Here is a 136656-nt window from a genome sequence, read left to right as displayed (position 1 = left end):
ACCACTCACCTGGGTGGGAGGGGAAACTGAGAGTATTTGGTTCTCCAAGGCCCCACCAGTCCAGGTGTGTCCGTTTACCTCTCTCCCCAGAACCTCAGTGCTCAACTCAGCTTTGTGGTGACTTCAGGATACAAGGCAAGAGAAATAGAAAATATCTTTGGAGGCTTCTATAAGGCAGTGGTTACCGTAGTTATAATGGAGAGAGGACCAGGTAGCCTGGTAGTTCTGAGGATGGGAGAGAGACTTACTTGTCACTGTGTAACTTTTGGTGCCTTTTGAGTTTTCAATCATGTACATTTATTTCCTTTGTGAAAAAATAAGATAAATAAAATCAGACAGCAGCAACAACAATAATAATAAAAACAAAGAATAGTTCCAGGGAAATGGGAATTTGATGCCTTACAATTGCTACCCTGAAGACCATGACCCTTCTTGCCCATGTGTGCCCTCCTCCTCTTCTGGTATCTCCATTCTCTAGAGGCTCAGAGAGGGGCTTGGCTGGTCTGATGTCACACAGCATTTAGGGATGAGAAAAGATCTGGGGGAGACGTGTCCAGACTCTCAGTGCCAACTTTCTCTCTTGGTCTTCAGTGGCTCCATCTCCCCCTTGACTTCTCCAGATCCTTTGCAGGGCTGTGTATATGCTACATATCAACCTTCAATGATATATTTTTAAAGCTGCAGGGTCTAAAATGTCATCTTTTTCAGGGAGTCATCTCTTACGGAGCTCTCTTCTGTCCCCTAGGCTGATGGTTTATTCCCTCCCTTCCTGCCTCCGTCCTCTCCAGCACCCTTGACCACCGAAGTGTCTCTCTCCTGAAATTTGGCCCTGTCCCAATGAGACATGTGACCTTGAGCAAGTCATTTAACCTTTGTGTGCCTCTGTTCCTTCATCTATAATTGAGGATCGTGACCTTCCTCCCATGGCTTTTCATTCATCCGTCTGTACAAGCATGTATTCTGTGCCAGTCGCTGAACCTGGCACGGAGGATCACATGAGACAATGTATGTGGAGTTAATGCAGAGACACAAGAGAGTTATTACCAAGGCCTCCTTCCTTGGATGCTTTTCTGGCCTGGGAGTTCCACCCCCCCTCAGCCAGCATGCCCTGGGAAGAATTGCTTCACTGTCCCAACCTCTCAGATTCCAGCACTGCTCCTGGGGTGAGACCAACATCTTCCTCTGGATAAAGTGTCAGCAGCTGCAGAAATAGCCTCTTTCCCAGCCTTTTCCACTTGGCTAAGTCCTGAGGGCATCACTTTGCCTTCAAGAAGGAATAATGCTGAAATTCATCTGTTGATCTTTAGTACAGAGCTTCAAGAGTATCTACCTCTCCTGTTCTGTGGGGCCCCATCCCTGGGAACCGGGGATGGAAGAGGGGACAGGAAATCTGCTCATGTCCCAGCTCTGTTCAGTTCTCTCCTTTCTTGACCCCCTTGCCTCTTTAGGGGCTGGCACAGAGGCAGAGGCTGGGACTAGAAACTCCCTCACATTTGCCTTCTTCTGAATGTGACTGGGGCTGATGGTCCTTTCTTTAAAGTGACAACCACCCCCTCAGAGCATATAGGAGCTGGTTTAAAATAGAGAAAAGAAAAGTTCCAAGAGCTCTTGAAGGGAGGCTATCCCCATTCCCTACCTGGCCACTGACGACTGGGTATCAGTGGGAAGGAGGGGTGTTTGAGAAAGAATGCACTGCTGCAGCCCTGGTAGTAACAAAATCCCATCAAAGTGATGATGATGGATCATGGGGGTGGAGGGATCAAGTTTAGACACAAGGATGCACTTCCTGATCATGAGGAAACAGGCTGAAGGAGGGATGCTGGGGAGTGTTAGATGCAACCACTCACACACAGTTCTCCCAGAGGCAGGCGGAAGGATGAGATGATCTGGAGGTTGCCAAGGATTCAGGGATTCTGATGTTGCAGAGCTAGCAGGGATTGGGGAGGAGGCCAGGGAGATGTCAGTTCATCCATGTCCAGAGCACAGACCCCATGGACAGGGACCAGGCTCTCTGGAACCCCCAATATGCCCAGGATGAAGCCTCATATAAGGCAGACTAGAGAATCTGACTGCAGAAGACAAGTCTTTCCCTGGCAGATGGTGCCAACTCCACCCTCAAGGAAGGACAGCTGCTTTAGAGCCTCGGCAAAAAATGGTTCCAGACTGTGCAGAAGTACTTCTTCCCGTCCAACCTGAATCCCACTTACCACGCCTTGCTGTAATCTGACTGCAACCTGTGGGGTTTGCGCACCCCTGAGGACAAACTGAGTAGGGAGGGTTGTGGGAGAGTTGGCTTTCAAGCTCAGCTTCTGGGGAGACTGGTGGAAAGAGGAGGAGGGGGTTTCTTCCGTGGTCCACCACACTCCACCGGGAGAGAGACAGAACAGCAGAGGGCAATGGGAGCTGAATTCAGAGTACCCCACCTGGCTGGGGGTGGAAGAGCTCTTCCGGATGCTAACCCCTTCTACCCCCTGAGAAAAGACTGCAGTTTCTAGAAGGACGGAACTGATCCTGCATCATTTCAGCAGCCCCAGTGCCCAGAGCAGAGCAAATACTCAAAACACATGGATTGAATGAATAAATGAGACTGGGGGCCGAGAGCCCAGCCAGAAACTGCAGCGGCTCTTTGGATAAGAGATTCCCCTCTCTGGGCCTCAGTTTCTCCATCTGTAGAATGAAGGGGCTGCACCAGATTATCTCTAAGGTTTTTTCACTCCTGGTCCCCTGTTCACCCATCTTCTCTCTATATCTGTTCTCTTCTCCCATTTTAAATCCCTCTCTCCCCCTTTAAATCCCTCTCTCCCCCTTAACCCACATTCTCTGCCTTCCCTTTCTCAGCCTCTCCCCTCCGCCAACTTACTCCTGTTTTTCCCTTTACAGGTGTTTCTCTTTCTGCTTCTGGTGATCTATCCCCCTACTCGTCCCCCACTACCCCCAAAGCCCTCTCTATTTTGGGTTCCCCATCCCCCACTGCTCCCTGGTTCCAGCGCCCCATTCCTCGACCTTCGACGCCACAGCCAGGAGACTGCAAGGAGAGGAGCCCTAAAGCAGCCTGTGCCCTGCCCCTGCGGTGGCCCCACCGCGGTGCCCAGGCTCCCCACCCCCAGCGTGGCCGGCCCGCCTCTCTCCCCGCAGCCGGTGCCGCAGCGCGCCCTCGCCCCACGCTAATGCGATCTGGAGAGACCCGGGCGGGCGGCGGGCAGTCTGGCCGGGCGTCCCGGGCGGCGCTGATGGATGGTCCCCTGACAGTAATCGCAGAATGAGGACGCGCTGGCGACGCTCTCGCCCGAGGCCCCGCTGCTTAGCGAGCCCCGGAGTACCTCCCTCCGCAGCGCCGGCCGCCCAGGCGCTATCCCCACCCCACCGGGCTTTGGAAAGGCCTGGGGCCTCCAGGTGAAGGGCGAGGTGGGGGTTTTCCCTGCCTGATCTCCCCCGAGGCACTGGTTTCTTTTGGGGATTTATCCTTGGACCCTACACTGTGTCTCCTTGAGCCTCAGTTTCCCCTTTTGTATAAGAGGAAATACAGTCTTTCCAAACTTGCATAGAGAGTGTTAGCAGCAAAGGAGAAAATACTGAGGAAAATTACCACTCTCCCTTAAGTAGAAATAGATTTTTACTTTTTAGTTCACAGTGCTCAGAATAATCTGAGTCAATGAGAGCTGGGTGGATATTCATGTGCAGAATGTACGTTTACAAAAGTACAAGTCATAGTGTTTTGGCCCATCTAACCAGTATATCTGACTAGAAGATGACAATATCAGTATTGCTTAGATGTCTTTGAGGAGAAGCATGTCAGCGCAGGTATTCCTCCAGGGAGGTGACGCTGCAAGCAGGACTCTTTCTGCATTCCACTGAGGCCCACCTACCCATCTAAGCCCCAGTCCCATCCAGTCTTGGGATCCTGAAGGATCCAGGGCTGGGCTGACTGAGGCCAGTGAGGAGAGGATTCCCCTTGGGGAAAAGATCGTGGACCTCATCACTTCCAGGTGACCCAGAATTCTAAGGCTCCTTCGCTCCTCCACCCCAGGGAGTCCCCCTAGGGCGAGGGCCCCTCGGAGGGCTGGGAGCAAGGACCCAGAACCCATTACAATTCTGAGTACACCCAGACGCCTCCTCACTCCCTTTTAACCTTTCCCTCTCATCGGAAGCCAAATTGAGTTAGTCTTGAGTTTTGATTTAATTCCAGAAATGGAGTCATAATCTGTTTAGTGTCCTTTTTCCCAAGTCCTGAGTACTGAAGTGTGCATGGGGAGAGAGGGGGAGTTAATGAGAGAGCAGCTCTGTGGCTTGTGGAGAACCCTAGCACACACTTAACCTCCCAGCACCCCCAAGAGCAGGAGACACCACGGTCGAGTTGCTGAGTGCCACTGATGGTGCAACGGGGACTGTGATGACGATGCCTGATATTTGCTGGGCACCTATGTGTGCCAGGACTGAGCTAGGCACTGCCGGCGCATTTCATACTTAAGTCTCACAGTTACCTTCCAGGTGCCACTAATACTCCCAATTTACAGATAAAGAAACTGAGACTTAGAGAGGTTAAGTAACTTACTCTGCATCCTCCAGCTATTATTAAGGGACAGAGCCCAACTTTGAAACTATAGTCAGACTGCAGTGCCTGTGCTCTTAAGCACTTCCCTGTGTGACCCTCGGTTAGACACTGCTACAGGCACCAGTTATTTGCATAACACAGATAATAAATAGGGATCATCATATATGTCCTTCATCGGGTTGTTGTATTGATTAGATGAGGTAAGGTATTCACCACCTTCGTTGTAAGCATTCAACTGTTTCAGCGCCCTAAACACTGGAGTGGGGGTGGGTGAGGGAAGGGGTACCAATGCAATGCCATGGGGTGACTACTCATGATAAACTGTAATCGCTGATAAAAGTAGTTATCATGTATTGGAGAGCCTACTGGGCACAGGTAACCCTACAAGGAAAAGATTACTATGTTTGTTTTGCAGATGAAGAAACTGAGTTTCAGATAAATTAAGTAAATTGCCTAAAGCCTACCAGTTAATAAATGGCAGAACAGAGCTTATAGTTAAACACTAGGTACTTGGACTCCAAAGCATGCGGCTCCCAGTGCCCCAAGGTCACCAGAGATCTGCCTCTCCTGGGGGAGGTCAGGGCTGAGGCCAAGAAGCCCAAGTCATACCCCCTACCACCTGGGACCTGCTTTTCTCAGGTGAGCAATGTTTCCTTAAAGGCACAGGAGGAAAGTAGATGATGAAGCAGCTGAGACAGTTTCACCCTCCCCCAAAGCCAATGGGGGCCTCCCTCCCCTCCCTCTCCCTGCTCCCTGGTTTCCTCTGTGCTCAAGTTTGTGGCCATTAAATAGAAGAGGAGAAAGTTTGAACCAGGCATGAAATATTTATCAGTTAATTACAATATGCAGATTCTGTTCCTGGGGGTGATTTATCTTTTTGGAAATAGAGGAAAAGATCCTGGAAACTTGTATCCTAATTGCTTGGCCTATTATTGTAGCAACCAGGTAGAAACTCCATTTACTATGTAACTACAGATTTTCCCACTAACCGCCTCTGCCTCTGTCATGGGTGGTCTGGGGATTATATCCTTTTCTGATGAGGGAAGGTCCTCAAAGAGGTCAATTTGTCCATTCCCCTGTCTCCTCTTGGGGTGGCCCCTTTCAAAATCCCAATAGTTGCAGGAAAAGCAAAGGATGGGCGTCGGGAATTCTGAGATCTCAAGAGAAGCCAGTCCTATATGACAGCCCCCCCCCCCCCCCACTGATTGAAGTGGCTGAAGTGGAGTGGCTGCTGCAGGGCCCTGTGTTGAGAAGAAGCTCTGTGCTGAGGGTCCTTCCTTCTCTGCGCCTGGTTCACAGACAGGAAAAGGGCAATGTGACAGCCCTCCTCCCACCTCTTGGATCATTTCCTAGGGCCCATACCTCAACTCCTGGCTACAAATTAGCACCAGCTGAGGAGTTCTTAAAAATCCAGATGCCTGGGCACTACTCCAAACCAACCAAATTAGAATTTCAGGAGGTTGGACCTAGGCATCGGTATTTCTTAAAACTCCACGAGGCGCGGGGGTTCAATGTGTGGCAAAAGATAAGACCCTCAAGGGCTAATAGAAGAGAGTGACTGCTGGTCCAGGGCCCTGCTGATCTGCAAGACTCTATGACTGGTATCCCTCCCTTTCAGATGTTGAAGGAGGCAATTCCCTCACTTTTATTGGAATCTGAAGTGCATCATTTTCTCTCCTTACAAGAAACTTCTTTATTTTTCTCTTTTTTCAGTATATGTATTTTTTTATTGAAGTATAGTTAGTTTACAACGTTGTGCCAATTTCTAGTGTACAGCATAATGCTTCAGTCATACATGAACAACAAGAAGCTTCTAATATTAATAACTACCATTTATCAAGCTCCTGCTGAATGCTTGGATCTATGTAAATAAAATTTAATCTGATCTGCACAACAAATCCATAAGGTCGGTGGGCATGTCCATTTTATGGATGTCTCAGAGAAGTTAAGTAATTGGCCTAAGGTTGTACAACCAGCAACTGACAGATCTGGGATCTGAATCCAAAACCCATGCTTCTAGCCACTGTGCTAAAAGCTGCCTCTCAGATTCTCAAGGCTGGAAGGGAAGTGCTTCAAAGCCAGTATCTGTGGGCCTAGGGAATATCTTGGGGGAGGGGAAGGGAAAGAGAAGCAAGGAGAAGTGGAGAAAGGCACTACACGTGGATGGGGCATGGAGGAGGGAGTGGAGGTGGGTGGGAGAGACTGGACAGAGTATGTGGGGATGGGATGAGGTACCTGAAGGAGGGGGTGTGGCAAGTGAATGGGGTCCTAGAGTGGGAGCTGGCAGTCTGAATGTCAGGAGCCGGTGAGTAGTGCCCACCGGGACTGGGTGGCTGGAGAGGGGGAGGGACCCTGTGTCGGAGGAGGGGTCTTTGTGAGGCACGCAGCAGTGAGGAATGCCCGCCATGAATACTAAGGGCAAGAAGAAGAGAAAGGGCCAGAGGGGGCTGGGTGATGTTTAGCTGCTGGGGTGATTAATGGGGGTGAACGGAGGGTGAAACTCAAACCCTTCGAAGGCGATGGTGGAGAATGGTTGTCCAAGAACAACAGTGCACTGTTTCATGGAGAAAGCCAATGTCCAGAGGAGGGGCAAGTAGGGAGGACGCCAGGCATGGTTGCTCCTTCCCTTTTTTTCCCAAGGTCTCTTTATTTGCCATCAAACAGTAAATTAAAATATACTCACCAGCTCCAGAGGACTCTCTGGATGGGTTACCTACCTGCCTCCTGGCTTAGGGGAAACTCAGGGATGCCAGGGTGGCCCAGAGGAAGAGCAAGTGAGCTTTGGGATGGTGGCTGAGATGACTCCATCAGGGCACTAAGCGGAGATGAGCTGGCAGGGCCACTGGCTTCCCCTGGACCAGACATGCACTGAGAGATGCATAGGGGTTGGGTCCCCAAATGTCCTATGGAAGGTGGTGGTGTTCTTAGAGCAGCCCTCACTTCAGGGAGGGAGAAAGGGCTCCTCTTCCACGAGAGAGAGTTGTGGGAGGGAGGAGGGAAGGCCCTGGCATCGTGGTGTCAAGCTGAGTTTGAGGAATAGAGGTAAGAGTCCTGGGATGTAGGAGATCTGAACCCTCTCCCCATTTCCTCCTTCTGTCTCTCTCTACGTGCAGCTGTGGGAGCTGCCTGGTCCTCCCCACCAGCATTTTGAGAGGGCAGGAAAAGAGGGCAGAGGGGATGAAGACAGGTGTCTCAGTGCAGATGGAGGAGGGCTGCAGGCAGGGATTCAGAGGCCTATTATCTCATGGGATCTAGTTTTCTCCCTCCCTAGGCCATTACAGATGTGAGACAACTGGCAGATCCCACTTCCCTGTCCCCAGCTATCCCAGGGATCCCAGGGTGCAGTGTATTTTGAAGCCTTTGTCTCCTACAGGGGAGCGGGCTGGGGGAAAGGGAGGTCAGGAAAAGGAAAAAGGTGCATCTTCAGGGGTCCCCAGAAGGCTCAGGGAGGCCAGCATCACCTCAGGGCAGGGGAGGCAGGGTGTCCATCCCTGATCCCAGATCACTTGAGCGTTGCACCTGGGAGTCCTGCCACCAGGCCTTAATCCCTGTCTCCACACAAAGCTTGGCCCAGCTGCTTCCCTGGTTGGGGTCTCAATTCCGGTCCCCTGCTCCATCTTTCTAGGAGCCAATCCTATGTAGAGAAGACTTTGAAATCTGAAGTTAATGGGAGGTAGTTTATTGAGTGCAAATACTCTGTGAGGTACAATGCGGCTTGACTGGTAATGAGGCAACCACTCCACATAGGGGATGAGTTCAATGGGCTGGCCTCGGTTTGCTTGTGCTGAGGACAGGGGCCAACAGAGGCTGCCATGTGCTTCACAGAGGAGAAGGAAATCAATGAGCTCACTGGAGGGCAATGGTCACAATCAACAGTCTTAATTATGAATTAATAATTCATAATTATTCCAGACTTGCAGATTAGCACAAGCCCACTAAAATTATTTTCCAGAGAGGAACATAGTCAGAAGGGGTGGGAAAGGGACTTCGGTACAGCCATTACTCCTAGAGGCCCTTAAGTTCATTCCTCTGTTTCTCAACCCAAACCTGGAACACATTCATTAGCTTCCTTGGCTGATTCCTCCCAACAGCTATCCCCACCTCCTCCCCAAGCCTCTAAACTCAGTGCCGCACTGCCTCTCAGTTCTTCCCCAGGCCAAAGGGCCATCCCTGCCAAAGTGACCTTAGAACCTGGACTCTGGATTTCTGGGCTCTCCCTGTTCCCTGCTGCCTGTTCTACTGTTTGTATATGGGGTGCAGGAGGGGCTGGTGCTGGGTGTCCCAGGAAGGTGTGGCCAGCTTGCTCTTCCCCCTCCTCCATCCCTTCTCATGGGGATTGCCCAGGAGCCCTCAGATTGTGGTGGAAGGCCTCTCCAACTCCATGCGGGAAGGGAAACAGGGAACATCCCTTCTGGTATGGATGCCCTTGTTCCAGGATCAGAGTTTGAGGGACCTGAGAAGACATCTACGCGGGAGGTATCAACGATGGTGGGGGTGGGCCTAAACAGGGCTAGGGAGGCATACTCAACATCAGAACCAGCTCTCAGCTGCTCCCCTCCCCAACACCCACAATCCCAAATTCCCACTTCAGGGGATTTATAAATATCTTAAAGGAACCTCAAAGAGCTGCTCATCCTCCCAGCTCCAGAGAATCTCCTCTCGCTCAGGGAATCTGACAAGAAGGACAGATTCTTTTTCTTGCAACTGCTCAACGGCCTTATATTCTGGCCTTTAGGAGATCCTTGACCTCCATCTCTACCATGGAACCACTCTCTTCAAAGTGCTAGAAGGAAGAAGGAGCCAGCAGATGGGGACCAAGGAGATGTGGTATTAGAAAGGATTTCCAACCCCAGTTCTACTTTTTCCATCAGCCTTATCATTTGCATCAAATATGCACATCAGGCTAAATCTGCAGGATGAAGGGAGTTGAAAGAATTGGGACCAAAAAGCACCCTTTTCCAAATCGATGGGTACAAAGTTGCCCTTGAAAAGCTGCTACCGGCAACGTGAATGGTCAGCCAAGCACACCTCATGGGCACCTACTACCATGGGGGCCACACATCCGCCCTTCACCCCAAGCTCTCTCCTTCCCTGGCCCCACTTTTGGTCTCAAGAGGAGGATCAGTAAGGTGTGATCCAAGTTATCCAGATAATTCACTGTGGAAGCACGAGTTGTGTTTTTAAAACTGCCACTCCTTTGGCCTCCAAAGATACCCAAAATCCCTTCCCTCGCTCCTCCTATTACGCCCCTGCCCCCGCATATACTCCCAAATCCTAGCTCCAAAAAAATCCTAAATGTAGCGGGGGGCGAACTTTTCTGATTTACCGTTTTCCCCACCTGCAACCCCTGTCCCCTGCACCCACCCCCCAATTTTTTCTCTCTCTCCTAAGCCTCCGCTCTTCGCTTCTTTAAAAAAAAAAAAAAAAAACGAAGAAGAAGGAATTTTCAATAGTCCCACTTGTCAAGCGAAGACCATCTTTTAACCTTCAACAGCAGCGAAAGCCGTGTGAACTCTCGGTGAACCAAGATTGAAGTCATAAATCACGCGTACAAAGGCGGCTGCGGAGGCTGGCGCGGGCTGCTGCACCTTTAACGCTTTCTGGGGCTGACAGGCGGCGGCCCAGCTAAAGTTCACAGCGCCCGGGGAGGGCCCGCCCCCACCCCCGCCGCCCCTCCCCCCGCCGGCCCCGGCCCGCCCCGGCCTGGCCCGTCGCGCGGCCGCCCGAGCCCCGCCGCGGAGGCCCCTTAGCCGCTCTCGCAAAGGAAGGTGGGGGGAGCGGTTTCTCTCCTGCCAGCCAGCTCCATCCCGGCCCGTCCGTGTATACCCCCCCCTTCCACTCCCACCCCGATTGCTTTATTTAAATAGGCAACCAGATCCACACGGACACAATAATTTCGCTTGTTTGGTTTTGGGCATTTTCTGCAGGACCCCTAGAGATGGACCCTCCCCTCCCCTTCCTCCCTCTAGAACTGGCATCCTTCATCTCTGTCTATACAGGCCCAATTATACAGATCCTTGGGGTTCCAATAGGATCTGAGTCACTGGAACCAGGAACACCTGGCCGAAACATGCCGTGTAATTAGATAGGATTTTCTTTTTCTTTACCTTTTCTTCCTTTTCCTTTTGTCCTTTCTTTCTTTTTAAAAGAGGGTTGGAATTACCCTCCTTGGCTAGGGCGGAGAAGCTGGGGTGGGCAAATGGAAGACCTTCATACAAGGCCCAGCTTCCAGCCCCTTGCAGAGATCTCTCCGAGCCAGACTAGCTTCCTTTGCTCGGTCTCTCGCCCTCCTCCTCCTGCAATCGTTTTTTGTTTTTTTGTTTTTAAATCTCCCCCTACTGTTTTCTCTTCGGTTTAATCAAAGTTCAGCGACTCCACTTGCCTCTCCTCTGGTTTCTCCTGGAAAGCGGAGACATGACAACCCAGCAGCCGCCAACTGAGTGGTCCCAGCACAACCACGGACTGCCGGCGGGACGTCCCTTCGCCTGCCTCCCTCCGCCGCCTGCTCCGGCCTCCCAGACCTGGGTCCCTTGCCCATCCACCGTCCCGAAGACGTGCAGCTACTGGCCTAGGGGATCTAAATCTCTGGGGCTGGGGTTGGAATGTCCTGTCTTCCCTTAGGCCCTCAGGTTGCACCAGAAAGTTCTTAGAGGGTGGGTACACCCGGACTCAGGCAACTTAGGCCCCCCCAAACCCATGGCTGACTAATCTGATATGACAAAAGCCCGTGATGGATTTGGTATATGTTAATTCACAATGCCCTTTCCTCCAGAATTTAACTATAAGTTAATACACACCGGAAACCACGCGCAAACACGCTCGTTAATGGGCTTAGGTATTAGCGAGTCCTAACGATGCATACAAATGTGCTCTGCCTCTGTAGGCCCCTCAAGATTTATGGGCCTTGAGCTCTCTGAAGCTGTAAACAAGGAGAAAAAAAAGAGAGAGAGAAAGAGAGAGAGACTAGGGGGAAGAGACAGAGGCCTGACTTGCCCCTCCAGGTTGTGGGAGAGAAGGGATCTCTGCAAGTGGGTTCTTACATATTTTCCTTTCCTTTCAAGTGCGTTGTGTGGGTTTTGGCATCTGTCTGGGGATGGTGGTTGGGTCTGAATGCTGGTGTGCGTGGGCAACGTGTTGTTTGTGTGCTGGGGTAGGATGCCAGCCTCCTCTGAATTGCTGTTCAGGAGCCTGAATAGAGTAGGTATTTGTGGGTATATACCTGTGAATGTGTGCACTGTGCTAGGAGGGGTGTGTGTCTGTGTGCACATGCACGTGTGACAAGCAGGCCTCCCTCTGGGCCAGGCTGCTGTCCCCTGAACCTGGTGAACAAATCAACACTCATAAGAACAATAAAAAATAACAATAAAAACAGTAGTTAGCCATCCCTTCCTAGCAGGGTAACAATAAAATGCAGAAGGAGATATTTTGAGGAGGGGACAGTGGAAGGAGTGGTGATTATAGCAACTGGGGGAAGAAAAGAAAGGAAGGAAGGAAGTTAACTTCTTCCTATGCCCTTGGGGGGCTGGGTGTGGGAACCCCTCACCCCAGATGAGGTCCTCCGGCCAGAGGAGGAGAGGGAGAGCCAGGAGGCCGCTCTGTCCCGCTTCTCTTTCTCGGCTTTTGCTTTGTGCGATGAGGGGAAGAACCCCACATAGGGGGTTGGTTAGTGGCTTTGGGAACTCTTTAGAGCCCCTGTTTTAAAGAGAGGGCCAAGCGTGTAGGATCAAGCCCAGGGGCAGAGATGGATGCAGCGATGACCACAGCCGGTGTCCAGGCTGGGTGAGCGGCAGGGGTGCCCGGGAGGACCAGCCGCTGGGCAGAGATCGAAGCAGAAAAACACCTATGGCCGCCCGAGAGAGGGGAGAGCGAGGCCCGGGGCTCCGGTAGCCCCAGGAAAGTTGCCTTCCTGGGGTCTTTTCAAAGGAAAAAAAGAGAGAGAGAGAAGGGAGGGGTTGAGGCGCGTTGAATTTTCCTTCCCGGGCTTGGAGCGGAGCGGATTTCCATAAAGGAAGAGAAGAGCACGGTCCTGGATCCTTCCACGTCCGCCTCATTCAATCCAGGTACAAATTTCTGATAATCTTATTTATTTATGTATTTGAGGAAGGATGGATGGAGTCAGAGGTGTAGGGATACGACGGACGCTCTCGCCTGGGAGGAAGCCGTCCCACAGTTTCAGTTTCGGGTCTAACGAAATCCCCTCCCTTTAAAAACAATTGTATGCAAAAAAACTCGAAATATAAAAACACAAATTAGCCAACTTTCTTTAAAAAGGAAAAGAAAGAAAGACCATAACAAATGAGCGTGAGAACTTTTTAAAATTTTAAGTCACAAACCTTTTCAGAGATTTGGATTCTTTTTCAACAGCCGGTGACCCATCTAGTCTGAAAAGAGACGGAGACATGCACTCTCCACTGAGTCACTTAAGGCCAGTGTACACGCAAAGATTTGAAAGAGACCTCTTGGCGGGCGTCCTCGTATTTGAAAACCACACGGGGTGGAGGAGCGATAACCAATCGGGCAAAATAACAATAAAAGGCAAGAACAAAGGTCGAAGCGCCAGAGTGCGGGGCGCGCGGAGAGGGCCCAGGTTTGCGGTCCAGGCGGCGACCCCGGGCGAGGCAGCTGCCCCGGGCGATGGGGCACCCGGCGGGCCGGCGCGGGCTGACGACCCGGCCGGGTCTCGGCCTCCGCGGGCGGGCCTGTAGCCCCTTCTCCCCAGCCTCCGCGCGTCTCCTGTTCTCTCGCCTCGGATCCTCCGGTTGGTCGGGGCTTCCCTGGTGCACGGATTTGGGGCCTAAGACGAGGGAAAGTGACTCAAGCCAGACTCTGCTTCATTTTTCTCCCCTAGGCCTCTCCACTTGCCCGAGCTCCCAGCCACCAGGAGATTGACACGGAAGGGGCTTCTGGGCTGCCCTCCACCAACTCCCGCCTGGTTTCCCCAAATCCAGCGACCTCCAGACCTCTTTAGGGGGAAACTATCAGTGCCCAGACACCTCTGCGCCCTGTCCTGTGTGACTGTGCTCTCACACGGAACATCTCACAAAGAAGGAAGGCCGGTTTAGAGCCGTGTTTACACTTAGTTCTACAGATCCCTTCACATCTGGAGAGTTTATTTATAACTCCCACTGTAACTCTCTCTGGAGGCACTGGTGGCTCTATTGACAGACTGATGTCTAGAAAATATTGCTCCATCTCTAACCATACCTAAATGTGCTGTGGTTGTATTTACAGATTTACGCTTGAGGAAAATATGATTATTTCCATTATATTTGTGCATATACAATAGTTACAGGAACCAGATTTATATATGGGAAAATATACGGCTCTCTTATAGCCATCCAGCTTTATGGACATTTGATATCCTGACAGATTTATCTCTCTGAGCAGCTATATAGATAAATGTATATCGTTGGAATTATGTATCAGAAGATACACACTTATTGATTGTGATATAGAGTAGTTAGAACATTCACTTAGAGCCATATATGGCTACGGAGATATTTCTATATTATTATCACTATATATAGGCATATCTATTTATAACTACATAGTTATAAAAATAGACATAAGTAATTATAGTCCTATATGTACATGCTGCTATCTCTCTAGAGTTATAGACAGCTTGTGAATATAACTCTATAGAGATTTTCGTATGTATATAAGGGTGTAATTATCTCATGATGTGTGTGTATTGGGGCTTAGGCCAGTCTATCTCTGTACAGGCATATTTATATGCAGGGGCTGGGAGAGACTTGTTCGTGGAAATGTTTCCAGAGAGCCAACCGAGAGGCTGTATCTGGCCATCTAGGAAATCATCTAGCAGAGTTCTTTACTTACGGAGGGATGGAGTTGCAAAAGGGTAAACAGAGCATAGGAAGCCTCAAGGAGAGGAGGCAAAAGGAAGGAGATTGAGGCTCCGCACATTCAGGGAGGAAGGACGACAGCCCGGCACCCACCGAGGAAAGTGGAAACCGGTTTTGTGAGGGGCTCATGCAGAGAGGGCCTGGGTCTTACGGAAGGGGAGGCAGTGAACTACTGTACAACCCACAGAATGCTCTCCACTGAGGGAGAGAGCGGGCAGGCCTTAAAGGGCCTTCTGTTTGACTTTTAGTGCCCTACAGCTCAGCTACTGCCTAGCCCCACTCTCACCCCTGGTGCGTTTCCCTTGAAGCCTAATTTTGGGGTCTGAAAGAGTGGGCTTCAGAGGTGAAGAAATTTGGGAGGGACAGAGCAGGAAGTGGGGTGCCCTTTTGTTGCCACATCTCTCTGGTGGTACAGCCAGGAAATCGAGGTAATGTGACCAAATACAGCTTGCTTTCACCTGGGCCTCCTGTGCTCCTGGGTAGCCTGGTGGATTGAGGTGAATTTTCCAGTAGTGGGCCTGTTCTGATGGGATTTTGGGGAGGACCTTCTCACCTCTCCTTTCTCAGAGGCCTGGGCTTCGGGGGCCTAATTCTGCTCCACTGGGCCACTCCTCTGTGGCTCCCCAGATTGGGGTTTCCCCTTCTCTGGATACCTAGGAGCCCCTCCAGCTCCCTAACAGCCCTGTCTGGGGCCTTTATGGGGAGAATTTGACTTTAATGAGCAGGGAACATGGACCTGAATCTCTATCCCTCACTTCTACTTATCTCCTTGGTTCTCCTGCCGGCCCCCTTCCAGGCGCCACCAAGCCTAGGGAGCCACAGTTCTCCTGCCACCAACCGTCCCAGGGGAAAAAAGATGCCCCCAACTCCATTTCATTTTTTTTAAACTAGGGAGTCACAGGCATCTTTGCTGAATGGTTTGTGTGAAGGAGTTCCTCTGTTCTCAGTCTCAGAGGCCAGCTGCGCTTCCAGGATCTCCAGGATTCTGGGAAGAGCATGGAGACTCCCTTGGCTGGGGTTAAAAGCCAAGCGCCAGCCTCCACACACCGCTGCCCACTGGATGGGAGCTCCAAGGCAGGGACTTTCTCTGCTGCCTGACACAGAAGGGGTCTCCCAGTACATACTTGTTGCAATAAACAAACCTAAAGGCAATCAATCCAAAAGCTTTTGGCGGAGGGAGTCACCCTCCTCAGCCACCACAGCCTAGCAGGCATCCGGGTACCACGGCTGAAGCCAGCTGGGGGTCACATGGCAGCTGCCCGCAGTGGGCGCTGGTGGGGTCATGGTTAGTACCAGGGCAAGAGAGTAGCCCCAGCCTGAGTTGGGGGGCTGGGGGGTGGAATGAGGTACCCAGAACCAAGAAATGGGGGTGAGGGCAAAGCAGGTTCCCCATCCTCAGTCTCCTGGCTCCCCAGACCCCCAAGTATATGAAAACTAAGCTAGAGCTGGGACTTGGGCTGGGATGGAGCTGCCTGTGGGCCTGAGGGGCCCAAAGAGGAACCACCACTTGATCCATTAAGAAATACACAAATAAGACAAACATAAATCAGTGGAGGCAGCTTGCCTGGCGGAGGAAAGGCCTCTATGCCTCAGCCCTGCTCCAAGGATGCTACCGAACTGATTCGAATTAATGTTTAAAAAGTTTTTTAACTTTAAAAAGCTCACAAATTTTCTAATAGAGTAACACCCCCTAATCAGGTCATTCCATATAGTTATTTCTTAATTGTCATCATTCCCCCTGCTTTGGTCTCTATAGAATAGTTCCTTCTGGGAATCTGGGGACAGGCGGTCACTGGCAGTGAGTGGGGTGAGATAGGTAAGTTCAGAGTTTCCCCATCTAGTGAGGATCCAGGTCTGCAGGGAAGGGTCCCCCTTCCCCTCAGGTTTGGAGCAGGGAGGACACTCCCAAATTTGGTTCCTTTTTTCCCTAAGGACACTTAGAGGCAATCTGCCCAATGTCTGGGTGAGGGACTGAGGTCCAGAGAGGGGGCTAAGTTTAACCTGGAATCTCATTTCTAGTTCACCCAGGGTTTGGACACCCAGCTCCCCCAACCCACCCCCACCACACACACACCTAACACCCACAGGGATGGTGGATGCTTTCCTTGCGGAAATGCAGGGAGAGAGCAGAGGGGCTGGCATTTACATACGTTTGCTTAAGCAAAACTCGGAGCAGGTGTCTGGGCTCTGGCCAGGAGGTGGGGGCAGTTTACTGTAAACCTCAGAACATGTGGGTTTCAAATAACAATTGTCTTTGGCAAAAAGGCAGGAAATGAAGAGACACTGGCCATACTTTGTTTCGCCTAGAGAGTTTGGGTCCCTTTACCTGGGCTAGAATGGCCCTTAGCTATTTCTGGGTCCCACACTCCTTTGAGATGCTGGTAAAAATAATCCGCTCTCTTTCCAGCGAACGCACGGACACAGTGTTGCTGACAGTGGCAGGGATTAAATGGAGCCAGGAAGCCCAGAAACTAGGGCTATGGAGCCCTAGTTTGTATATTTATTTACCCTACCTTTCTGTGACCCATCCCCAGTTGTCTGCCTTTATTTTGGCTCTCCCTGGTCTCCTTGTTTGGGAGGCAGGAAGTTCCTCCCCAAGTGTAAGCTCTGCCATTCTTTTTTTTTTTTTTTTTAACGCCATGACTTCTCTTTATTTCCTCCTGGGCAGTGACCCCTCTGGGAGTCTGGGTCCCGGCTAGCCCTGCCATTCTTGGCAAAGCCCTTTTCCTTCTTTCGTTCCCTAGCACAGACGTCGGACAGAGGCCCTGCAGGCTTATGCTGAGCTCTTATCTGCTCTCCTGCAGAAACCGGGAGAGTGGCTGTTAACTGAAGCCTGGTCTCCACTGCCCAATTACTCCACTAATTCCTGAGGGTGGGGGGAGTCTGGGGGCATCTTGGCAGCAGCAGAGGCCTGACTATAAGGGGACCAATTCCCATCTCTGGTGGAAACTTGGATGCAAGGAGCAAGTTGCAATTGCTATAATAAGAGTCATAATAATAACAATAATAATTTATTTAGCATATCATTAGATGTGTATTTACTGTCTTCCCTCTGCTTTCTTACAAGTGTCTCCTAAGGGATTCTCACAACACCCAGGGGAAACAATAATAAGCTAATTACTACCCTTCAGCTCCTCTCCTCCTCCCATCCACAAAGTCACCCTCTCAGAGATGGAGCATTCACAGAACCCCTCCTGGTTTTTTACACCTGCTTACCAACATCTTCCCAGTCCCAACTCTCCTCTCCCATTCCCAGTGTTTTCCATCCCTGTTAGGAAATAGCTGAGGCCCAGAGAGTGGCAGATATTAATATTGCTTCCCTGACATCACAGCAATATTTAGGATAATGTGGGAGGAACCAAATTCTTACTTCTCCCATTGCTCTTTGGGGGGCAGAAACTGCCTTGCACAGAGTTTAGAGGCAGACCAGGTTAGAGAGAGGACTTGTTTGTGCTGCTCTGATGCCAAAACATCTGAATCAAGTGTAAGAGTGTGGCCTGTCCTGCAAATGTAACATCCACATCAGTGGCGTTCAGATTATTTAGGCCAGACCTCAGAGATGCAAGGCCTCACTTATCTACTAGCCTCTTTTGAAACTGGAAAGAAAAGAAAGAGGGAAGGAAGGAAGGAAGACATATATGTGTATGTGTGTGTGTGTGTGTGTATATATATATATATATATTTAAATATAAATTCCTACCTTCTCAGAGGTTATAATTAAAACACAAACCAGACATATGTTTTTGGATGACAGATTCTGGGTGGACTCTTGGACCATCTAAAAAGGCCTCCTGGAGTCCCAGGGATCTGCAGAGCACAAACCTAGTTACTCATCACTCGGCCCCAAGCCAGGGTGGAAAAGTGAAGCTGATGTCATGATAGTCTTGGTCAGAGACAGAGCTGCTTGGCCTGTCACTGAGATCCTGGGTATTGCTGCTCAGACTGCCCAGACACTGAGACCAGCCCTCCACCTGTCTGCCCAAGTATACAACTGCTCCGGGAAAGAAGCCAGTCTGGGCTGGAGGGTGCAAGGGCTGGGTAGAGTTAATATCAAGGTGAACCAGAGAAGTTAGAATTGAATCTACTTTTTACCTCTCTAAACCATAGGTGGCAGAGCTGACATTCTCGGCGGGTCCTCTAGCCCATGTGGTGTCTTTTCCTCTTTCTCTAGTCCTTGTGTCTGTCTGCTGCTCACACTTTCCTACTGTCTGCCTCTGGCCTTTCCATATCCCCAGTCCTATCAAAACTTACTTGGTCCTGACTCCCAGCCCAGTCTCCACTGGGTAAGAGCCAGACTGTCAGGTTAGGAAACCTTCACCAATGTGTTCACTTGTACATTCTCCCAGGAAACTATGTGCTTTTTGGTAGCGGTCTCCAGGAGCCATTGCCCAGATGGAAAGACATAGCTACAATGATGGAATTTCAGATCCATGGCAGGTGGCCCAGTATAGATTTGTGTGAGAGTGGTATTTTTCTTAAACCATATCATGAAGGCAACCACCCATCCTGTCTGTGGGGAAAGCCATCTTTGCCCGAGACCTCAGGTTTCCATGCTGCTAGGAGGGGGCCAGAATTCTTTCTATTTCTTCTATGACCGGTTCTTGAGGGGTCAAATTAAGTTGTAAAAGAACTGGATTCTATTCCTGTGTGAGGATTATGTGTGAATTATCAGGGTTGGGCTTCTGATTTGTTCAGGATATGATGATCATTCACGCCATGACTCAGTTCCAATTCATGGATAGTATCCTGAAGCCCCCTCAATACTCATAACCATAATAGCTTCCATTTATAGAGGATTACTATATGCCAGGTGCTTTATACTGAATTTGATGAGGAAACGTAATCTCAGAAAGGTTAAGTCACCTGCCCAAGGTCGCTTAGCCAGGTTTGAACCCTGGCTGTGTGTTTCCCCATCTGCTAGGTTTGAACGGTTCCAAATCATGCCTTCTGGGTTAAATAAACAGCAGATAACCATGGAAATGAAAAAAATTTTTTTCCGAAATAGTTTTGCATCCTCTGGACATACAGAGGCGACTCCGTGAGACACTTCTACACTGGCTTCTCCACTGGCCAAACCAAGCTCATGTAACACTCAGAATTTTCATCTCCCTGAATTCAGCTTTACTGGCAGCCCCTGTGATTTTTCAGCCTAATGACTAGCCTCACCACTTAGAGTTCAGCCCTTTTCGAAGACTGGAAATATACCCATAGCTCAGGCACCTGGTTTCTAGGGGAGTCCTTGAGTTCCCACTTCCCCGGGCAGAGTCTAGCTTTCTCACAAGGCTCAGCCAACATGAAACTGAGAAGTATCTAGAGATTAATCTTCAGAGCCCCTCATCTCCCTGAGCATCCCCTCTAATCACTACTTTTCTGGTTCTAGCCTTGTTTGATAAAGTATCCCAGCGGTGCTTTTGTATTTAAAGGATGCGATGTGCAGAAGACTGCGCTTAACACCATGTGCTCTAGTGGTGGAACTTAAGGCATTTCAGTGGCGGGATAATTGGGGAGGGGAAAAACAGAGCCTTCCCAGGGGCTTTAAGCTGCATCACTGCATAAGGCTGATCCTGCATCTCATTATCCATTATCTTCAGATGAAAGCTTTAAAATTGAATCCCTTTATTCTGATGTTTGAAACTAAGCAGATAGTGGGCTGATGTCTCTGTTTTTACCTGGCTGCTGGTATCCTGCAGACACCCTCCCCATTGTCCTGCCCCATCTTGTCTTTGCCTCCATCCCCTCAGGGGTAAGGTCCTTAAGGGAGACAGCTCCCCATGGTGTGTCTGCAGGGGCCCTGCGGGAAAGGTTGAGTTGTCAAATGAGGAGACACCACAGCTAACATCCTCACTCCCCCAACCCCCACCAACTCTGGAATGAAGATGGAGAGTTTTCTGTGCCTGGTTTGGTTCACAGAGACACATAGTCCATCATTTGATTTGCTACAAGGAGTATTCCTTCCCTGCCCCCCAGCATCCTCTAGTTTTTGCTTAGAGTCTCAGAGCTGGAAAGATCTTAGAGATAACCTGATTGAACCACTTCATTGTAAATGAAGGGAAACTGAGGCTCAGACAGAGGCTAGAACCCAGGCATTCTGATCTCCAAACCAGTATTCTTCCCAACACTACTCTGCACCTGGCTCTCTCTGCATTTCAGCTAGATACTTTTGGAATTGCTTCCTCCAAAACCCAGGACCAAGCTTGCTTTCCAGGGCAGAGAAAATAGGCACCAACCATCATGATAATATGGATCCCCTTGCCTGGCTGTGGCCACTTTTTGGCACATGCCTTATCATACCCACACCATGCACCACAATCCCACTGGAGCCCATTTGTGATTTCTGTGAAATCAGAGAGCCTCTCAAATAAACAGGGGAAGACCCTGTTTCTGTTCCATATTATGAGTAAGCTCATCTCAAGACACTCCCTACAGCTGGCCCAGACCTGGAAAGAGGCTGCAGGTCTCAGCGCATTTTTGCAAAGGGGTAAGCATTTTCCCCCCCTCTAACATCCTCCCTCCAGCCTCAGATGAGGAGAGAAAGAGGCTGTCCTGAATAGAAAATTTTCCTTAATAAGTTGTCAAGCCTTGCTCAAGCTTCAAAGGAAAAAAAGGAAAACCTCTCTTATTATCCAATTCTGAGGATTGGAGGCAAGGGAAGAGGGTAGAGCTTAGCATGAGGAATGCTGATTATACGTACAAAAGAATTTGTCAGCCGTGAAAGTTGTCAGACACCTATGTCCTCCGGATACATCAGGTAAGTTCTCACCCCCCTGACATGGTCAAGTTAACCTCACAAGGTTCCTTCTGGTCCAAAGATTCTGTTTAGAAGCTTCCTTTTCCCAGTGTTGGGTGGTCTGTCTAATCCTAGATTCCTTAGTCAGTGCTCACTCAGGTTCCCACTGAGCCTTGACTCCAGAAAACATTCTTTAATCTCATGTTGGCCCCAAACAACAATTCCCCCATCTTTAAGAAACAAAACGAAACTGAACCAATTTAGGAACAAAATCCACCAGATCACTGATGTGGGTACAATATCACTGGACTGGGGGCCCAGATCCTTGGTGTCTGCCACAGGCTGAATCATGTCCCCTCAAATTCATATGTTGAAGTCTTAACCCCCCATTACTGGAGAATGTGACTGTATTCAGATAGAGGGCCTTTATAGAGATAATTAAGGTGAAACAAGGACAGAGTGGTGGGCCCTGATCCAACATGACCTGTGTCCTAAGAAGAAGAGATTAGGACACAGACAGACACAGAAGGATCGTGTGAAGCCAAGACCACATGAGAAACACCATCTACAAGACACAGAGGGCGGCCTCTACAGAAATCAACACTGCCAACACCTTGGTCTTGGACTTCTAGCCTCCAGAACTGTAAAAAAATAAAACTCTGCTGTTTCAGCCACCTGGTCTGCAGTACTTTGTTATGGCAGCCCTAGCTACCTAATATGGTGCCTAAATGTGCTCGGCTATTCGCGCACAGTGTGACCTTGGGCAAGTCACTTAAAACTCCCCAAGCCTCAATTTCCACATGAGCTCTAAGGTCCCTTCAATATCTAACACTCTGTGATTCTGTAAGAAAGGAAAGCCCCAGATATGCTACACAAACTTTACTTTCTTGCCAGTGAGGTTAGTTTTAAGCAGACCCAATTCCAGGGTGGGTGTATAGCTCAAGTGGCAGAGCACATGCTTAGCAGGCATGAGGACCTGGGTTCAATCCCCAGAACCACCTCTAAAAATAAATAAACCTAATTACCTCCCCTAAAAATAAAATAATAAATAAAATATATATTGAAAAATAAAGTATACACACAATGCCAGATACATGGCCTCATACAGCTACACACACAGCCTTGCATCACTACTTTATTCTTCCAAATGTACAGCCATGTACACAGCCCTTTCTGCTTCTCAGTGCCAGTGTAGATCTAGCTTTCAGTGCACACACATTTGGGTTCCCTGACTCTCAGGTGCTGCTGCTGCTGCATCTTGCAAAATTGCTGGAAATGAGAACATTTTAGTCAGTTGGCTGGTTTTGGTGAATATAGTGCCAAATAGCCCCACTGGTTTGTCTCTGCTTAATTGATGGATCTTATATTTAAACTGTCAGATCCTGTCCATCCTTTTTGACTCAGAATCACTCTGTGGCCATGAGAGGCCTAGTCAACCACCTGATCCACTCAGTTCCATCGCCATTATTCTTTGAATTGATTGGTAAATTCACTCAAAAAAAAAAAAAAATCAAACCCAGACAACTGATGGCTGACCTCAGGCCCAGAGAAAACACTCTCAGATCATGCCTATAAGGTTCCAAAACACTCACTTGGGTCAATCAAGTCAGTGAAAAATCAGTCTAACCTCCAGCTATAGCACAATGTAGGCAAAGCAATGTTCCCTTGTCAGCCCGAGATGACTTGCAGTCTGAACATGGCCAGCATCCTTCCCCTTCTCACTGAGCTGACTTGTTAGGACAGAGGAACGTGTGTTCACAAGGGCACATGCACCCATACATACCATGCCACACTACTCTTAGTCTTGTTTTTTGGGAAGAGAGAAGACTGGGGGATAGAAAACTTGTGCTGGCAGGAGCAGTGAGAAGACCTTGGGATGACTTCTCTCAGGTGCATATTTGCATGAATGTGACTCATACTGTAGCTTTGGCCAATATTTAGCCCATTGGATAGAATGAGAGGGAAGGAACCAGCTAGACTGGGGCTTGGTCATGTTAACTGGTCATGAGTAAAAATGGCCCAACGTGTATTTGCATGCCTCTGGACTTTTGTGTTTGGCTTTTTGTGTTTTTGTTCCAGGACTTGCAGGTTTGTATCCCTGCATATTCACACATGCCTGAGTGTTTGGGTTTGTGTCTCTGTGTTGTCCCACATGCATGAGTTTGTATCTGCTTGTCCATTTGCCTCTGTCCCTGAGTGTTTGCATGTGTTTGTACATGACCTGTGTATGAACGGGTGGGTTTGCCTGTGCCTCTGTGCACATCTCCTTTCGGGTTTCTGTATGAGGGTGCTATTACATGTATCTTCATGTCTTTGGAGATCAGTAACTCCAATGAGACTTCAGACATCTCTCAAATGCCTGGCAAGCCAAAGGTGAAATCTAATACTGGAGGATGGTTGGGCAGGACCCTCTGCTCCGATTCCCTCTGGCTCAACAACTATTTTCTTCCAAGATGAAGTCTGCAGTGTTTTCCAAGGATCCCTTCTGGCTGCCTCCACCACATCTAGATCTCCAAGGTACCCTCTCAGCCCATTTTAGTGGACCTAATGAGTTTCTGGAGGTGAACTGGGATTTTAGGAGGGATATAAAAAAGGAATCTCCATCCTTTCCTCCTCATCCTTCTCATTTTCCCTTATTGACATTTATCAACCCTGAACACAAGGCACATGGCAGTCAGCTTCTCTGCATTTTTTAGACATTTTTCACTCTTTAAGAGGGAAAAAAATTGCTGAAATTTTTAAGGTAGGTATGATCATCTTACTGTAGTTATGTTGTAAAAAATATCTTTACCTTTTAGAGAAATTCATCTATTTGTTCATAGAAGAAATGATGTGTTGTCTGGAATTTGCTTCAAAATAAAGGAGGTAGTGTTGGTTTAATCTAGATGAAACTAGATTGGCTCTGGGTTGATCAGGGTTAAAGTGAGGTGATGGGTATATGAGTGTCTTATTATATTATTCTTGCTATGATTTTATCTGGATTTTTCCATTGTAGAAAAGAATCACATTCACACAGGCATCTCCTGCTATTTCCCCACGACACTTCCCATCTGGAGATGCAACTGAAAATTACTTCCCCCCATTATGTGGATGAGGAAGTGGAGGGCTCTCACTGAGTAAGTGATTTGTTTAAGGCAACTGGGAGCAGAAAGCTCTGACTCGAATTCCGGCAGCCTGATTCCCACCCAGGGTTCTTCTCATTGGACCGTGCATAAACATGAGCCTCATACAGCCATAAAATACGGAATTTGTGAATAAATACCTATCAGATTAATGAAATTACTGAGGCTCCAGTTGCTCATACATTGGCATGGTGCTTACCTAGACAAGTACATGGACACCCAAGGGCTCCACATTTGCATCTGCAGAGACACATACACACCTCAGTTCACACAGCTATGCTTCCCTTGGTTGCACACTTGTAGATCACTTATTTTGCAAAGGTGTGTTGCACATGATGTACAGGAAAAAAAAAAGAAGGAGATCAAATTGTTAGCTCCAGGTGTTCATGTTCTGTGTGCTCATGTGAAGAGCTGGGTTATCTACATACCTCTGATGAGAATGTACCAACAGGAGACTTGGAAGGAAGAGAAGCCCCTGAAATTAGACAGATCAAGCTCAGGGCCACAATCATACAGAGGGTTTGATGAGGAAGGAAAAACATTGGCAGGCTGGTGACTTGTACCCTCAATAAAACTGCAACTTTGCACACAGGGATACATGATATTTTTTTTTCCCATACATGGATATGTTCAGATAAATAAAACCATCAAATACATCCATAAACTGTGTATGGCACCCAGGCACCTTTACATGCATGTTATGCAGCCATGTGTTTAGAGAGAGGGATCCTGAGCAGGGCAGCACAGGCCCAAAAGTCACAGGACAGGAGTTCTGGTCTCCTGTCCACCACTTGCTGAGCGTGTCATCTTCAGCAAGTCACATCATCCCTCTTTGGCTCAGCTTCCCCTTTTGAAAACCTAGATTGATATGAATAGCTAAGCTTCTCAGGTCACACAAGGCTAAACATATAAAAACTATTTTATCTATAAATCTATATTTTACTCTATATATTCATACTAAAAATAATGAATGTGCACCTGTAACATACATGGCATATAAATATTTGCATATATGTATATCTATCTATCATCTATCTATCTACATAATTTAATCTTTGGGATAGAAAAATTAAGTAACTTGCACAAGATAACAGAATTCAAATACAGCATGGACTAGTGAAATGATGATGAGTTTTGGAGTTAGAAGTACCACTAAAGAGCTAAAAAGGTGTCCAGGAGAATTGTTATGGAGTGATTTCTGGTTATCTCAGTTGGTTAGATTAGTGGTTCTTAAAGTGTGGCCCAAGGATCCCTGGGGGTCCCAGATATCCTTTCAGGAGCTCTGTGAAGTCCTTTCTCTTCCAACTATATATCTGCATGAGGCCATGTAATTCATATACTTCAACCAAACAATATATCACGACAAATTGAATGCAGAAACAGATATGAGAATCCAATCATCTTCTATTAAGCTAGACATTAAAAAAGATTTGCTTCAGTGTAAAACAATAACATTCTTCTCACTCAATTGTTTTGGAAAATATAGTAATTTTTCCTAAAAAGTTACGGTAACATGTAATAGGTTTATTATTGTTTTAAAGGACTTTTTTTTTATAGTTCTAGTTTCAATTTCCAACAAGGCAAATGTTGATAGGTATAACCCATATAAAGAGAGCTCTTTGAGAGTCTAATAATATGTAAGAGTGTAAAAGGGTCCTAAGACCAACATGTGTGTGGACCACTGCGTCAAAGCCTGTTGTTGACGAGGACAAGAACCTGTCAAGGCAAGACCACGCCAAGGAGGAAAACCCAGGTTACTCGAGGTTCCTCCTGCCCTGTGCTGTCGCCACATCCTCATCAGGGCTCCCTGCCAAACTCAGTCCCATCCTAACAGCCAGTCCTCAAGTCCATCATGGGCAAAGAATTGGTTCCGAGTGTCCACTCCGGGGTCAGGTGAGTCTGATTGGAGTCCTGGTTCTGCCAGGGGGCATATCGTTAGCCTCTTGGGTCTCACTCAGCTTCCCCTTGGGTAAAATGGGGATATAACAACTTCCTTGCAGTGCCATTGTAAGTCTCACATGAGATAACACATCAGCACAGTGCATGTTACATAGTAAATACTTAAGAAAACGCCTATTATTGTTAATAATAACAACAGATAGCACTTACTGAAACTTACTCTATGTCAAGCACTCATCTAAGTGCTTTTTATACATTAACCCACTTAATCCCAAGGCAATTAAGAACCCTAGGAGGTACTCTGTAGCTGCTGCTGCTATTGTGGTGGTGGTGGTTTCCTAGGTCCTGCCTATGGGCAAAATAGTGTAGATTGGAGGCTTAGATAAGTGTTGGTGGTTTTGATTTAACTTTGACATGTAAGTGAGAATGTTAAGTGAGGAATCTAATCTTCTAGACACCTCTGATTCCTGCCTCCTTCTTATATAGCCACCCCAGGCCTATGGAGCCAGGTTGCAGGATTAAGGATGAATCCTTAGGTCACATGACCTTCAGCAAAGGGGCAGGTGTTTTAAAGCAGTGTATGGGGAAGAGGGGACAGCAAAAGCCTCTGTCACCAGTGGCATCAGTGATAAGTAAAACAGCCTACTTCTTAAGTTCTCTACTTGGGATGTTATTCTCTGTCACTCATAGCCTCTACACACATGCACACACACACACGTACAAACATGCACATCTTCAGTAAAGTCATTTCCCATGCATATATGAACAGAAGGAATGAATGTATTGAGGTCTTTGCACATCAGTGTCGTGTATGTTTTGAGGTGTGCCTCTAGGTAATCACATATGTGGAGAGAAAGGACTGTATGATATTACAGACAGGAGGGAGGGACTCTCTCCCTGGTCTTCCCTCTTCCATCCTGACTAATTAGCAAAGATGCTATAACAAAATACAGGCTCCCATCTCCTGTATCTTTCTTAGATCAGGTTTCCTCAGGGAACATCCTGGCTGGTGTCAGTCTATCCAACCAGTTGAGGTTGGGGGTAGTTCAGTTGCCTCTCATCACCATGGAAACTGAGTGGCTGAGCCACAGGGAGCGTGAATCTGGGGCTCTTGGCCAACCATCGATATTCAAGGAGAGAATACAGGGCAGGAGCCCAGGCAGTGCTGAATCTCAAGATGGAGCTGGAGAGAAGGGAGGGAGGAGGATTTACTCTCATCTACCAGTTTTCAACTGTGGGCACTTATGGCAATGACCTTGGGATTATTCTGCTGCTCTGGGATATAAGGTGGGTTCTTGTTAGGGACAGGTCTACCAAGCAGAGTTGAAAAATCTTGAACCTGAATTATCTGGACTAAGAGAGGAAAAGACAGGCTACTGTCTGCCCTAATTGGGTTTACTGTCTGCCCTCTCTCCTTCAGGCTTTGGAGACCATATATTCCTGGTTATGAGTGGAGGGAAAGAGGATGTGAAGGAGTCTTTTTTTTTTTTTTTTGGTGTCTTTTTTATTTTTTGGAAGATAGTTGAAAGAAGTCCTCCAATGTGCACAGTGTGGACACTGCCTTGTTCTCCTCAGTTTGTTACAGAATTCTGGGACAGATGGAGGGGCATTCTGATTGCTTAGAAAATGACTTTGCAACCAAGGGAAGGGGCAGGAGAGAGTGATAAAGACTGAGCAGGAGAGAGTGATAAAGACTGACCAGGTAGAGAGGTTAGAAAAGGCCACCTCCCCCTGTGGTCAGACTATGAAGATATGTTCAAAATCTGAAGTCCCAAAAAGCCCAGCCGAGAACTGGGACAATTACTGAAATAATTCAGCACCAAACCCTTCAGCCTCAGGTTCCTTGCTTTTACCTGAATTTAATGGATAACTGTCTCAGTGAGAGAAGAGACAGGGTCCTGGGGGCCAAGCCTCAAGTTGTGCAATTCCAGGACCCTCTCCAGCTGGGAGAATGAAAAGAAAGGGACTGGAGGATAAGGAGGGGTCTCAAAGTTTGGCCTCAAAGGGCCCTGGGCTCTGGGCTCTGAGGTAGCAGAACAGGCTAGAGGCCAGAGGCCCTCCGTTTGGGGGCTTCTTTGACTGCTAGAGGGGGTGGGAGGGGGAAGGAGAGAAGGAGGGTGGGGGGAGGGGCAGGCAGGAACAGATGCTTCCAGATCTAAAGAAATAATTTGAGGGGGAAAGGCAGGATCAAACGGAGGAAGAGGAGGGGGAGGAGGGGAAAGAGGAAAGAGAACAAAGGTAGAGTGGGGATTGGAGCCTCTTTGGTGGAGGAGAGATAAAGGGGGAATCCGGGTGAGCCAACATCTGCCCCAGGCTATAAAACCTTGTTCTATTTGCTGCTGGCCCAGGGGCCGCTCTGGAGCGGTCAGATCAGCCCCTAAGGTGACCTGGACTGGAAGCTCAGCCAGGAACCTTTGAACCTCAGCTGTCCCTTCAGATTGCCACCCCCTACCTTTTGGTTCCTCTTCTTCCTTTCTCAGTTGGAGGGGAGTGCGAGGAGGAGCACTGGGGCTGGAGATTGTCCCAGGCGATTATTGCAGGATGAGAGGGGCAGAGGAGCAAGAGAGGGGACATAGAGTGCAGAAAGCAGCAGAAATTCCAGGCAGAGACTTTGAAACTGCTGAGCAAAGACAGACAGACAGAACTGGAGGCAGCTACGTGCCCAAATGGTTTGAAATCATCAGAGAGACTGAGTCCAAAAAGAGAGGTTTACAGTTGGGAGGTCCACATCTCCCCATCTCACCTCTGAGCCTGGTCAGGCAGGACAGGGGTGAGGTGGGGGTTGAAAAGAGGCAGCTAAAAGTGGGAGCAACTGCACCTGGGGATTATTCCATACCTCCCCTGTTTTCTGCTCTACCCAAACTGTCTGCCTGGTTTTGTTTTTTTTTTTTTTTTTTCCCCTCCAGCTAGAACTCAACCCTTGCTCTGTAACCTTAATTTTCAAAGTCTGTTCCAGCTGAGAGGAAAGATGCCACATGTACAAAGTTACAAACATCGTGTTATCGCCCAGAGGGACGCTCACAAGTAGGAGCCAGGCGATCAGTTGAGTGGGGAAGAGCTCTCCGAACAAGAACAAACTGGTCAGGGGACATCTCCCAAGTGACTCAGCCCACCCCCACACCCCATGGATAACACAGCCCTACACCGTCATTCAGATCTGAGAAGGTGCCTCCCCTTTTATAAGAGCCCTAATCCTAACCTGGCAGCCAGAGACAAAGGCCAGGGGAAGAAGGAGGCAATTCTTCCCATGATTTGGGGTGGAGGTGGGTAGAGGACCCATTCTCTGCCTGGAATTCCTCTTATGGAGGGAGACAGTTGGTTTGATGGCCTGGGATTCTTTGGAGTCGCCAGCTTCGGTTTGAGAATGCTTCTGCTACTAATTAGATCTCTCCTCTCCGCGTTCCCACAAAAATCTTGACAGGGTCCCATTCCCTGCTCTTGTAACTCTGAGAAAACGATCCTTTCATTTCCAAAGGATCTCCTTATTTGGAGAGACATTGGTCGGTTGAGGAGAGACTGAGAGTCCACTCCATTTTCCACGAAAAAATGGACGGTGGAATTGGGGAGAGCAAAGGAAGCTTGGGCTCTAAAGGCCGAGACCCCAGAGGTGGAGCGGAGTTCACCGCGCAGTGAACCCGCTCGGCCGGCCACGCAGCCCGCGGCCCCCGCCCCGCGTCCTATTGTCCGCCCTGAGAGCCCGGGGTCGTGACCCAGCTGAAGGCGACATCGCGCCTGGAGCGGACGCGGCGTGGAACCCGGAGGAGGAGCTGGGCCGCCGCCGGCCTCTCGCATCTCTCCTTTGCACAGGCTGGCCCCATTTCGTGATCTTCCAGACCCTGGCCGCTCCGAGGAGGGGAGCCGGGACCCCCGAATGAAGGCAGCCGCTTTTTGCCCCGTTCTCTTCCGCCCGGCTTCCTGAGAAGCCAGATCTGGGGAGCGGGAGCCTACAGTTGGGCTATTTGGCAGTGCCTCTGACCCGCTCTGATTTAGGGTTTCTCCGCCCGGAAGTTCAAATATACTTCCCTCTCCCAATCTCTGATGCTGGGAAGCAGGTCAGAAAGGAGGAGTGAGTAGAGGTGAGGCTGCTCTGGGCTGGACCCATAACCCAACACGACTGGCAGAGCAGCATCCTAGAGGACCCTACATCTTAGGGAATCTGGCAATTGCTGATGGGGACTGGAAATTTAAAATAGTCCCTTTCTATTAATTTTGTAACCCTTTTCACACTCAAACATACTCTGACCTTCCTACCCATCCTTGTCTCCCCTGCCTCCTAATGTATCAGCCAGCTGGGCCTGCAGGGATCGGCAGGCTGGAAGATAGTAGAGGACTTTATCCCTGCTTGCATGGGTGTGGGCTTGGCTTTTGGATGGACCCTGTGCTCAAAAATCTACAGAGCTGACACCAGAGAGAAGAGCAGGAAAATCCTAAGGTGTGGAGGGAGAGCTAGATCTGGTAAGAGGCTCCTGGACCTGAGGGGCCATGAGCAGACATTGGTCTCTCTCTGCTCCCCAAATAATCCGAAAGGGGTCCAAGCTCCTGGAGTCTCACATATTTTAAGGTGGCTGAGGGAGCCCTTCAGGTCTCCAGGTTCAAACACTGCACCCTACCATTTTTAATTCTCAAGATCTTGGCAGCTAAAACTCAGATACTCAATGCAGCCACATGCTGCAGGAGAAAAATTAAAATGGGGCTAGCGATATGGGATGCAGAAAAAGCAGGCCGAGGAGGATGGTCAGTTCTATCAGAAAGATTGGTCACAGGCAAAGACCTTTTTTCCCTTCTAAATCCCCCACATGTTTATTTTGGTCCCCTACCCACCCAGATAAATCAAGCTAACAGATTAGGAAGTTCATAAAATTGTACTCTTAGGTAATGATACCCAGAGAGGTAATAAATATTCCCTCTGTTCTGATGGCTGCTGGAGTTGGGGAGTTCCTCCATCGCTTTCTCCTAGCCTGAGGAGGATTTCTTGAAAGGGGAACATTTTCATAAGAATTAGCTCTCCAAATTTGGGGTGCCGGATAGAAGCTGTGTAAAACCATGAGAAGTGAATTTGTAAACCACACTCCCCCAGCACTGGGCAAAAAGCAGAGAAAAAGATGATGAGATTGCCCCAGCTCACTGCTCCTCCCCACCATAGCAGCCTGCATCCCAAGGACCCCCTTCAGAGTCAGTCTTCCTAATCTTAGAGAAGCAGACAAACCGTGCCTAGTAGAAGAGCATCCTGGCCCCAAGCTCCAGAGAACCCTCTAATTGTTTTCTCTTCCTTATCACTGCCCCAAATGCATGCATATACACACATCTAACAGCAGGAAGATGTCTCTGGATTGCAATCCGCCCAGTCCATGCTGGAAAAAAAGCTGATGCACAGATTGTAGAAGAAAACTTTGTAGGAAACTTCACACAAGCGGCAGTGAGAGGCCCTCAGAGAAACAAAGTTTGCCAGTCCTCCCCCCACCCCCAGGCTCACTTTCTCGGCTCACTCTCTCTCCTTTTTGAGCCAAGTTTCTTCATTCCCCAGGTACACAACTTGGCACAGAAACTCCCATTTGTCCCAAGCAGAAACCCTCCGTTCCTGATTGGACTTCCCGCCTTCCCTCCCCAAGACCGGGAGTTGAGATAAAAATTGAATGGCAAACAGAGATAGAGTTGAAACTGCTGGGCTCTCGCCCCCAGAGCAGATCAGTGCTAACTACTTACATGTCAAGGGGATGTTTGACCTGTGGGGATCTCCTGGTGCTTGGAGAGAAGGACCTTGGAAGATTGGTGTCGCCTGTTTTCACCCCGTCTTCTTTTTTACTTAGCCATTGGAGAGAGAGACACAATACGCTAGCAGGCATTCATGCGCCTTGCCTCTCCCATTACTCGGGGCAAGAAATCCCCAGCCCTACAAAAGCAGTGGCATCCTATCTGGAGACCAGGGGCTGAGCCAGGGCTGGCTTGGGAGGGTCGGAGATGGGGGTGGGGGAGAGGTCAGAGGCGCTGCCGAATATAAAGGCGATGGGAGAGAAAATGCTGTGTCCTCCCCGTGAACCTGGGCTGTGTCCTCCCTGCCCCCCCCCAGCCTTTCCCCACTGCTCAACCCAACTTCAATAAAAGCCCCGACCCTCAGCTTCCCAGTGAGGCTGCAGCAGTAGCCCGTGGAGCAGTAGCGGCGGGGACCAAGACAGCTGGAGCTAGGGGCCCCGGCCCAGGTTGGCCCCCCACATCCGACATCCCACACCTCCCCGGCAGCCAGATCCCATTCTGGGTGGTCAGGTCCAAGGCAAGGGAGAGGTCTGGGGAAAGAGGAGAGAATAGAACCCATGGGAGGAAAGGCCAGAGGCCAGAGTTTTCAAAAACTCAAATGTAAGGGAGTTGAGTTTTATTTATTTGTCACAAACTATGGATGTCTGATGCTTCCCCTTTCCAGACCGAGAAGGACAGAGAGAGACACACACACAGAGTGACTATGTGTGTGTGTGGAGAGGAAGGGAAAACAGAAGCCCTTAAAGAAGGAAAAATAAAAGGACTACCCCAATCGTTTAATGTTGCTCTTCCTGAGCAAGAGTGTGTCCCTTCAGCAAGTTCAGGGAGAAGCTTAAGACATAAAAAAAATAGTGATTTTCCCCCTCCTGGCTTTCGTCTCTTTTACTTTAGGGAGGAGAGGAAATAAATTCCCTAAAACCAAACGAGCAAAGTTAGGAAAGGGCTATGGCTCTTAATTTCCAGTTCCCCTTCTCTCTCCATCTCAGCTTCCTTACGGGATTGGAAAGATACACAGGTCCTCCCCTCAGACCTTCCTTCGCTTTTCCCAAGCACAGCTAGACCCCGTTTTCCTGCCCCAAAGTCAATTCCCTCAAGATGATGGGAGTTACAGTCCTATTTGGCCCCTAATTCACTTGATTACATAAAATCACTCCAGATAATTGTTGGCCCTCCTTCCTCACACTGTAGACAGCATGTTTTGCTGTCCCCAGGGCACCATCGAGGGAGGAGAAAGTAGACCTACAGGACCAAGTGATTCCCCCCAGCACACCCACGTACACACACACAAAGTACCAGCCAGCAAGTGGTTCAAGAGGAAATAAATCCAAAGCATACCAGATTTTCATAACTTTGTTTCTCTATTACATTTCACTCCGGAATCTGGGGAGAGAGGACAGCTGTATCCCTGGCTCCCCTACATACCCCAGGTCTCTTCTCCCTCCTTCTTCTATCTCTGATTAGCCCTCCATCCTGAAACTTGGACAAACTGCCTGAGAAGCTCACCAACTATCCCCTCACCTTCTTCCAACAAACAAGCAAAAATCTGAGCAAGCCTTGCTTAGGGCCTGAATTCTTTGGAGACTTTGGCTTAAATTAATTATTCAGGCAGTCTAGCTCAGTTTTTTTGTTTGTTTGTTTGTTTAACCCCGCCTCCTCCACCAAGGAAATAATTAAAAAACATTTTTTTTTTTAACAGCCAGGCAACTCTTCTTCCGTCTGTCCCCAAGCCCTGCGGGGACCTGGGAGGTTTAGGAAGAGGGGTGGTCCCTGCCTCTCTCTGTGTATTTTCTCAACACCTGGCAGGTCCACAATAAAAGTTAGGGGGGAAAAAGAAAAGTGCTTCATTATCTCCAGGCATCAGGCTTTGAGGCCTACCCATGCAAGGGGGCCTCCCAGGCCTCTGGCCTCCACTTCACCCTTCTTTCCAAGTCTAAACAAACAGAGAAACCATCCTGACAGGTCACTTTGCTGCTTCAGAATCACCAGCTCAAAATGTTTCTTCTTTTAAGAAGAACAGGCATATTGAGAGGGCATCTTCCTTAGTCCCTCATCCCCTAAAGAGCTCCAAAAGATGAAAACTCTTCTTCCCTCCAACTCTGTACACTTGCCTTCTAGTCTGCAAACTAGTCAGGCCTACTCAGCGGAGGGAAGGGAGAAGGAAGGGGAGGGAAATAGACAAAAGAAGGCACTGTGCTTAACTATAGAAAAGTGAACCCCCCCCCCAGCTCCACTCTAAGTACCCCCAAGAGAGCCTGGCCTCTGCAAACTCAGGGAGAGATCAGCCCTAATCTTCCACATCCCCTCTACCATTTGCTGGTCCTTCTGAGGACACTGGGAAACTGGAGTTAAGATTGGTGTGTTTGTTTAGAGTAAACTTAGGCAGCTATATAGAGAAGGTGGGATGTTACCAGGCCAGAAAGAGGAGGTGGGGGAAAGAAACCATCAGACACTGACGTAAAACTAATTCACATCCACTGGTTTATTATTGATCACGGGGCATTTCACATCGACACTAAAATTCTTTATTGCAAGTTTTACAATAATCAAGTAAATTCAGTCCAAAAACACAATAACCACGATGAGGGGAGAGGGTATTCTACCTATAGACTCCCTTTCTGAGCTGAAAGTTCATCTTTATTTTCTTTTGGCTCCTCAAACTGAACAGCTCTGAGAGGCTCTCCAGATGCATTTAGCTTTGTCTGCTGTCTTCCCCACTCTCCTCCCAGCTCCCCCCAACAATAATACAAAAGAACTTCATAGCTTTGTTCTCCTTAAAATGACTTCCCCCTCACTAACCTCCCCTGGAGCATTTTCAATGCAAAAGGCCTAAGGAAAGAGGGGGGAAGGAGCAGGAGGAGAAGAAAGATGAGAATTGGCTTAAAATCTCTTTCCTTTTTTCTTTTCCTCATTTCCCCTGAAATGCACCCAAACCAGACCATCACACCTTGCAATATATAATTTTTGCAGCTTTTTTTCCTTAAAAAATAAATAACCCCCCCAAAATGGCCTTTAAAAAAAAAACCCCAGCAGGTACCATGCTAAGACAATATCACATGCTTAAAAGGGTCCTTAACAGTGGAAAAGAGAGAAGGGCAGGGGGCTTGTTTGTTTATCTGTTTTGTCTGTTTGGAATTGACAAGGGATAAGGTGGGAGGAAGAGAGAAAAGAACCAAAATATATATATATATATTAAATTCTATAAATAAGAGTCAATTTGTGTGTGAGGGGAGGACGGGGGCCTGGGGTGGGGGCAGGGTGTGAGTTATGTTTTATAACCTGGTAATATCCTCTGCCCGTTGCTGCTCCGGCGGCGTGGCGCTCTGGGAGTGGTCTTCAGAAGTGCCCGGGGTGGCTGCCGAGAGGGTGCTGGGCGCAGCGCCTGCCGGGGGCGCTGACCTGACTTTGGTGTTGGGGAGTCGGTGGTCCTTCTTCCATTTCATGCGACGGTTTTGGAACCAGATTTTGATCTGCCTCTCAGAGAGGCACAGCGAGTGGGCGATCTCGATCCTTCTCCTTCGGGTCAGGTAGCGATTGTAATGAAACTCTTTCTCTAATTCCAGGACTTGCTGCCGGGTGTAGGCTGTCCTCGAGCGCTTGGGTTCCCCTCCGTTATAATTGGGGTTCACTGGGGGGGAGGGGAGGGGAAAAGCAAATAGTGGGGTTCAAAGGCAGCAGGCTCCCCGCCCCCCACCCTCACCCCATCTTCAGCTCCGTGGAACAGGAGGAGGGGGTGGTGGAAATAAAGTCATCAAGCTAAACGGGTTATAAAGAAGTTGAAGGAAGCTGGAGACTTTGTAGTGTAATAAGAGGGGAATCCTCATTGTAACGACACTGAATTATTTATGCGCCCTTAGAAAGCGAGCATAGTTTTCACACATACATAACAGATCGTAGCACATGGCTCGGACTGCCCAGAGTAGCTAAGCCATAAAATTTATGGGGGATGTAATTACCCATTCTCGCTCGTAAATCCAGTTCAATTGTGCTAACCCAGAGTCGCTCCTGGAGAGAGAGGGGGAAGGAGAGAAAGGAGGACGGGGCCGGAGGGGGCCAAGGAGGGTGGGGAGCGCTGGGGAAGAGGGGAGGGAGGGGGAGAGCAAAAAGCAAAGTTGCCTACCCGTGCTAACGTGGATTTTTTTCATCCATGGGTAGACTATGGGTTGCTTGCTGGCGGCGCTGGAGGGATGGTCAGGGGCTGGCTGGCTGCAGGCTGGCGGGGCTGGGGACGGGGAGGCAGAGGCGCCTGAGAGAGGCGCCGGCTCGCAGAGCGGCTGTGATTTCTCGGGGTGGTGGTGGCCCGCCTGGGCCGGCCCGTGGCCTCGCGAATTGCCCGGCCCCTGGAGACTGGTGCAGCTATACTGGCGTTCAGGGTAGCTAGGGCGCGGAGGCGGTGGTGGGTACAGCTCCTGGTGGTGATGCTGGAATCCCGATTCCCTGGTCCGGCCGTAATATTCCGGACTGTGTTCAGGGATGTAGCTATTTTGCGAATATTCTTCGCATGGAGGAAATTTCGGATCGATGTAGTTAGAGTCCATCAAATACGAGCTCATGATCATTAATTTCTGGAGTGGAAAATAATTTTTCTCGCTTTGTCGTTTTTCTGCTCCATAAAGCCCTCCTACTAGCTAGCGACCCTGTAAAGTTACTTTCACCATGTGACTCCGCCGGCCAATCACACGGAGCAACCCAGTCCCCGGATAAGGAACCGAATCGCTTTATTCAAAATGTATCCAATTTTTTTTGTGTGTGGTGGTGGTGGTGGTGCTGGGGGGTGGTGTGGTGGTGAGGTGGGGTTAGCTGGCAGGGGCTGGGGTGCCCCCAAAGCACACCCCACCGACTGACAACCCTCCCCTGCAAAAGAAGATGGGAAGCCCCCAGCTCCCTTCCAAAGCCTGGGCACTGGGGGTCTGTCGGGAGGCTGTGATTCAGCCCCCTCCCAAGGTCTCCCTTTGGGCCTCCGGTGGGCACCTTGGGCCTCTGCTCCTGAGCTTTTCCAGAGGTCTCCATTCATGGCGATCCTGTCTCAGTCCGTGTAGGTCATCGGGCAGCGCCCCTCTTTCGCAGGAAGAGGAAGTTAAATGAGGACTGGAGTGGAGGTTGGATGGGGAGGAGCCCAGGCTGAGCCCAGGAGGCTGGTGAGCCTGGGGTGCCCCCCATCCAAGGATACCAGAGTCCAGCCCCCTTCCCCATACACACTCACCCAACCCTCTGGCCATGGGGTCGGCGAGGCAGGGTCCCAGCTGGACCGGGCAGGTAGAGGCAGCGGGATGCAAATGATTCTGACGTCATTTCTGGAGGTCTGGGGGTTGAGCCCCCGCTGAAGAGAGACAGGAAGTGGTTGGCAAAAGCAGAGTTCAGAAACCTTGCCCTCCCCGAGTACCCACTGACCCTCCCTGCCCAGACCGGAGCAGAGGATCTCTTCTGCTGGCTGCTGTTTCCTCTCTCCATTCCGCCTGGCCTGCTGCTTTCTGACAACTACCACTAAGGCTGGTTCCTAAGGAGCTGGGGCAGGGAGGAGAGCAATCTGCCGGGGGTCAGTGCCCTGGTACCCAGCCATGGCCCTGGGAGCACTACTTTTTCCATCTCCACACACAGCAGACCTAGCTAAGAGGGAGGCCTGCGTGGGTAGATCCTGCTTCCGGCCAGGGATTGTATCCATGTAACACACGTGTTTACATGTAAACACGTATCCCCAAGGGCCAGCTCTAGGCTGCCTTCCAAAAGCTGAAGGGTGAGCTCATGATTCTGGGGAGGCTGGGAAGGCCTTGGGGGTCTTCAGTCCCTTCCTGCCCCCTCCCCTCTCTCTGCCAAGCCACCCACAGGGATACCCTGATGGTGGGGTGGCAGGGCCATGGAGGAGGGAGGGGGCAAGGAAGAGATGTTTTCAGGACCCCCCCCCTCCCCCAGCTAGGGGTGGCCACGTCATGCCACCAATTCCAATTAAGTGATCCCATAACTCAGAGTTGGGGGAGGGGGGGTGGCAGAAGGGAGAGCCCAGGGAGGGAGCCGGGTCCCCTTGTACTTGATAACAATTATAGTTTAAAATCATAGCTTGCCGGGGCTCGGCTATATTTTACTTGATAACAATAAAAGTGACACATAAAGTTAACTGTTTATGTTTTATTTATTAGACTAAATCTGCCAGCGGTGGTAGGAGCGCTTGCCTCGTCGCTACAGCTTTTATAGGGCTGTAAAACGTCATAAATCAGTCTCGCGGAATCGCCCGCACTCTTTGTGTCGGCGGCAGCGCAGGGCTGGCGGCCGCTGGCTGCCTGCTCCCTCCTTTCCACGAAAAGTCGTAATGTGATTTTTTTTCCCTCTGATTTTATTATTATGATCGCCGCTGTGATTAGTCAATCTACCTTTAATTCGCCGCCCTACGCTGCCTCCTCCCAGCCCAGCCTGGTTGACACTTGAATAAGTACCTTTTAAAACGGCATAACAACTATTTGAGGGTTTAATTAGAACATCTGCAATTAAGGGAATGAGGAGGGAAAATGGAAAAAAAAATAAAACCCTTGTGAGAGAGAGACTGAAGGGAGATTCTCAACCTGTCTCTCACCACCTTTGGGATGCTAGAGAGGTCCCCACTTCCAAATTTAGGGTTCACCCTGAGGGGTGAAATGGGAGCTGGGCCACAGCCGATGCCAAAAGGGACTGATTCCCCCTGCCTGGGCCCCTGGCCACCTTCCCTCCAGCAATGCTCCAGCCCCCTACCCTCACCCCTGGCTCACCAGGAGCCAGTGCTTGGGGTCCCTGGATATCTTCTCCCCAAGAGGACAGTGTCCACCCCCTGCCACCAAGTGGGTGAGAGAACCAGAATTCCCTAGAGTTTGACCGTCTCTTAGAGGAGATTCTCAAATCTCTAGAGTTGGTTGAGAGCTCCTGCCCACTCCTGCCCGGGACCCACTGCATGCAAGGACTGGCTGGTTTGGTTGGAAGAGGAGCTTGAGACTGTGAGAAGGGGAAGGCTGCTGCTTGGTTGAGAGTGGTGTATGAGGATTTTATTTTTTGTAATTATTGTTGGAGGGGTTCATCATAAGTTGCTAGAAGTGGCAAAGGGAAACCAATGCTGACTGCTGACCTACATAAAAAGTCTAAACCCAGCCCCAGATTGCCCCATAGGGTGAGTCAAAGCTCTAGAGGGCTCAAGTAGGGTGGGGGTAAGGTTGCTGGAGGAGAGAGCCTTCCTGCCCAACCCCCATCCTCCCAGCTAGGCCCACACCTGGGTCAGACTGCCCCACCCTATCCTGGCCCGGAATATTCTCGGTCTCTACCTGGCTCCCCTCCTCCCAGTCCTCACATTTACCTTCTACCAGCCCTGCCCCTGTCTCAACCTGCTTTTCTTCAATCTCTACACCCTCTTGGGCTTGTTAGGGAGTCCTTCCTAATGCATTGCCCATCCTACTCCCGCGCGCCCCAGGATGCTGAGCTCCTGCAGGTGGGTCCAGGGAACAGGGAATGGGAGGAGGAAACCCACTTCAGGCCAGTATGTGTAAGTAGATCCAGAGAGTTCAGATGCTCCAACCAAATGTCAAATCTGTTTTTGGTTATTATTGCTAACAAATATATATGCATTCATCCTATTAATATTTATTAATGTATTAAATGCCTCCTTATGCAGCCATAAATATGTGAAGTTTTTCATTCCAGGTTTGCACAGCTAATGCAACATGCACATTCAGAAAGTGAAATCTGCGAGGTTCCCCCAAAGATGTCCACACTCTACATCATTAACCAAAAAATACTCTCTTTAGTCTCCCATATCTTCATAGCAAGGAAGTCGCCTATCACATGGGGAAAACAGCAAGACAGGCTCCACCACACACATACATGCAAACATTTTCACCTGAATATTGTTGCAAGCACAGAAATAAGATCCCTTCGGAGGGCTCCTGTACTTAGCATTGGCTTAATAGGGCTGGGGGGTGGTTCTAAAGCGGCTCTTGCCTGCAATGAATCCTTGTATCTCCTTTTGTGCTCTGCCCTCCTGCCTCCTGCCTCACCAGCCCAAGGATCTCCAGCCCCGGCTCTGCCCTCCACCTCTCTCTGCCCCAATTTTATTTTTTATTTTTTCTGATCACCTTTTGCCAGCTTCCAAACAATTGCTCTCCAAATGCCACCCTCCCCCTCCACACACACAACCGCTCCAATCTCCTTTCTAAATCTTGATCTAGTTTCTCTTTTGGAAACACGTTTCAGTACAAAGCGCTTCCCTTCTGACACCGCTGAAGAAAAATATGTGTCCATTGTGTGCGAGGCCTTATTGTGCCCGGATTACCATACTGACCGTTGGATAACCCATATTCCTCCCCTCCCCAGTAACAAGCTGCCGGCTGAGAGACCTCAGCGGCTCCACAGATTCTGTGCTGCATTAAAATCTCACCTCTCAGACTCCCTGGATTTTCCTAGGGAGAAAAATAAGTGGGAGAACCAACTCAGGATTTGGAAGGCAAAGAGGAGGAAAATGAGGGTCATTCCATCCCCAGCTCTCAGAAGTGCAGGATTTGTGTTTGTGTGTCCGGTTTTTGTTGTTTTAGAGATTAAAAATTGCAATGTGTCTCTTTCCTTTTCCTCAAAGAAATTGACTTTTAGAGGGTATACAATCCAGTAATTCATTTCATTTTTACTTTTTCCTCCAAGCAACTTGAAAACCCCAAACTAAAGCAGGACTCTTATTCCATTTCCCCGCCTGTGTGTTTGTGTGTGTGTATGTATATATATGTGTTTTTGTCCCTTTCTAATGCCAGCAGGCAGGGCTAATGTATGCAAAAGAATATGCAAATGCTTAATTGATTTTTTCTTAAATCTCTTGTCAGTAAAAGTAATGAATTGGTCTAAAATGATTTTAATAACCCAGACGTGTCACCAGAAAATACTCAACCTTTTTTTTTTCTCCTGGAATCGCTTATAGTCTCAAAAAAAAAAAAAAAAAGCAATCATGGAATGTTAATTTACCCCCCTTTAAAATATTAAAGATGAATTTCTCTTGTTTGTTCGGAGACCATAGGCAAGGTTCTCTCATGGATTTCCCCCTCCTTGCTTTGCCTTCCTTGGAATTCAATTTTCCTCAAATCTCGTTTAAAGTGGCTTTTTAAAAAGTGGCCGCATTTTAATATTGGTTAGACAGAGTGACCTGCATTTCACCTCGGGTGTTTGACTTGTTCCAATAGGTCACTGCCATGGGGTTATTGATGGGGAAACTCCATTGAAATTTGTCTCTTCGCAAATGGCCTTTAGATCTTCCAGCGAGTTCAATAACTAGTTATAATGTGGAAGAGGAAAAATGAAGGCCCTGGGCTAACGAATTTGATGTTTCATTTTTATGCTGGAGAAATTGTTAGTTAGAGGTTGGGTTCCCCACCCCCTTCCTTACTCATCCTGGCCTCACTGAACCCCCACTCTGGTCCATGGCTGCTGGATTGTATCCCCTTAAAAACTTGGGCTGGGGTGTCCCATTCTCCCTTTGATGCAGCTTTAACTCTTCTTATTGTTGCCGTTGTTGTTGTTGAAAATTCTGACTTAGGGCTGCAGGAAGCCTGCGCTGCTGAAGATTTCTAACCTGAACTTTCCTGTTAGGGGGGAAAGGACTTCTACTTGTAAAGGAGTCTAAGTGTGGTTTTGAAAGATCCAGGAATTAGGCTGGCTTTAGGGTAGCTTACTGAGAGCTCCCTGACCTGGTGCTCCCAGAATTAAGAAGCCAATAGGAAGCTGGGACGCCTTTTGGGGGCTGATGAGGGCATCTCAAGATGCTCTAATCTGTTCTGGGCCTTTGAGCTGGTGGAGACCCAGGGAATGGGGCACCCGGGACCAAGGAAGGCAGAGACTGGGAAAGGTGAAGGATAGAGGAAGAATTCCATGAAGCAGGCAAGGGGGGTCCTCCAGGGTCAGAAACAGAATTCATAGAGACTTGGTCGGGTAACTGCTTGCTGAACCTCATAAGAAGGGTACCCAGCAAAAGCAAAATGCCCAAGAAGATGCATTTTAATGAACTGGAGAGATCAGAGGAAAAATGATGGGAGGTGATAGCGATTTTATAAGTTTCTTTCTTTTTCTGGAGTTCTTAAGCAATGGGAGAGGAAAGGGCAGGAAAAGGGAGGGAAGGTCTTTATTTTAGTCTCCTCAACCACAGCCAAGCTGGGGAGCCAGCCGTTGACTTCTCCAGAGAAACTCTATGGGAAAGGGTGGTGGAGAGGTTGTCCTCTTCCGGCTACCCAGCCACACCTGATCATTATCATTATTAACCTCCATAATAAGAATATCCGTCCTTCACAATCAGAGCTCCCTGGGTACCTTATTTTCTTCTTCTAGGAACTGTTCCTTCTCCTTCCCTGTTCACAGGGATCCAGTTAGCTCAGGCCCAAGTTTCCCCTTAATAAGGCAACCCACCTCCCGCCCAAGCCTCAGCCCATAGATGGGAGTCATTTCAAAGGCAAGTCTTGATTTCTGGGTTGGAAGAATCAAGGCCGAGGACAACATGTTCGTGCCTAAAACTAGGGTGCCACCTCCCTCCATCCCCTCAAACCCGGAGGCAACGTCTTGTTATCACCTGCACTCAGACAAACTTGCCTGGACAAATCGGGGCACCACTGGGATCTGGAGAGCAGCCTTTAACCACACGCCACAACCCCATAAAAATGGGAAAGCCCGAGAGGAGCCCATCGGGTCGCTTCAGGATTCGGCCTGGGAGAGGACACACAGCCTGCTCTTCCCAGCCAAGCGGGAATCAATAGCGATCTGTTAGAAACTTCCCCGCAGCCCCACGGCGCTTCGGCCACGGCGCGCGAGACCCATCCGGGGGCACTCGCCCGCCCTGGCCCGCACCTTGGCCGCCTCCTCGGAACCCGGGACCCCGAGCCTCGGGCCTCGCCCTCTCCCCCATTTTAATTACGTGATTGATTTTCGCTTTGGCCGCATCGGGACGCCTCTGCCTCCGACTGTTTAAATCTTTCGGTTCCCTTTTTTTTGCATTTCCAAGTCCTCCTGAAGGGCTATAATTTAGAGACTGGCCCTCGGACGGCTGGGTCCGGGTCGGGCTGCGGCCTCGCCCTACACTCCAACGAAATGGTCCTCCCGGGCTCCGCGGCGCGGCCCTCTCCGCGGCCGCCCCAGCACGTGGGGCTCTCACACTGTGCTCCTGCCCATTCGCCTTGCAGAATTATTTTGTGCTCCATTATTCTCTGATAGAAAAATGTTCCGTGTTGGAGTTAGCACTCCATGCCTGGGCTCGGAGCCGGGCTGCTCCGCGTTTTTGTGTTTTCTCTTCACCCGAATGAGGTGTGTATGTACGGGAAGGTCTGCATTGAGACTCGAGGAAGCACGACGCCCGGCTCCGGACTCGGCTGGGAGCTCCAGCCGCTTCCCCCAAAGACCCGGCCCCGCCGGCGGCCCAGAAGCTCCGGGAGAAGCAAATTCGGCCGCAACTTTCTGCTACTCGGCGCGGGTGGGGCTGCAGGGCTGGCGGCCCCCAGCCTGCAGTTGGCCTTTGGGTCTGATTCTGCTCCCCAGCCCCAGACAGAGGCCCGGTCACCCCGGCAGCTCCAGCGGGCACCCGAGCAGCTTCCTGGAGGTGGCCGCGCGCACCAGGGTCCAGTCACACGCCTTTCATCCCCACGCCGGAGGAACCGAAGGTGAGGCGAAGGAAGGGAGGAAGGAGGGGAGGAATTTCCATCGATGAGAAGACTAGATTTGCAATGGCAAGAGGAAGGCAAAGACGGGAAATAAAGAAAAGAAGCCCCTTCTTCCACTGTGACTGACTTTCCCTTTCTCTCCTTTGGAAGAAAAAACAAACTCTTTTTCCTCCCTAAACCGCTGGTTTTCCCCTTAATCTCTCATCTGTTTACAACTAATAAACACCTCTCTGATTATTCTCCCACATCCTGTTCATTCTTTGATCCTTTCCTACGAGGCAAGCTATGAGTTCCTATTAGCAGTATTTTATGATTCTATTTTTCCCTCAGGGAAAGGAGGGAGTTATGGGAATGTCTTTCTCCCGGGGGAAGAAGTTCACTGAAACTTGAGTTGGTCACCACCTTCTCCCTGTCCCCCCGGACCTGCAACACCCCAACCCGTGCTCCCCCAGCCCCGCTTCCCCTCCCAGCAATGTTGCCGGGTAAATAAGAGTCCGCCTGTTTGGCTATTAGGATTCTGGAGACGTTGGCATCTGTAGCAATCATTAGTCAAAGCCGCGGAAGCCAAAGGAGCCGAGGAGTTGGACAGAAAAAATCTTGGAAATGATATACAGGAGCCGCGGAGGCATCAATCCCGGCCGATAAGAGCTCGGCTGCTGGGAGTGAGGCGGCCGCTTAATTGGGCCCCGGGCACCAAAAACAATTGGGGAGGGGGCATCTATGGGTCGGGCAGCCACCCTGGCACCATTTGGGCGCCTTACAAAAATAGTGGGGGACTCGAAGGCCCTTTTTTTCCAAATTTCAAAGGCCCAGTTTAGGTGGGGGAGACTGATGCCTCTGTCAGCCTCTCCACCCTGGGAGCCAAGAGAACCGAGCTAGAGGACTCTCCTTGTCTGTCCCTTCTTAGTGGCTGTCTTGGGAGGTCCTGCAGGTTGGGGAGCCCTGGGCTGGAATTTCAGGTCACAGGGACAGCCTGGAGAGAGGCTGTGGTCCCTAGAGTGGGCTTTCAGAGGGCAGGTAACTCACTTGGGCTCGACTTGGACAATTGAGAACAGAAACACTCTCTTTAATAAGCAAAATAGCCAAAAGGTATTTGTTCCCTATCCCTACTCACCTGATGTCTTTATTGATCACAAAGATAGACAGAGAGATGCAGTAAGTTTAAATCCTTCTAGAGGGAGATCTAGGCCCCAACACATAGATAAATGCATTATAGAACCATCTGTAAACATATTTTCAAGTATTTAATTTTGTAGCAAAACTGCAAAGACTATAAAGACATCCAAATATGTAGCTTCAATATGTAGCTATTTTATGAGTTGGGACTTTTGCATAAATCTAGATAAAATTTTCAAAATAGAGATTGAATAACACATGCACAATTCTTTCCAACCAAAGGGAAAAACCCATCAAATATTCGTCCAGATATTTAGAGAGAGCTGTACCAATACATCCCAGCCTATACATCCAACACTACAGAGAGACTGGTAATGTACACACAGGAATTTGACAGAGGATTGTTATGTTTGCTGTGGATCTATAAATCTAAAGATCTATAAATCTGCATTTAAATGTGGAGTACAGAGGGATGTAAAACATACATCCTGTTACACACAGAGTGATCTCTAAATACATTTTCACATATACACCTGCAGGATTGCTCAGGTTTCTATGAAGACACGTGTATTTGTATCAAGTCTTAGGAATGAGGGAAATTCTCTGATGCTTGTGGGTCTGGGATGCCCCAGCCCAGACTTCTCTGGGAAATAAATGAGAGTAAAGTGGAGCTTGTGTAAGTGCGTGGTCAGAAGGCCCAAGAACTCATATAATCAATGGCCTCATTTCCAGCATATGGGGCACTTCTCTGGCGATAGACAGGAGCCCTGACGCTTGGGCCTGACCTGATGCAGCCTGAACTGAGAAGAAGGTAGAGGGCTCTTTACTTCTTTCCTCTTCAGTTCTCTAGCCCAAGGCTCCAGGGGAGGGACCCATGGGAAGTTGGGGTGTCTTTAGCAGGGGAAGGCTCATTAACATTACAAAATGGAGCCATTTAGGTAAAATATGATTTTGTTTGGGGCTTAGAGATGTCAGAAGGCTGTGGGCTTTCACACACACCCCTGCACCCATCTTAATTACATAAAATCCAGTCACAAACTGCAGAGCATTTCCCCCAGTCACACGGTGCTAGCTGGGGTCATCTGTACACCTCAAGCCCATCCCCTCTCTTCATGAGCTCTCTCTTATATACCCAAAGAAGTCCCAGCTTGTCAAGAAGGGGTTTGGGCCCCAGAAGAGTGTAGAGGCCCCAGGACTCGTGGCATTTACCACCAGGCTCAGAAGCTGACTGCCTTTGATATTAGTTCCTTTTTAATTGAGGGGTTCGGGGACCAACATCTGCATGGGCAAAAGATTTTCAAATCAGGGATTTTGAGGGGGGGAAATCACCAATGAGCTTTTTTCTTATTGGAGGCAGAGGATCTGGGGGGGGGGGGGCCTGGACCTTCTTTGATTTTGCTTCTTTGGTTTACTGGGGAAGGGGAGGTAAGGAGGGCCCCAGGTGGGCTTGGGGAAGTGCAATCCAATCTAGCTGGCCAGCTTGGGAGAGAGTGATTTACAAAGCAAAAGCTCAGATGCTACTTCCTGAGAAGTCACCAGATCAAAACAGCCTCCTCTAGGCTTTTATGACCCGGTCTCTACTCCCAACAGGAAAAGCACCCTCAATAAAACCTCAGCCCACGCCCCATCCTCCACCCAGAGGAGGGGGAGAGACATAATCTAAAATGAGGGACCTGACCCTTACTCCCTCATTCACACACACACATACACACGCTGGGTTTTCCAACCGGAAAGTTGACTTTTTAAAGAAGTATTTACTAGACAAGATATTTCTTCACTGTCTGAGCAATGAAGCAACCCCGAGATATTTGGAATTGGAGCCTGAAGAGCTGGGAAAGGGGAATTTGATCAGATAAGGGTCTGGCCTCATAGCCCCACGTTGCCTTCCAGCCCCCTACAACCTAACAGGCCAACAGGCCACTAAAGGTCACCAAGAGCCTGGCTGCCACCATCTGTGGGGGCTGCTCCAGGGGGTTGGTTTTCCATGGAGGCAGAAAGGAGGAAATTCAACAGTTGCCCAGGGCTTGAGGGCAGGAGTGGGGAGAGGAGGACAAATGGTCTCCAGGCTGGGCTGATGGGAAGAATGGACCAGGGCAAGGACCGGAAGATGGTTTAAGGCTGGTTTACTGTGTCCAGCCTGGGCTTCTGACCTCTTTCATACCACACTTGGGCACATCCATATACTTTTCTTTGTTCAGGTGTAGTGTTCCAGGCTGGGGACTGGGAGAAGTAGGAATCTTTCAAAGTGAGAGCCCAACCTACTCTACCTCTCTGAGAGCTACAGCGCATGCAGTGTTGAAGGGATCCCAGGGAACTGAGCCCACACATTCCACCCCTCCCATATAGGGCTGCAGATCATGGCAGAAATTTCTCTGCACTTGTGTCAAGTGTGGAGAAGTACCTTCCTTCCTGCACTGGCTCCCCGGTATACCCAGAGCCTTCTATTTGACCTCTCATTGTAGCTTCTAAGGCCTCATCATCAGAGGCTGAACAAGGTCCTGGATTACCTAGCCCAACTTCCTTAAGTCCCAGTTTTCATCTCCTCCCCACCCCCACAGTGAATCTTCCTAGGAATGGGAGAAGGAAATGGATCCCAGGGTTCTGTAGGACTGAAGAACAAAGAGATCTCTATCACCCCAGTTCCTCAGTTCAGACTCCTTGGGCTCCTGGGGCCCCATCAAAGCAGTGAAGGGAAGTATCAGAACAGACACACCATACTGGGTTACAAGGACCCAATAAAAGGGATATGATTTTCTTGGCCCTCTAGCAGACTAGTCTCTTCCTTAAACTGAATCTCAAAAAGCCAGAAAGCCCTAGCTGGTAGTCCTGACTCCCTTTCTCCCTTCTCCATCTCTAAGGACTCCAGAGTCTGCAGTTCCACTGAGGAGGAGGCTCAGAGCAGCACTTGTCTCTCTGGGAAAAGAAAACCCAGAATTGAAGTCCAGGACAATGATGCTTCAGCTCAGAAACTCAGTGCAAAGCAGTTACACAGAGAGGGAGAGCCAAAGAGACAGATAAAGTTTACCTGGATATTAAGAGGAGCTGAGGTGATAAAAATCTCTCTTCCCAGTGCTTGCTTAGACAGAGCCAATATCCCCTACCCCCAAATTGTCTTTCTTTCCTTACTTTCATGGGATCTAGAACTCCAGTATGAGATATCCACACTGGAGATGAGGATTGGTTTCAGGCAAGATTATCACACCAACTACCAGGAAAAACTAAGCTTGTCTGCTCTAATTCTAACTCATGAAAGAGGCCAATGGAGCAGTGGAGTTGAAGGTGTCTTGGGAAGCAGGGGCTCAATGGTTTCTGAGACAAGCTGCCCTCCCTCTGACTTCTCATTTTAATCCTTCCCATCTGGCCTGTGGCACTGTCCCCAAATCATCCCCACCTAGAAGACAAACTAGCAAGGGGGTTTGTCAAAGCCCAGCTCAAACTGGGCTATCCCTCCCACTCCTGCACCCTTGATACTCCCAGAGGAAGGCTTAGAGGTCTGGATGACACAGCCCATGAGAACTCCTGCTCCTCACTCAGCACAAGGAGGGCAGGAGATCAGGAGGAGAAGGGGAGGGGAGGGGAAATCAATGGGAAAATTAACCCTGAAACTAAGCCTTTGAGATGGGGGTGGGGTGTGGTTGGGGGAGAAACGCCTGGGTCTGGACCCACAAGTGAGTTGGCTCAGGGCCCAGCCCAGCATTCAGGAGACACAGGCACTTCTGCCGTATATGCACATTCCCTGTGCCATCAGATGCTCTTGCTCAGAAATAGTTTATCACCCATTGCTTACTCTGACTTGACCCACATAAACACAGAAATTCACATCTTCATTGGCTGTGTCCTTTGATAGCCACTGGCCAGGACAAAGGATCACACCATCATCATCCTCATCCTCATCCTCATCATCATTATCATCATCATATCTTGTTAAAAGAATGGAAAGGAAGAGGACTTAAATCTGTCAACTGTTTAATATGGCAGGTGGGGAGGGGGAAGGGCTTTCTGTGCTCATTCCCTTTTCCAGAATCCTTCTTTCAACTGGCTCAAAGTTACTCAACAAACTAAAGTTACCAAACACAGCCTTCAAAAACTCTCCACTTTTGCTCCCTTCCCCAACCATGCCAGAAGCAGTTTGATAAAGCTAATGGCTTCCAGAAAGTATTTCCAGAAAGATAAATCAAAATAGGTCTCTTCTAATCACCCCACTGCCCCCAAGAGGATCAGAAGAGAGTGAAAATTGTGCAAGGTAAGTGTATAAGGAATAATCACAATCAGAATTGGAATTCAGGCCTGGAGTTCATATCCACATCCACCACATGGCCTAATGCATTTCTATAAAGTCCAGGGAATTGGGTAGGATCACATGGGAGAAAGTGGGAATAATTTAGAGGATGACCCCACAACCTCAGATCCCTTTACAACTGAGATTGACCTTGAGGTACAGCTTTGTTAGAACTAGAGGACACAAGCCAAAGCCTCCTCAGAGCTGGGTCAGGGGCAGAAGGAGGGAGCTAAAATATTCTCAGCATCACTTCTTCCCTCCGCACCAGAGGCAGGGAGGACCCAGGAACTAAAGGGGGAGGTAGGACGAAGAAAAAGGAGTCCACGGGAAGGGAGAGAGAGAGAGAGGGAGGGAGAGAGAGAGAGAGACCCAAGTACTCTTTGGCTGATTGGTTGGTGGAGGCCATGTGACCCTGCTTAGCGCATTTCTGATTGGTTGTTTGACCTCTTCTAGGGTTAAAGACCTAGGAACAAAATTAGAAGCTTTCCGGGTTAGTTGGGGAACCTTGGCATCTGATGGACTAAGAGCCCCCCCACAAGAGAAACCTCAAATTCGGGCGTGGGGGAGGGGTGGGAAAACCAAGAATCTCAAGGCCCGTTTGTATTTACACTACTTCCATTTATATTTGTCCTACAAAACAGCAAAAAAAAAAAAAACTGGCTGAGACAAGTTATTTGAGAGGAAGAACGATCGATTATTGCTGGGGTGGGAAGAAGGTGGGTTATTTAAACGGGAATTTGAGCCTAAGAAACAAAAAGGGGGATGAGGAAGTCATAGAACCCCTCCCAACACACACACACACACACACACACACACACACACACACACACACATATACACACACACACACAAGAGACGCTGTGTAAATCTGTAGAACAGAGGCAAACTCACACACCCCACTACACTGAGCGGAAGGGACTGGGACTGAGATTTGGTCAGGGTTCGGGAAGGCGGCGAGTCTTGCCTGGGTGTGGGGCTTTGGCCCTGGTTAAATTTTTGGCTGAAAACCATTAGACTCGCTCCCAGAAGCCCCGGGGAGGCCGGAGGGAAGGGAAGAGTCAAGTTATAGACCAAGGAAAACTCCCATCTCCCTGCTGCTTGGATGGAAAGTTTCCAGAAACACTCAAAATCAGACTAGTGGGGAGCGGGAGAGTCAAGAAGGGTGGATAATGAGGAAGGAGAACCTGAGTTAACTTCTCCAGTGGGCTGCTGAGGAGAACCGCTGGGATCCTAGCTCTAAGACAGGAAATAAAGGGGTGGAGGGAGGCGGGCAAGGGAGGCAGGTGGAGAGACTGAGGCCCCTGAGGGAAGGGTTTCCGGGAGTTCTCCACCTGAGCGCCTGGGCACCCGTGCTTCTCACGCAGGCGACAGCCCCCTAGAGCCTGGGATTGGGCTCTGGCTCCAAAGCCAGGTGTCTTTGGGTCTCTGCCCACCCCCTCCCCACTTTACCCTGGGCTCTCCGCCTCTGCTTGATTTCTGCTTCTTCCTCAGTCCCTTGGGTGGAGTGGCACGCTAACGGCATCCTCTCCCAGTCCCCCAACGGCACCTGTCCACCCAGCGGGCGCCCAGAGCCCCTCGCCCCCAGAGCAGCCCCTGGCCCTCGGCGGCGGCCGCGCGGATCTGGCGCTATCCTCCCCGTTCCGGTGGCCTAGATGAGTCACCCTCTTCTGAATCCCTGGCCCCTTCGGGGAACCTGAGTTCCTAGGTTGTCCCTTTCCTAGCTCCCAGTGACACATAGGGAGGGTACACGCTGGCAGGTGTGGAGGACACGTGCCTCTGTGCCTGATGTCCCTGCAGTTTCTTCCTAGAAACCTGAAGGGAGCCCCAGCCTGAGAATGGCCCCAGGGCGCCGTGCCCATATTAGGTCCGAGGGCTCCATCCCCCAGAGGCCACTCTCTCCTCTGGGCTGGGGGACTTTCTTGGCCAGCCTAGTAAAAACGTTGCCTCCATTCCCATTCCCCTTTATTCCCCATTCACAGCAGGAGCCTCTAGGCCTCCTGGGCCTAGCTTTACCACAGGCCAACACTAAGGGTGACAGGAAAAACCCCAACAGCTAGAGGGAGGGGGAGGCATGAACCCTCACTGGCCCCAAACAAACTAAGACCCCAATCTGTGGAGGCTGGGACAGCTGCCCACCTAGGCCGGGTGGTGAGGAGAGAGTGTTTTGGGACTCCCTAGGCTCCACATGCCACCTTTACGATGCTTCTGCCATTTCAGATCGCAGCCTGTGGGCCCAGAAATCCCAAAGCCGTCCTTCCCTGCTTCCCTCCACAGCTGCCTGCCCTGCCTGGACTCTGGGCCACTGGCCAAGAGCTGAACTGGCCCCTTCCCAGACCAAGGGCCCCAGAGGCCCTTTGCGCTTGCGCCTAGATTTTCCACATTCCTACAAACACCGAACAACCCTGTGTCTGCTGCTGTCTTTCTTCCCAACTGAGGAGGAAGATGGGGGGTCAGGGAGACCTGGCAAAGCTCTGAAGAACCCAGGCCTCTCTTTACCCCAGTTGACTTGCAGTTGGAGAGACTAAAGGGCTGACGGTGGAGAGGGCTGGTCTGGGGAGACAAGCTCCCCATCCTCCTACCTCCAAGCGGCTTCTCCTCTTCTTCTCCCACCCTGGCCTGGGGAGGCTTCCCCTCCCCTTAAGGAGTGGGGACTGCCTCCTATCTGGGGACGGAGGGTTAGGTAAATGGGAGAAAGAGTCAGAGAGAGAGAGAGAGAAAATTAACTTACAGCGTTCGCCTGGGATTCATTTGCGAAGATGTAACCTCTCTCACCACCATCCCCAGCGCCGTAATCCCCTCTAACTGCCAGGCCCTCTGTCCTAGCATTAAACCTCACCAGCAGCTGCGTGGCTGGACAGTTAAGATTATATATGATGTAAATATATTGTGGGTTTGTCAGCTCTCCCTACACCATAAAACTTGGTTTAATGACATCACGTGGTCCCCCAAGAGCCACTCATGGGCTTGCCTTCAGGCCATTCACATAAATAACCTCCAAAAGTTTCAAACTCCTAAATTCACATAGAAGCTGTGCGTATTTCTCTAATGCTCAGTTACACTAAAAAGGCCTTGTGCTGCTCCTTTGCCCCACCCCCACCCCCCCTGCAGGGTGGGGAGGGGGGAGAGGGTGGATCCTTATTTATTTATTTACTTACTTACTTATTTCCATAAGGACCTGTCGCCTTCGAGGTCGTGTTGATATTTTTTTCTCCTATTTTTTTCCTCCTCTCTCCTCTAATTGCTCAGAGTGGGACGTGTCCCCCTCTTCCCACTCCCCCGGGAAGGTAAGTCATGCTTCTTCCCCTTCTTTCTCGCTGCCAAAGGGGGTGGGTTCCAGGGCAAAGTGGAGAAGCAGGCTCCACGGTCTCTGTTTGGGACCCAGAAGCCCCTCCACTAAGTCCCCCAGAGCAATGCCAAACCCTGGTACTTGGAGATGGTTCCAGGAGGCTGGCTGGTGGGGTAACCACCCCCAGACTCCAAAGCAGAAGCCTCTGCTCAAGGAGAAAGCTAGGGTCTGGGCTATACCCACTCCCAGTGCAGGGGAGTCTGTCCGTGGCCTCTGTCTAGGTTGTGGTCGCAGATGCCGCTGGGGCCTGAGAGCAGGCCTGCAGACTATGACAGAGGGCGGAAAACTGGCAGGCACAGCTGCGCCTACCCAAGCCTGGCCGCGACTCGAGTCAGTCCTCCAGCTCCTCCAGGGAAGAAGAGGCTCAGACCCTGTGGGGAGGAGGCAGTCAGTGCATGGTGGGGTTGGTGGTCGGAGCAACACTGCCCCACCCCTGGCCAATTCCCTGGTTTTCTCCTCCAACCCCAGGCAGTGCATAACCCCAGGCAAGGAAGCAGAGAACCTCTGCAGCCAGGGAGGCTGGGAGGGTGATGGTGGGCGCCACGGCCTCTTTCTTAGTTAACTGTTACCCATTGGAGACGCTAGTGCTTCTCCATGCTCCACTGCTCGCCCAATAGTTTTCCTCAGCATGGAGAAAAAATTAAAATAACTCCCTGAAGAAAATTACACATTTTATTTGCTAGAGAGGGGGATTGAGAGAGGAGATGAGTTGGTGCTGGGCCGGCTGGGCTGACTGCTGTGCGCTGGTGGAGGACAGACATTCCGGGGATGCCCTAACCTGGCCCAAGAGCAGTGAGAAGGGGAAGGGTGTAGCCATGGGTGCAGTTCAGTACATATGTGTCGAAACCTCCCATGTGCTAGCCTGGGGTGAGGCAAGGCTCTTGGGTCTTTCAAAAAAATAAAATGAGACTGGCAGCTTAGGCAGTAGGATGCAGAGAAGTCAGTTCTTATAATAAATTCAAGGAGCTTCAGCATTAATAATCATAAATATTCCCCTTGCCCCTCCCCAGAGTCTCTCAGCTCCCTTTCCCTCTTGGCTGCTGGAACAGCCTTCTAGCCCAGCTCCTGAACTGTGCCCCCCCCCCTGCCCCCAGTGTGGGGGGTCTAGGCTTGGCTCCAGGAAATCACCCCGTCGTGGGAGGCAGGAGAGGAAATGCAGTAAAGTTTTATGGACCCTTCCCACATTTGTTTCTCCTATAAAGTACTTCCTCCCCCATCCCATCCCAGGAGACTGGAGCGGAGCAGAGCAGAGCGTGGGCCTAGACCAGCCTCAGGCATCACCTGAATTATCTGCCTTTTCCCCTTCACTTTAACCCACCCTCCCCCTCTACACAAAATCCCAGAGACTGAGATAAATGATGGCAAACAGACGCGAGACAAGACTCAGGCACTGGTCTATGCAGCTTCTTTAGCAGCTAATTGTCCTGCATAGCCCTAGGCCCTAGGAGGTGGGGAAGACAGTCCGAACATTTCCTGCCCAGCAGGTACACCCTACAGGTTTTGCCACTGCTCCTCTCTCCTCATACCTTAGAAAGCTCACGCACCTCCTCCGACTCCCCCAGCGCCCTTCTACCCAGCAGTACCAACTCTTTCTGAGCATCTTTTGGGGACCAAAGGGGCCCCAAGGCAGAGGGCTCAGCCCTCCTTCTATGTCCAGGGAGTCCCCTCAGGGACCACCTGGCCCTGGGAGAGACCTTCACAGGCCCAGAAGGGCCTGAGTCTGAGCATCACGGAGCCACCAGTCCCTGCAGATTAGCTCTGGCATGCAGTGGGGGGCCATTGCCATTCTAGAGGCCTCAGTTCCACCCAGCCAATGTGGGAGTGGGTGCAGAGGCCTGAATGCCTTGGAAAGCCACAGCATGGGAAAAGCCGCCTGGCCTGGGTGCCCTCCACTTCCCCAAGAGGTCTTTCTTGAAGTCAGGGGTCAGTAAGGAGCTCAGTTTCACCTCCCTCCTCTCAATACTCCTAGAGGCTCCTAAAAATTACTTTAAAGGAGAGGCTTAAAGGCTGTGGACCTCCCCCAACACCCCACAGCCCATTTAGACACTTTTGCCCAATACACACCCCCAAACAGAGAGGAGTCGCTGCATCTTTAGTCCTGTTCTTTCTTTGTCTTTATTTGATATGACAAAATATAGTTTCAGGAAAGACCTGGAGTCAATAAATAGTTGGACAACAGCGATGGGCAGAAGGACACAGAAAGTCGTGGCGGGGACTACTGGGCAGCCAGGAGCCTCTAGGACCGCTTGCTGGGGTCCAGTAGCAGGGAACCCCACTAGCTGAGCTAGCTATCGGTCTGAGGCTGAGGGCCTGCAAGGGCATGCAGAGAGCGCAGGCTGGAGAGGTTCCCGGGCTTTGGGGTGGGGGAGCAGGTTTAGAGAGCATAGGGCAACTGAGGGGGCCCTAGGCAGATGTTTAGTCATCTCCCCCCTTTCATATGCAAATTGTTTTAAAAATGAACATCGAGTTTAATCCCTACAAGGAAGTACCCCGAGTCTGGTGCCGGACTCTGCTGGGCACAACCATTCTCTCACCAAGCCCACAGCTGCCTGCCGTGCCCAAGCCCAAAACAAAGGAGAGGGCGAGGCCGGAGGGTCTGGGCGCGGATCCTGTCGTGCCCACAAGGCCCACCTGGACTCGGGTGCGCCAGGCTGGGGTAGGAATCCTGAGAGGCAACCCAGGCCGAGGATCCCTCAGCACCAGCCCCTCGGCCACAGCCCTCTGAGGGAGCCCCTGTGGAGCCTGTCCTGGGATCTCGGTGCTGAGCAGAACTGAGGGGAGTCCCGCGGGAACCTGGGGTCGGTGGGGATGTGGAATGCCAAGGGAAAGAGCTTTTCTCTGTGAGGCCCGGGAGCCCATGCTCCAGCCCCCGCCCTTGCCCCAAAATATCTAGAGAGGAGAACCGAAAAGGACGGGCGACCGAAGCGGGCTCGGGGTGCTCTCGGCGGGCCTCCCCACTGCCTCTAGAGAGCCTCTTTGCTTTTCATTTTGGAATCTTTCTTCCACTTCATCCTGCGGTTCTGGAACCAGATCTTGATCTGTCTCTCGTTGAGACACAAGTTGTTGGCGATCTCTATGCGCCTGCGGCGAGTGAGGTAGCGGTTAAAGTGGAATTCTTTTTCCAGTTCCAGAGTCTGGTAGCGCGTGTAACTGGTTCGGGAACGCTTGCCGTCCGTCTCTGGAATATAAACCCCCCCAAGCCAGGAAGGGGTGAATAGCGTGCAGCGCCCCAGCGTCCCCACTCCAGCCCCAGGCCCCCACCGCGGCCAGAGGGAGAAGAGGCGAGCGGGGCAGGACAGGCCCGGCGGGCCGCAGGCGGGCCCGGCCCAGCCCTGCCTGGCCCCGGGAGAGGCGCCTCCACCCAGGCAGGAAACTTTCCGCCGAAGCCTTCACTCAGCAGCCGGAGGGGCTGAGGGGGTTGGGGGGGAGAGGGAGACCCAGGCTCGGACCGAACAATAAGCACCCTCGAGATCCGAGCACCGGGGACCCCCCTCCCGCCCCTCCCGAGTCGCTGGAATCCTCCGGAGCGGCAAGCGGCGGCCGAGCCGGCTCCGCAGGGGAGGGAGGAGGGACCGCGGGGGGATCCCCGCTCTGGAGCCCCGCGCTGCTCCTCACCCTTCAGATCCCTCTATTTTTTTAACTCCCTCCCTCTCCCCCAAAAATTGAATATTGCCTTTTATACACGTTTTGTTCCTATGATCCAATTATGTCGTCGTAAATTTGGGCGCACACAGCCTCTAAGCCTTTTAGTGGACAGTTTTACGAGCCATTGATGCCTGGATCGTAAAATTTATGGCCGCAGGTTTTTTTTCTTTATTTGCCCCGCATGGCCTATAAAACCCAGGCGGACCCGAGCGCGCAAAATGAAGTCCTAAAGTTTACCGTGGCTCATGTGCAGTTTGGTCATCCACGGGTAAATCTGTGGCGGGGCCGGTGGCTGGCTCAGTCCGGCGGGCTGCCCTGTCTGCGCCTGCTCCTCTTTGATCTCCCCACTGCTCTTAGCTCGCTCCTCCAGCGCTGGGCGAGCCGCCTTCTGACTGTACATCCCGGGGTTCAGAGGAGCCGCTTCATCTCTGCCCAGAGCGTGTCCCGGAGCGGCCGCGGCGCTGCAGGCGGGGCGGTCGGGGTGAGCCCGGGGGTTGGCAGCCATGTCTACCCCGTGGAGAGAGTTGGAAGGCGCAGGCGGTGGGAAAGTGATGCTTAAGTCCAATCCGCCGTAGCAGTACCTGGATGCCTGCACCTCTGAGGCCGATCCATAGTTCCCACAAGTTTGCATGTTATAGGCAGGGATATTGGGGCTCTGCTTATAGAATGAATTGGCTACGTAGGAGCTCATGGCGGGGAGGGCCCAAAAAAAATTTCTGCACCCTTTTTGATTAAGGGTGATTTGTGACTCTTTGAAGTTGAGGGGTTTTTTGTTCTCCAAAGTGCACAATTTATAGGTGGAGATATCTCTTTCTTTATCCTATGCGCTCTTCCCAAATAAGGGAGCCTTAAATAGAGTCACGTGACTCGAGCGGCCACTCATAAATTTGGCTTGATGACCTCCGGGAGGTTAGTGATGGAAGCCGGCGAAACGCATCTTGATATGTTGGCAAAGCCCAACCAAGGGGGAGAGGGAGTGAGAGAGAAAGAGAGAAGGGGGAGAAAAAAAAAAATGGTTCTTGGAATTGGGGGGTAGCTGGGATAACGAGCCCACAGCGACACCTGGTGCCTACTTTGAGGAATTGCAGCTTGGCTCACCAGCTGGCCTTCAGGCTGCTGGATTTTCTACCCTGTAGAGGAGAAGCTGGGTGTTGCTGCAACAAACTCCTCCAATGCCTTTTAATTTGTATTTAATTTTAAGGAGAGATGAGGCTTCATTAGGATGCACAGAGGGTTTAGGGGTAATAGATAGCCCAAAAGCCCCAGGGCCTTTCAATGTTCAAAAATGGTTGAGAGAAGAGGGTTAAGGTAAGAGGGGGGGAGCTTATCTCAGGTTCTCTAAAGCAAGGGTAGAGAACCCTTTCCTTGGAGGCCCCACGGCCCTGCTACTGCTGAGGAGGTGCCTGTCATCCTGGGAAAGTGAGCCCAGCATCTAGAGACAGACAGATGAGATGCCCAGGAGGAGGGGTCCTGGGTGGGCAGAACTAGACAGGGGGATCATGGGGCTAAGAGCAATTGGGACTCTGGGATGAGCCTGGAGGTGAGGAGCCAGGGAGAAATGAGTAGACCTCCTCATCATGCCAGGGATCCCAGACTGGCAACAAGACCATTTTCAATTGTGTGTGGGTGTGGATATGGGTGGGTGGATGAATAAAGAACCACACACAATGGGCTGGAGGACTGCTTTGCATCCCTGTGTATGACCCTGGTGTGGTACCTATGCCAGGTATTTTGGTTAGAAACTAGATGTTAATTGAGGGCAAGCAAAATTCAAGCCTCCACAAATATTACATGATCAGGGCAGAGGAAAAAGGCCTGTTTTGTGCCCTTTGGGGAAAAGGCCTCTGGACCAGGTTTTTCAGGGACTTGGGTCCAGAAAGTTCACAGGAGAGCAATTTCTGAGCTATCTGGAGGTGCCGAAAGGACCTGGCTGGCGGTGGGGAGATGGGGGTGGGCAGGGCAAGCGCCTGGGCAACCGTCACAGCCTGGGGCCAGGGGCTCCGCAGCCTTTCGGCCCCTTTCCGAACCCCCTCCCCTAGCCCCAAGTCTTATTCTTTCCTGCCTGCCTCTCCCCAGGAAATCTCCGCCCCTGCCAGGGGAAGCCCCCCTCCTGCCCCCCCGCTGGCGGAGGCGCTGGAGGGGGCGCTGGCGGGGATCTGGAAGGTCTGGAAAACTGGAGGATTTTTTCCCTCCGGGAGACCCCCTCACTACCTCACCCCTTAGGTCCACTCAGGTTTCTCTGGCTGAGTTAGGGAAGAAGGCCTGAGCTGGGGAAGGGTTAGGGTCTGGCTGTGATCCTCAGCTGCCGAGTTTGGGGAAGAAGAAAGAGTAAGGAACCAGACTGGGGCTGGGGCTGTAAGGAAGAAGGAATTTGGTTCTGGCCACGTCAGGAGTCCCAGAGCAGGCGAGAGCTCACTTTCCAGGCTTTCTTTTCCGAGATGTCCTTGAATCGCTCAATCCCTGCGGAAGGGCTCAGATCCCGCGGTCTCCTCTTTCCCCTCGCTCTCCGCCTCCGCCACGTTTCGCAAGAGTCGGCCTGGCGCGGGCCGGGGGCTGCCCCGCTCGCTCCAGTGCCTCCCTCATCACTCCGGGGAGTGGGCGGGGGTGACCCGAAGCCTGGATGATGCGTCCTTTCTGGCCTTTGGGGGCTCGGGGTTCAGAAGCCGCCGAGGACCCCAGACTACCAAAGACAGGAAGAAAGGCCTGTGTGGCGCTGGAGGCCAATCCGACCAACCCGGGCTCCCCCTCTACCCGCAACGAAACCCCATGCGGCCTTTTTTGCGGGGTGAGTGCGTTGCTCTGCGTGGGGAGCCCAGAGAGGCCTCCCAGCCCCCCCCAGCGTGATCACTGGGAGAACCGGGAGGCAGGGCTCCGAGCCCAGGCCAGGCCAGGCGCGTGCAGGGGGCTGGGGGCTCACAGGCGGCGGGCAGACGCGGGAGCGCTCGGAGCCTGCTCCAACTTTCACCCCGAGGCCGGCGGGCGAGCGAAGTAACAGAAACCCCGATATAAACATTTAAAAATAATATCAGTTTTATTAAATATTCGAGAACGGATCCAGAGGTCGGATTTATACAGGAGGGTAACACGAGGGGATTTTTTTAATTTATTTTTTTCTCCTACTGGCTAAACAAACGTCATTCACTTTTTTTCCTCTCTTTTTGTAATTTTCCCTCTTTTTTTTTTTTTCTTTTTAAGGTGGGATTGGAACACGGACGGTGCTAAACATAAATATAAATACAGAGACCACAAATACAGCTAAAAATATTCACACAGAAACGGTCACAGTTTGTAATATGCCATAATGACCCCCAGGATTCTTTAAATACAATTCGCCTGGGCTGGGCATTTGCTGGGGCAGAGGGGCCGGGCGGGGGCTGCGGGGAGGCCCTGGGGGTTGCTGTGGGGCCACGACGCGCCCTCCTTGGGCCTCCCGCCCTCCCCGGCGGCCAGGCCGGGCCCTGAGGCCCCGGAGCGGAGGCCCCCGGGCCCCGGGAGCCGGCTCTCTGCGCGGGGGCGGGGGTGGGGGGCGCCGAAGGGGTGGGAGGCCAAGTCCTCGTTTGGAGGAAGATCTGTGGAGTCTGAAGCGAGGTTCTGGGGAGAGCCCCAAGGCCTGGGCGGGGGAAGGGGCCTGCAGACAAGCCGAGAACGAGCTAGCGGGAGCGAGGAGGAGGAGGCGCCTGGTGAAAGAGTTTGTGCGGTGAGGGAGGGGGGTCCAAAGTTGACTTTTCAGGTCCATATTTGACGCCCTAATTTTGTCTCGGGGAGTCCAAACACATCAATTGTGCCAGTGATAAATACAGAGTGTGTGATTAGGAGGGAGCTGGGGGGAGCGAGGGAGCAGGAGAGGGGTGGCAGGGACAGTCCTGGTCACTCTTTCTGCTTCTCCTCTTCTGTCTCTTCCCGCTTTTCCTCTTTTCCGCCCAGGCTGTCAGCCGCTGCCCCTCCACCGCCCCCTGAGAGCGTGGACGTGAGATTAGACTCTTTTTTCCACTTCATCCGGCGGTTCTGGAACCAGATTTTGATCTGTCGCTCGGTCAGGCACAGCGCGTTGGCGATCTCGATGCGCCGGCGCCGCGTTAGGTAGCGGTTGAAGTGAAATTCCTTCTCCAGTTCCAGGGTCTGGTACCGCGAGTAGATCTGGCGACCGCGCCTCCGGTCCGCTCCATAGCCGACCCCTAGAGATCCGGGCACAAAACACACTAAAAACAATCAGCAAGGCATCCTCCGCAGACGATTTAGCCTAGCACAGCCCTGACCCTCCTAACTTGGCCAGCAACTCACAGGCCGCCTCAGGCTCCAGACTTCTCCCCTCTGTCCTGTCCCCACCCCCACTGGGGGTACAGCCAGGATCCCAACTTCATTCAGTCCCCCCCCCCCCATAGGTTGGTAGGTGTGTCCCAAAGAGAGGTGTGTAGGGGGGTGGCAGAACCAGGCAGAAAGCTGTAAGTATAATAGCTGATTTTTGAAAAGCCCCAAACACTGGGGATGAGGGCCCCATTTCTTAACGACTGGCTCCCCCATCTCCCCAAGCACCCTAGCTCCTTGGAAACTTCTCCCCACTTCTCTGTCCCCTCCTCTCCCCCTCCTTCTCCTCAGCCTGACTGACTTTGGGGGGCTCCCCACCCCCTCCCCTCATCCCCTGCCCTGTTCCTGCCCCCTCAGCTCGCCTTGGAGCCCTCCAATCTGTCAGGGGCCGAGGGGGCCAGGCCCCTGCGAGCAAGCGGGAGGCGAGCAGAGGGGGCAGAAGAGGGGGCCCTGTCTCGGCGTCGGCGAGGAGACGAGCGTGATTGTTTTTATGGGGCCATAAAAAACTCTCTCCGCCCGTTCTTCTAGGGAAGCCGGTCATAAAGCCAGTTCAGTTTATTTAATTTATATCTCGGAGCTGTAAAACTCACCACTGTGCGAATTCATTCTCTGCATCCAGGGGTAAATCTGGATACTGGCTTTCTGGTCCTGGGGCGCAGTCCTGCCCTGCTCAGAACTAAAATCCTGAGCGATTGAGGTCTGTGTGTTATGTCCTAAGGTGTTTTGTCTGCAGTTTGAGAGCATGTCTTTCTCCTGGTAAAAGGAATTAGATCCATAGTCATACGGCCCCCGGCTGGAACTGAACACGACATTCTCCTGTGGCGAATAAAAGGGAGTCGAGTAGATCCGGTTCTGGGCAACGGCCGCTCCATAGGTCGAGAAATGCCTCACTGGATCATAGGCGGTGGAATTGAGGGCGACGTTGGGGAGGACGTCCTGGCCCCCGGCGAGGTGGCAGGATAAGGAAGGGTTAGTGAAGTAGGAATTCATCCCTTTGCCTTTACCTGGTCGGGCTATGATTTCTTTAATATTTATTTCTGTCTCCAGTTTGTACTCGGAACTAGATGGTTATAGGGACGGCTCCAATCCAGGACAGACAAAATGACAAAGTCAGCTGACCCCCTTCCAGCCAATCGCAAGCCAGATGTCAAGAAGGGGGAAAAAAATCGCTTCTGCTTCTGTTGATTCCCTAGTTGAGACTAAGTGTGTGCTTTGAAAGTAAGACTTGGATTTCTTTAAAATATATATGAAAGGTAACTGATTTGAAGGTGAAGGAAGGGTGAATGTTCGTGAGCAGGGCCTTGGGGCCCAGAAAAAGAGAGCTGCACTCCCAGCAAATCTCTCAGCCCCAGTTAACTTTGCTGTGCTGTGACCAGAGCCAGGGCTGGAGAAATCCCTGTATGTTCAATCTGATTTCATCTTTTATATATGCTCCCTTCTAAAATTACATCCTGATTCCCCCATGGGAGGAGGAGCTCCCTCTCAGCTCAGGGGGATCCCCAGAAATCCTACAGGAAATCCTGGTTTGACACTTCATGGTGTGAGTCCCCATCACTAAACCAGTATATCTTTTTCCAAATAATTTTTTAAAAATCAAAAGTAGAAAGAAGTTGCATAAAACAGGATGCTCAGAGGAAGGAGAGTGTGTCTGAGAGTCTGGGGTGTAGGGGGCAAGTGGGGAGCTACTAAGTCTTACAAGGGAAGGGCGAGACTTCAGGGTGCAGTGGCGAAGGTGAGGTGTGCAAAGGAGCTGCTGCTTCTTCCTCCTAGCCCCCCTCCACCTCCTCCTCAGGACCCTCTTTTTGGGGAAACTCCTGCAGCATTTTTGCCTAAAAGGGAAAATTTATTGGAAAAAAATACAATAGGCAAGGAAGAGAAAGAAGTAAAAGGTGGGAGAGAGAGGAAAAGGAAGGAAGAAGGAAAGAAGAAAACTCTGAGTGTCTTTCTAGACACATCAACTCCTGTTTATGTTGGTGAGAATTTATGATTTGGAGCCAGCCAGGGCCGGTTGGGGTAATTCACTAGGATCCAGCCAGAAAAAGAAGGCTGATGGGGCTCTGATGGACAGTGAGCATGTTGCAGGCTCAAGCCCCCACCCAGGTCAGAAGCCCCTGCCCCCTCAGACTCTGCCCTGCCAAGGGAGGTGTTCCTGGACCTGAGCTCTGGGGCTTGGAGATTCTAGCCTAGTTTTCCTGGGGAGCTCTCACCCAAGGGCCAGCCACACCTGATGGGGTCCGGGCCTCTCAGCAGCCCCTACTCTTATTTTCTTCCCACCTTGGGGCTGAGAAAAAGGAAGAGAAGGTTAGGGAAAGGCAGCTGAGTCCGAGGCTTCTGAGGGAGCCGCAATGGGCGAACAGAAACAGCGGAAGGTGTGCAGATGGGCTTTTTTCCCCTGATTAATCCAAACTTAATTTGATATCGTAACATAGGCTGAAAATACTTTGAGTTGACAAAGAGTGGGGTGGTCGGACAAGCAAAGGGAGCAGTGGAAGCTCATATTTTCCCCTCACCATTTTGGGGGGGGGGGGACTGGCTATAACAAGAACCCGGATGTCGCCAGATTTTATGATCTTTTCCTTCTGTGTAACAAAGCGGAGTAATCAATGGGTAGCAATAAAGCCATAAACGGGACTACGCTGGGAAAAAACTCGTTTATTCATCTTCTGTAACGTTAAGGCTTCCCTGGAGTGTCGCTAGGGGGGAAAAATAAAGTTTCGAACCCAAAAGCAGACAGTGTGTAGGAGCTGATGGAGACATGTTAGTTAATGCATGAACCTCGTTATGGGATTGAAGAGTCTTCCTGTGAAACAGTTGGTGTTAGCTTTTCAAAATGCAGCCCTAATCCTTCAGAGAGGAGGGAAATTGTTGGTATTTAGAAAGGCAGAGGAAAAACGCCCTGTAATTATAAAGGTTCCCCCTCTTGGACCATACTTTCCTCTCCCCAAGGAGACAGTGAAAGTCTAGAGAAGGATTCTTGAAATTAAGAAAGAAATTCTGAGATGAGTTGTCTCATTTTGGGGTGACATGGCAGGTACACAGACACCAGCACCAGCTTGAGCTGCTTTTCGCTCTAGAATCCAGCTGTCTTCGAATTCATGACATGCCTGGACAGAGGTTTCCAACAGCTGGCTGGGGCTCCAGGCCCCCTGGAGGGCAAGAGGGAGAGAGAACTGGGGAGGGAGTGGAGACCCAGGGGGATGAGCTAAGGGACTAGCCAGTGCACCCCTGGACACAAGTAGCTGCTCTCAGAGTTTCCAGCCTCAATTCTGCCCTAGGGGTAGCTGTGCAACACACAGGACAGGCCAGAAGAGAGAGTAAATACCCTCCCTCCTCATCACCCCCCCCCCATTTCAGAGAGAGATTGCTGGAGGGATAAATCATGTCAGTGATATTTCCTTCAAGATATTAAATTGTTGCAATGTTCAACAAATTGAATGATGGAAGATAGGATGTCTTAATGAGGTTTCGCTTTCAATGAGTGTTGATTTTCCATGTATTTTTAAATCTCTTTTATGGGTGGGTAAGGGAAGGAAGGATCTTGGAAGCAAGAAAGGGCTTCTGGGGAAGCATGTGTTGCAGCTTCCCAACCAGGATGCCTGGGTTTCCTTGAGCCCCTCCTAAACCAGGTCTGGAGGTGAAAGGGGCCCCAAAGTTGGAAAGAGTCTCCTTTGGGGCCTAAAGGCGGTGGGCGCGGGGGTGGGCGACCTGAGGAGCAGAATGTAAGTCTCAGCCCCGGAAAGTTAAGTGTTTTATTACGTCCCTAAACAGAGGGCAGAGACTGAAAGGTCTCGCCGATTTATAATGAACAGGAACCAGCTGCTGGGGGAAAAAGGCAGAAATGCTGGAAGGGGGAGAGAAGGGGAAGCAGAAATACAAATAAATTCCCCCACTGCTTAAAGACTTTTGGCAAAATTAATTTCCAGCACAGTCTCCCTCCATCACCTTCCGTTCCTGAGGAAAGAAGCCACCTTCTTTCAGTTAGATCTTTAATTATGCAGCAGAAATTTGCTAGAAGGATTCGCTCCAAGGGGGGAGAGCAGGTCAGATGAGCCGGATCTTCCCTCCATTGGATTTTATTTTCCTTTTTTCATTTCATGTTAATTTCTTTCTTTCTTTTTATTTCTTTTCTTTTTTTTTCTTTTTTTTTCTTTTTTTTTTTTTTTTTTTTTTGCAAAAGAACGAGTGTCTATGGGAGAAGAGCTGGGACTTGGATTTTTCTAAATATATTTATATTTTCCTGTTAAATTTGTCTGAAAACAATTATGGAAACTCATCAGCAGAAGCAAGAACAGATGTTTTATTAAAACTGCAGTTGAGCTCTGTAAATATGCACAAGTCCTGGGAAGGAGGGGGGAGAACTTGTTCTTTGTTTCTATAAAACAAGCCTAGAGAAATCAGAGGGTTCAGAGAAACCCCCCCACCCCCATCAGGCCCACAGGTCTGTGAGTTGCTCTGCCCCTTCGGCCTCCTCGGGAATCAAGCATTCCGAAGGGGTTTGGCGGCAAGAACGGATTTTCGCTTTCGGAGCTGGAATTAGTGGATTCGAAAACAGAATTCAAAAAACACAGAAAAGGAATAAAGGGAGAAAGTTGCCGGTCACCGTTCCACTCCTCCCCATCCAAAACACATGCTTTTCATGAGCACTAATTATAGGAGAGGAACATACTGCAGTCGCCCTGGGCCTGAGAAGGGGGCAGTCACTGGCCTGGAGTCCCCAAAGTTAAGGGTTGCATTGGAGGCTGGCCACTTGAAGGTTTCCCAGGGCGAGTGAAGGGCTCCTACTCCAGCCTTGCTCCGCTCCAGGCCAGGTTTGGGGGCCTGTGTAGCTCTGAACCCGGGAGAGGGTGGCTGGGACTGGACCCTGGCCTGGGAGGGGTTCATGGGCAGGCCTCACCTTGCCTGCATTTGCTTTCAACTCTGCTCTGGGAAATATATTATTTTCTTGGCGAAGGGTATCTAAAGTGACAGTGGGGGTGAGATCTGGAATTTTTATTTGGGGACAGTCTTCTCCAGAGGTCCTGCTTAGTTTGTGTTCTGCCAGTCTTCTCTCTCTCCCCAGATCCCCCAACTCTGCGCGGATGTCTGATTCACCAAGCCTCAAACACAGATACACTCCATTCCTGGCTGCCGGCGCCACCAACTACAGCTCGGCGCCTCCGGAGGCTGCTCAGGAACACGGACACTGGAGCCGCAGGACTCAGCGTTCGGCCTGAGCGCCTGGCTGCCTGGAAGCCACTGCAGCTGCCCAACCTACCCCCTCAATCCTCGATTTCCAGAGCCAGAGAGGAGCCCTTGACCCACCGGCCCCTTTTGTGCCACTGGGCGAGGGCTGAAATCCCTCTTGCAGTGAAAGCTGAGTTTCAATAATTGTTCATCTCACCTCACAATTGCACTGTTTGGTTAAGGCTTTGCTGTTCTGGAGTGACTGCTCAGTTGGCTCGACTGGCTTATGATTGGACTTTTTTTATTTAAAAATTTAAAAAATAAATCCTACTCCAAATGTCTACTGTTTTGTGTATGAGCTCCTTTGATCTCCACAGAATCCAGAGTAAAAGGATTGCAAAGAGAGTCTCCTAGTCCACCAGAGAACCTGACCACAGGGAACTGGATCTGCCTGGGGACACCAAAGCATAGCTCACCCAAGGAACCCCCAGCTGCTCACAGATACGGTGAGGAAGTTGTCTGAGCCCACACCCCCTATAGACGCATTGCATTCCGAAAAAGAAGGCTCTTTCTCCTTTCAAAGTTCAGGCATGGAGATACTTGGAGAAAAGTGAAATTTGACACACCCAACCTGGAAATGGATCCCATTTGGGGGTGCTGATATTCTGGGGACGGGGCCCAGTCTGGCCAGCTGAATGGAGTTGGGGGTCAGCAGGGAGGCGGGGAGGAGGAAAAGGCCAGATGGGGCATGTCAAGCTCCTGAGAACTGCCCTAAACACCTCAGAGGCCTGGGCTGGTGACTCCTCTTTTGAGCTGAGAGGTAGTGAGGCTGCCCAAGCTGCTTTTGCTTTATTTGCAATTAAACAGAGAAGAAAGGTACATGGAGGGGCTCTGCTAACTCATGTCATATTTTCTCCTCTCCCTCTCTTTCCAGATTTCTGCCTGACCTTTCTTTACCACCACTCCACTTAATGCTGCTACCATCAGCTGACACAGACTCCCGTACCACACCAGCATTTGGCTTCTCAACTCACTTCTCTGGCTGAGGGTTAAAAAGTAAAACAGATCTTAAGCATCTCTGTCCCATCACACTCAGCCCTGAACCCCTTGCGGCTCCCTCTGGAAGAAATCATTTCTGGCTTTTGGGGCCTGGACCCCCAGCCTCTCACCTCTATCCCAAGCAGCTGAATATCAGCTCTGGAGAGGGCAGACAGAGAGCCTTAGGACACAGTATCTAGTCCCCATTGGGAATGGGGAGGGAACTCAGACCCTGAGTGACATTTTAGGGAGGCAAAGCAAGTAGCCCTGCTTGGCCCAAGAGAAAATGAAAATCCAGAATATTCAGAATATTTTTGGTCCCCAGAATGAGGTTAAAGGATTCCCCAAGTTCCTGTCTTCTCTTACATCCCTCCACACCTAGCACTGCTTGGACCCACTTTGGAGGTTTATGAGAACTGTAAAACCCAAGAACACAGCATTTATGACGTCACAGTGAGTTGTCATGAGGAAATTACAAATGTCATAAAAGTTATATACAGCACGAGTTTGGTGTGTGGGTGCCTTGCCTCCCCTCACTATTTCCCCCCATTCCCCTTTTTCTTCCTCTGGTCTAAGTTCTTCCACTTGAAAATAAAATGTTATTATGTTCTGGAACAATAAGCCAACAATGAAACATCATCCTCATTTCCCTGTAAATAATTTTATCCTTTATTGTTTGCAGATCTGAAAGAATCATTTAATCTGCGCTGGCGAAAAGAGGGAGAGAGATTGGGAGGGGGAATTAATTTCAGAAAGGAGAATATTACTTACTTTGATGATACTCTTTTAGATTTGATAGCCAGGAGCAAAATTAGAGGCGATCAGCGGCCTCTCTGACTCTACACCTGGCGGGATTGGAGATTTATAGGATCTTTAGTGAAGGGGCAATTTAATTTTGTAGGATTTGCTTAAATTCACTGCTATTTTGGGGGGCTGAGGAGAAGGGAGAGTGAGAGGAGAGTGCCATTCTTTATCTAGCTTTATGAATCCACCCACATTATCCTGATTTAAAACCCAACAACCTGTGTCTCAGGGAAAGCCTCCTGCAGAAAGGAGTGGGGTGAGGGGGACTCAACTTTTTCAATGAATGTGGCCCCCTTAACCAAGCAGTTGCCAGGGGGAGGGAAGAAAAGCCAGAGGCAAGGGGAAGGCTGCTCTGTCTCTCCACCACCGGGAGGTTTATGGTGTCCCCATAATTCCCCCACCCTATAAACAGCTGCCCTATTTTAGGACGATTTCTGCTTCCTCCCCTCGGAAAGAGAGAGTAAGGGAGGAGGTAATGGCGGGAGCAGGGTGCCGGAAAGGGGAGGGAGTTCAGGATAGTGCTGCACTTTGTTCTTCTGGGTGAGTTTGCTGGTTTGGCGGGTTTCTGACGCAGGGTGGCAGCAGACAAAACAAGTAAACAACTCACAGACACAATAAACAGGGGCAACTGCAGCGACGTGGCAGAGGCCGTGGGCCGGGTGAGGGGCACACTTTGTGGGTAATGTCACCCCAGCACCCGGGGGGTGGCCGAAGCCCAAAAGCCCGAGGCCACCTTCAGTGCGCGGCAGAGAGAAGGTGGGAGAAAGCTGCTCACCTCGGCACCCGCAGCAAGTCTAGACAGGAGATTCTTGCAAGGAACCTGATTGCCTAGGGAGTGGAGGAAAACCCCGCCAGCTCCTCTCCTGTCCTTACTTTCTTTCACTGGGGTTTTCACAGACATTGATACCCACCCTGCTCTGTCTTTCCGTGGTCCCAGAGCGAAAAAGGCTAGGAATTCCCAGCCCCAGCCCACACTCAGTGCTCGAGGCCCACAGGCGGCCAGAACCAGCTTCTTCTCTGGCACTTCCCCATCAGCCGTCTTCCCGGCTTATGTAAAGGAGAGGATTAAAATGAAGTCCCACCAGTAACCAGATCTGGGCATTTGGGGGAACTTAGAGAACCCCTAATCTGCCCCACAGATGACACAGGCAAAGCTGGGGCCCGGTGAGAGCCGGGCAAACAGGGGCGGGAGATATATGGTCACCGCACTCCTACCGGTTCTAGCTCTCCTTCTCCACCGGCCTGTCCAGACACCCTGACCGGCAGCCACCCCAGACCACTGCCCAGAGGCCACCTTATTAACCACTCCAGTCTCCTGCACCACCTCAGCAAGGCTTCAAGCCCCAGGGCCCAGCAACTGCTCAGAACTGCTCACAGGCCTACCTCCTCCACGAAAGAGCCCCACAGTACGCACTGTCAACACAACTGCATTCCCCTGGTTAAACAGTCCTGAATTGGGGAAGTTTTCAAGGAGGTGTGGAGAGAAAGCAGAAGGGAGTCAGTCTTTCCCCAGCCTGGCTACTTGGACAGCTACTTGGACAGCAAAGGCAATCAGGTCTGAGAAAGCTTTTGTGGCATCCCTTGGTGACTGAATCCCGCATACTCCGATTCCAGCACACACACATTTTCAGCAGAGCATGCACAGCGGGCACCCAGTGCCTCCTTGAGCACACACCCATCTAGTGAGGGCTAACAAAATTTCTCACGCACATAAAATGGTGTTTGAGCGAATATAGGCATGGCAATATACAATTAACCACCGAGGAAATATGAGTCTGTATATATATTCACGCGTAAGTCTGCGCCGGTACATTTGAGCCTGTATATAATAAATGTATAAAGCTATCAAGCCTGGTTTTGGAACACAACAGCCAACCCAACAAGACTGCCTTCTCCAAACAAGGCCGTATTCTTCGTGGGGATCACAACTGTCAGACCAGGGAGAGAAAGGGTTTGCTTTGCCCATTTCTCCTTAGCTAAGAGCTGGCTCATGAAATACAGCCCATGGCAAGACTGACAAAGCCCCATAAGGGGCAGGCCTGTGGTCCCCAAAGAGTGGGCTCAGAAGGGAGTGCTGGGCACCCTGGGATCCAGGGAGTGTCCTCAGATCCTGACCCACAGATTCAGGGCTTCTGCCCATCTTTAGTCCTGGGTGTGCAGAGTCCTTGAGCCTGATTTCTATTCTCAGCCGCCCTGGCTAATATTAGATAATCACAGCAGTGCTCTCCTGCTCTAAGGACCTCGTCTACAGGGAATTTGGTCTACAAGGAGGCTGAGGGTTACCACTGGTGGCCCCTTTTTTGCTTCTGTTTGAGCAGCAGCAAGGGAGAGAGAGAAGGGAAGGAAAATCGAAAGTAAGGAGGGAAGGGGCTGGTATTTGGGGCTGGGTTTTTCCCCTGGCCAGACTAGAAAATGGAAAATCAGGGCCAGTCACCACTGCAATGCTTTCTCTGCATCCCTCTGTCTCATGAGGAAGATTCTAGGGGTGAAACGAGTGGGGGCCTGCGAGACTCTAGCCAGGAAGGGACAGAAAATCAATTCATTAAAATATTATATAAGGACATTTCAGGATGATGCTTTTCAACCAGACAACCAGGAACCCTAGTACTGAAATCTCACCAACCACAATAGGTTAGATCCTGGTAGTCCCAGAGAAACACCCCAGCCTTGCCCAGGCCCACCCCTCCAAAGGGAGGGGGCCCCTCTAGTATTCCAGGTGAATCCCCACTGGCCTCAGTGGCCTTTTCCGGAAACTGTTGTCTTCCTTGCACGAACAAAGGAGACTTATGCCGCCCCCCTCCCCAAGTCAGTGGGGCCATCTGCAGGGGCGGGGGCAGACAAAATACAGGCGAAAGAGAGAAACAGAGGCCTCACCGATCCGCGATTCCCATAGTACGCCAGGAGAAAGGCTCCCATTTTCAGGCCTCCGGGGCTCCTCCACTGGCCCACTGTACTCCCCTTGCCCTTTGCAGGGCGCAGGGACTCGGGGTCTCGGCCGCTGCGGCCTGGCTCCCCGGGGCGTCAGCCCCTGGGCCCGGCCAGAGCGGCGGGAGAGCGCGCCGCAGCCGGAGCAGGCGGCAGGCTGGGCCCATTTGGGGAGAGCCAAGCGCTTTTCTCGATCGTAAACAAGGAACGCGAAATTAGCCCCTCGGCAGACGCCTCTGCCGACACACACAAGTCCTATTGGGGGGGGGAGGGGGAGAGAAAATGCCATTTCTTCCCCAGGGAGAATACCTCAGAGGCCTTTATGTCGGCTGCGAAAGGGGAATTTTGGGGGGGCAGGAGAGGAAGGGAAGGGGATTATGGGGGGAGGGGAGGGAAGATTCACCCTCAACTCCAGCCCAAGGGGTTTGATTTGAATGCAATCGAACTATATTTTTAAGAATTTGATAAAAGTAGGCTATTCCCCCCGCACCCCCTAGGCGACCGGTGGGGGTTTAAACAGGAAATCAGGGAGCGATCCCCTCCCCCACTCGGGTTTGGAGAAGCCAAGTCGCGCCGTTGGGAGAGGATGCGGGGGGTGCTCTTGGCCTGGATTGAAGGTGAGTCTGGCCCCCAGACTCTCGGACCTCTCCAGGAATGTGCGCCCCTCCCCTCTTCTGGGGTGTGTCTGCCTGGGTGTGTAAGCAATTCTGTGTGCATCGCCTTTTATAAACAGAAGCTCACATATATATAGGGGCCGCCTCGGACCCAGGCCAGGGAGCAGGGCGGGGTCATATATCAAGCTGCAACACATTCAGGGCCACGTACATTTGGAAGAAATTAAGCCACTGTGTTATGAAACCATATGTGTTGGGTTAAGACTATACAACACGCCATTAGCACCAATTATTAGGAAGATCCCGAGCGCCCAGGACCCTCTGGGCCGCCCAATTCTGACGTCCCTATCCCTTAAACCGGCCGCGCCTTAAGTCCTCACTGCCTCCGCTCACCCAGGAGGCCCCGCCAGTGAGGCCTGGGCCTATCCCCACCCAGCCTGGGGCCTCCCCAATTCCCACCTCCGCTCCAGACAGGGCAGATCCCAGACCAGAGCAGCCAGGCGAGGCGGGAGAAGCAGCCCAGTGGGTACCCTGGGTGGGGTGGCCGCGGTTGGGGGTGGAAGGCGACGCGCAGGAAGAGAGAGAAGGCAGATTGGCCCCCTTTTTCCAAGCACAAGATGGCTTTTGAGTACCGAGTCCCCCACCCCCACTCATCCACCCGCAGCGCAGGGCACCTCCCATCTTTCCATCCGCTCGAGTAGGGGTGGGAGCAGGGGGTGGGCGGACGCTCTCCCCTCCGCTGACGCGCACCAGCCACCAGCCTCCCCCCTAATTGCCAATTAACAGGCCCCGCCGCCCGCCTAGCTGCGCGCTCTTCCTGCTCCGCGGCTCGGCCCTGGGCCAGCACTGCGCATGTGTGAGCTCTAGCGGTCGCGCTCTCCGGTAGGGAGGAGGCTGCGGAGCAGGGAGGGGGCGCTGGAAAGTTTGTTTGGGGGTTGGGGGGCTGACTTTGCTCTGGGGGCAATGGTTACAACCTACAAGTTCTCTCTCCTGCCCTGAAGTCTGAGCTCCCGGGCCACCTCTGTCCCAGTCCCATTAGCCAAGAGGCCGCAGATCCATTATAACAGGTAAGGACATACATGGTCGGCGCACTACTGGCCTTGAGCCCCACTGGCGCAGTCCTCTGGCCCCCCGACCCCCAACTTCAGCACACAGTGACATAGGAACAACACACTTCCCCCACTACTATATTCTAGTTTAACCTAGTTTCTGCTATCCTCCCCCCATTTTCCTCCCCATAATTGCCCACGCGCCCACCCTCTCGCCAGCCCCCTCTCCTCTCTAACCAAGACAAGCCGCTGCTGTCCTTATCTTGAAACCGCCACCCAGCTACGGACCATTAGTTACATATTTGAACCAATAAGGAAACACTTACCGGGCGCTGCTGTCACTCTCCCTCTCCCTCTCTCTCTGCCTCTCTCTCTCCCACTGTCTTTCTTGTCTTCCCTCATTCTGTGCCGCTGCCGAGCCTGTCTCAGCTCCACATACATTTATGTACTTTATAGAAATTTAAAAATAAAAAAAATAGTCCCAATATTCAAAAAGCCAAATAAAATTAAGGAGAGTTGCGAGAAGGGGGCAGGAGGGAGAGCCTGGGAGAGGGGAGGGGCGGAGGCATATGCAGCTCCCTGTCTCAACTCCTGCTCCCGCATTCCTCCTGCCCCTTGGGGGGCTAGAGGGTCGAGAAGGGAGAGAGGGGTGCCCTCTACTCCTGCCGCTCCCCCATCCCCCCTCCCTAGGTGCTCCCAGCTTCCGGCAATTCCATCTGGGAGGAAAAAATTAAATGAGGGGAGAAAATAATTATTAATCAGATTAATAAAAAAAAATACTCGTAATGAAGGGAGCGCCCAGCGCAGGTTTCCCTGGCAATGGTTAGGCTCTTACAGGGAGGACTGTTCTGCGGAGCGCTCCGAACGGACAAACCACAATAAAAAGTTCACGTTCATGGATGGAATCCACATGACTTCTTGTGGCCAATCCAACTTGTGAGTCGATCGTAAACTTTTATTACTCAGCTGTAAATTTTCTGCAAACAACCGGGAATGCGATGCATTTGTGTAGCGTGTGCAAATGGGCGCCGCGGTCGCCATGTTTACCCAATTCTCTTGGAGAGGGAGCATCCCCCGACCCCCCACCCCACCCCCACCCACCGCCCACTCCCCACGGGCGGGCTGCTCCTGGTCAGCTCCGAAAGGGCAAAAGGGGGACACGAGAGGAGAGAAGGAAAGATTCGGGCACGGAGTCGGCTGCCTCCCTTTGCCATGCAGAATTTTTACATATTTTCCTTAATAAATGGTGTATTAAGGTTTAACCTGGGGAAACCAAAGCTTTGCAAAGGTTTATGACAATTGGGGCAGTGACGGCCAGCAGCGTGAGGGGACTGAGAAGGGATGCGCTCCCTACCGCTACCATTTTTTTCTAGGAAGAGAACGGCATTCTTCCCAAGGGGTGTCCCGTCCTGGCAGTCCCCAACTCCAGCCCAGATGGAAATGGGAGGGGCAGGCCGCTGGAAGCTGGAAGCGTCATCGCCAAGCCTGACCTGGCCGTGGTCTGAAGAGCAGAGAGGGTTTAGACCTGCCCTGGGCAGTCCTGCAGAGACCGCAGGAGGGGTGAGAATGGGGGCCAACCTCCAGAACCCCCAAAGCTCGCCTCATCCCCAGGTTCCTTTCTCAGAGAAAATGACATCCCCCCAGACCATCCCTAGTGTCAGGTCTCCTCAATTCCTAGGTTCAGATGGCAGCTTACTTCTAATCATTTTAGAATTAAAAATCAAATTAAGACCCAAGATCTTGGTTCCCACTTCTTTTTCTTTGGGTGCAAGGTGGTGGGAAGCTTTTCTGTCTTGTCAGGTGGCCCACACCCGCCTGCCTTTTTCAGAAAAATTCCAATGTCCGGGCAGCTGGGACACACCTTGGAAGCCCTGAAGAAAGAACCTATTCTTCTCTAAGTTGCACCTTCCATGCTAAACTCTGAGGCGCTACCCACCCCCACCTTTCTCCAGACCCCTAATTTTGACAATGAGCCCAGTGTGGGGAGCCCAGAATAAATTCGCCCATAGAGATTATTTGCCAGCCAGTCATAACCCAGCCACTCTCCCCACCAGCTGGAGATTTGAAGGCCCAAAGGCTCTTCCCTTGGTCCTGAATCAAGCTGGCATGGGGACTTCCATGGCTGGGTGCCCCACCCCAACCAACAGGGGGTCCCTCATGCCCTCCCCAAACTTCCTTCACGGTAAGAGAAGCAGTTCCCTCAGCCGGATGTAGGGACCTCGTTTCTTTTACAAACCCACCCATAAATTTTATAACAGGTAGTTAAAAATTACGACAAGGAAGCTCTGGCCCAGCTTTTCACAATGGGTCGAGGGGAGAATGGGACAGCGCTGCGGGCAGTTCACCGGAAATTTTACTTCTAGTCTGTGGCACAACCTGTCCTGAGTTCGCTCTAAGTGGGGCGGGGTAACTCTCCAGCCGGCTCGCAGCTACAGGGCATCTCATTTAGGAAAGATGAGGCTGAGGAGGCCAGTCCATTCTCCCACCCCAGGGTCCCCCAAGGAGCCCTTTAGGGCACTCACTACCTCCCTCACCCCCCGAGATCCCCCGCAGGCCCCCAACTCCGTTGCCTCTGCAGTAAAGTGGGGAGGGAGAGAAAATGCCGAGAATTAAAAAAAAAAAATTTCAGAGAAACGAATTTGCCCCCCAACTTAATAGCTGCATTATCCCGTCTCTACGGTTGAGATTAGAATAATAAATTCAGGGCGAAATGAGCGAGATGCTTTAACTCAGCATTTTGAAAGATACTATTTTTCACAAATCACAAATAGCTTTCGGAAGCCACTTTGATTGGCTAATAAAAAAGTAAAGAATAGGAGAAAGTCCTATCTGCTGCAGTCGAATGGTCCCCATTCCGGTAATGGGACGGCGGGAGCATTTGGGAGGACGCGTTTCTAAAGAGAGCGCATCCCGCTCGCAATTAAGTTCCCCCATAAAATGGGTTTTGCCTCCTTTTCTCTCCAAACGAGAAAAGAGAGGCGGTGGGCACCGGGGTGGGGGGGCGGATGCTGCAAGAGGGGGTGGCTGGAGCTCTCTTGGTCTGGCCCACCCGAGGCTTAGCATCTCAAGCGTTGCCGGGCGCCAGACGCACCCCGCCCTCCGACGCCGGGCTTGGGGCCACGGGCATGGCTGAGCAGGGCCAGGGATGAATGGGACATTTGGCATGGGGAAAATTCGGCGAGGTCCTTCGAAGCCAGTTAGTGCACGGTCAACCCATTCGGCTACTGAGCCAGCGATTTTTATTAGTAGCAATCATAATTCCACATTTAAAAATGAAACGGCCCTCGGCCGCTGAGTCTGGACGCCCATGGGAAGGCCTGCGGTCGGAGCGAAATGCTCTCTTTTCGGGTCTCCCCAGCGGGTAGCCGGTGTTTACCGCAGCAAAGGGGTTACCTGGCTGGCCCCGCGGCTGGCAGCAGGGACCCCAGGTTCCGAAAGACTTCCCCCAGAGCTGCTCAAATCTGTTCCCGGCTGCCCGCCGCCTGCGCTTCCAATCCGCAGCCTCTCTCGGGCTGCAGGAGTCCCCCGTTAACGACGCCTGATCCAATCCTGTATTCAGGACCACTTTGCGTGGGAGCCAGGGACCCAGACGCGGGTGAAATTACACAAAACAAGGGTCTGTCTGGGCCTAAGTCTGGGGAAATCATTGGCCAGGGGAGAGAGAGAGAGATCTGGTCTCAAAAATATTTCACTCTTTGGGGATCTGGTTTTTAAGACCAGATCACATCCCCTCCTCTTTCCCCCCTCTCGACTGAATCAGACGACTTGTATCTTTGGAATTTGGGATTATTTGCCAGAATCTTACAGGCATAAACAGATTTCTCTGACTAGGACCCTCCAGGGAGGAATGAGAGACCCCTTGCCCCCAGAATCCCTTAGCCTTTGACCGTTTATTTTGGAGAATGAGGAATTCAGTGAAGATTGTCCTTACCCTGCTGTGGCTGGGGTGGGGAACTGTCCACTCAGCAGGTCCACCCTGCCCCAGGCCAATGACCCAAATTATGAGGGCAGGGCAGGAACTGCCAAGGTGAAACTGGGAGTGGGCTTGAAACAGCCAGAACAGAGGCTGGAGTGGGTGCAAGCGGGCTGGGTGACAGTGATGGCTCTGGGCTGGCCAAATTTGAATTCCAGAATGTGGGCCCAGGCTGTTTGGTGTACCAGCTCACTCACCTTCCCCTTCTTTGCCCTCCCCCAAGCTTAAGCTCCCTCATCCCCGACTGGAAGAAATCTTCCAGCCAAGCCCTCCAGGCTGCCTGGAGCCTCACCTTGTTTCCACCCTGTTCATGTTGTAGTGCTGGGTGCTGTGTACCAAGGGTTGGCCCTGGGGGTGTGTGGAGATCAGAAGGAACCCCATTGCCTCAACCTCATCCTCAGCCCCAGACCCTGGAAGAAAAAGGCCTAGTTGCGAAAAGGGCCTGGGAGAAGATTTGGGGTCTGGGCCCAGCCCAGGGCCAGGATGAAGACAGTGGATCAGTGGAGGGAAGATGCTATCTTCCCACTGGGATCCTGGCATTCAGAAACCCATTTGTTTGGAGCCAAGGTTCTCCCAAGAGCATACCGGTCTTCTTCCCATCCTCTCCACCTCCCCACTTCCACCTGCCCTCCCAGCCCAGCCTGCTCTCTCAACTCCTCTGCTCCTCTCCACATGAGTTCCCTCTAACCAAAGTCAGATCAGTGGAGGAGACCTTCACCAGAGTGTTGCAAAAGGATGAGGAGGGGACAGGTGTTAGAGAATGGGCAGGAGGAGAATTGGGGAAAAAGCAAGTCAGCCATTCCAGCCTCAAATATTTTTTCTCTTTTTTTTAATTATGACTCACGTATACAATACAAAGTACTTGGACCAGAAACAGGGCTGCCGAGACACAAAATCTACATTCATAGCTGGACATAAAGACAAATGACCAAAATTATTATTATAGATATATTTTTAACATTTTTTTTCTTTCGAGCACATTGCATAAACAGAGAATTCAAGACAGAGTTAACTATACATTCAGTGCAATTTAGTTCTACTCTACTGGGGTTAGAAGCACAATAAAAGCGCACAGGACCGGCGGGCTAGGCAGTCTCAGTTGTTGGGTTTTTCTTAGTGAAATAAGCAGCAACAAACGACAACAAAACCGCATTACAAATACTCTCAAAGCAGGATTTCTCTCTATAGGTAGTGATAAAATATGTTGGAAGTTTCTTTCTTCTTTTTTTTTCATTTTAATTTTTTCTCTTTTTTTCTCCTGTATCAGGATTTTTAAAAATTTCTCTCTTTTTTTGTGTTTTTAAGATTATTGCAGGTTCCCTTTAGGTAGTATGTTAAAGATTTATTATCAGTATTATTATTACTATCATCATTATTATTTTCATGATTATGGTGGTTTCTGAGCGCTAACACTGATGCAGCTCAGAGGAATGTGGGCCCAACAACAGAAATCAGACAGCGAAGTGGGGGAAGGCATGGGCCCGAGTGACCATGGGATGGCTAGGTAGGATCTTAGCGGTGACTACAGGCTTCTATCTACCCTGTGGAAAGGGAGGGGGGAGGGGGAGACCCCCATCTCCTTCAGGTTTCCACCAGGTTCCTAGAGAAAGTCAAGGGGGTCTGTCTAAGCAGGGAGCCCCAGGGAAGGAGAGAGGATATTCCTTGCTATCATTTGAAAAATGTCTTTAAACATCTTCCCTTTCCTTTCCTTCCTTCCTTCACTTTTTCTTTCCTTTGAAAATAAAAAAGTAAATCTAATACACTAATCCTAGCATGAAAACAAAGCCACGAGTCTTCTTCCACATTTTGAGGGGGGCTCCCCTCTAAAATAACTATCAGAGAAGTAGGGAGGTGGGAGTGTGGCAAGAAGGGGCTGGGAGAAGGGGCAAAGAGGCCAGGTCTCTCTCAGACCTTAAAATCCAGGCAGGACTTGGAAGGGTGGGGGGAGGGACAAGTGTGTGTGTTGGGGCAAAGACTGAGACAGAGACTCGGAACTTTTCGTAGTGTCTCCATCTCCCCCCTCCAGCCCCCAGACAAATAAAGATCGAGGGAAGTCCAAAGGTAATAAAACCAGAGCTGCAAGTATCTGACAGGTAGTTAGAGTTGTGAGTGTCATTCTATTCTCTATAAAAGCAAATGACAGTCGTAAACTTCTCAATTTATCCGCTACCATAAAACGAAACTTCAAGGGAGTTGCTAAGGGCGAGGGGGGGGGGTGTCTCTCTTTTTTGCTCAGTCCTTGTTTTCTTCCTTTTCCTCCTCTTCTTTCTCCTCTTCCTCGTTTCCTTCTTCCTCCACCTTCTCCTCATCTCGGGCTCCCGGCAGTTTATCCTTGTTATTCTCCTTTTTCCACTTCATCCTTCGGTTCTGGAACCAGATCTTCACTTGTCTCTCAGTCAGTCCCAGGGCGTGAGAGACTTCAATCCGGCGCTTTCGTGTCAAATAAGGATTAAAGAGAAACTCCTTTTCTAGTTCCAAGGTCTGATACCGGCTGTAAGTTTGCCTTCCGCTGCGCCGCCCCGGAGCTGGACAGAACAGAACCCCAGTCTGGTTATGTACGGGTGGGGGCTGAGCTTTCCTCTGTCAGTCTTCCTCCCCTGAAGTACCCCCTCTGGTCTCCCCAGTTTCCCTCCCTCCCGCAGAAAAGGCTAGAGCAAAAAGCAGGCAAGGGCAGGAAAGTTTGAGGGTTTGTTTTGGCTTGGCTTCACTTGGGGAGGTAGGATGAGGGTAGGGGCAGGGACTGGGGTCTGCCTGGAAACTGGGGGCTGGCAGGGGCCAGGGTAGCACTGCAGAGTACCTCCCCCCAGGCCTGAAGTCCCAGGAAACTGGCTCTTGCAGCTTTGTTTACAAGTGCAGAGGGGCATTGGGTGAGCAGGGCTGGGGACAGAGTCTGTTTCCAAAAGGAAGGCAAAAGGGTGGGGGTGAAGAAGAGGGTCTCTGCTCACTGCCCCTCCTCGGACCTCTCTACCTAATGCTTTGCCAGGAAGAAAAATAATTGATCTCCTAGAATGTATCAGTGCTTGGCCTGATTGCTAACTGGAGACCAGCAAATAAATCACGGGCCATCCCCGCTGGAACTTGTCACTTTCTTGCTTCCCCTTTTACTTCGAAATTGGGTTATGAGGGGCCACCCTTGGAGGGGCTCATGACCTGAGCTGCCCTGAGGGTCTCAGGGGGAAGACCCCACAAGCCTTTGATTGCGGGCAGCTTGGCAAGGGTTCTCTGGACCTCAGAGCCCTCTAATCTGCATGGCCTCCCTCCTTTCCTGCCTCTTTTTTCTCCTCTCTTCTCTCCAACTGAAGGAAGTAAAGCAAAGTTGGGGTAGTGGCCCTAAGTCTAGTTCTCTGAGAGGAGGCGGTGGGTACCCCAGAGAGCCAGAGCACCTGTCCTTGGGGGTCCCGCCACCCTCTGGCCCAGCAAGGGGAAGGAAGCAGGGGTCTCCTTTGGCCCCAAGACAGCCTGGCCACTGCCCTGGACTGAGGCTCTCTGCCTTATGGAGAAACTGGCTTTCTCCAAAGGCTGATAACCTCAGAGTCCTCGGGCCCTTCCCAGCCACCTCCCCAACTTTGACTAGAGATAGTGAGAGGGAGAGATAGAGAGAGACAGAGACAGACAGACAGGCTGACTGACAGAGGTGGAGAAACGATTTTTTTAACCCTTTGCACCCAGACACCACCTTTCCCCCACCTTCACCCCAATCCCCCAAATCTCCCAGGCAAGCCCCGTGCCCCACCCCCAGCGCAACCTCCCAACCTCCAGAAACCCACTCAGGCCCGGGGGTGGGGCTGGAGAGATCCCCAAGCCAGGAGGGAAAGCGAGGGCAGACAAAAAGGAGGCAAGGGAGGGGGGGAAGACCCCGGAGCGCGGGAGACCAAGGGGGAAAGAGAAAAGGCTTCTCACCGTGGGGTCTCATCCATGGAAACATGAGGCTGGGAGACGAGTTTTGATTTAAGTGGCCTTGTCCTTCGCTACTGTTAGTGTTGGCGGAGGATTTACAGTCGGGATATTGCACCACGCTCGCCTCTTGCTGAGCCCCATAAAGGGACTGTCTGGGGAGCGCCTCGTAGCCATAGAATTTGGAGGCGTCTCCGTGGCAGCTCAGCGAGCACGGGTTCTGCTGGTAGCCCGAGTTGGAGATGCCCGAGGTGCCGTGGTGGAAGAAGTCTTGGACGTGGTGCGAGGCGTGCTGGAAGCCGGGCGCCGAGCCGCCGGGCCCGTACACCAGCGCATGGCTCCGGCCCACGCTCTGCGGGAAGCGGCAGTCGTAATAGGCCGGCTCCAGGGACTCGCCGCCTTTGTACTTGGAGAACAGGGGGTTGACGAAGTAGGAGCTCATGCTGGGCACATGAAAACCCGCCGCCCCCTCCCCTCTGGCTCCCGACTCCCCCGCCCGGGACCCCCGAAACTGCCCTCCCCCCGGGAGCGAACCCCAGGCCGGCCGGCTTCCCGGGGCGGCGGGCCGGGCTGGGCAGGTGGGGGGCGCCTGGGTGCCGGCGGCCGGCGGGGCGGCGCAGCTCCCGGGCTGGGCGCGGGCGGCGGCGGGCGAGCGGGCGGCGGCGGTGGCGGCGGCTCTCTTCACTGTCGGTAGGTAGAGCTCGCGCTCTCGCACTTAGCTCTTTCCTTTAACAGCCCAGGCGAATTCCTCAGACTCCCGGCGGTGGCGGCGCTTACACGCGATTCGCGTTCATCAATCCACGACATGAAGACAGGCGAGAGAGTGAGAGAGAGAGAGAGAGAGAGAGAGAGAGAGAGAGGGAGAGAGAGAGGGAGAAGGAAGGAAGGAAGGGATGGAGGGCGGGGGGGGGGTGGGGGTTGAGGGGTTCAGGGCTGGGGGGGACCTGGAACAAGGGGAGGGGAGGAAGGGGGAGGGATGGGGGTGTGGTATATGTGTGTGTTGGGGGGGGGGTGAGCCAACCCCAGCTAATGGCTAGGGCCAGCTTTTCCAAGGTGCGCATTCAGATTTGAAGGTGCCTCTCCCCCCTTCTCGTTTCCTTCCTCTTAGAGAAAGAGAGATACCTGAGCCAACAGGTCAACTCAGGTTACCTCAACAGGTATAAGACCCCCGAGGTGGTTGAAGGCCAACAAGAGAGAGCAGGTCCCCTAACCCCCAAAGGTGGGCTCCCCAGGGGGTCCTTAAGGCTGGGGACTCTGAGGAGGAACAAGCACATGATATGCCCCAAACACTTCACGCATCAGAGCCCTCTATGTCTCTTGCCCCTCCCCAGGGTTGAAAGCTACCCTTTCTTTCCTAGATCCTTGAGAATCTCTTGCCTGCCTGCTGTGGGTAATGGAGAGGGCAGGGGGCACCCCATATACCCAGTTAGGGCTGCACTGCCCCTTCAGACACCAGCTCCTGTCTGAGGCAGGAAGCCCAAGCCATGTCACGAGCTTGCCTGGAGGCTCTGAGAGCAAAGCTGCTTGTGGAGACAGAGAAGGAGAGGGCAGCTGGTGGGTCCCTGGCTTCTGGCTGGCCTGATCCAGGAGCTTTCTTCTCAGGAGACTACTTGCATCTGGGTTGGGGGAGAATAGAGCAGGCCTCTTCCTTGTCCCCACATACCCTAACCCCATAGGAAATGCCAGTTCGGGGACTATAGTGTCCCACTGGCTTCACTGCACCCCCCACTTCCCCAGGCAGGCTGCCCAGGCCAGGATGTGGATGGGAACCGTCAACAGACACTCTTTAAATATTTACCCACACTTCTCTGGGCTTTTTTACCCCATCCCCAAGGCTGGGTAAATTCAAGTTAATTCTAATGGATAAAAGAACCTTATTCCATCAGCACCTTTCTCTGGCCATAAATGTCTACAGTTATGTGGACTTAACACAGAGAGAAAAGGGAGAAAGTCAGAGAGCTGTGGCCATGTGTGCTGTGTGCAGATGAATGAAGAAGATGAATAAGAATGATTTTTCTGGTTCTCCTCCTCCACAGTGTGTGAGGTTGTTACACACAGGCAACACGGGGACACACTCGGGATACACACGTACTGTATGTGCTACCTTTCACCCCCCAAAACATCAAATGCATGCTCACTAAACTATCGTGCATGCCAGGAAGTACCCCTGTCACCTCACAGACACTGTGCACACACGTGCACATCTATGCACATATGAAAACAAGACCTGATAAACATACACACACATTTAGCTCTTTGCATCATGAAAACAAAAATGTGCTACCTCTTTTCTTTCCACATCCTGGGGTTTCAGGGTTGGACGCGGAAAGGAAGCAGTTAGAAAACCAGATCTTTTTCTTCCCTATCCAGAGCCCAGCTCTGGGGATGGAGGAAGAAATGAAAGTGCTGGGAGGATGGTGTAGAGAGAATGAGACCCTCCCTCTCTCTATTAACTAAATATTGCTGGGGAAATAGCCACTCTCAGCCAAATTCCCACTGGAGAGTCACTGGTGCTGCCAGCCAGAGAAGGCTTGTAGGATCCCCTGAATTTGGGAAGAACCCACCTCAATCTGAGTTAGGGACCTACCAGACTCTGCGACACCCAGTACTCTGGCCCTGGAGCAGCAGGAGGGGAGGGTCAGCGGAGGGCTGTGCCAGGGCTGCAGTCCTCCCCAGGGTCCAGGACAGTGGAAGGCATGACACAGTTCTCCTCCACTACCAGAGCATGCTCCCGACTTGGCTCCAGCCCTGCCTTCTCTGAGCCTGTTCTGCGGGTACTAAGCAGAAGGAGAGACAGACTCTGGGCTCCCAGCATCTAGGTCACTGGGGACTGTCATAAATGCTTTCCCTTCCCCTCCTGGAAAAAGGAGGCTGGGCAGGAGGGATCCACTCTGGGGCCTGCGCCTTATCTTTTAGGGGGTGGGGGGTATCTCGACATTTTATGGTCCAGCGAAAACCCTGCCACAGAGCTATTCTTCTGGGCCTTTGTGTCTTGGAATGCGACTGTCCCGAGTGTGCCACCAGCACCGCCTGCTCTGAGAGCCCCTCAGTCCCGAAACCCCTGGTTGGACTTGGTTTTCCCTTTGGGGGTGGTGTCCCTCGCCTTCTCTTTCTTTCGTTCACTTGATTGTTTTTTCTTTTACACGTTTCTTGTTGATTTCGCTCCCGGAGCCTGGAAATAAAGGAACCGCAAGAAGCCATCCTTGCTGGGACGTCTCTGTCCCTCGCCCCGAGGCCTGCACCGCCCTCCTAGGTACCACGGATTTATGTTCGTTTGTCCGGGTCATTCTGCCTTTTCGTGTTAATTACGCGCTGCCTGCTTCATGCTTATCTCCTCCGCAAAGCGATTATTTTCGACGCCCGCCCTCCTGAGCCTCCCGAGTCTGCTGCCAGAGCGAGGGCCCATCTCCCGCCGCCACTCGCGATTTATTTACACCTCGCAGGTGAGACGATTGATTTGCTCAGAGCCAGAGGGGCCGGGCTGGGCCGGGGTGCGGGGCCTTCTCGTCGCTGCTCCTCGGGGTCGGGCCTCAAATGTCAGCGCGGCCAGGCCGGCCGGGGGCACCGCCGCCGCCTCTAACGTTGAGCAACAGCGCCACCTCGCGTCCACTTGCTCCAATGCAGTCCGGCCGGGAAAAGGCCAACAGCTAGAGCAAGCAGGTCCCCAGGCTTGGCCCAAAGGTGGGAAGTGGGAAGAAGGAATTTCCAAATGGGTGCGCGCGCGAGGGGTCCCCAGAAGGGATTTTCCCCCGGACCAATGTTCTTTTGTTTTCTAAATTCTCGAAATAAACCTCGTCAAAGATTTCACACTATTTTCTTTTTGTCACCTCCCTTCCCTTATTAAGAGACACTGCAAAGGAACTGCCACGATTTCCCCCGCATTCAGGCGCATTTCTGGCCTCGCAACACCTCCGCGCACGCAGATGCACGCCCCGAAGCTCCCGCGACCGCCTGCCCGCGGGGCGTACCCTAAACTCCTCGCTCCTCTTACCCTGCTGCCGGCTCCGCACTGCCTATTCCGCCGCCGCCTGCAGGACTTTGGGGTGGGACTCTGACTTCTCCCGGCTGTTTGCCCCCTGGTTTGTAGCCCATCCCTCTCTCTCACGCGCGCTCTCTCCACCTCTCCCTCCCAGCCAGTGAGGTCCTGTTCTCCGTGGGCCATAGACAAAACATTCCTATAATCCGATTTCAAAGGAAAGAGTGTCCACCTTATTTAAACCATAAAACAATTAAGCCCAGACGTCTAGCCAGCTCCGCGCTGCTGTTTTGTTCGGCCCCATTCAGAATCCAGCACAGGGAGACAAACAGCGCCATAAAAGTGGCATTTCGGGGCCGCGGAAATGTACCTATCCTCTGCCTTCCCAAGTGGAACATCCTTTAGGGTTTTGTGATTCTGACAAAGGAGCAGAGGAGAGATGGGAGGGGAAGATTAGGGCAGGGGAGCGTTTCCTAGCCCCTTTCCCCCCCAACCCCAGCGTTCGTTTCTTTCCCCAGATGTGTGCTGTGTTGTTGTGGTTTGAATTCACAAATTGCAAAAAATAAAAATCGAATCCAATCCTGACCTGCAGGCTGTAGTCTGAGCTGGTACTGAACAGTGGTCTGGGCCGGGTGGGCCTGCTCTGGATCCCACGCTCTGGTCAGGGCCCTCCTTCCTGCCCTGAGTAAGGCCGGCTCCAGCGGCTGCAGGAAGCAGGCCGCGCTGACGGACGGACGAGGGGAGGCGACAGGGCCTTGGAGCAGGGGCGGGGTGGAGGCCCGGAAACGCCGCTGAGCTCGGGCTGGGAGAGAAGCCTGAGACCCGGCGGTCAGGACGGGACAGAGGGAGACGGGTGTCCCTTCCTCCTCCCCGTGTGGAACCGAGGCCAGGCTCCCATAGCAGCAACATGGCCAAGGGGAGGAGTGAGGAGGCGAGAAAAGAGAGAAAACTACAGGCAAAGCATCTTTCAAAAGGACCAAGAAAACAATCGCTTCTGGAATTGGGGAGGTCTCTTAAGCGGGAAAGAGGAGAGGCTGCTTCAGCGACTGGGAAAACCAAGCCCTGTTTGCGACCTTTGATTGTCCCCCCTCAAAATATTATCCAAACAAAATGCTCACCCCTTCCTACCTTCCTCCAGCCCCCAGAATTGGAGTATTTAATAGAAAGAGGGAGTAGGAGATTCAAATGATGGGGAAGGGGCTGGTCCCTGCAAGTGCCTCACCAATCCTGTAAGGTGATGCGATCGGGGGAGATGCACAGGGACTGGGCTCCCCAATTATTTTCTTTTACTGTGCCATTCCCTGAGTACTCAGAGCAACACCCTGCACCCTCACCAGAATGGGCAGCCTGAGATATTAAAGGGCTATATTTCAAGCAGTCTGAATTTAATAGTTTCCAGATTGGGGGATTTCCGAGAAAGGGGGCGCCGGGCCGAGGCATACCCGGCAGCTTAAGTCTGCTTCTGATTAGCAGATGAAAACTGCCGGTTCTGGGGAAGGCGCTCTGGGGTGCTGTGCAGCTGACCAGCCCCATCGGGCGGTTACATACATATCCCCACATCCCTGCGCCAGGGGTCCCACAGCCACCAGGGAACACTTCACTCCTGGCTAATCCCTGACCAGCTTCCTTGGGTCCTATCTGCACCATCCCCCCAGAAATACTGCCACTCAGCCTAACCCTGTCACCCCTAGATCAACATTCAAATTAAACACCAGAGAGACAGAGAGATGGAGATTGACTAGAAAAGAGAGAACTAGGAGATGGGGAAGAGAGAGGAGCTGAGAACACATTGAGAAGTAGAAACAATCTAATTCTGATTGCATTGGTTTTCTCCTCCCTCCCTCCTATCCTTCCTTCCTTCCTCCCTTCCCCTTCCCTCCCTTCCTTCTTTCTTTTCTTCCTTTCTTCTTCCCTTCCCCTTCCCTCCCATTCTTTCTCCCTTCCTTCCTCTTCCCTTCCTTCCTTCCCCCTCCCTTCCTTCTTTCCTGCCTTCCTTCCTTCCTTTTTTTGGTGCCCTCTCTACTTTCTCTCTCCCTCTCTGCATCCTACTTCTTCTAGTCTCAATGCAATCCCCAGTGCCTGTCCCACTCCCTGAGGCCTGCTCGGTCCTCCTCACTGTTCACCCTCCCTAGTACCCTCCCCTCCAGCCATCCCTCGAAGCACCAGCACCATGCAGACAAGCAAGAATCCAACCTGGGCCCTCACCCAGCACCCAACTTTCAACTTCACCTATCTCTTCCCTCTGATCTCATGTACTCATAAATTACTACAATTAATTACAGCCAGGGAAAACCATTCCTGCCGTGCCCTCATCCCTCAGGGACTCCATGGAGCTACCAGGAGACTCACGGGCAGCCAGCCTAGGCAGGCATAAGCTGGACCTGGGCCTCAGCAGCCTCCACTGCACTCCGGGAGCCCTCAGCTCCATCACACCCTGTCTGGAGAGAAGCAGAGGGCACTTGCCCTTCCGAAGTACAGGGAGCCCCTTCCCTGGCTCGGCCTCCCCCAAAGGACCTGAACACTTGCCTCCTCCACAACAGCAGCCTGGGAGCCACAGGGAGGAGAAATAATGAGAACTGGATGCGGTTGGGTTTCTTGTTTTTTAAGTGACTTCGATATATTAACACAGAGCTGTTCTACCATAACAAACAGAAGCACGTTACAGGACGGACTCTAAGGATGAGAGGAAACATTGCTATGTACACGCTCGAGGCGCCGGCCTGCGCCGCTGCCGGACCCAGCCTGCGGCACGGTCCCCGACCCTCGCCCCTCAGCTCCTGGGCTGGGAAGCATTCTTGTGTGTGTGTGTGTGTGTCTTTTTTTTTTTTCTGTACAAAATCTGCACACAGAGCACCCCAGGCCTGAGGACTGATGGCCTGGACCAAATACGATACAGGAAAAAAAAATAGAAATATAGCGATTCAAGTACTGGCTTCTCTGAAGAAAGGAGAAAAAAAATCACATTTGTGTCTGTCATTTATTTCAGTTGCGCTGGGAGAAGAGAAAGCGGTTTCTCTCCCCGCCTCCTCCTCCTCGCTGGGTAGAACTAACTCTAAAACACCAATTTCTCAACACTGAACCCTCCCAAATTGCAAGAGTTTTCCTTTTCCCCTTCCTTTTTTTTTTTTCTTTTTAAGCTGATTGGCTTTTCTCTATCTTGTTCTTTCCTTTTCTTTTTCGTGCTGTCTCCCGCTTGGGTTGGGGTATTTTTGTGGGGTTTTTTTTTGTTTTTCCCTTGGCTGTGCCGAGGCAGCAGGCTGGGGCAGGGTTTAGGATTGCTCCTTGTCGGTTTTTTCTTTATTCATCTTTTTCATCTTCATCCTCCGGTTCTGAAACCAGATTTTGACCTGCCGCTCAGTGAGATTGAGAACCCGGGCCACCTCGTACCGACGGTCCCTGGTTAAATACATATTGAAGAGAAACTCCTTCTCCAGTTCCAGCGTCTGGTACTTGGTGTAGGGGCAGCGCTTCTTTCTCGTGGAGCGGGCGTGGATCCAGTTGGCCACGGGGTTGCCTGGAGGGCCAAACACAGGCAGGGGTCAGTGGAGCCCCTTTCCAGCCCAGGACCCTTGCCACCCCACCCCCAGGCTCAGCCAGGCTCCCCAAACCCAATAATTGAACCTGAATTTGGACACGTTTTGCTTTAGGAATTCCCCCCTTACTCCTTTTGCATCCTCCCCCCTTCCGATCTCCCCCCCTCCTCTGTTTCCAGCACCTAAAACTATAGGAAATCGAAGCTATCAAAGCCTCTACAGTCTGGTCCTCAGCTTCAAGAGTAGTAATTCGAGAATATCCTCATAAAAAGTCCAAATTCCCAACCGTTTCATAGGCCCATAAACGCTTCTCTCTCTTGTTTTTTATTTTTATAGCGAGGTCTCTCTCCTCCCCACTTCCCTCCTCCCCTGCCCCCTCCCATCCTCCCAGCCCACGACCAAGTCCTGAAATTTCAGCAGTTCTGCTTCCTGACCCTGAGAGTCTCCAAGCCCCTCATTACCCTCTCCAGCGCCCTTCTCCCTCTCTCGGAGTTCAACCCTGCTGAGGCGAATTCACAGGGTGATGCTGGGATGGCAAAAGCCTTTCTCTTCTCCCCAGGGAGCTGCTGGCCTTGGGGACAGACTCCCCTATATCTTAGCTCCCCTGTTTGGCTTCCAGTGCCCCTCTCCTGCCAGCCCCAGGACAGGCTCTGCAGGAGCCAAGCCTCCAATTTCAGGTTTATGAGAGTAGCTGAGGGCAAGAAGGGAAGCCTTCAGAGGGGTATAATTAGGCCCTGGCCCCTTATGGGGCTGGAGGAAAGGATTTCCTGCAGCCCCCTCCTGGGACTCCCCCAGACACTTCCTCACACCCAGGGGCTGCACCCCCTCCCCTGCTGTTTCCCCTTCTTCCCTCTTTCTCTGGCCTTGCAGCTCTCACCTGTCCCCCCACCTACTCCTGCCTTTCTTTGCAGAAAGGCTCCTGTTTCCTTGATTGGGGTGTGTGTATGTGTATAATTCTCTAATCTGGGGAGATGCCTCTCCCCACTTCTCACCTCTGACCCCCATTCCTAACCCTCTCTTATGCAGACCCTCAGAAGAGGACTCTCAAGTTTAAGGAGACTGGGACCCCACTTATCTCCCTCAACTCTGAAAGTCCTGATCTCTCCAAGTTCCCAGGCTGTGAAAGACCCCAAACCCCTCACCAAGTGCTCCTGGGGGAGAAGCCCATGGACCTTCTGCTTTATGAATCTCTAGTGGGATGACGACCCCCATGCTGTCTAGGAGCTAGGGGTAGCTTTTCTCCCTGGGGTTATTTCCTCTCTGCCCCCAGTGTTCTCCTCATCTCTCCTCCATCCCACCTCAAACCATAAAATGAATCTCGCCCCTACCCCATCCCCTAGCCCTGTCTGCATTTCTTCGAAAGAAGCGACTGAGCCAAAAAGCCTGGACTGGGGGCGTGGGGGCGGGGGCTCTCATCAAAGCCAGCTCCTGAGAGAGGAATCCCCCTCAGCCCTCTCCCAACCTGGCTCCCTAGGCCCCCTTCTCAGACCTTCCTGCCCCTAAAAGCTCCCCAAGGTAATTCGCTTTTATTGAGTCCTCGCCCCCTCGCCCTCGCCCCTCTCCCGCGCTCCCTGCGCCGCTCCGAGGGGCTGTAATCCGGCTCCCCCCCGCCCGTCCTCCCCTCCCCTCCCGCGCGGGTTGTAAAGGAAAATTGCTCCCAACTTACTGGGGTCCAGGTCGGCCTTCTCCTCTTTGTGCTTGCTGCCGGCGAGGGCGTCCGCCTCGGGCGAGGGCAGGGTCTGCGGGGCGCGGTCGCGCAGCTCCCCGGGCGAGCCGTACATGTAGTCCGGGTAGCTGCGGCCGTCGCCCGGGCCGCAGTCGGCGCGGCGCCCGGGGTAGGCGTCCGGCTTGAGGGCGTAGTGACGGCCCCCGGCCGGGAAGCTGGGGAAGGAGACGGCGCCGGACAGCGGCTCGAGCCAAGTCCGCATGTAGCGCGCGTCGGCGCCGAGGTGGGGCTGGGGGCCGTACGGGTGGTAGACCACGGACGACTGCGAGGGCACGGGCGCCCACGACGTGCTGAACACGGCCGGCTTGGGCGCGAAGCTACAGGACGGAAAATCGCTACAGTCCGGCACCAAACCGCTGGGTCTGGCGGCCGCGGGGTGAGCCCCCGTGGCCGGAAACCTGGACGCTAGGAGGTCTTCATTGTCGTGAGAGATGAGCGAGTCCACGTAATAGTTACTGATGGGCCCCGTCGCCGACATCGTAACAGGGTTTTACATACATAAGATTATTGTATGAACTGTATATGTACTTTTTATCTGCTCACAGAACAATCAAGGCAGGTAATTATTTTTCCAGCCTTTTCCCCGCAGCTCATTGGCTCCCTGGCCCCCACGTGATCGTATTTACCCAAAAATACGGCGCGGATCAATGCGCAGGGGCTTTTTTTCCTGGCTTTTTTTTTTTCCCTTCTCCCACCCCCTTCTTTCTGCTGATCCCCGCGACCTGCGTTTTCCTGGGGGTCCGTCACTCTGGACCCAAGGACCTGGCCACCCCCTCAGGACAACTCGCATCTCAGCAGAGAACCCCCTGGCCCATGTCCACCCATAAGCAGATGGCCTCCGCCCCCACCCCCAGGAGGATTTCTTAATGGGGTGAAAATGCCAGTCCCTGAAGCCAGGGTTCCCGGACCCCCGGGGCCGAGCTGGGCGCGGGAGACCCGCAGGGGCTGAGAGGCCGGCCGAGGTAGGTGGAGGAACTATTTCTTGACGTAATCCGTCTCTGTCGGCCCCTACGCTCCCGCAGTCTCTGCGCGAGCCGAGATCAGAGATTGTCAGTTCGGAACGTGGCTTTTAAAAATGCGTTTTTAAATAGTGTGTACGTATGTATTTCTTTCAGGAGCAGCAGCAGCGAGGGAGGGAGAGTGGGAGGGGACTGCGGAAGCTGGGGTGGAGGGAGGGAAGCAGGGAAAGGGGAGCGTCCTTCTGCCACTGGCCAATTCAGCCCCCCAAATCTAGGGTAGGGAAAGATTGGGGAAGGTGGTCCACGGATGGGAGGGGTAGGACCTCGGGACCTGTACACCTTTGTTACTAGAAGTCCTCTCTTTGCTTTGGCACAGATATGCAAACGCCTTCATTTTAAATTTATTGTCTGTATCTATTTATCTTTCTTTGCCAGCCTGAAGAAGTGGAGGAGAGGTCTACACAACTTCAGTGGGGTGACCCCATCCCTGCTGCTTGTTCACCCTCCTTTGCCCTCAACTGCATCTCTGAGACATCCTGCCCCCCGTCCCCCCAAAAAGAAGTCACTACAGGGCTCTGTCTGCAGAGAGCCAGGGTGAGAGCGGGCAAGGCAAGAGAGCGACCTCAGTCGTGGGCAAGTAGCTTGTTTTTACGTCCTTCAATAAAAATTTTATGAGGATCATTTGATTGTTCATAAATGTGTCTTTCATTAAATAAAATTGTAGGCTGTTTTTGGAACGAGAAAAAAGCTACAGAGGAATGGGGGAAAGCAATTTCTTGGGAGTCAGAAGCAGGAATTCTGGAAGGGGCAGTGTGATTGTAGGGAAGATCACACAACTTGGAGTCCTCCCCCCAGTAAGTTGGTTGCTACCCTCCTCCTCAAATTGGGGGTTCGTTGCCCAGCCCTCTGCTTTCCCTCAGACTGTCTCATGGTGGTTTAGTCAAGGTGGGCTTTAGGCAAACAGGAAATTCTCAGTGTGTGTGCAAGAGAGGGGGCAGGGAAGTTGGCTGGGGGTGGAGGAGAAGGGCAGGTGATGTCCCCAGAGACAGATGCACCCTAGGCATGGCAGAGTGAGTTTGAAGGAGGGGTGCAATTCCACGGTCAGCAGGAAGGAGTTCAGTTTGCACTAGGGAAGACAGGCAGGAGCTGAGGCTAAGACACAGGCTCTGAGGCAGCAGGGAAGGACAAGGCTTCCCAGACCTGAGACGCCTGCCCTTCTTTCCCACTCCTGTCCCTAGGAGGGGACCAAACGCCAGGAGTGGGGGTGGAGGCTGCTTTTTTCCTGCATCTCTGTCGACCTGATTCCTCTGGGGAAGAGAAGGGCTAGAGAGAGAGGTGTCCCAGAGAGTGTAGTTTGTGTGTTTGGGGAGGGAGGAAAGTTGAGGGGGGGGGAGGGTAGATCTGCAGCCCCGAAGCACTGACCCCAGCCTGCCAGGCCCCCTCCCCAGTCCCTGCTCCTCCCCTTCTCCGGTTCTTTCCTTTTCGGTCAAGCGGGGCTGGGATTTCGACGCATGGGGGGGATGTGAGAAGTGCCCGGCTGGGAAGAGGCGACCCAGGGCCTCAGCCTCTTCACCCTCGGCGGCTCTGTCTTCCCCTCCCCCGGATTGGACTGGTCTGGGAAATCCAAATTACAGCAAGAGACAGAATATCTCTTTGGCCTTGATGGAGTTGGGTTAGCTGTCAATCAAAAATTCTCCCTCACTAGTTCAAGGAAAAGACAGGAGGTTCCTGTCCCCCTGCGGAGGCTTCCTCCAAATCCCCAACGCCGTCAGCACCTCCCCCAGCCCAGGCGGAGCCGGGGACCCTGCCTGGCTCTTAGGTGGCTGCTGGCAGCGCTGAGCAAAGATGTGTAGCCTTCAGAGGGCCCGGGGCCAGACTGCGACCAAGAGGATATCAAGGGACAGAGGCTGAGAGAGACTGAGCCTGAGACAGCCTGAGACAGCACGACTGAAGCACGGCTCCAGGCCCACAGAGAGGAAGGAAGGAAGGAAAGAAGGAAGGAAAGAAGAAAACGAAGGATGAGGATGAAAGAAAGCGAGAGGGGAGAATTCCAGAAAAGAATGGAGGCAAGATGAAAAGCGAGAGGAGAGCAGGGAAAGGAAGGCATGCGGAGAGCTAGCTGGAGGAAGGGCGGCGACAGGCAGGCAGGACAGGGCAGGGCGCGGGCTGGCGGAGCAGCCGTGGCATTGTGCAGCCCGCTGGCCGGCCGGGCCTTTGCGGCGGGACCGGCTCCGGGCGCAGCGGCCACTTCTGTCCGGACACAAAGGAGGAAGAGGCCTCCTCTCTTGCCCCTCCTGGGCGACCTGCTGGGGTGGGTACAACAGGCCTCTGGGATATGGAACCCTATCTTGGTCCAGGCAGCTGCCCAGGCGGCTGGGGTCCGAGCCACGCTCTCATCAAGGAGCAAAGAAGACATGTGGAAGGAGAAGGTTTCACGCCCGCTCCTCCTTTGCATCTTCTCCAGGCAACAGGGCCCATCTGCCCCAATCTCAGTCTTCCTAGAAGAAAGTCGCCCCAAAGCCCCTCTCCTATGGGCCTCTACTATTGGGGAGGCCCCCACCAGACATAATGGTTATAAACAGATGCCCCTTTCTCTCCTACCCCCTTTTGCCACCGCCTTCTTTGCAGCACTGGAGCGGCCTGCCCACCCTGCCTGCCCACCCAGCAGAGACAGCAGCAGTGGGGCAGCTGGGATCACCAGGCCCACGCTCTCCGCTGCCGTCAAATTCCCTGTGAAACCGAGGGGAGATTGTCACCTTCCTTTCAGAGCGTGAACTCAGACCTTCCCCACTCAGACACAGACACAGCTGTGGATCAGGAAGCAGGCCTCGCCCACAGCCCCCTCCCAACCAATGCCCCATTTTGCCTAGGCCTTGCTGAGAGAGGCGGCCAGGAGGAGGGGGGCTGGAAGCGGCTGGCAGCCCCTGACTTCACCAGGCTGAGGTCTCTCGGTTCCACAACTGCCTGTGGGTTGTATCCCCATTCTCTGCATTTGGAGGTGGGGTGGAAGGTCAGGGCTCTAAGGCAGGCCTTCAAGCTCCCCCCAGTCCAGGCCTGTAGGTGTGGGGGTGTGACGGATGTGGGGACACCAAGAAGGAGTGGTTTGTCTTCCCAGATTGTTACTCCTGCTGAATCTCCCACCAGTTACCCAGACTCCCTCTCACCCCCACCACTCCCTTCAATTTGCCTCAGCACCAATGGGGCAACCCAAGGGACCAGAGGCCACTGGGGGTCCCTGTTTGGGATGGGGAAATCCCAGCTTTAGTTAGCAGTTCTGCATTCACTCTGGTGCTCAGAGCGCTCCTCTGACCCCAAAAGACTGCACTGGGCCCAGGAGAGCCCCTCAAGTGGGAGGGGCCCCCTTACTGCATCACTTCAGACCTGTGCAGCTGAGAGCAAGCTAGTACCACCATGGGAAGGACAGACAGACAGAAAGACAGACAGGTTAGAGTCATCCCCTCCCCTTGCCCTGCACCTCCCTTTTAGTGATTTAAATTCCCTCCGGTTCAATCCACACCGTCAAGTTCGGTTTAAATTTAAAACAGGCTTTTCCCGGTGCCCCAGCGGGCCATCCCTGCCGCCCCGCCACAGGCAGGGCGCCCGCTCCAGGCTCGTCAGCACCGCCCGCGCGGAGGAGGCCTCGCGTGCTCCATTTGCTTTCATTTTCCTTCTCCCCCTGAACTGGGCTCAGTTCACCTCTCCGCTGCCCTCTCCTCCCCGCCCCCTCTTTGGTTCCCCTCGACTTTCCCCCCTTTTCTCTCCTGATCCCTCTTTGTTGGGAAAAACACACCCACACACAACTCCTCTTAGCTCAGGCCTGCGCTGGAAGCAGAAACTGAATTCTCCTGGCCTGCCGCGAGGAGACCCGCGTCCTGCCCCCACCCCAGGTGGGTATCCCGGATCCCTACACACCAGGAGTCCAGCCCCTAAGCCCAGCGGGAGTGAAACCTCTAGGGCCTGTGAACGTGGCCCTCTCAACGCCACGGCCTGCATTCCCGCCGGCCCCCTGCCCTGCCGCCCCGCAGCAAACGGGGCTATTTCCGGCTCCCCCAACCCCGTCTGGTTTCCCAGCCTGGGGAGTAGCTGGAGGGGGAGCAGCCCCTAGAGCCAGGGGTGCCCTCTGCCTGGAGTCCCCGAAGCCCTGGGCGCCTGGTTACCTGATCTTTGTGTGATGTGTGTGTCGCAAGGAAATTTGCAGTGACTTTGGAGCCCAGACTGAGGAAGCCGAGGTGGCGAAAGGAGAGACAATACGGGTCCGAAGTACAATTAAGGGGCCCGAGCCGCTAGTCTCTCCCCCGCCCTCCCTGCCAGACTGGGAGCTGTCTGGCCTCAAACCTCAGGGCAACCCGAGAACCTAGAGCCGGAAACTCAACCCATGGCGGAGGGAACCAGAGGATCCGGCATCCAGAAAGCAGGAGGGATGCTCCCTTCCAACTGGGGGGCGCAGCAACTAGCCCCGCTGAGTTGCAGAGAATCCAATGAATGAAAGTGCACATTCCGACGAATTTTCCCGATTTTTTCAACCTTTGGAAGGACAGCATAGGGTTTGGGCTGTCTCAGATGAACAGACAGACAGACAGGCAAATAGCGTCTCCGGAGGCAGACAGACTCACAACATGAGTGTGAGCCTTAAATCAAATACAGGTTCAACATTCCCCGAGGCCTCTCTGCCAGGCCGGCGGGCGCCGATTTCCCTACCTTCTCTCCCTTCCAGGGCGTTGGGCAGAGGCCCGGAAGACTCGGTCCCTCTGGCTTGGTCCAATCCCGCCTCGGGAAGCGCCTTCGTTACCTGCTCCTCGGCTCCCCATGGCCACAGATGCAGGGCAGCCGCCTCCGCCGGGGGAGGGAAGCCCTGGCCACCGCAGCCGCGGCTGCCCGCCCTCCTTCCCTCCCTCCCTCTTCCTCGCCCTCCCTCCCTCTCTCCCTCCCTCGCGCGCTACCGCTCGCCGGGCCCTCCCGCGGGCAACCTGTTCTGGACCAAATCCAGGTATCTCCGAAAGAGAGAAAAAAAGAAAAGACCTCTTATGTGGAAAAGAAAGACCCTCGACTGCATTTATTTTTCATGCTCTGACCATTGGTCGGCCTCGGTTCAGACGTCCCGGCCCCGGCCCTGCAGCTGCAGAGGTGTGCCGGGCCTGCCGCCTCGCCCACGCTGGCCGCCGCGCCCCGCGCACTGCGCGCTCCACACTCTGGGTCGCCGCCCCTCGGCAGCCCAAACACCAAACAGACCTCAAGGTCCTTCCTACAGACTCAACATCCGGTTGCTTGCCTCGCCGCTGGCCTCTGCCCGGAGCCCGCTCTGCTCAGTCTGAGGCCAAAGTCCACACACAATCCACCTTGTCCGTGCTCTCTCACCCGGCCGGACACCCCTCCTGGCCAAGGAGCGCGCTGGCCACCCTCGGGCCACAGTCCTACTTCGGGCGGGCTGCAAACCTCCCATGCACGGGACCCACACAAAGCCCACTGTCCTGAAGCTCCCACCCGCCGCCCCCTGTCCCCGGCCGGCCCCGCTGCCCTTCACCTGTTCCGGAGAAGGGCGGCATCTCCCAGCGAGCTGAGGCCAGGCGGTGGGCCCTGGTGGAGGGTGCTGGGGAGCCGAGGTCCCAAGGAGGCCACAGAGGATCTGCCGGCTAAGCCCAAGCCCCCGCAGCCAACGAGAGATCTCAGAGACCAAGGCTCTCCTTGGCAAGCTCTTGCCTTTTCCTCCTTCTCCCGCAAGTCTTAAACACTCACACGCCGAGAGTTCAGCTCTATAAATCCTGCTCCTCTTTCCCATATCATAATTAAAAAAAACCAGTAGGGGAGGTTTTAACTTTTATTGCGATTTCTGGAGTTGGGCTGCGGAGCATATATTAAGTTTACGCTTATGCGCTCTCTGCGGGGAGGGTCCTTTAAGAAATAAAAATCCATCTTAATATCCGCAGACGAGAGAGATAATTTTTTCCCTCCTCTTCACGCTGTTTCTTTTGAAGACTCCCTTCCAGCGAAGCGAATAAATAATCACCATCGCCTTAGCCATGATCCATGGCCCCAGGGCCCCAGGGTGGACTCTGGCCACCAGACTGGCCCTCACCTTGGCCCTGTGAGAACACACCCCATTCCTCAGGATGTAGGGGGGACACCCAGACCCATGGCTCTGTGGCCACCCCCCTCAAAAGCCCACCAGCTCTGAAAGGGAAATTGGGGCAGAGAGACCCAAAGCTCAGAAGTCGTTCATTGGTGAATTTCGGCCCATCAGGGACGCTGTCTCCAAGCCAGGCACTCCAGAGCACCCCACCCCTGCCTAAGACTCCCTTCACTCCAGCTGGCCCCGGGCTTCTGACAGCCTGAAAACTCAGAGACTGCTAGGAGCTGCCAAACCAGGGAAGCCCCTGCCTGCCTCACACCAGCTGGCCTTCCTCTGAAAATCTCCCCATCTTCCTGGAAGCCACAGGGAGATTTGAGCACTTCCTTCCAAGGGAAAAGATTTTTTCCCCCTACAGAGGGCTGGGGGACAGACAGACAGACTGACAATTTCAGCTAGAGAGAAGGAAGGCTCTATTCCTATTCTCTTCCCTAGACTCCTTGGGGTCTCTTTGTACAAGAGAGAAAAAAATATATGAGGATGCACAAAAATATATGCAGGGGGTCTGAGAGAGCCTGGAGGAGACAGAGATCTAGAAACAGAGACCTACACTCATTCAAGGTTACATATATCCCCCCAGCAGACAACTGCACGAATACAGAACTTCATGTATATATTTTGTTAGAGGGACAGGATTTTGTTCCCCTGTCTGAAAGTTTACAATGTTTTAATAATCATAATAATTCCAAAGTAAGAGAACCAAGAACCTGTCCTTCTCCTTTTGGCTTTCTCTTTCCCAGTCTCCCTGAGAACAGGGGTGGATCTCCCCATTTTTCCTGACCCTCCCCATTTTTCTCTGCAGAAAAGCCTCTTTGAAGAGCCTTCTCTCTAGCAATCAGGGCCAGAAGTGAGGAGCCAGAGGGAGAAAGGAGGGGAAGAATCTTTGCGAAGTTGCACATTGCTCAGAGTCCCCCTTAGCCCAGTAGCCTCCCCTCCTCCCCTTGGCATCAGCCAACAACCTCCCCAACAATATGGTAATGGTGGGTGCTGGCAGCCTCCGTTCACCCAGACACTTCGACACAGCGCAAAGACAAGCAGCTGCCTGACAGGCACAGACACAACAGACCAAGGCCTACGGGTAGCAGACAGCTAGAAAGAGACCAGAGCCAGATTCTTGCCCTGATGCTTCCCAGTAGGGTGGGGGGGGTTCTACTTGGACTTGATGGCTTTCCTCTAACCTACTAACACCCTAAATATGCCCTTCTCCTGGGGATGGAGCTATGGAAGGGGAAGACTGAGCTAGTGCTCAGAGCTCCCCAACTCTTGGGACCCCAGGCACCCCACTTTTCTAAGGAGAAGCTCCAGCCCCAGCCAACGGGAGGCAGATTTTTTTCCCTTGGAGGTGGCAGGTGGGAGAAGCTAAGCCTTCCAGGGCCTCCCTTCTCTTTCTGTGCTCTTCCCTCTCCTGATCATCCTGCCCCACCCTGCTACCCAGCTGAGCTGGCCCTCCAGGCCACCTCTTACTCAAATTCCTGAATTTCCTTGGAATTGGTTAGACCATCTTTGTCTGTCTCCATCAGCTGGGCCCAGGAAACAATAGCTGCAGGAAAAACTCCTCTCCCTCAATCACAGGGATTGGGACAGGCTGGGGAGTGGACAGTATAAAGCGGGGTTCTCCAGATTTGTCCTGCCGCCCCACTCACAGCTCGCCCTCCTCAGTCTGTACCCACTTTGCCCTATCTAGGAGGGGGCTGGGGGGCAGTCCCACTGGGGAGGGAAGGAGCAGGATAGGTGGGTTGGGGCCCTCGACGATAACCGACTGATGTAACTCAGGCAGTTTCTTGTTGCCGAGTTCAAAACTCAATCCCAACAACATGAAACTACCTAAGCCACAGATCAGCTGAGCGAGCAGGGCGGGAGATTCAGCTTTGCATCTATCTGGAGGAGAAGGGAAGGGGGTTGGGGAAGGAAGAAATTCAGCCCCGTCCCCCTTTCCGCCCCCACAATCTCCCTGAGGACTAGAGAGTAGACTTTGGGTGGCTGGATGGGTAGGGGGATCTAACTGCCTCATCAGCTTCTGGTCTAAGCAAATCGCTCAGGGAGACTGGTGAAATGGGACTTCCAGCCGCCAAACCCCCGCCCCGCCCCCAGCACCGCAGTGGAGCTATTCCCCTGCCTCTGGCCCTGGCCCTGGGGGGAAGCTGGAGTGTCCTTCCACTCTGGAGTTGGGTCCGCTGCCTTGCCCTTCTGGCTCTCCTGTGCTCTCCTCCTGGATTCCCTCTGAGCCTGTCCCTCTCTCAACTGGACTCTGGCTTCCCTTCAGCTATGTGTGGCCGAACCACTCCAGAGCCTCTTCCAATCAGGCCACTTGCCTGGCAAAGCCCCATGGCCAGGGAGAGTGGGGACTGAGAGGCTGGCTAAGGCTCACATCCAAACCAGCAGAAAGCAGAAAAACCTAAGCTTCAAGCTCCAACCCTCCCAAGCCCACCCTCACTCTGCTCCCCGCCAGCAGACGACCAGACACCTAGACCCATGTGTCGACCTCGAGGCGACCCTAAGTGCCCGAGTAGAGAAAGAAGCCAAAAACCACCAATTTACCCCTTTAACCACCGAACCCCACAGCAACGGGCCGGGGAGGGGGAGCTCATGGCCACTGCGAGCCGCCACAAGGCAAGCCTGGGCTCTCAGCAAGCCCGGATACCCGAAACACCTTCCTCCCTGCTCTGCCCGCTGCACGCCGGGCACCTGGGGACGCCGCTAGTCCCCACTCCGCCGCCAAGAGAAGAACAAGAAACCGCTTCTCTTACCTTGTCGCTGCCTCCTCCTCCTCCTGTCGCTGCCCGCGCTTCTGCTGCTGCTGTCGAGGGTGGGGGGGATGGCTGAGCTCCTCGTCCCCCTCCGGCGGTTAAGTTTATTCCTCTCCTTGGATAGGTGGGGGGCTCTTGGGGTTCCCCCCAGCAACGGTGGGGTGCGCCTGGCCCAGCACCCCAGGCAATCAGATCCGTCTGCTCCTCAAGATTGCAGTTTGCTCTCTGCCTCTTTCCCTCCTCCAGTCACCTTTAAATGCATCTTTTACTGCAGCACCACATTATATTTGCAGATCATAAAATCCACCTCTCGCGCGCACCAAGACCGTCCTGACATTACTGTTTTATGACCTTGACTTATTGTGGTCACCTGGATAATATTTAAATCAACGTTATGGTCTCTCACTTACATTAAACCCGCCAAGAGACGTTCTAGAAAGGCTCTAGGAGATGAGTCAAACACAAAACACACACATCCACACACTCAGCCTCTTTGGGGGGAGGGTGTCGCTAAAAAACACTAAAAACAAAAAACCACCCATTTGAGGATTACGATTCTGGAAATTTATTAGGATTTTTTTTCTCCATTAAGGAAGCTACATGCAAAAGATACAACATACAGAATATCTTTAAATAACACAACTCCCAGACAGCGACAGGGCGATATTTGGGGGAGGGGCATTCTGTCTGCTTCACTATGTTCTATTTTTAATTTAAAAAAATTTTTTGTTCCTCTGGATGGAATTTCTGAGATGGCAGTGAATGGGGGATGTGGGGGTGCTGGGAGGATGGGAGAAAAGCAGAAAGCAGTACAAATACGAGACTTCAAGCAGATTCTCAGAGCGACTGGGAGGTAAAGACACGGAGAGGGTTTGGTGGAGGCGCTGGACGCTACGACAAACACAAACACTAGCCGAACTTTCCAAAACGTCTATTATTCTAAGGAGGAAATGCAGCAAGGAAGAAGCGATTCTGACTGTGCTCTGGGAGATTACAGACCTTCTCTGGTTGATTTTTTCCCTCTTTTTTTTACCCCTATAATCAGGTGGATTCGACCTTAACTTTGCCTGGAGAACAGGATGCTGTGTGTGAGTGCGTGGGTGAGTGAGGGGTTGACACACACACCAGCCACTCTCCCACCCTCATCTATGCGGGCACACCACACCCTACACCCCAGCACCCCATTTCTCATGCTGTAGGTGGATGCATCTTCGCAGCACGAACCATAGGTCCCTTGGAAGGAGAGTCTGAGGTCTTTGCCTTTTTTGCAGGCGTGTTGCATTTATACTCAGGGAGGAAAAAAAATATACCACCAGGCACAAAGGGAGGAGGGGCGGGGAAAGGAAGGAGGGGGGCAGAGAGGGGAAGGGGAGGGGAGCTCCGCGCGCTCAGGTGAAATTAAAATTGGAGGTCAGTTCCCGGATCCGATTCTCTCGGTTCATTTTCTTGAGTTTCATTCTGCGATTTTGAAACCAGATTTTGACTTGTCTGTCTGTAAGGTTAATGGTCTTGCTAATCTCCAGGCGGCGCTCTCGCGTCAAATACATATTGAACAGAAATTCTTTCTCCAATTCCAGCGTCTGGTGTTTAGTATAGGGGCACCTCTTCTTCCTTCCGCTCTTTGCTGTCAGCCAATTTCCTGTGGTGTTTTCTGCCTTTATCTCCTCTGTTAAAAATAACATTATTTACATAAGTATCCCTCGAAGAGGCAAACCCTCACAGCGCACAGTGGCCAGCTTGCTGTGGGGGCGGCTGAGGGAGTGCAGGGGAGCGTTCTCACCCCACAGGCCTGGCTGGTGGGGTCCTCTTGGGCTCAGGGCTCTTAGAATTTCTTTGGGGTCTAGACTTACAGGGGAGAAAGACAGAAGATGGTTGCCTCCAAGGCATCTATTGAATTTAAATCACCCCAATCCACCTTGACCGAGCAGGTTCTGAGTACTCCCGCTCTCCCTCAGCCTGCTGACCCTGGTGGGCGCTCTAAGCCTCACCAGGCCCTCCCTCCTGTTGGTTCCTTTCACTCTGGAAAAATCCAAAGAGAAGGAAAAGTGTTTTCCAGGCCTCAGGCCAGGGGGACAGAGGCCACCCCCCACTGCCCAGAGCAATTCCCAGAGAGCTTTGACCCCTTCCAACTCAGTGGAGGGATGTCGCCCCGGTCTCTGCGGCCAGAGTCCATGGCAGCCGTCTCTGCGCCAGACCTTCAGCCCTGGCTCCCACCTGGAAGTGCCACAGAGCCACTCTGCCCAACTTGGGTCTCCCGTTGCCAGTTCTACCGCTCCTGGCCATTGCTCCCAGGAGTAGCTGAGGCAGGGAGCTTATGCAGGCAGCAGAGGTCAGGGGCAACAGCTCTGGGCATGCTGAGGGGTCCTCAGACAACTGCCCTGGCCAGAGACCTAAGGTCAAGGGAGAGAGAGATCTTGAGGACATGCAGCCTCCTGAAACTCTCCTGCCTTGTCTAGGTAGCTACACCTGTGTGCATGTCCATGTGTATCTCTGCAGAAATATGCATTCCTACACGTATGTACATACACAGAGAGAGATGTTCACATGGATCTATTTATATAAGGAGATTCTATAAGTACAGTATATGTTTCCCATTATCTTATTGACAGCTTCTCCCTCTGGCTCACATTGCTGCAATGGACCAGTCTTGCTCCTCTAGCAGGAGAGACCTTGGCCATCTTTTCTAGGGAAGAATCCATGGTCCAGAGACCCGAGAGGGACACCGAGTAAAGGACTCTGCTGATGGCTCTGTGCTCTGCCTCCCCTACTATGCCAAATGAAACCACCTGGTTCCTGGACCTTGTCTTGATGGAGAGTGGGGTGGGGGCCCTAGGGGAACCAGGAGGCTCCAGAAAAAAATGCAAATTTGAGGCTGTAGTTGAAAACACTCCTTAATGTCCTCAATTCTGTTCCTGCCTCTGCACCTGCAGCCTCCTGCCAAATTGTTTAAAGGCTCTCCACTTCTAACTCTGTGCCATTTACTTTCTCATTGGGGTTGTTGGGTCTAGGGGAAAGGGGAGAAATTACAAATGGGGAAGTCTGGCCCAAAGCCTTGCTTCTGGCCTGGTGGAGACACCAAAATGGGGTGGGGGAGGCAAGAAGGGCACAGTCAGAGTACAGACTGAGAGGGATTAGTTGAGGTGGGAGGGTTTGGATTGTTATGGGGAGGGCAGGAGAGAAAGGGGAGCCTACCGGCATGGGGGCAGTTTGAGTTAGGAGGTGAGCTTGTTAAACTTGACTTTGCATTTGGTGGGGCTAGAATGCAGCTCTTCATACCCTGCATTTGCACCCCAAGCCAGCTCAGGGTATGGAGAGAGGGTATAAAATTAAACCCTCTGTGCTGCACACGTGGCACTGTGAAAGCTTCATGGAGGTGTGTGCCTCCCTCCCTCCACCCTCGTGAACTCACCCATGCCCATCTTTTGGAGGGTCTCCATGGGTGTATTTGCCCAGGCCATCTTTGATTTGCAGAGGAGACCCAAGAGGGTGAGGCTCTGCCCTTGCCCGCCAAAAGAGTGTGTGTGCATGTGTGAGTGGGCTTATGTTAGTGTGTGTGAGTGTGACACCAGGTCGCCGCCAGGCACGCGTGTGCACCGCATCCATATACAAAACGCAACAAGACCCAGGCCGCCCCCAGTCTGCTCAGTTCTCACTATTTCATCTGCCTCTGCACCCAAAGAGCTCCTCACACACAGCCTCCAGTAGCCAGTGGAGCCATGGGGAGCTGGTTTACCCCCCACACTGCCAGTTGGGCCTTTACTGATGCTTTTTTTTTTTTCTCCAACTTTTCAAGTTAAGTCCCCTTAGCCTCCCTCCACTGCTCCCGTTTCCTCCACATTTTCTCCAGGTGGCAGAGAAAGATCCTGAAGGCCTCCAGTTTCTGCAGCAGAAATGAATCTTGAACCCTGAGCTTGAACTCTGGCTAGGTTTTTCCCTCGCCAACCAAAATCACAATGAAATCCAACTAAAGCCACACTGCCTTTCAGGAGAAAACCATTTACCATGCACACAGAAATTTCCCAACCACTCATTTGTAAGCTGCTTTTGGAAACCAACAGAAAAAAAAATTTAATGTAATTAGAAAAAAAGGAAAACAAAAAAATTTAAAGGGGAGACAAAAAACTTAGAACATTCCAAATGCCCTGTTCCAACGCCATACACAAGCTAGGCGTCTGGAGGAGGGAGGGACGTGGCGGGCAGCCCTTCACCTCCACCTCTTCCGGCCCCAGCCTGGCTGCCGGAGGCCCCCGGCCGAGCCCAAAACCGCAGGAGCCCAAACCACACGACCAAATCAGATCCACAAACAACAAATCGCGCTTCACTGGAAACAATTTTCAACTGAGAAAACGCAGTAAAGGAAGTCCCCCTTCTCCCAAGCCTTCCCTAGTCCCTGGCCCAAGATCGCCATTTTAAGCGTTTTGCAAGCTTCTGACCTGAGCCGGGGGACATCAGCCCCCCGCACCCCTCCCAGGACACCAGTGCAGAGCAAGCAAACCAAAGCCAGCACGAGCCCGGGAGCGGTCACCCTCCCTGGGCAGCACAAGTCTCCTGCAGACTGCCAGCGCTGCGCACCACCCCTGTCTCGGCGCCCACGGCCGCTGTCGGCCCGGCACCTCCACTTCGCCTCCTACCTTCCCTAGCCAAATGACGCGCCACCAGCCTGGCTCTCAGCAGACACTAGTCGCAGCCGGGGTCGCATTTCCAGGGCCATCTAGGGCCTCCTCGGCCCAACCCTCTCCCTGTCCCCGCCCTGGCCACAGCCACGAAGACCAAGTGCCCGAACGTCCCAGCCGGGCCACGGCCCAGGCGGCCTTACCTTTCGCTTCGTTATCCGAGGTGTCTGGGCTGGAGTCGGCGGTTTTGGCCCGATCCTTTTCGCTTTCCAAGGGGCTGCCTTTGGGGCCCGCCAGGCTCTGCTCGGTCTTGATCTCATTGGGGCTGGGGGTCTGGCTGTCGGACTTGGGGGTCTCAGGGAAACTCACTTTGCTCCCGAGCTGGGGAGACTCCAGATGTTCGGCGCGCGGGTTGAGACTGGCCCGCTGCTCAAAAGGGGCTTCGAAATCGTTGGCCCCGGCACAGTGAGGCGGCTTGTCCAGCGCGGAATAGCTCGGGCTGGCGCGGTAGTAGCTGGGCACGGGCACCTCGTGCTCCCCGAGGCAGGACTCCTGCAGGGGGTGGGAGTAGAGAGCTGCCTCGGGGCCACTTTTCGCCCGCTTCTCTGCGCTGTACATGCAGCAGACATTCTCCTCCTTGACACTAGGTGGGTAGGAGCAGGAGGACAGTGGCCTGCCAACAGGTTGTTCCAAGCGGTAGGCGGCTTTGGGGTCGCCCCAGGAGTCCAGCTGCGAGAGGTAGGACGGGTAGGTGTTGAGGGCGAGGTTGGGGCTGCTGCCCTCGTCCCTCTTAGAGAGCGAGGGCGCGAGCCCGCAGCCCCTCATCACCCCGCAGTTGAAGTCACTCCCAGATTGCATATACATGCCTGCGCTCCGGCTATAGCGCTCTCCTCCGCCCGGCGCAGCCAAGGGCTCCGCGTACGAGTTCGGAGTTACATTGCGAGGGCATGTCATTTTCAGAGAGAGGGGTTTTTAAGGAGCAATACTACAGCGGAGGAGCTGACATCTTTTTTTTTCCCCATCCGGGAGGGGGGGCGGTTGGAGGGGCAGGAGGGAAAAGAAGGGGAGGGGGAGAAATATCAGCTCCATAATTATCCGCGCATTCGGTCCTCACCATGTGACGGCTAGACCAATGGGATTTGAAAATGGCCTTGATGATTCAGACGGCCGTGACGTCAGCGGGGTCAAGTTGTCGGCAGGCGGAGCGCGCAGCGTGGAGTAACAGCGCCACCTAGCAGCCGCCTCGGGGTAGGGGCGCCGGAGCCCTTCCCCACGAACAAAGGAAGGGCCCCCGGGGCGACAGGGGCAAGAGGCGGGTGAAGGGGGGTGGGGGGGGGTTCTAGGGAGAATGGGGTTTGTTTACCCGGGAACTAGCCTGTAACTCCTGGGGAGAGGAGGGCGGAGAGGGGGGAAGTGCGGGAGAGAGTGAGAGAGCGAGGCAACTCGGGGCTCAAAACAGTCAAATTCAAATTAAAAGGTCAAGACACGATTCAGGTACTTCTTCCCCTCTCCTCACCTCCCCTTTTCCTTGCTTTGGCCCCCGCCCCCCGCTTCTTCCCCTGGGATGGGAGTGGGGTGAGGAGTGGGGGAGGGCTCCAGCGGGCAGGGAAAGGGAGAGAAAAAGTTAAGGAATCCCAAACAGAACTAAAGTTTCTGTTCTCCTGCGTCTTCCTTCGTCGGGCTTGGCCCTTGAGGCTGGGAGCTCAGCTCGGGACCGCCCGTCATGGAAGCTGGTTGAATTGCAAGTTCCCTGTGTGGACTGACCGGGAATCTCCAGTGTCTGGGGCGGGCCAGGGAGGGGGTCAAGATGACTTCAGGGCTGCTTGGGAGAGGGAGGTTCCGAGAGGACTTAGGGGTCTCGGGAGGAGGAAGACGGCAATCAAAGGCACCGGCTCCCCGACCGGAGATTGCGGCCTGGGCCTGGCTGGATGGGCGGCTCCTGGGTTATCAACCCTGGGGCAGGAAGGCTTTGGCCTTGGAGTCGGTTCGGCTGCTTTGCTCCAGGCCCTTGTGGCCCTCGCTTTCCAGTTGACCTTGCCCCCGCGAAAACAGGGAATACTCCCAGAGAGAAAGAGGGAAACCTCTGGTCCTCTGGCAGTTTGGGGGAGTCACGTATCAACCGGGAAACCAGGACAACAGACGCAACAAAATCCCACCCGGAGAAAGGTCCTTTACAGAGCGAATGAGCTGGGGGCATTTTTGAGAGGAGAAGAGGGACCAGTCTATTTTCGTGGTTATTATTTTTTTAATAAAGGGAAGAGAGAACTAAGGGACAGGGTACGTTTCAAATAGTTCTTTCCGTTTCTTCATCGCCTTTCTCCCAAAGCGAACTAAACTCTCCACCCCTTCCTCAGGAAACGGAATCTGGAGAATAACTTGTCTTTCCGGTCGCCCCGCATTTTCCCCTGGACCGAGCCTTGGGTTTTGACTTTCCGAAGGGCCGGAGCCTGGCCAGGAAAGGACCCGAGCTCCGGTCGCCCTGGTGTGGAGTAAGGAGGCTGGATCGCTTCTAGGGAGGCCCAAGCCCGCGGCTGCTAGAAGGAGACTTCAGAAAGAAATCTGCCGAATTCTCTCATCCAGAGGGTGAGAGAGAAGGCGCAGGGGTACCTGAACCCCGGGAAAACTGGCAGAAAATGCATAATATGTGACTTGCTGGCAGGGCCAGCCTGGGGAGATTTGAAATGGTTTTGTTTTCATTTGCAGGGGTTGCCGTGGGCTCGGCACAGGGGGTTGGGCCGGGCAAGGTTAGGCTGTTTAGGCCCCAGACGAGACTTGGGACAGCCTGGGCGGCAGTCAATCCAGGGAGCCATTTGTCCCACCGCCCACCCCGCGAGAAACTCGGAGACTTTATGGCCACTCTGTTTGTATTATCTGCATAAGTCTTTCCCCACCAGTTTGATCGAAACTGTTCGCTTTTACGAGGACCCAACGAAAATTCCCCATCATATTTATCAGCCGGGGATAAAAATTTAGTATGGGAACTGATATTTCCTCATTTATGGGGCGATGAAATTAAAGACCAAAGCAATTGAGAATTATATGGCTTTGGGGGGTTCCCTCCCCTCTCTTTCACATCTCCTTTATTTTCCTGCCTAGTGTGCCTGTCCCTGGAGTTTGGCATCCCAGTCCTCTGCCCTTGCCCTGCATTTTGGGGTCTGCTGGGCCCTCTCCCCGACACCCAGGTGCTGCTTGGTCACCTCAGCTTTCCCTGGTCTTTCTCTTGGTGTTGGTAGCTGGGGGCCGGACAACAATCCCTGAGCCTCTGCCCAGGCCAGGCTGGGATCGGCTGGGGTTGGGGGCTGTGGAAGGTTTCGAAGAGTCTCTGAAGGTGAAGGGTCTGAGCCCAGCCCAACCCGGGAAGGGGTGAGGGAGGTGGCAAAGTGTAGGAGACAAACTCCAGATAGCCTCTCAAAAACATCAAGCCCCACAGCTTAACCTGAGGAACCAGCGGGAGAGAAGCAGTCACTCGGCCTGGCAACCTGTCTCCCCCTCCCAGCCGACCCCCGTCCCAGACTCACTCCTTACCTCAGCCCTGGAAGGGACTGGAGTTGCTTTCAGAATCCTTGCCATTATTAATGGAAATAATCCCCCCAGGAGGAAGGAGCCTCCTGCCTCCACTCCCATCTCCTCACAAGAACGAATAGCGTTTAAAGTTGAAATAATTAAAAGTATGATAAACACGGCCTATTAATGAAAAAAGAAATCAAATTCATCAGCCTAAGTGGGACCCCCGGTGGGACAAATGTTTGCCTCTAATTACGCAGGATAAACGCAAACCCGGAGCTGTTAAACAAGAACCCGAAGACGCAGACTTGAATAATTTGTTGGGTTTTTGCAGACTTGGGATTCTGCCCCAGCGGAAGCGAAAGGAAGACATGAGGGTGAGGATGGGGAGAGGGGAGCATTCATGCGGGTCCGGTGTGATACAGTACAGTGGGATGTGGGTCCCAGCCCTGCCCCCTTGGGCTCCGTCTTTCCGGAGGCCACAAGCAAAGGCTGCTTCCATCCTATTGTCCGGGCCTGGCGTTCAAAGGCACTCAGGCTGCCACGGCCGTCAGGCCTGCCGCCTCCGCTGCCAGGCACCCACTGGCTCTGCCCCATAGGGCTAAAATCCTCAGGCCTGCACCTCTAGGGAACTGGTTTGGGGTCCAGGAGGAGTCTGTGTGGCTAGTCACTCTGTTAAGCCATTTCCCCAACTTTCCGGGAGTGCCGAGTCTATGCCTGACTCCAGGGGCTCCCTCTTCTTGCCTCAACTTGAGGATGTGAGAATCCAGGGGCGTCAGGCCAGAGCAGGGCTCAGGCTGCACCTATATTTTGATGAATGCCCCAACTCCAAGAGCCCTGGCCCCTTGGACTCTTCTTCCCAGTACAGAGACCCTGGAAGAGCAGCAGGGATGGGGAACTGAGCCTCCTGCCACAGCCTGTAGGGCTGTGAGCAAGGGATAGGTGGAGGGTGCTCCTCACAGACTTTAAGATGGTCAGCGGGGTTCCAGAGGGGAGGCTGAGGACTGAGGGGCTAGGGGTCCCCACATGAAAACAGAAGAAGGAAAGCATCGTGCTCAACAAACAGAAAGGAACCTCGGCTGTTTTCCAGGCCCTAGCCCCTAAGGCACCCCAGAGACACCCTGATTTCTCCAAGAAAAATTAGTGGAGTTTCCCCACGATGTTAAGAAAGTCATCTAGGAAATTCCAAAGATGAGAAGAGAAAAGGAAGCATGTTGCTTTGGGGTAAAATAATAAAATAAAATAATTATAGCAGCGTGTTTGCTGAAATCTCTTCACGTGAAATGGAAAACCAAATTATACCGGTGGAGAAAACTGCAGGTTTTTCCTTCTTGTTTTGGAGGCCCAGAAAAATCAATCTCTTCTCAAAACTTGAAGGAAGGATTTGCTTTTTTTCTTCCCTAACACCGGGGCCCTGCCCCCTGCTTGACTGGGAGCAGAGAAATCCCAGGCAAAAGGCAGAATGCGCAGAAACTCCCCAAACAGATTTTCAAACAGGTACAAGAAGAAAGTGGAAGGCCGAGGACGCTTGGAGGGGCCTCTGGTCTACTCCGGATCTTGCCGCCACCCTGGCGGCAGCCGGGCCATCAGAGTCACTCTCACATCTGGACATTGTACACATTTGCCCCCAGATGCTATGGAGGTTACCGCCTAGACGCGTGTCTGATTTGCGCTTAATTATATGTACAGGGCCAGAAATATTCACTTTTACCCCAAAATGTGCTCCCTTCGATCCCGGCATCCAGAGGTCTGATAGCCAGCACAACTGTTTTCTTGCCCTGCTGAAGCCAGTCAGTTATTTAACTTTGCCTCCTGAATTGAAACCAGACCACAAACACATCCAAGAGAAGCTTTGGGAGGAGGACGGGTGAGAGGATGTCTTGAGTGGGGGAGCTTTGCTCCCCGCTTTATGGTTTGCTCCCACGTTGCCCATTAGGTCGAGTTTCCAACCGGAGTCAAGGCTGTAGTTCGGCCGACCTCCTCCGGAGAAAAGACCGCTCCTCCCTTACCGGCTACATTCCTTTTTGAAGATCTGTTTTCTCTTTTCTTCCTTTCTTTTTTCGTCTTCCTCCTGTCTCTTTATTTGCTTCTTTCTCTTTTTCTCTGCAATTCATTTGTTTCCTTCTCTTTTTCTGATTCTTAATGAATTGTCTCCCTTCCTTCCTTCTTTCTTTATTATACAATTTATTCTTTGCTCTTTTCTTTCCTCCTTAATGCTTTCCTTCCCCTTGACTTTCACCCCTAGCCTTTCTTGTTTTTCTTGGTTGCACTGGGCTCAGTGAGGGGAAGGGCAGCAGGCTCCATAGCCTCCCTCCCCAGCCCCGATGCTCAAGCTTGGAGTTGACCTTCTCCCGCTTTCAGCCCTAACTCGGCTCCTCACAAGGCAAAGTGTAGGGCTGTCAGCGGCTGGCGGCCAGGCCTCAGCAGTCGCCATTAGAGGGGAGGAAAAGCAGACAGTGGGGCACATCCTGACAGGCTCCGATGGCTCCCTGAAGCACCCGACTCCAGGGCTTAGGTATCCTCAAGTCCATCGTCCTGAACAAGCCTCATCCACCGGGCCTGTCTTTGGAAAATTTGCTCCATCTTTGTCCTGACTTCCAGAGCTGAACATTAAAACGGCCCCAGTTTGAGCCCCCCTGCCTTCCCAAGGCTGGAATTAGGGGAAATGAAGAAGTGGGGTTCTGTCAGTTCCAGGTTGAAGGCAGATCCGAAGGGTCACTTGCGGGCTTAGCAGCCCAAGGCCATGTCCCCGCACAGTCACCTTTGTTCTGAGAGCTCCTGAACTGCAGCCGGCCAGCCTTCCTTCTCCCTCATCCTACAACCACTGCAACCTCTGAGCAGGCATTTCTTGTCCTTTTGAATTCTGTCTTTCATCAAACCCTTTGTGGACTTTGCAGCAGGCAGGGATGCAGGGCTGTGTGTGCAGCAGACTCTCCTAACTTGGCGGTCTGAGTCAAGGTTATGGGTCTCCACTTTATGCAGTGGGCTGAGGGTGTATGCGGGGGGGGGGGGGGTGCGCGCGCGCGCGCCTGTGCGCACGCGCGTGTGTGAAAGAGAGAGGGAAGAAGGGAGAGAGAGAGAAAACTATGTCTACAGGAGAACAAAAGGATGCAACAGGGAAGATGTGGTCTTGCTGACACTTTAAACTTTGGGGGTCTGTAAGGGTGTGTCTCAACAGCAGGGTGGCCAGGACTTTCCTAGTAGTCCCCAAAGCTGAGTCCAAGGCGGGACTCAGGAAGGACTAATCCTAACCTTTAAGCCTTGTTTTGCCTTAGGCAGAGATGCAGCTCCAGACACCCCATGCCCCAAACCGGGGCCCCAGATCCGGTCTCTCCCCAGCCTCCCAAAGGTCCTGAGATTTCATTCCATGGCAAGACCAAAACTTTTTTTAAAAAAGTTTTTTAAAAAGGGGGGAGGAATCTTGTAAAACTTTTATGCCAAACAAAGTTATAAAAACTTCCCAGGCGTTGCCTTTTCCAGAGGTTTATATGAATAATAAAGAGTGCAGTCGCGTGCACACAGTTCTGGCGGGCTCTGAGCTGGGAGGGTTCAGCAAACAGCATTATCCAGCCCTGGGGCACCAGGAAACCCCAGGGGCTGCCCCCTTGAGGGAATATTGGCCCAGAAACGAATTGCCCTACAGATTCCGGAGAGGGGCGGGGAGAGGGAAGGGGTGGTGCCCTTGACTTCCTTGAAGTTCAAAGTTCTTCTTTGCCGTAGTAAGAAAAACCCTCTCTGCCTTCAACCCACTCGAGAAATTGGCCCCAGATAGTTTTTCCTCCTTTAGTGGCTGCATGTATCCCCAACTCCATTCACCATTCAGACAACTAGTCTGCAACTTTCTTGCCTCCCCAAAGCAGGGCACCCCATCCACCCCATCTGAGACACCTAGAATCTGTGGGCTTTCTCTTAGAGGAGCTTGGTGGGGCTTTGGGAACCTTCCAAGGCAGCCCTTGCATCACCATCTCCCAGCAACCTGGGGGTCTGAGTGACAAAGAAACCCCAAACCCAAGGCTGGCTCCAACCAACTTCTCCTTTCAAGTCCCACAGGGTCCCCCTGCACCCCCAAAGCCCACAGTGGGAGGGGGAGGGGCCCAGAGTGCTCTTTCAGCCGACACCACTTAATACCCTTGTAAACTCCCACGTGCGCTATAAACTTGGATTTTTACAACCAACATTCCTCCTTAGCTCCGGGAAACTTTGAACTCGGCCTCGGGTTTATTTACTTGGGGTGGGGGTGGAGGGGATGGGGGGCTGGGAGCTAAGAAAGGCTGGAGGAGAAGAAGGGGGAAATGTGGGCAAGGGGGTAATGGAGTGGGGGTCTGGGGTGTGTTGGGGGAGCCAAGACTGTCCACTGCGGGTTTGTTTACTATTTAGGGCGGAAGCGTTTTCTAACACAGGCCAGACTGGGTCGTTAAGGGCAAAATGAAACTGGGTTTAGAGGCGCGGGGGGCGCTTTATGGCGGCGTCTAGACGAGGCTCTTTTGTTCCCTGGCAGCGCCAGGGCTGGAGGGGATTACCCGAAGAGGTTGGGCCCAGAGTGCCCCTGGCAAGTGGGGGTTGGACATCCCGGGGGCCCAAAGGTGGGTTTGTTTGGGGGACAGAGACCTCTTTTTTCTAATTTTTAGAAGGTCGCCAAGGACTGGCAGGTTCCTGGACCTGGGCCATAGATGCTTTTGTTTTTCTTTCACTATGACACCACCCCCTCTTCCTTCAGAAACCCCTTCTAGATCTGGGAATCTTTTCTGGGCTGCACATTGCAGGGAAGGTGGTAGCTTTGGCTTTTAAATATTTTTCTCCAAAATCAGGGGCCATTTGAAGATTAATATTTTGCTTTATAAACAGATTCTTTATATTCTTTATATACAGATTCATTCTGTATAGTTATCTCCATCCCATCTTATTTGGAAACACGTCCAGCAGGCTAATATTCCTTCTTATGACTGGATGAGTGGATAAACATCATACCTAGAGAAGCCTCTTGTACCCGTGCACAAGCACACACATGCAGACACACAGGATCCTCAGTTGCATTCCTGCTGACACGCACTAAACACTGCCAGTGGTTACACATGTCAGAGGACACAAACCCTAGATGTGCATATGGTCAATTTTACTCCATACTACAGGCAACAGTGTACAAATAATATTTCTTTTCATGTGCACCCATAGGCATCCGACTTAAATATTTGTGTGTGGGCACACGAGGGAATTGTGGGGCTGCATATACACCCCAGTATGCAGATTTTGTCTCAAGACCCACATTTACAAGTGACAGAATCAGACACCAAAAATGCAGTGACCCCTCTCAACAAAAACGACGGAACCTAGACGCAATAGCCCAGAGTCATGGTGCTTTTTCTTTCATTCAACAGAATTGTATTGACAAAAACATTTTCTTTGAATTACAGAGAAGAGTTCCAAAGAGAGGGGAAAGATGAGAGAATTGGTTCTAAATCTCTGCCCCCAAATAACGAATTTGGAACAGAGACCTTCAGAGTGCCCTCACGAACGCGCTGAAAGGACTGTGGTTATCTTTACACAGAAGAAACATGCATCGGACACAGACGGGTGTGGCGACGGTCCTCAAGGGTCACCTCCTCCCCCATTGCCCCACCCCAAGCCAATCTCCTACCAAACAAATCTCTGGGGCTTTCTACCCCAAGAGACCAATGTATAAACATCAGGGTGGCCCCAGCCTAGGGTCTTGTTGTGTCTGGAGGAGCCTGGCCATTTGTGCTAGAGGGGAAGGGGCCCAGCCCCACCTTCCCACCCTCAGGGGCCGAGTGGTAAGGAAAGGGAGGGGCCTGGTTTCTCCCCCTCTCCCTTCTCTCTCTCAAAACTCTATATAAAAATTCCAATACAGTCTTCTCATAGAGAAAAAAAAAAAAAAAGCCCTACCCTCAACCTTACACATTTAACTGCGACAGACGGAGACATCTGGCGGGAGGGTGATGGAGCCAAGAAAATTCCTATAAATTTAAATTCGATGATGGTTACAATTAACTCCGCAACAAACGTGTGCTTAAACGGAAAGCGTTGCAGGGCTTTTGGACACAGCTCGAGCTGCATGTGAGAAAGGAGAGCTTTGAGAGCAGTGTGGAATGGCCTCAGCTTGAGAGCAGGAGGAAGGACTGCCACACTGGCCCCTGCCATGGGAGAGGGGGTGCAGGCCCACCAGCTCTGGCCTACCTCACCTTCACATGCCCTCTTCATCGGCTGGGCTCTGCCCTCCTGCCTCCTCCTCTGCCTCAGGAGCATTGAGGGTTTTAAGAGGAGAGGGGCTAATAAAAGGGTCAAATAAAATCATAATATTGAACAGGATGAAATATCTTTATTTGCCACCAGAAAAAAAATTCACAGCAATCCCTCTGGGACGGGAGCAGGGTGGGGATTGCACACGTACTACACACGCACTCACGCACATGGAGATGGGTGATTCGCATCTCATTCCAGGCGAGTCCTCCCCACATCCCCTTAGGGTAGAAAGAAACGCGTGTGAAATTTATTTACAAAAATTCAGACCCCAGCATGGGGGAGGCACCCAATACCATCTCCTTAGTGCCTCTTCCACCCCAATCTTTTTTTTTCCTTAAAAAAAAAAGGAGGTAACAACTGCATAGACTATAGCTATAAATCCATGGAGTGGGGCACGGCTTGGAAAAAGGTTAGGAAACCTCAATGCACCAGTTAAGAAATTTCAAAGGAGGGCTCTACACGTTCAAGGGGAGAACGACTAGGCTCGGGCGGGGCCTGGGCGCAGACGGAGGTAGGACACGGACTTTGCACACCTAACACCAGGTCGAAGGTACAGAAATTTCACAGCAAGGCGGGATCACATTTAGCTGCCCCCTAGCAGTGGGGCGAGGTGGGGTGGGGGCGGGGAGCCCGGGAAGTCTCCCCTCGCAGACACGGTGTCCTAGATCTTCTCACTTGGGCAAGGGAAGGCTTTTAGTTCAAGGATTGCTTGGCTCAGGCGCCCACTACTCTCGCCCCTCCCCCACCCAATCGGAGCAGCAAGACATTGTCGCGAGGTGTGTTTTCTTTTAAATAGAGTCTTGGCCTCGGCGCCAACGGTGTCCACTCGCCGTGGGTCACTTTCCTTCACCCCCCTTTTCAGGCCCGGTCCCTGTCCCTCATTGAGTCAGACCAAGGTGAAGGAGGTTCCGGAAAGAAGTGCGGGCAACGGCAGTGGGGCCAGCCCTGGCCACAGTCCAGTTTTCCACCCGCGGGAAGAAGGCGAGTTAGAAAATAAAAAATAAAAATAAAATAAAATAATTTCCCCCTCTTCCCCCTCCCCCAAAAGGGCCCGGTCTGCGGTTACAGCAGAGGATTTCCCGAGAAATACTGCAGCCGGTCTCTGCTTAGTTTTTTTTCTTTCATCCTTCTGTTCTGAAACCAAATTTTCACTTGTCGGTCCGTCAGGTTCAGCATCCGGGACAGCTGCAGCCGCTTCTCTTTGTTGATATACACGTTGAAGAAAAACTCTCGCTCCAGTTCCCGGATCTGGAATTTCGAATAAGGGCAGCGCTTCTTGCGGGTGCGGGGGGCGTCTGGAGGGGAGGGGAGGGGGCAAGTGCGAGGAGAGGGGGAGAGAGACACGTGAGACCCGAGCGACCCCAGCCCGCTGAGCGCTCGGCGGCCCCTCTCCCTGCCCCACCGCCGGGCAGCCCTCCCGCCAGGCCGGCCGGCTCTCCTCCCGCGGACGCAGCGGCGGGCCGAGCCTCGACCCCCTGCCGGGGCTAGCTCGTCCTCCGTCCCTGGCCACCGCGGGACCCGTGCCCCTCCCCTCCGGCGAGGGCCGGAGCTGACGGAGCCTGGGGGACGAGGAAGCTAGCCGGGGCCAAGTGCGCCCCGGTGCGCTCCCCCCGCCTGCTCAGCCGCGCTCCCCTGCCCCTTCCTACGCTGCCCTCCTTGTGGCTCTGAAAACCCAGCACCCCCCTCACCCAGAAATCTGGGGGAACCGCGGAGAACAGGCGCGAAGAAGTGAGATCCGGCGAGAGTCGTGGGCAGGCGGGGAGGAAGCGAGCGAGCAGGCACCAAAGACACCCGAGAGCCGCTTCCGGGGGCCCTGACGCCCCGGGACGCCCGGCGGGCCGCGCCTTCCCCGCGGCCGGGCTAGGCCGGCGCGGAGGCCGAGGGCCGCAGAGGAGCGCTGAGACCCAGGCCTGGAGCATAGTGGACCCCTGAGCCGCCTCGCCCCCACTCCCCTGTCGCCGCTGACCCCGGGTTACTCCGGGTTCTGCTCAAGGACCCGCGAACACAGAGTTTGAACATTTCAAAAATAGTTTTTAAAAGAAGCAGAGCAGTGCTGGTTGGCCTCCTCGATCTCAGGTTCTGCTCCATTGCCTCTCTCCCCCACCACTCCCCCTCTCTGAGTTTCTCCCGGTCTTTCCCTTGCCCTCCCCTTTCTCCCCCTCCACCCCTCCCCTCCCTCCCACCCCCCGGCAGCCCGGCTCCCCATCCTTCCTTAAATGCTCCTCTAAGTTCACGATCAAAGTTAATATCACCCGCTATGGTGGCGCTTTTAAAAATTTCACAGACCGAGGGAGATAACGGGGAGGGGGTTCACCCGGCTTTTCCAAAGAGCCCTTTTCCCTCCCTCCCCACCCCTTCTCCATCGTAAAAAGTCGAGTCGTTGGGAGAGAGGGCTTTGTAGGTTATAATAAAATCCTTTGAATGCTTATAAAACTCCACATAAAATCGGACTGACCCAAAACACGAGGCCGTCCCCGCTCCCCTCGCCTCCCCCCTACTCTCGCCCTCCCTCTCTGGCTCCCTCCCTCCTGTCCGCATGTTTCCCGGCCGCTGCTACCTACTGGGGGCGGCTCCCTTGGCCGGCTCCTTGGCCACCGAGTGGGCTGAACCGGACGAGCTGGGATTCGTGTTTTCCTCCTCGGCCTCGGCCTCGGCCCCCGCCTCAGCCCGGGACGCCAGCCCCGAGGCCGGGGGCGCCTCGGGCTCCCCCTTGGCCTCACCCTTGCCTGGGCAGGGGGGCTCGGCAGGCGCGTCGCCGCCACCGCAGTAGGCGTTGTCGAAGAAACGGTCGAAGGCTTGAGGCAGGACGCTGTTCTTGTTGACTGAGGAGTAGAAGCCGGCGGGGGCTGCGTGCGGGGCGCTGGGGTGGTGGTGGCCGCCGTAGGACCCTTCGTTTTTCATGAGGATCTCGGTTACGGTGGAAGGAGGCAGGCACTCCCGATGCATAAGCTCGTCGGCCGCCGCATAGCAGGAGGAGTAGCTGTTCCGGTGGTGCCACTTGCCGGAGGGCTCCAGGCCGTAGGAGACCTCCCGGACCGGGGGCACTTGGGTCGGGTAGGGATAGGAGATCTGACGAGAGGGGGCCTGGGGGAGGAAGGAGGAGACCGTGGAGAACTCGGGCACGTAGTAAGTGCAACTGGGCAGATAGAGGTTGGAGGCGCAGCTCCCTCGCTCGCCGAAATCAGCGCCCCTCTCCTTGCGCGACGGCGAGCAGAAGTTGCCCAGGTTGACCGAGTTAAACATCGTTCTCTTCTCCTGCCGGCTCCAGATGGAGGTTTTGGACCTGGTCTAGCGAGGGGGGAAAATTTGGGAAGGCGAGATGACGCGTTATCCGTCTTAGTCTCTCTCCCCGAGCACGTGATCCAAAGTAGATATTGTCATATATCAGTTCGGAGCACTTCGCAGACGTAGGAGGGGTTCTCTCTTAGGTAAGATGGGGACGTTCAGGCGATTGGTTTGCAAACACCGCAGAAACATTATGAAAATCAATTGCAGATTTGTATTCGTTTTTCTCTCGACACTCCCCTCCTCTCCATTCCACAGAGTGAGCAAAGGAGGAGAGAGAGGGTTGGGGTGGGGTGGGCGGTGGGATGGGCGGGGGCGGCGGCTGGGAGGGGGTAATTGTATTTTTTTCTAGCTGCTGCTCTTTTTTTTTCTCCCTAGGGTTGGGAGAAGGAGGAGGGTTCTCACGTATGGGGGGGGGGGACTTGCCTCCTCCCCGTGATCAGCCCAAGACTGGAGTGGGGATGAGGACCTCTTTCCCCACTGCTTGATTCCGCCACAGATGTGAATCCTTTTCCCCAACTCTCAGGGACTCTTACCCCATCTACCCGAAGAGGGCCAGCGCCTGTTTACAAGAGTTTGAAGAAGTCGATTCTTTTCCCGGCCAGGGCTGGGTATCAAGACTCCCTTTCCCCTTTGGAGAGACTCCCAGGAAGAGTATCTGAAGTTTCCCAAAGGTGAGGCGGCCCAGCAGTAAGCCAGTGTCCCAACTTTGTCTGGTTTGCTGTGCTGCCGGCGGCTGGGGACTCAGATTAGTCATAAACAGTGGTAAGCAGTGAGCCAGCCGCCCAGCCGGTGCCTGGCGAAGTCTGGGAAAAACCTTCTCTAATGTTGTGTTAAATATTTAGCATGAGAGAGTGGCCCTGGGTGAATATTTCATGCCTGCCTTTATTGTCAATCAATGTGCAGAAAGCTACATCCACTGTGGATTTTTAAATCTCAAACCCCGGAGAACAAGGTTGGAATGAGAGCCCTGTATCTTCTCTTTCTGGGGCCCTTTGGGTTGGGGGTTCAGCCTCAGCTTGTGCGTTGCAAAGAAGCCTAGTGTCGGGGTTTAGGAAAGATACGGTGGAGGGACTGGGTTTGGGGCTCATATACTTGAGTGATTTAGGGGCTCTGAGGTGGACAGTGGGGCTGGGTACAGGTTTCTGGGATAGACCAGCAGGGCAGTGGAAGGGAGCTGAGGACCCTGGGCTGGCAGTGCAGCACCAGGGGCCACTCCTTAGTGGAAACCCCCAGCCCCACTCCCCCGCTCCCCAGGGCTGCAGCCAGGCCTTGGTGCCTCTTTCCTGTTTCTCAGCCCTGCCTTTCCCTCCTCCACATCTGCCAGCTTCCTGGATGGCTGTGACCCAAGGATGGACTCAGTGATTCTGCCCTCTCTGGCCTCCCATCCCTCTGGGCACCACAGGACACAACTGGGCAGCTGAAAATCACTTTATTGAAAGGTTCTGGACTGGGTACCAGAGCAACTGCCCATGAGCAAAAAGCAATTTTGCATCCAAGGAGGAGCTGTGACGGCACAATCTGTTCTGTTCGGGTCCGCAGCGGGGAAGAGCTGAAACCCCCAAAGACTCAGCTCCTTTCGCTCATAGGAAAAGCCAGAAATGGCTCAAACCCTCTTTTCACCCCTAACTCTTGGTTAAAATTTGTGTCCACTTTAAAAATATTATTTGTCTTTAATTTTCCTTGCTGAACTTGTTGAAATACTAAGGCCCCAACACCAGATGGGGAATACACAAAAAATGGTATCTTGTCCCCATGTACAAAGCCCCCCAATCATTCTTTCTCAATCCTCCCCCCTCCTCAGATTTGCTTTAGAGCAAAACCTGGGGTGGAGCCGCCTTGGCCAGGGGTTCCCTTCTTGGGTGGCTCTGGAATACCCAGGGATAGGCCTCCAGCACCCCTCCACCCATTCGTTGCTGGGCAATGCTTCCTCAAGCCCTCCTTTAGTTCTGGCCAGACTTTAACTAAGGGCAAAGAGGAACTAGACTGGGGCTTTGCTAAAGAGTGGGCTGCAAAAAAAAAAAAAAAAATCTGTTGCTTTTCCTCTTTCCTCTACCCCTTTTTATAGGGTAAGCTGGGGCCAGCGTTTTTAATTATAATGATGGGGAACTATGGACTATGGCTTTTATGGGGTTCATGCTCTTCTCATTAAACTTGAGTTTATTGGAGGCAAAATGCTCCCCAAACAGTGCTAGGAACCGACAAGAGGGAGGTAAGAGGTACCCCTATCCCTTGCAGAGGTAAGGATGAGGACTCAGAGTCTCAGCTCTGGCTTTCACCACTTCCCCCCAGGGCCCTGCTTCCTCCTCCACCCTGGGATCAGGGGCTTCATGGGGCCCAAGGCAAATTCTGCACCGCCAGGACCGACAGTGGGGAGGGGGTGCGCTTCCTGCAAGGAGACAGCTGTGGGCCTGAGCACTTGAATTTGACCACCAAAGTTTATTCCAGGGCCACCATAAAAGTGAGCCAGGCGGCTGCAAGGAGCTGCTGGCGGCTCTATTTCCTCGAAACAAAAAAGAAAGGCAAGAAAGAATGTCCAAGGAGTCAATGTTCAGGAAACTTGAGGGTCTCCCAATAAAAGCTTCTGAACATGAATATTCTTCCCTCTAAAAGTAAAGCACAGAGTTCAAATTTCTTTCTTTCTTTCTTTCTAGTTTTGGTCTGACTTTTAATTTTTTCAATAACTTAAAAAAATATCCCAGCAACTGGAGCTTGCTTTTGAGGTCAGTCAGGCATTGATGGGCAAAAATGCCCACAGTGTGGGGGTGTGGGCGAGCAGCCTGGTGTCCAGGTCACTTTGAGGCAAAGACTGAGCTGCCTGCCTCAGCCTGCACCCCTGGACATCACAGCTTCCCCTGACATGAGACCCCAAAGTGGTTCACAAACCGGTTCCCAAGAGCCTCGGCAAGCCCCATTCCATGGAGCAGAGGCCATTTTTCCTTCTTATCTCATGGGTGCCTATCACCTGTCAGCCCTCCATCTACTGAAGTTCCAGCTTTTACCTAAAACCCTCCTTGGCAGGGCCATACTGCCAGCCCCACCGGCTCTGGATGGCCTCAGTCAGCTGCCTGACTGCCGGCTAGTAGGCAGCTGCGGTCTGGGTAGCTGCCCCGGTACTCTGGCCAGGGCCCTGACAGTCTCCAGCACCCTTCCCATCCACACACAGACACCAGAGGCGGCTTCAGAAGGGGGCAGCATCTCCTGACCCCAGCACAACACCCCCCACCCAGTACTGGGGTCCCGGGCAGCTTGTCCATCTCCTGCTGCTGCTCTGGAGAGAGCGGATTGTGGTGGGGAAAAGGATCCACCCCACAGACTATGAACTGGGAGGAAAATCCAGGCTGGAGAAAGGGGACCCTTAGAGCTCTGGTCTGTAAGTTCAGTCCCGTGTGGAGTCAATAAAAAAGATAAGCAAACAGAGCATGGACTCCCTCAGCGGTTCCCAGGTTAGGCTGGTAAGGATTGTACATTTTTACACAAATCTCTTTCCCTTGGAGCAATATACCACTATATTTAATAATTCCTTTAATGTGCTTGGGGATTTTCAGGCCAATGGTTTGTCCTGCATCCCAGGACACCTCCCACCCCCAGCCAGGGAATTAGAAGGGAATGGGACTGCCATTTCTCGCCCTGTCTTTTCTCAGCCCTAGCCACTGCCCTAAGCCTATGGCCCCAAGTCAGACCACCTAAGGGGACACTGCTCCAAGGCTCCTCGGGCCCCTGGACAGGAGAAGGGGAGGGAGAAGGACAACCCCTCCGCCCCCTGCAACCACACCCTCCTTCCTCCGAGGAGGGATTGTCCCAGGAGGCTAGCAATGCGACCCCATTTCTCCCCATAAAAGTCTCATTTTATGAGCCAGTTTCACTGGCCCCCTCACCAAATGCTCTAAAATGAAGGAAATGTCTTAAAAGCAGTCTGGAAATGGAGCCGCTACCATTGAACCTTGATTTCCAAACCCAGTTGCAGCAGCACAGAAAAATGCCTTTTCTGGGCAGGACTGCCCTGCTGGGCCACCCGGATCTCCAACCTCGCCGCCCAGTGGAGGCCGGGTTGGCCAGAGCCGCCATTCCCTGGCTTTAGCGCCTACTTAGGCTCGGACCCAGTCCTCCCAGATCAAAGTAAGCTCGCGGCATTTTTATGAGATCAACTTCAGTGGCTCTTTACTTGTAATCAGACGCCTGGGTTGAAAATGCAAAAGGGAACAGCCCATCAATCCAAAAAGGAAAAGAAGAGAGAGACAGAGAGACAGAGAGAGAGAGAGAGAGAGAGAGAGGCAGGCATGGAGTGAAAAAATTCAGGTGACACAGGGCAAGAGGATTCTGGTCACTCACAAAAAAGACCATTTGCCTGCAGCAAGAATGGTTTGTGGGTCCATCCCAGCCTCCAGGCCCTGCCATCTGCCTGCACATTTCTCCCTGATTTCGAGGATCCAGAAAGCCTGACTCGCCAGTGTTGCAAAAGCTTCCACAGTGTGGACCTGCCGTGTGGGGCGAGTGTGGCCGCCTGCAGTCCCTTGCCCCAGTGGGGAAGTCGCCTTCAGCTCCTGATTTAAAAGTCTCTCCCATTTTGCTGCTCTCCTCTCTGCGGTCTCCGTGGTTCTCCCGTCACTACAGCCAGAAGTTGAGTTACAGGAAGATTCGCCAGAGATTTATCGCCTGGCCCCAAACTTGGAGAGCCTCGTTGTCATAAACAGACGTCTATTGTCTAGACGTTTATCTCCGGGTATGGATCGTGCATTATTGAGGCTCAGGAGACACGGGCCTGGCTCTGTGGGGAGTGTGTGCTGCTGAGTGCTTGCCCCCTGGCCCCCAGGGGTTTCTGTGGGTAGGTTTAGAAGGAGGTACAGATTTGTGCCTGCTCTTAGAGCTGGGCAGGTACACCTGAGTGTCTGAGGGTGGGGTCCCAAGATGGGGAAGGTCTCTCTGTGCCTGGGAACATTCTGGTGCATGTATTTGTATGTGGGGTGAGAATTTGTCATGGTAGGCTTTGTTTCTGGGGCATTTTAAGTGTTCCTGTCTGGGCTCTTGCGGGTTTTATTAACCTGCATCCGCTTGGCCTGTTTATCTCCCTTCGAAGCAGATCATCTGGTGTTTTCCAATATTGGATCCATTGTGTGTGTGTTTGGCTTCTCTGAGGAAATGGGTTTGGGTCATACCTTTCTAGTTTTGCCCTCTCAGATTCCTCCACTCACCCTAAATCAAACCTCAGCCTGTCTTCGCCACAGCATCTGGCCCTGCTCCACTCCCTGCAAGTCCCTAAATCTCCCAAGTGGCTACCAATTTTCTGTCACAGACACAAAACACATTTTTGCAGGGTGAAATCTGACTATCTGTATCTTTTCCACACTAGGGGGAAATGTCCCAGCTAGTAAACTCCCTCCCTTCCTGGGGCTCCCCTTCCTAGGATTGAGCGGGGGACATCAGAAAGGGCTTCCCTAGTCCATTCTGACCTTTAAAAATACTCTCCACAGAACTCCAAAGAATGCCAGAGAGGGCCTGCCGCTCCCTCTCTGGGGCTTCCTGGCAGCAAATGTCCTCACCCTGGCCACCACCTCAGCCCCTGGAGCCCAGGCAGTAGGACGTCTGCCCAGATTAAGTGTCTGTGGGAGAGACACTTATCACCTTAGATCTCAGGGTCAGAGGCTATTTTTGAAAGCCAGGATCATTTAACACCAGCAGAAATAATCAAATCCTCCCCCTTTGTTTTTCATTATCAGCACACAGGGTGGGAGGGCTCCAGGCACGGAGGCCTGAGAGCTCCCTGACCACCCCCACTGCTCCTGGCTGCTCCTACCAGGGCCCCAGGCCCCACTTCAGGTCCCAGAGAGCCCTTAGGCACCTTCAACCAGGTAGGTCAAGTGGGAGGGGACTGATCCAGTTGAGAAGGGTGGAGGTGACAACCCATTAGCAGTTTGTAGAGCATCAGATTTAACTAGAAGCCCCCATCAGTGCTTTCTGAGCATCCTTCCCTTCCCATTAGAATTCACACTTAAAAAGCGGTGATTAGGCCTAAAAAGGGCTCCGTGGAAGCAAAGCAGGCAGAAAACAAGCTGTGAGGTCTTGGAAGAGATGAGCTCTTTTTAGACACCCCCATGCCACATTCATATTCCCTGCTCCCCCAACCCCTTCTCTCTCCTAGTGCTACCCTGGTACCCTGGAGGGAAAGGATCAAGGGTTCCACTTCAGGCTCCTTTCTCCCGCCGCCTTCGGCTGGCTGAGTCCGCCCGCTGCCCGCAGCCCGCAGCCCGCAGGCCGGGCCGCCGCCGCCGCTCCGGAACTCCTCTTCCCTCTGGCGGGCCGGCTGCGGCGCCGCCTTACTCAGTCTGTCTCTCCCTGCCTCCTTCCATTCCTGCCTTTCCCCCACCTCTCAGACCAACAAATATCTAATAAACTTGTTTCTCCGCACCCAAGGCCTAGGCTGAGCCGTCTCAAGGCTCGGAGATCCCAGCCGCGGTACCGGATCCTAGCGCGGGGCGCTTGTCTCCTGATCCCCGGGCTGCAGCCTCCTTCTTTGCTAGTCGCCGGGTTCAGACGCTTCTCTCTGTCTTTCCCGCTTCTCCCCCTTTCTTTCTACCTTTGTATTTGAGAAATAAATAAATCCAAGTCTCCTACCTCATCAGCCCTCCCCTACTCGTGCTGCCTGACTTCCCCTCCTCCTTACCGAGTGTACGCCTGGTTTTCGTAGGAAATCTTAATTGTCAGACATCTAAGCTGTAAATGAACTTTTCTTTGTGACGGCTAATTTTCTCTCCAGTTCTTACGTCCTGCTCCGCTTGGTGGTGGAATGAAACGGATTTAGAAGGCTGCTGTATTTGAGAGGGGGTAGTGGAGAGACAGAGCCCAGAGTTACAGACAGTGGCGAGAGATACCAAAGACAGAGATACCGAGAGAAAAAGAGGCGTTGGGGTGGGGAAAGGAGGGAGAGTGGGAGGGAGGGAGGGGGAGGGAGGGGGCCCCAGCTGGCGGGAGCAGAGCCAGAGAGAGAGAAAAGGAGAGAAAAGTTTCCCTGAGTCTTCATTAGCTGACTTTTCTGTCCACTGCTCCCCCAGCCGACCAAGCTCACCCCCAATAAAGGAAGGAGGGGGGGTTCTTTATTTTTTTTTAAGGCCCCAAAGAGTCCAGGGTTTACAAGACCAGAAATGCCATGGCCGCGTCCTGGCAGAAAGAGAGGCCGAAATGGAGGACCGACGCCTTCCTTATAAGGTACGATGCTAACTTGACCTTCACTTTGTCATGGCACCCCCCGCCCACCCAGACCGCTATAGGCAGCCAGGCAGAGCCATGGCGACCCTGGCCTCTGCTTCTCTGCTTCCTTTCTTTCTCTGTCAAACTGTTCTCTTCTTTCTTTTTTTTCATTTCCTCCTTTTCCCTTCTGTCCTTTTCTTCCCTTTTCCTGCACTTTCTTTTTTTAAATTTCCTTCCTTCTTTTTTCCCCTGCCGTTCTTCTTCCTCCCCCTTTCCTTTCACTCATTCCTTTGATTCTTGCCTGCTGGTTTCATGGTTTCCCTGGATTCTCTCTTGCCCAGCGGCAGGCACTCTATTGAAATCTCTTTCTCTCTCTCTCCCACAGTCTTCTGATCTTTTGAATCCCAGAAGCAAGAAAATATATTTTCAATACTCTCCCATCCTCACCCCAACTATCTCCACAGCCCTAGCCTGGCTTCTGCCCCATCCAGGTATGTCTGGGGAAGAGGGTCCAGGAAAGAAGGCCAATTGAGGATCAAAGGGGGCTTACTCTGGGCCCAGTGCCCACTTAAGGATGGCAGTGAACTTGGCTTTGTTAAGACCCTGTCTTCCTCTCACTGGCTTCACCTGCCAAGTCTCTGTGACACTAGTGGTCTTGAACTGAGGCTGAAGCCCTTATTTGTGGGTGGCATGAGGGAAGCAGAGACCACTGTTCTAGAGATTGAGGGGGAGATTTAAGGCAAATTGTTTGCCCTTCCCTGAGCTCTCAGCCCCTAAAATCCTAGAGATTTCACTTAAGACATCTGGGGAGGGAATTTAGAGAATTGGGGATTTCTAGAGATTCCTACACACATAAAAGTAGGAAAGGGGATAGATTATCTGGGCCTCTTTACCTTGCCTCTTGCTGCCTCCCAGGCTCCAACAAAGCCTCCGACATTGACTCTAATCATATTTTGTGTGGCTATAAAATAAATGATATTATGGACACCCCTATAATTATCTATTATTTGCTTACTTGTGATAATTACAATACTGGATGAGGCAGATCTATGCAAAGTAAAGCCAAGCAAATATCCTAGAAAATGAAACTGAACCTCTGTCCCTCCTTGAGTATGTTCCAGAATCTGTAGGCTCCTGCCTAGGACCTCCTTGGTTTAGGAGTAGCCATCTTGCAAAGGATAGGGTGATACTGGGAGACCCTACCACCTCCTTTTCTCCCCTATGCCCCTCTTCTCCTCCTCCTCTGCACAGACACCAGAGAGGATCAGACAATCAAAGGGAAATGCTTTCTCTCTCCCCCTGCAATTATCCAGATAATTGCATGAATTCTTCCCTAAAAATTGCTGTATAGTCAGAGTTGGGATTTCAGCAGGAAGTGCAAGGGACAGGATTCCAAATGGGGGAAGCTGAGCGAGTCCTGTGTTCTTACATTCCCAGACTTTATGGTACTGTCTAGTGTTACATTGTTTCTTCAGGCAAAGATCTTTGTTCGCCTTCAGTCATATTTCTCCCCTCCCCCTCCCTTTCTTTCTCTCTCCCTCCCCCCTATTTTGGTCCCTTTAAAGGAGACTCAGATCATCTTCTGCTCTTAATAGATGACTATAAAAGTAAAATTAATTCCCCCCTGCCTTTTAATATCAATGTCTTTCTGTTAAGTATGCACATTGGTGAGAATAAACAAAATTAAGTGCTGCAACTCAAACCAGCAATTACATCCAAGGGTTTTTGGGGGTGTTTTGTTATTGTCGTTGTTTGTTTTTTGTTTTCCATTGGGCTTATCTGGCAGTGTTTACTCTGCTGAGAGATAACCAGAGGGTATTTGTATTATTATTTTTACAAGCTCACTGGGCTGAGCCAATACCAACCTGGTAGAAAAAGCAACCATGAAGCCAGAGAGAGAGCCAAAGGAGGGAAGAGAGCACCAGACGGAGATGAAAAGGAACCGTGCAGAGAAATGCGGGGAAAGGAGAAGGCTGCATGTTCACGAACAAACACGGCTGGAGGGCAAGAGAGGCATTCACCAATAGAGGCTTACGTATGTTTATTTTAAAACTCTTCTTTTTAAAATGTAGGGCTTGATGAGGAAAAGGAAAAACTCAGGAAAGGGGAGGAGAGAGGGAATTATTCAAGTCACAGCATGACAACCCCAGAAGGGGAGAACACTAGCTAAACCCCATCAGATGCTTGGATGCTTGGGTGCTGGAGGTGGAGCAGCACTGGGCTCGCTCCGGCTGGCTCCGATTTACTGCTGCTCCAATTTGCCACTGCCCCATGGACTGTTGGGCTGGGACCTCGAAGCCCCCCTCCTCGAGGCCACCGGGGCTTCTTTGCTGTCCTTATCATCTCCATCTTTATGACGAGGCTTGTTAACAAGACCAGTGAGCTGGCCACGCACATCTATCTCAGCCGTTCATGCTCAGCCAAGCAGCGGCCGGCAGGGAGACTGATGAGGCACTAATTAATTGATTCCTTTGGACAGTAAAATATGGCCGCATCTACACGGAACCCATCAACTCATAAACAATATCTCTGTCAGCTGTGAGTGCATTGTCTCTCAAAGAATTTTTCCATACACATGTGCCAGGTAGTTCTGGATTCTTAGCTGCTAAAGAAAGACCCAAGTGGGACTAATTTTTAGATAGCCAAAACAGAGTTAGCTCTGTTTTGTCAGAAAATGTGTCAGAAAATGCTTTAAGTTATTACTACCTTTTGAAAAAGCTTTAGGAGTGGGTTTTGTTGAAAAAAAACTTGGGTTATGGGATAACCTTTCCCGGTTGCTTGTGTAGACCCGGCCAAGGTTCAGGATGAACTGGAGTTGAGGAGCTGGGCAGGCCAGAATCCTCTTCTTGGTTGGCTGGGACAGAGTGGGGCTGCTCTGGGATTTGAGAAGAGCATAGAAAACAAGATTCAGCCTTTGCTTCATGCTGCTCCCTAGACTTGAGTTTTATAAGTAATTTTTAAAAATTTAAACAAACCTTAGCTTTCAAGGAGTTCTTTCATGCCCAGCACACACCCGGAACCTGTCTGTTACACACCTCACCAGATTGCTGTGATTCTCCCTTTCCTAACTGACAGCCCAGAGTAACTCTATAATATATTTATATTAGGTCTAGAAGAACACATCCTGAGACAGAAGGGGTAATGTAATTATACAATGCTAATTCCATAAGGCGTGATTATGCAGTCCGACCCTGCTGCAAATAGGACTTAGGACTCTAAATATAGATCCAGACTTCAGACATGCAACAGGAAAATAGAGATAGGAGACTGCTGGTATAAATAATACATGTAGACATAGAAGGGGTTTTGAAGAGATAGAAATAATAGAAATACAGAAGGACAGAAAAGAGGTTTAGCTGATGGAGAATGTCATTGCCAATGCCTGAGCTTCCTCCTGCTACTGTTTTTAAGATCGCCAGAGAAATGTGTATTATAAATACAATAATATGTGAACCCAAAGTATGCACTTCAATGTATTTGGTACACATACATTATGTATGTAAACATAATTTACAGAATATATTTTTCACACATTGGGTTGATATGTACTTTGTGTCTATATAATAATATGATGTATTTTCCATGAAGTTTTTAATGTGAATATATTGATATCTGGGTTCATTTTCCATGTATTGATTTTATATGCCCTTTGGAGTGTACACACCCATGTAGCTACATAGATGCAGGACTGTACCTTCCCTGTGTAGTAGCAAGTGTACTATTTATATATGTAAATGAATTTTTACATGTGATGGGTATATATGCTATATGCAGTCTTCTCCCCAGAGGTTGCATTCCCATACAATAAAGTGCCTCTGTATGTATATTTTCTAGAGAAATATATTTTCCATGCCCAGAATGTACATGTAATAGAGATCGCTGTGCATTTTAGACCGTTTCAATATATTGGTTATGTCTGCAGTGTGGCCAAGTGTGCTTTTTGTGGAATATCTTTTCCATGCTCTGAATGTTAACTATGCATCTTTCACAGGGAGTTATCCTAGCAAGAACTGCCGGTGAGTTCCACCCGCACAAACCTGTCCTTAAAGGATCTTCTCTACTCTGGGTCAGGGAAATTGACAAACTGCAGGCTTATCTCAGAGTGTGAAGGAAGTGGCTCCAGCTCAGAGAGGAGAAATCACCCTTAGACAACCGACTGGGTTTCTGGCTAAAGGTCCGCTACGTTTGGTCTCGGCCAAACCTAGTTCCTTGGCTCCTGTGCCAGGCTCCTTCGGGCGGCACAGGCTTTGGGAGCCTGAAACAGAGCCACCGGCGGAGGTGGAGAGGAGCCCGGCAGGGGGCCCGGCCGCCGCTGTGGGGACGCCGCGTGCCCAACAGAGGGAGGGCATTTAGGAGAAAGGCCTGATTCCCGCAGGCCCGGCAGCGCCTCGGACTCGGGCTGTTCTTCGAGGTCACCCTCGAAGAACGGGGCGTCCCCCCTGGGCTCAGGGCCCAGCGGCTGGGCGGGTCCGGGCTCGGCAATCTCCGCGGCTGCGGCCAGCAGGGGTCATCCCGTCCTTCGCGGGGGCCGGCTGCCCTCGGGCGGCGACCAGAGCTGCCGGCGCTGTTAGGCGGGCAGCTACGCGGGGCGGCGGGGCCGGGGCTGGGAGGCTAGCCGGGTTTCCTCTCCCCGGGACACTAGGCGCACCGGGACTGGGGCCGGGCCGGGCCGGGCGGGCAGGGAACTGGACCGAGGCCCCGGAGCCTTGCCCACCGGGTCGGGTCACTGAGCGCTCCGGGCGCGGGTCGGGAAGCGAGCGGCCAGGCGCCCGCGTCAGCCACCGGCGTCTGGCGGGCCTTTGTCTCGGGGCCTCCCCTGAGCGGCGATCGCGAGCTCGGCGCCGCGCTGCCGTGGTGCGGAGCGCCCGGTGGTGACGGGCCCGGGAGGCACTCTTTTCCACGGAAAACCGGCAGCTCCGTCTAGACGGAGGCAGACACAGAAGGGCGGCCTCTCGGGCTTAACGCTCAGCTTATACGCGGCAGCGGGATCCGGGGCCTGCAGCCCACCTCCAGCTGAATTACACCGAGGAAACTTCGGCGCCTCCATGTGCCCGCCGCGCAGAGGGTTGGGGGGCTCCAGGGTGCGTTTCCCGCATGGGTTGGGGGCCACAAACCCGCTATTTTCCTGGTAATGGCGGGGAGGATGGGCGGGAGCTCCAGCTGGTCCGGAACCCAAGGTCCCGGGGGTTTGCTTTGTTCAAACATCGGGTCCGGCTGTCCCTGCTAGGCTCTGAGTCTGAGCCATCGATCTCGAGCCAGGTTTCAGGCTTCATTAGCATCCACGAAACCCTGGCTGCTGGGCCCATCTTCTGCCCGCTTGATAGTAGCTTTAAATACACTAGCTGTGTCTATGCAGGTCAGAGTGGCGTAGAGCTGGATGGATATTCAGGACTATATACATAACCCACTTGCATGGTATTAGCTTACAAATACACAGCAGCAAAATTATTTTCGACCTGAATATTCCAAATAACTACCCTCTTTTCTTGTCCCTCAAGACCCAGTTAAAGACACAGGGTGCTTTGTCTTAAATCAGTGGAGTAAATTGTGGTTGAGGGCTTAAATCAGACAATTGCAAAATAGATGCAATCTTTGCCTATATCCAGAGCTCAGCCGCACCCTTGGTATTTGAGTTGTGGCTCCAACCACGACCTTCTCTTTGGCTAGGAGACCCAAGGACTTGTTATTCAGCCGTTGGGAGGAGGCTATAGTGTTTTCCCTTCTGACAGCTTCCCCAGTTATTGGGTCTCAGGGCCTGTGTAGACAACACTGAACAAGGAACCTTCTCTCCCAGATCTGCAGTGTCTCTGGGAATAAATCAAGGGAATAAATTAAAGGCCAGTTATTCCTGATCTTCTTAAAGTCCCTCTTTCCAATTTAGCCAGCAATGTCTTTACTGTTAAATCTTCCTGTGTAGATGCTCCTTAAGAAGAGGGTAGTCTCTTGCCTGGATTCACTGAGATTCAGACTCCCCCCTCCCACCTTTACTCAGACTCAGGAGCAGCCACCCAGTCCCTCTCCCTGCTCACTGCTACCAGAAGCTATCTAGCCCCCCAGCCTCCCCAACACTCTGTGGACCTTTTATATGAGTACCCCCAAAACTTGAGATTTCATTTTTGCCTGAACCCCTCAGCTGTACACTCAGCTGGGGGTTAGGGGCAAAGGGATGATGGGATTTGTTCTAAATTTGCCACTTTTTCTGGTTGCAGTAGTAAAGAAAGGAGGGGAGAAAGAGAAAGAAAGATTTCAGGGCAAGAGGTGTGGCTGGGAGGCTGGGCTCTGTGGGGGCTCCTGCTATTCCGAGCAGGCCCAGGGGGGTGGAGGGGGAATTTGGAGGAGACTCCATCATTGGAGCCAGGCTGTGAGAAGGAAACTCAGGGACCAGAGGCACATGGGTGGAGAAAGAGGGAGGGTGTCCCATCCACAAGGAAGGGTTGAAATGGAGATGCAGAGGGCTCATGGGCTCAGTGGGGACTAGACTCCGGCCTGGACCTGGGCCTCTTTCTGGCATGGCCTGGAGGGCGTCACTGACTGACAGAGGTGGAGCCTATTTCACCAGCTTCAAGGGTTCTTTAGTACCCTCTCCAATCATCCTGAAGTGCACCAAATGTGCTCTCAAGAGTGAAGCCACAGGGTTAGGACCATGAGGGTGAAATGTAGAACCACCAACCCCTGCCCCATACCCCATGGTGCTCTCACCACCCCAGGTCCAGTCTGCTCTTGCCCCTACCATGGCTTTGCTTCTTGGAGATCCTGCAGCTTGGACTTCCTTTTCGTGGTCCCAAAGGTAGTTTAAGCCTCTTCTGGGCTGTCCACATAATTTTTACAGCCCTACGACTCCTCAGATATCCCTCTCCTCCCCCACCAATCTACTGTCCCCCAGTTTTCTCTCTGCTAGTAATTGCTTGGGACTGGAGATGACAGCTCATCAACAGATCTTGGTTGCTCATATATTTTTGTTGCCCCTGCAACTGCACTTCCTTTATTATTACATGTTTATTAATTTTTTATTATTCACCTGAGCTGGGGAAAATAAAGTGGGGAACAGCTAGGAAGTTGGGGATCCCATTCTTTCTGGGCAGGGGAAACCATGTGGAGGGATCCAGATTAAACTTTTTCTGTCAAAAAAATCACATCATCATACAGTCATGTTTTAATTATTATTATTAATATTAATATGATGAAACAACTCTGTACAAGGACTATATGAAGGGAAAACGTGCTAAAGACAGATGTTTGAATAGGAGGGCACACTACTGAGAGCTGGGAAGGGAGGAAGGGGAGGGCATCTAGCCACGGGGATTACACAAGGTACTAGCAGCAGACACAGAGAACAGGACACAAATTGACAGAGAAGTTCACGGAAGTCAAGTTTAAAGCGACAGGAAGAGAATATTGCATATATTTGTCCCCCCATCCCTTTTGGAGTGTTCTGGTCTCTCTATTAAGCTGTGAGAGGCTAGAGTGGTAGAGCTCAAATCCAGCACCTCAGAGTCCAAGAGAGCACAGGAGGAGCTGTATGAAGGGGTCCATGGGTGACCAGGCAGAGAGGAGTGCCTCATACCCAGGGCCAGCCCACAGGGGAATGTGCAGACAGCTGGGATGGTGGTGATTTCTGCAAACTTGTACTTGGGTGAAACAAATTTATGTGGGTGGGAAAGTGTGGCAAGTGCCCAGTGGGGGATGGGGGCATGTGATTGTACGGCCACTCTGCAGGGCTGCATTTGGGGATATGAAGCTGCCTGCTTGCAAGCACAGTCAGGAGAGTGGTGAGGGCCCAGTGGTGTGCTGGGCAACTGTGCCTGTATGTTTGCACAATCTTGTACAGAGACTTGAAGCTGGTGGGAGAGTGAGGGGCTCCTGTGGATCGCCTTTCCAGGGGGTATAAGGGACTTACACCCTGGTGGGAAGAACTCCAAGCTTGTAGGCCAGTTTCACAATGTCCGAACTGGGTTTAACTCCCATCAGCCCCCTGCTTTTCACCCTCGTGCTCCTGGCAAGGGTGGGTCAGCAGATGGGAGGTCGCGGGACACCCATCAAGAGGGATAAAAAGGATTGCAAGAAGGCAGGCTGGCTCCTTCACTGCTTCTCTTTTGGAAGCCAGCCTGGTATCTACTGGGCTGGGGCTGGGGCCTGAAGGGGGCTATGAATAAAAGGCTCTGGGCTGGAGAAGCCACTCTCTGGCCTCCAGTGGGTTTTGGGGATGTGCCCTTCTCTCTGCTGTGATCCTTGTACTCAGCGGCTCCCCAGCCTGGGGGCGGAGGCAGCGGATCCTGAGACAAAGGGCCACGTTGGGGGGGTGAGTGGAATGGGGATGGGTAAAAGAGAGAAAGGAGTTGGGGAGGGCTGAGGCGCCCCCCTCCTTCATTGTCACCAGCCTGGGAAATCCTGGCTGAGCAGGGGGCCTCCGCAGTCGGTAGCCCCTTTAGGGGCGGATTCTCCTCCTGCCTCATAAATTATGCCAGTCCAGCCTCAGGCCGGCCGTGACCGTGAACGCCAGCAGGGAAGAGAGAATCTGCCCCGCTGCCTGAAACTCTCCTGGGCAATCAATGCTGCGCTTTGAACCTCCTTTCATAGCCTCTTGGGCTTCCCAGAGGGCCAGGTGGGGGTCCTTGGAGTGGCTACTGAACCTGAGGCTGCGTCTACTCAGCTCTCAATTTCCCTCTTGCAGTTTCCGGCCAGCAGCCACCTTGGCGCAGGAAGAGTGGATGGCAGAACCCCTGTGAGCTAATGGGTGGGCAGGAGGCTGGCGCTGGGGGGAGGGCTGAGGACTGGGAGACCATTGGAGTAGCCTGCCCTAGAGTGGATATAAGGGTGATGATCGCCTTGCCCACAGCCGAGTCTGACAAGTATCTATGCATCTGCCTGCTCTGGTCCGGGCCTGGAGGACCCAGACGCTAGAGGACTTGGGCATTGTGGACCATTCCATTCTCCCAAACCACACTTCCTCCTAGGTTCTTCCACTTCCTCCTGCCCTCCTAGATCTACCTAGACCCCTTCCGCTCTCTCTACTGATCCTCTATTCTCACTCCTTCCTCTCACCCCAACAACTGCAAGTTTTGGGAGCCTTGGTTCCACTGTCCCTACCCTCGCCTACCCCTGCAGGCAGATAGACTTAAGACCATGGAAGGAAAGTGGTGGGAGGAGGTGCCTGGGTCAACTTTCCTCCAGATCCTCAGCCCAATGCCCCAGTCCCACATCAAACTAGACCCTCCCCAGTGCCTCAGCCTTCCCTGCCCCTACCTCCTGCCTGCAGCAGTGAGCTTACTCTCTCCCTGGCTGAGTTCTTCCCTTCTCTCTGGGATCTGGCAGGGCCTGCTGGGGGTGTGTGGGAGGGAACCGCGAACAAAACAGACAAGAGAACGTCCAGAGAGGACCTGCCAGAGACGTCTGGCGTTCTAAGCGGGGACTGTGTCCCAGGCAGTGCCCCCTCTTGCTCTCTGCCAGGCTCAGTCTGGGGCTGGCGCTGTGTCTTGCCCCCTAAAAGAAGGAGAGAGCTTGCTCTCTCAAGAGAAGTCTTTTCTTTTTCATTCTGCGGTTCTGAAACCAGATCTTGACCTGCTGGTCACTAAGATTCAAGCGGTCTGAGAGTTCCCTCCGGCGCTGCCGTGTGATGAACTCGTTCACCAGAAACTCGCCCTCCAGCTCCGCCAGCTGCAACTTCGAATAGGGCTTGCGCTTCTTCCGTGAGCGGCTGTGGATCGGGTACCAGGGCGCCCCTGGGTGGAGAACCGGCAGCAGGGTTGGCCAGAGGACCAAGAGGTGACAAGCCCAGTGCCCTCGGTCCTTCCCCAGCCCCTTTCACCTTGGCCTAATGCCCAACCTCAGGTCGGTCCTCTCCTGTCTCCTCTGTCAGGAAGACCCACATCCCCACCAACTCCTTCACCTTTAATCACCTTTATCATGCTCCTTTTTCCCTTTCACTCTTTCTCCTTGTCTCCCCAAACCTACCTCTCATTGCAGCACCCCTGCCCCTTCTATGTTCCTATCCTCTCACTTATCCCCAAACTTCTTCTTCTCCAGGATCTCCTGGCCCCTTCCTCTCATATCCTCCAGGATGGGGTCCCTGATCTGTTAGAACAGACATAAGTGAGTGGCAAGATTAAACCATATCCACAGACCTCTCTTGAAAGAAAGAGAGAAAGAAAGAAAGAAAGAAAGAAAGAAAGAAAGAAAGAAAGAAAGAAAGAAAGAAAGAAAGAAAGAAAGAAAGAAAGAAAGAAAGAAAGAAGAAAGAAAAGAAAAGAAAAGAAAAGAAAAGAAAAGAAAAGAAAAGAAAAGAAAAGAAAAGAAAAGAAATAACAGGTAATGGGGGCCTGTGGGAAGGTGGAGAGAGAGACCCCGAGAGAGCAAGGACCAGGCTCTCGGTCCCCATCCCCCTGTCAGAATCCCCTTTCTCCAGAGCTCCCTGCCCCCTCCAGTTGCAGGCCATGAAAAAGGGAATCTCTCTAGTTCCTTTATAGGGATATTTACATGTTTATAGGGCTCCCCCACCACTCCTTTTTTTTTTTTTTTTTTTTAAAGAGTTGCTTCCTCACCACAATCTGTCGCCCCAGGCGGCCCTAGCTCAGTCCTACACTGCCCGCCCTGGTCAGACATCCCGTCCAGAGTAGCCTCACGAGTGGGCCGGGGTTCTTACCGCTGGCTGCGAGCCCGCCGCCGGGGTTTAAAGGCGATACCAAGCTGCCGGGGTCGCCTGTGCCGGAGCCCTTGTTGCCCTCGTTGAGCAGGGACGAACTGGAGTCAGATTCCAGCGACTGGCACGAGGGCGGGTCGTGCGGGGGTCCCGCGCCACCGTCGCCACCGCCACCGCCCGCCGTGTAGTCGTACTTGAAACCGAGCGCAGGCGGCCCCGACGGCTCCAGCGGTAGCAGCGCTGCTCCGGGCCCGACTCCTGGGCCGGGATCGCGCCCGCGCTCCTCACGCTTCAGGCCCCCGCCGCCGCCCTCGGCGCACGGCTCTCGGTAGTAACCCTTGCTGTCCTCCACGCGCGCCAGCTCGCACGTGCGGCCGAAGGGCGGGTTGAGCGACACCGGGCTGCTGAGATAGGGCTGCGGGTAGCCATTGCACGGCTCCGCCGACGGCCAGGGCAGCGAGCACACGTTGTCGCGGCGCGGGTAGGACAGCGAAGGCAGCCCGGGCAGCTGCGCACCGGACGCTCGGAAATTGGGGAAGTAGAAGGTGTCTCCCGTGTGGATGTTCACCAGCGGCCCCACAAACCCGGGATTCAGGAGATTATGCTCGCCCATTTCCGCGGGGCCCAACCGGCAGCTTCTACTTTATTGCTATCTGACATTAAACATAGTTAAACCTGCACCGGCCACCCATTGGCCGTCCAGCTCACGTGGGCGCTGCTGCCAGGGGGATGGGTGGGGACAGCGAATCCCCCCACCCCGCACCAACTCCAACTTCCCCCTTCCCCAATCTTGGCGGGGGGGGGGGGGCAGCGGAGGGAACAAACTGCTGGGGAAGATTTATTCGCTGGCTTCTGGTTTTTAAAAAATCATATAAAACCTAACGCAGAGAGCGAGGTAATCGCCCGACACGGGGCAAAGAGGAAAACCAGCCTCACCAAAAACACCCGCACATACACACTTCTGCATCCTGCACTCACCCCCACCCCAGTGTATTATCTTCTCACCAACAGCTGGCCAAGCACAGCCCGTCCCTCTTTAATTAGCTCCTTTATTAACTAAAACCGTTGGAATTTACAGTATCTCCCCAATAAATTACTATTAGATATTGTGTCATATAAAGTTTACTGGCTGTTTAAGGAGACGGATGAGCCCTTTGGCTAGGGGTTTATTTACAGTAGAGGTGAGGTGTGAGTAAAGACAGGTTTCCCTGCCGCTGTCTCTCTCAGCCCTACTTCTGTACTCCTCTTCCTCGGCTCTTTCTCCTCAGGAATTTGGGGAGACACCTGGTGTCCTCTCCTCCTGGAAGGGCCCAGGGAGAAGTGTTAATGCCAGGTCCTCCCCACTCACCAGTGGGGAGCCACCCGCCTCACACCTTCACTCCCTATTAGAGGAGGGATGCAGAAGGGAGGCAGAAGCAGAAAAAGGAAGTGCTCAGCTGAACAAGAACTTGCCTGCCTGCTCTTGAAAATTTGGGGCTTGAACTACTCTTCCCTATGACCTCTGTGGGTTAGAGAGGATTGTGTGTGTGTGTGTGTGTGTGAGTGTGTGTGTGTGTGTGTGTGTGTGTGTGTGTCTTTTGGAGTCTTTGCAGGAAGAGGCTCTGGGCTCCCAGCAGGGCTTGGCTGGCCCAAGAGACTTCTGATTCCCACTGCAGAGGAGACACCCACATCCCACAACCAGCCCAGCTTGCCACTGGGACCATCAGATAACACCAACCATTCCAGTAGGTGTTCTGGGAATGAGGGAAAGAACTCTGGAGAATTATCCTGTTGAGACTTTAAAATTATGTTTATGGTGCTAAGCTCAGCAGCTCCTTCCACAAAAGGCTGAAAACACAATGCTGGCCATTGGTGAAATTAACCGACATCTGGAAACCACAATCCATTCTCAACCAAGTCCACAGACACAGCCAAGTGGATTAAAGTGAAAAAAGAAACAAAAACCTTCAAAACTAGGTGTATTCTATTGGGGTCTAGTAGACAAAATACTCAGATTTTTATGTGACTATTTCAGGCTCCTATGCAAAGTATGGCTTTAAGTAATACCAGGTGAGATAAATAGTTCAGCAAAAGCCTAATTATGAGAAAACACCGGAAGATTTAGAGAAAATTAGAGATGACAGAATCCAAGAGAAGATGGGAGCACGAAACCCATGTAAGTGAAAAGTATAATATCTGAGAGTAAGTGGAAGCTACAAAAGCAGACTGAAGCAGAAGATTCTCATCTCTCTCTTTTTCTCTCTTTTACAGGACACGGCAGATTGAAACGCAGATTCTTTGAATTCCACAGCTCCCCCCGGCGATTTCATATCCCAAACCAAAGCTACTCACTTCTAAAGAGATGTGCCCGCGCGGGCGTCTCCCTGCTGGGCATAGCTCACAGCTCGCCGCTCGCCCCTCGCCCCGCTTCCCCTT

The 136656-nt window shown here is 52.3% G+C and overlaps 8 protein-coding genes and 5 long non-coding RNA genes across 25 annotated transcripts; 5 read left to right on the top strand and 8 right to left on the bottom strand.

Moving 5' to 3' along the window:
- The first annotated feature begins 10433 nt into the window (after nucleotides 1-10433).
- LOC116667604 lies at nucleotides 10434-21816 on the top strand. The gene is made up of 2 exons (XR_004324512.1): nucleotides 10434-12612; nucleotides 13401-21816. It is a non-coding gene; the product is annotated as an uncharacterized LOC116667604 (long non-coding RNA).
- A 12559-nt stretch (nucleotides 21817-34375) lies between these two features.
- HOXC4 (homeobox C4) lies at nucleotides 34376-94606 on the bottom strand. 4 transcript variants are annotated; one of them, XM_032493021.1, is made up of 5 exons: nucleotides 94588-94606; nucleotides 37115-37231; nucleotides 36883-36969; nucleotides 36032-36476; nucleotides 34376-35539 (listed from the first exon to the last, which is right to left on the bottom strand). In XM_032493021.1, exons 3-5 carry the CDS (start codon nucleotides 36919-36921, stop codon nucleotides 35184-35186), a joined length of 840 nt encoding a protein of 279 aa, XP_032348912.1. In that variant the 5' UTR covers nucleotides 36922-36969; nucleotides 37115-37231; nucleotides 94588-94606; the 3' UTR covers nucleotides 34376-35183. The 4 variants fall into 4 exon arrangements, with proteins under 4 accessions (XP_032348912.1, XP_032348913.1, XP_032348910.1 ...); XM_032493022.1 differs by lacking the exon at nucleotides 94588-94606 and adding an exon at nucleotides 72155-72272; XM_032493019.1 differs by lacking the exon at nucleotides 94588-94606 and adding an exon at nucleotides 37318-37342.
- Nucleotides 54377-57032, bottom strand: HOXC5 (homeobox C5). The gene is made up of 2 exons (XM_006182415.3): nucleotides 56168-57032; nucleotides 54377-55463 (listed from the first exon to the last, which is right to left on the bottom strand). The coding sequence occupies exons 1-2, from the start codon at nucleotides 56619-56621 to the stop codon at nucleotides 55249-55251; spliced, it is 669 nt and encodes a 222-aa protein (XP_006182477.2). The 5' UTR covers nucleotides 56622-57032; the 3' UTR covers nucleotides 54377-55248.
- Nucleotides 58937-72711, bottom strand: HOXC6 (homeobox C6). Of its 3 annotated transcripts, none has more exons than XM_006182414.3 (3): nucleotides 72155-72711; nucleotides 60826-61171; nucleotides 58937-60105 (listed from the first exon to the last, which is right to left on the bottom strand). In XM_006182414.3, exons 2-3 carry the CDS (start codon nucleotides 60977-60979, stop codon nucleotides 59798-59800), a joined length of 462 nt encoding a protein of 153 aa, XP_006182476.1. In that variant the 5' UTR covers nucleotides 60980-61171; nucleotides 72155-72711; the 3' UTR covers nucleotides 58937-59797. The 3 variants fall into 3 exon arrangements, with proteins under 3 accessions (XP_006182476.1, XP_006182475.1, XP_014412859.1); XM_014557373.2 differs by lacking the exon at nucleotides 72155-72711 and adding an exon at nucleotides 70115-70917 and having other exon boundaries at nucleotides 59086-60105; XM_006182413.3 differs by lacking the exon at nucleotides 72155-72711 and having other exon boundaries at nucleotides 58943-60105; nucleotides 60826-65300.
- LOC116667601 lies at nucleotides 70945-84256 on the top strand. 6 transcript variants are annotated; one of them, XR_004324508.1, is made up of 7 exons: nucleotides 70945-71301; nucleotides 71566-71661; nucleotides 71781-71846; nucleotides 73202-73388; nucleotides 82867-82948; nucleotides 83040-83138; nucleotides 83541-84256. It is a non-coding gene; the product is annotated as an uncharacterized LOC116667601 (long non-coding RNA). The 6 variants fall into 6 exon arrangements; XR_004324507.1 differs by having other exon boundaries at nucleotides 71283-71661; XR_004324506.1 differs by lacking the exons at nucleotides 70945-71301; nucleotides 71566-71661 and having other exon boundaries at nucleotides 71716-71846.
- HOXC8 (homeobox C8) lies at nucleotides 76614-80172 on the bottom strand. The gene is made up of 2 exons (XM_006182416.2): nucleotides 79702-80172; nucleotides 76614-78326 (listed from the first exon to the last, which is right to left on the bottom strand). The coding sequence occupies exons 1-2, from the start codon at nucleotides 80135-80137 to the stop codon at nucleotides 78034-78036; spliced, it is 729 nt and encodes a 242-aa protein (XP_006182478.1). The 5' UTR covers nucleotides 80138-80172; the 3' UTR covers nucleotides 76614-78033.
- HOXC9 (homeobox C9) lies at nucleotides 86501-89761 on the bottom strand. Its single transcript, XM_032493024.1, has 2 exons — nucleotides 88871-89761; nucleotides 86501-87185 (listed from the first exon to the last, which is right to left on the bottom strand). The coding sequence occupies exons 1-2, from the start codon at nucleotides 89406-89408 to the stop codon at nucleotides 86941-86943; spliced, it is 783 nt and encodes a 260-aa protein (XP_032348915.1). The 5' UTR covers nucleotides 89409-89761; the 3' UTR covers nucleotides 86501-86940.
- Nucleotides 89754-95804, top strand: LOC116667600. The gene is made up of 3 exons (XR_004324502.1): nucleotides 89754-89892; nucleotides 90325-93776; nucleotides 94604-95804. It is a non-coding gene; the product is annotated as an uncharacterized LOC116667600 (long non-coding RNA).
- A 3505-nt stretch (nucleotides 95805-99309) lies between these two features.
- On the bottom strand, nucleotides 99310-104484 carry HOXC10 (homeobox C10). The gene is made up of 2 exons (XM_006182417.2): nucleotides 103577-104484; nucleotides 99310-100426 (listed from the first exon to the last, which is right to left on the bottom strand). The coding sequence occupies exons 1-2, from the start codon at nucleotides 104325-104327 to the stop codon at nucleotides 100149-100151; spliced, it is 1029 nt and encodes a 342-aa protein (XP_006182479.1). The 5' UTR covers nucleotides 104328-104484; the 3' UTR covers nucleotides 99310-100148.
- A 244-nt stretch (nucleotides 104485-104728) lies between these two features.
- On the top strand, nucleotides 104729-113519 carry LOC116667602. Its single transcript, XR_004324509.1, has 3 exons — nucleotides 104729-104867; nucleotides 105728-107254; nucleotides 112289-113519. It is a non-coding gene; the product is annotated as an uncharacterized LOC116667602 (long non-coding RNA).
- HOXC11 (homeobox C11) lies at nucleotides 113192-116483 on the bottom strand. 2 transcript variants are annotated; one of them, XM_032493017.1, is made up of 2 exons: nucleotides 115697-116483; nucleotides 113192-114430 (listed from the first exon to the last, which is right to left on the bottom strand). In XM_032493017.1, the coding sequence occupies exons 1-2, from the start codon at nucleotides 116376-116378 to the stop codon at nucleotides 114198-114200; spliced, it is 915 nt and encodes a 304-aa protein (XP_032348908.1). In that variant the 5' UTR covers nucleotides 116379-116483; the 3' UTR covers nucleotides 113192-114197. The 2 variants fall into 2 exon arrangements, 1 of the variants encoding a protein (XP_032348908.1); XR_004324501.1 differs by lacking the exon at nucleotides 115697-116483 and adding an exon at nucleotides 114824-115289 and having other exon boundaries at nucleotides 114289-114430.
- A 5673-nt stretch (nucleotides 116484-122156) lies between these two features.
- LOC116667603 lies at nucleotides 122157-127509 on the top strand. 2 transcript variants are annotated; one of them, XR_004324510.1, is made up of 3 exons: nucleotides 122157-122269; nucleotides 123527-123623; nucleotides 125446-127509. It is a non-coding gene; the product is annotated as an uncharacterized LOC116667603 (long non-coding RNA). The 2 variants fall into 2 exon arrangements; XR_004324511.1 differs by lacking the exon at nucleotides 122157-122269 and adding an exon at nucleotides 123991-124096 and having other exon boundaries at nucleotides 123158-123623.
- Nucleotides 127510-130825: 3316 nt separating this feature from the next.
- On the bottom strand, nucleotides 130826-135204 carry HOXC12 (homeobox C12). The gene is made up of 2 exons (XM_032493018.1): nucleotides 134245-135204; nucleotides 130826-133324 (listed from the first exon to the last, which is right to left on the bottom strand). Exons 1-2 carry the CDS (start codon nucleotides 134852-134854, stop codon nucleotides 133086-133088), a joined length of 849 nt encoding a protein of 282 aa, XP_032348909.1. The 5' UTR covers nucleotides 134855-135204; the 3' UTR covers nucleotides 130826-133085.
- Nucleotides 135205-136656: the final 1452 nt, after the last annotated feature.

Source organism: Camelus ferus, chromosome 12 (genome assembly GCF_009834535.1).
Source record: "Camelus ferus isolate YT-003-E chromosome 12, BCGSAC_Cfer_1.0, whole genome shotgun sequence".
NCBI classification, from domain to species: domain Eukaryota; kingdom Metazoa; phylum Chordata; class Mammalia; order Artiodactyla; family Camelidae; genus Camelus; species Camelus ferus.
Note: the sequence above shows the minus strand (reverse complement) of the source record. Positions and strands in the feature narration are given on the sequence as shown.

Bases quoted from the DNA above. Each gene is read 5' to 3' on its own strand.
- HOXC5 (XM_006182415.3), bottom strand. From the start codon at position 56,621: ATGAGCTCCTACGTAGCCAATTCATTCTATAAGCAGAGCCCCAATATC. The intron at 55,464-56,167 runs GTAAACTTTAGG...TTTATATTCCAG, and splicing joins CAAACTGCACATGAGCCACG to AGACGGACGGCAAGCGTTCC.
- HOXC11 (XM_032493017.1), bottom strand. From the start codon at position 116,378: ATGTTTAACTCGGTCAACCTGGGCAACTTCTGCTCGCCGTCGCGCAAG. The intron at 114,431-115,696 runs GTAGGTAGCAGC...CCTCCCCTCCAG, and splicing joins GGCCAAGGGAGCCGCCCCCA to ACGCCCCCCGCACCCGCAAG.
- HOXC10 (XM_006182417.2), bottom strand. From the start codon at position 104,327: ATGACATGCCCTCGCAATGTAACTCCGAACTCGTACGCGGAGCCCTTG. The intron at 100,427-103,576 runs GTAAGGCCGCCT...TATTTTTAACAG, and splicing joins CTCGGATAACGAAGCGAAAG to AGGAGATAAAGGCAGAAAAC.
- HOXC9 (XM_032493024.1), bottom strand. From the start codon at position 89,408: ATGTCGGCGACGGGGCCCATCAGTAACTATTACGTGGACTCGCTCATC. The intron at 87,186-88,870 runs GTAAGTTGGGAG...TTGGCCCTCCAG, and splicing joins GAAGGCCGACCTGGACCCCA to GCAACCCCGTGGCCAACTGG.
- HOXC4 (XM_032493021.1), bottom strand. From the start codon at position 36,921: ATGGAGACCTCTGGAAAAGCTCAGGAGCAGAGGCCCAAG. The intron at 36,477-36,882 runs GTGCCCACCGGA...TTTCCACTCCAG, and splicing joins CTCAGGAGCAGAGGCCCAAG to AAATTAATGATCATGAGCTC. The intron at 35,540-36,031 runs GTAGGCAACTTT...CCTCCCCCCCAG, and splicing joins AAAAATCCACGTTAGCACGG to TGAACCCCAATTATAACGGA.
- HOXC8 (XM_006182416.2), bottom strand. From the start codon at position 80,137: ATGAGCTCCTACTTCGTCAACCCCCTGTTCTCCAAGTACAAAGGCGGC. The intron at 78,327-79,701 runs GTGAGAAGCCTT...TGTTCTGTCCAG, and splicing joins TCCATGGATGAGACCCCACG to CTCCGGGGCGGCGCAGCGGA.
- HOXC6 (XM_006182413.3), bottom strand. From the start codon at position 61,225: ATGAATTCCTACTTCACTAACCCTTCCTTATCCTGCCACCTCGCCGGG. The intron at 60,106-60,825 runs GTGAGTTTTACA...CCGGATCTCTAG, and splicing joins GAGAATGAATTCGCACAGTG to GGGTCGGCTATGGAGCGGAC.
- HOXC12 (XM_032493018.1), bottom strand. From the start codon at position 134,854: ATGGGCGAGCATAATCTCCTGAATCCCGGGTTTGTGGGGCCGCTGGTG. The intron at 133,325-134,244 runs GTAAGAACCCCG...TTCTCCACCCAG, and splicing joins CGGCGGGCTCGCAGCCAGCG to GGGCGCCCTGGTACCCGATC.